This window comes from Balaenoptera physalus (genome assembly GCF_965194825.1).
Source record: "Balaenoptera physalus genome assembly, chromosome: X".
NCBI lineage: Eukaryota > Metazoa > Chordata > Mammalia > Artiodactyla > Balaenopteridae > Balaenoptera > Balaenoptera physalus.
The window spans coordinates 137268034-137412212 of record NC_138903.1 but is presented as its reverse complement, the minus strand read 5'-3'; the positions used below and the strand labels follow the sequence as shown (position 1 = coordinate 137412212).

The 144179-nt window shown below is 45.8% G+C and overlaps 1 long non-coding RNA gene across 1 annotated transcript; it reads right to left on the bottom strand.

Annotated features, from left to right (window-relative positions):
- Positions 1-72389: 72389 nt before the first annotated feature.
- On the bottom strand, positions 72390-141316 carry LOC309652428. The gene is made up of 2 exons (XR_014258702.1): positions 141273-141316; positions 72390-72518 (listed from the first exon to the last, which is right to left on the bottom strand). It is a non-coding gene; the product is annotated as an uncharacterized lncRNA (long non-coding RNA).
- Between the last annotated feature and the right edge of the window lie 2863 nt (positions 141317-144179).

Below are 144179 nucleotides of genomic sequence, written 5' to 3'. Positions count from 1 at the left end.
AAGCCGTACGCTAAGCCTAACCCTAACCCTAGGCTACCCTTGACTGCTTCTGCCTCCAATAGATTTCCTAAGCACTAGTGTTTTAAGGAACAGCTTAAAAAGAGAATCCTAATGTGATTTCTTTATAATGGGTGTGTTCCTTATCTTATCCTAGTGTCTAAACTCTTCTCCATGGCTGGACCCCGAAATAATATTCCTTTACGTGCTAAGGTGTATCTAGAGAGTGGGATAGGTTTACTAACTACCCTAACCCTAACGCGTACCCTAACCCTAACCCCTACCCTAACCCTAACACGTACCCTAATCCTAACCCGTACCCTAAACCGAACCCTAACCCTAACACTAACCCTAACCCTAACCCTAAGCCATACCCTACGCCGTACCCGAATCCCTCACCGAACCCGTACCCTAAGCCGTACCCTAAGCCTAACCCTAAGCCTAACCCTAACCCTAGGCTACCCTTGACTGCTTCTGCCTCCAATAGATTTCCTAAGCACTAGTGTTTTAAGGAACAACTTAAAAAGAGAATCCTAATGTCATTTCTTTATAATGTGTGTGTTCCTTATCTTATCCTAGTGTCTAAACTCTTCTCCATGGCTGGACCTCCAAATAATATTCCTTTACGTGCTGAGGGGTATCTAGAGAGTGGGATAGGTTTAATAACTACCCTAACACTAACGCGTACCCTAACCCTAACCCCTACCCTATCGCTAACACGTACCTTAATCCTAACCAATACCCTAAACCGAGCCCTAACCCTAACACTAACCCTAACCCTAACCCTAACCCATACCCTACGCCGTACCAGAAGCCCTCCCCGAACCCGTACCCTAAGCCGTACCCTAAGCCTAACCCTAAACGTAGGCTACCCTTGAATGCTTCTGCCTCCAATAGATTTCCTAAGCAGTAGTGTTTTAAGGAACAGCTTAAAAAGAGAATCCTAATGTGATTTCTTTATAATGGGTGTGTTCCTTATCTTATCCTAGTGTCTAAATTCTTCTCCATGGCTGGACCTCCAAATAATATTCCTTTACGTGCTAAGGGGTATCTAGAGAGTGGGATAGCTTTTATAACTACCCTAACACTAACGCGTACCCTAACCCTAACCCCTACCCTAACCCTAACACCTACCCTAATCCTAACCAATACCCTAAACCGAGCCCTAACCCTAACACTAACCCTAACCGTAACCCTAACCCATACCCTACGCCGTACCCGAAGCCCTCCCCGAACCGGTACCCTAAGCCGTACCCTAAGCCTAACCCTAACCCTAGGCTACCCTTGACTGCTTTTGTCTCCAATAGATTTTCTAAGCACTAGTGTTTTAAGGAACAGCTTAAAAAGAGAATCCTAATGTGATTTCTTTATAATGGGTGTGTTCCTTATCTTATCCTAGTGTCTAAACTCTTCTCCATGGCTGGACCTCCAAATAATATTCCTTTATGTGCTAAGGGGTATCTAGAGAGTGGGATAGGTTTAATAACTACCCTAACACTAACGCGTACCCTAACCCTAACCCCTACCCTAACCATAACACGTACCCTAATCCTAAACCCGGGCTCGGTGTAGGGTACGGGTTAGGATTAGGGTACGTGTTAGAGTTAGGAAAGGGGTAAGGGTTAGGGTATGCATTAGGGTTAGGGTAGTTATTAAACCTATCCCACTCTCTAGATACCCCTTAGCACATAAAGGAATATTATTTGGGGGTCCAGCCATGGAGAAGAGTTTAGACACTAAAATAATATAAGGAACACACACATTATAAAGAAATCACATTAGGAATCTTTTTAAAGCTGTTCCTTAAAACACTAGTTCTTAGGAAATCTATTGGAGGCAGAAGCAGTCAAGGGTAGCCTAGGGTTAGGTTAGGCTTACGGTTAGGCTTAGGGTACGGCTTAGGGTACGGGTTCGGGGAGGACTTCGGGTATGGCGTACGGTATGTGTTAGGGTTAGGGTTAGGGTTAGTGTTAGGCTTAGGGCTCGGTTTAGGGTACGGGTTAGGATTAGGGTACATGTTAGGTTTAGGGTAGGGGTTAGGGTTAGGGTACGCGTTAGGGTTAGGGTAGTTATTAAACCTATCCCACTCTGTAGATACATCTTAGCACGTAAAGGAATATTATTTGGGGGTCCAGCCATCGAGAAGAGTTTAGACACTAGGATAAGATAAGGAACACACCCATTATAAAGAAATCACATTAGGATTCTCTTTTTAAGCTGTTCCTTAAAACACTAGTGCTTAGGAAATCTATTGGAGGCAGAAGCAGTCAAGTATCTAGAGAATGGGATAGGTTTAATAACTACCCTAACCCTAACACGTACATTAACCCTAACCACTATCCTAACCCTAACACGTACCCTAATCCTAACCCGTACCCTAAACCGAGCCCTAACCCTAACACTAACCCTAACCCTAACCCTAACCCATACCCTACGCCGTGCCCGAACCCCTACCCGAAACCAAACCCTAAGCCGTACCCTAAACCTAACCCTAACCCTAGGCTACCCTTGACTGCTTCTGCCTCCAATAGATTTCCTAAGAACTAGTGTTTTAAGGAACAGCTTAAAAAAGATTCCTAATGTGATTTCTTCATAATGGGTGTGTTCCTTATCTTATCCTAGTGTCTAAACTCTTCTCCATGGCTGGACCTCCAAATAATATTCCTTTACGTGCTAAGGGATATCTAGAGAGTGGGATAGGTTTAATAACCACCCTAACGCTAACGCGTACCGTAACCCTAACCCCTACCCTAACCCTAACACGTACCCTAATCCTAAACCGTACCCTAAACCGAGACCTAACCCTAACACTAACCCTAACCCTAACCCTAACCCATACCCTACGCAGTACCCGAAGTCCTGCCCGAACCCGTACCCTAAGCCGTACCCTAAGCCTAACCGTAAGCCTAAACTAACCCTAGGCTACCCTTGACTGCTTCTGCCTCCAATAGATTTCCTAAGCACTAGTGTTTTAAGGAACAGCTTAAAAAGAGAATCCTAATGTGATTTCTTTATAATGGGTGTGTTCCTTATCTTATCCTAGTGTCTAAACTCTTCTCCATGGCTGGACCTCCAAATAATATTCCTTTACGTGCTAAGGGGTATCTAGAGACTGGGATAGGTTTAATAACTACCCTAACACTAACGCGTACCCTAACCCTATCCCCTACCCTAACCCTAACACGTACCCTAATCCTAACCAATACCCTAAACCGAGCCCTAACCCTAACACTAACCCTAACCCTAACCCTAACCCATACCCTACGCCGTACCCGAAGCCCTCCCCGAACCCTTAACCTAAGCTGTACCCTAAGCCGTACTCTAAGCCTAAACCTAACCCTAGGCTACCCTTGACTGCTTCTGCCTCCAATATATTTCCTAAGCACTAGTGTTTTAAGGAACAACTTAAAAAGAGAATCCTAATGTGATTTCTTTATAATGGGTGTGTTCCTTATCTTATCCTAGTGTCTAAACTCTTCTCCATGGCTGCACCTCCAAATAATATTCCTTTACGTGCTAAGGGGTATCTAGAGAGTGGGATAGGTTTAATAACTACCCTAACACTAACGCGTACCCTAACCCTAACCCCTACCCTAACCCTAACACGTACCCTAATCCTAACCAATACCCTAAACCGAGCCCTAACCCTAACACTAACCCTAACCCTAACCCTAACCCATACCCTACGCCGTACCCGAAGCCCTCCCCGAACCCGTACCCTAAGCCGTACCCTAAGCCGTACGCTAAGCCTAACCCTAACCCTAGGCTACCCTTGACTGCTTCTGCCTCCAATAGATTTCCTAAGCACTAGTGTTTTAAGGAACAGCTTAAAAAGAGAATCCTAATGTGATTTCTTTATAATGGGTGTGTTCCTTATCTTATCCTAGTGTCTAAACTCTTCTCCATGGCTGGACCCCGAAATAATATTCCTTTACGTGCTAAGGTGTATCTAGAGAGTGGGATAGGTTTACTAACTACCCTAACCCTAACGCGTACCCTAACCCTAACCCCTACCCTAACCCTAACACGTACCCTAATCCTAACCCGTACCCTAAACCGAACCCTAACCCTAACACTAACCCTAACCCTAACCCTAAGCCATACCCTACGCCGTACCCGAATCCCTCACCGAACCCGTACCCTAAGCCGTACCCTAAGCCTAACCCTAAGCCTAACCCTAACCCTAGGCTACCCTTGACTGCTTCTGCCTCCAATAGATTTCCTAAGCACTAGTGTTTTAAGGAACAACTTAAAAAGAGAATCCTAATGTCATTTCTTTATAATGTGTGTGTTCCTTATCTTATCCTAGTGTCTAAACTCTTCTCCATGGCTGGACCTCCAAATAATATTCCTTTACGTGCTGAGGGGTATCTAGAGAGTGGGATAGGTTTAATAACTACCCTAACACTAACGCGTACCCTAACCCTAACCCCTACCCTATCGCTAACACGTACCTTAATCCTAACCAATACCCTAAACCGAGCCCTAACCCTAACACTAACCCTAACCCTAACCCTAACCCATACCCTACGCCGTACCAGAAGCCCTCCCCGAACCCGTACCCTAAGCCGTACCCTAAGCCTAACCCTAAACGTAGGCTACCCTTGAATGCTTCTGCCTCCAATAGATTTCCTAAGCAGTAGTGTTTTAAGGAACAGCTTAAAAAGAGAATCCTAATGTGATTTCTTTATAATGGGTGTGTTCCTTATCTTATCCTAGTGTCTAAATTCTTCTCCATGGCTGGACCTCCAAATAATATTCCTTTACGTGCTAAGGGGTATCTAGAGAGTGGGATAGCTTTTATAACTACCCTAACACTAACGCGTACCCTAACCCTAACCCCTACCCTAACCCTAACACCTACCCTAATCCTAACCAATACCCTAAACCGAGCCCTAACCCTAACACTAACCCTAACCGTAACCCTAACCCATACCCTACGCCGTACCCGAAGCCCTCCCCGAACCGGTACCCTAAGCCGTACCCTAAGCCTAACCCTAACCCTAGGCTACCCTTGACTGCTTTTGTCTCCAATAGATTTTCTAAGCACTAGTGTTTTAAGGAACAGCTTAAAAAGAGAATCCTAATGTGATTTCTTTATAATGGGTGTGTTCCTTATCTTATCCTAGTGTCTAAACTCTTCTCCATGGCTGGACCTCCAAATAATATTCCTTTATGTGCTAAGGGGTATCTAGAGAGTGGGATAGGTTTAATAACTACCCTAACACTAACGCGTACCCTAACCCTAACCCCTACCCTAACCATAACACGTACCCTAATCCTAAACCCGGGCTCGGTGTAGGGTACGGGTTAGGATTAGGGTACGTGTTAGAGTTAGGAAAGGGGTAAGGGTTAGGGTATGCATTAGGGTTAGGGTAGTTATTAAACCTATCCCACTCTCTAGATACCCCTTAGCACATAAAGGAATATTATTTGGGGGTCCAGCCATGGAGAAGAGTTTAGACACTAAAATAATATAAGGAACACACACATTATAAAGAAATCACATTAGGAATCTTTTTAAAGCTGTTCCTTAAAACACTAGTTCTTAGGAAATCTATTGGAGGCAGAAGCAGTTAAGGGTAGCCTAGGGTTAGGTTAGGCTTACGGTTAGGCTTAGGGTACGGCTTAGGGTACGGGTTCGGGGAGGACTTCGGGTATGGCGTACGGTATGTGTTAGGGTTAGGGTTAGGGTTAGTGTTAGGCTTAGGGCTCGGTTTAGGGTACGGGTTAGGATTAGGGTACATGTTAGGTTTAGGGTAGGGGTTAGGGTTAGGGTACGCGTTAGGGTTAGGGTAGTTATTAAACCTATCCCACTCTGTAGATACATCTTAGCACGTAAAGGAATATTATTTGGGGGTCCAGCCATCGAGAAGAGTTTAGACACTAGGATAAGATAAGGAACACACCCATTATAAAGAAATCACATTAGGATTCTCTTTTTAAGCTGTTCCTTAAAACACTAGTGCTTAGGAAATCTATTGGAGGCAGAAGCAGTCAAGTATCTAGAGAATGGGATAGGTTTAATAACTACCCTAACCCTAACACGTACATTAACCCTAACCACTATCCTAACCCTAACACGTACCCTAATCCTAACCCGTACCCTAAACCGAGCCCTAACCCTAACACTAACCCTAACCCTAACCCTAACCCATACCCTACGCCGTGCCCGAACCCCTACCCGAAACCAAACCCTAAGCCGTACCCTAAACCTAACCCTAACCCTAGGCTACCCTTGACTGCTTCTGCCTCCAATAGATTTCCTAAGAACTAGTGTTTTAAGGAACAGCTTAAAAAAGATTCCTAATGTGATTTCTTCATAATGGGTGTGTTCCTTATCTTATCCTAGTGTCTAAACTCTTCTCCATGGCTGGACCTCCAAATAATATTCCTTTACGTGCTAAGGGATATCTAGAGAGTGGGATAGGTTTAATAACCACCCTAACGCTAACGCGTACCCTAACCCTAACCCCTACCCTAACCCTAACACGTACCCTAATCCTAAACCGTACCCTAAACCGAGACCTAACCCTAACACTAACCCTAACCCTAACCCTAACCCATACCCTACGCAGTACCCGAAGTCCTGCCCGAACCCGTACCCTAAGCCGTACCCTAAGCCTAACCGTAAGCCTAAACTAACCCTAGGCTACCCTTGACTGCTTCTGCCTCCAATAGATTTCCTAAGCACTAGTGTTTTAAGGAACAGCTTAAAAAGAGAATCCTAATGTGATTTCTTTATAATGGGTGTGTTCCTTATCTTATCCTAGTGTCTAAACTCTTCTCCATGGCTGGACCTCCAAATAATATTCCTTTACGTGCTAAGGGGTATCTAGAGACTGGGATAGGTTTAATAACTACCTTAACACTAACGCGTACCCTAACCCTATCCCCTACCCTAACCCTAACACGTACCCTAATCCTAACCAATACCCTAAACCGAGCCCTAACCCTAACACTAACCCTAACCCTAACCCTAACCCATACCCTACGCCGTACCCGAAGCCCTCCCCGAACCCTTAACCTAAGCTGTACCCTAAGCCGTACTCTAAGCCTAAACCTAACCCTAGGCTACCCTTGACTGCTTCTGCCTCCAATATATTTCCTAAGCACTAGTGTTTTAAGGAACAACTTAAAAAGAGAATCCTAATGTGATTTCTTTATAATGGGTGTGTTCCTTATCTTATCCTAGTGTCTAAACTCTTCTCCATGGCTGCACCTCCAAATAATATTCCTTTACGTGCTAAGGGGTATCTAGAGAGTGGGTTAGGTTTAATAACTACCCTAACACTAATGCGTACCCTAACCCTAACCCCTACCCTATCGCTAACACGTACCCTAATCCTAACCAATACCCTAAACCGAGCCCTAACCCTAATACTAACCCTAACCCTAACCCTAACCCATACCCTACGCCGTACCAGAAGCCCTCCCCGTACCCGTACCCTAAGCCGTACCCTAAGCCTAACCCTAAGCCTAACCCTAACCTTAGGCTACCCTTGGATGCTTCTGCCTCCAATAGATTTCCTAAGCACTAGTGTTTTAAGGAACAGCTTAAAAAGAGAATCCTAATGTGATTTCTTTATAATGGGTGTGTTCCTTATCTTATCCTAGTGTCTAAACTCTTCTCCATGGCTGGACCCCGAAATAATATTCCTTTACGTGCTAAGGTGTATCTAGAGAGTGGGATAGGTTTACTAACTACCCTAACCCTAACGCGTACCCTAACCCTAACCCCTACCCTAACCCTAACACGTACCCTAATCCTAACCCGTACCCTAAACCGAACCCTAACCCTAACACTAACCCTAACCCTAACCCTAAGCCATACCCTACGCCGTACCCGAATCCCTCACCGAACCCGTACCCTAAGCCGTACCCTAAGCCTAACCCTAAGCCTAACCCTAACCCTAGGCTACCCTTGACTGCTTCTGCCTCCAATAGATTTCCTAAGCACTAGTGTTTTAAGGAACAACTTAAAAAGAGAATCCTAATGTCATTTCTTTATAATGTGTGTGTTCCTTATCTTATCCTAGTGTCTAAACTCTTCTCCATGGCTGGACCTCCAAATAATATTCCTTTACGTGCTGAGGGGTATCTAGAGAGTGGGATAGGTTTAATAACTACCCTAACACTAACGCGTACCCTAACCCTAACCCCTACCCTATCGCTAACACGTACCTTAATCCTAACCAATACCCTAAACCGAGCCCTAACCCTAACACTAACCCTAACCCTAACCCTAACCCATACCCTACGCCGTACCAGAAGCCCTCCCCGAACCCGTACCCTAAGCCGTACCCTAAGCCTAACCCTAAACGTAGGCTACCCTTGAATGCTTCTGCCTCCAATAGATTTCCTAAGCAGTAGTGTTTTAAGGAACAGCTTAAAAAGAGAATCCTAATGTGATTTCTTTATAATGGGTGTGTTCCTTATCTTATCCTAGTGTCTAAATTCTTCTCCATGGCTGGACCTCCAAATAATATTTCTTTACGTGCTAAGGGGTATCTAGAGAGTGGGATAGCTTTTATAACTACCCTAACACTAACGCGTACCCTAACCCTAACCCCTACCCTAACCCTAACACCTACCCTAATCCTAACCAATACCCTAAACCGAGCCCTAACCCTAACACTAACCCTAACCGTAACCCTAACCCATACCCTACGCCGTACCCGAAGCCCTCCCCGAACCGGTACCCTAAGCCGTACCCTAAGCCTAACCCTAACCCTAGGCTACCCTTGACTGCTTTTGTCTCCAATAGATTTTCTAAGCACTAGTGTTTTAAGGAACAGCTTAAAAAGAGAATCCTAATGTGATTTCTTTATAATGGGTGTGTTCCTTATCTTATCCTAGTGTCTAAACTCTTCTCCATGGCTGGACCTCCAAATAATATTCCTTTATGTGCTAAGGGGTATCTAGAGAGTGGGATAGGTTTAATAACTACCCTAACACTAACGCGTACCCTAACCCTAACCCCTACCCTAACCATAACACGTACCCTAATCCTAAACCCGGGCTCGGTGTAGGGTACGGGTTAGGATTAGGGTACGTGTTAGAGTTAGGAAAGGGGTAAGGGTTAGGGTATGCATTAGGGTTAGGGTAGTTATTAAACCTATCCCACTCTCTAGATACCCCTTAGCACATAAAGGAATATTATTTGGGGGTCCAGCCATGGAGAAGAGTTTAGACACTAAAATAATATAAGGAACACACACATTATAAAGAAATCACATTAGGAATCTTTTTAAAGCTGTTCCTTAAAACACTAGTTCTTAGGAAATCTATTGGAGGCAGAAGCAGTCAAGGGTAGCCTAGGGTTAGGTTAGGCTTACGGTTAGGCTTAGGGTACGGCTTAGGGTACGGGTTCGGGGAGGACTTCGGGTATGGCGTACGGTATGTGTTAGGGTTAGGGTTAGGGTTAGTGTTAGGCTTAGGGCTCGGTTTAGGGTACGGGTTAGGATTAGGGTACATGTTAGGTTTAGGGTAGGGGTTAGGGTTAGGGTACGCGTTAGGGTTAGGGTAGTTATTAAACCTATCCCACTCTGTAGATACATCTTAGCACGTAAAGGAATATTATTTGGGGGTCCAGCCATCGAGAAGAGTTTAGACACTAGGATAAGATAAGGAACACACCCATTATAAAGAAATCACATTAGGATTCTCTTTTTAAGCTGTTCCTTAAAACACTAGTGCTTAGGAAATCTATTGGAGGCAGAAGCAGTCAAGTATCTAGAGAATGGGATAGGTTTAATAACTACCCTAACCCTAACACGTACATTAACCCTAACCACTATCCTAACCCTAACACGTACCCTAATCCTAACCCGTACCCTAAACCGAGCCCTAACCCTAACACTAACCCTAACCCTAACCCTAACCCATACCCTACGCCGTGCCCGAACCCCTACCCGAAACCAAACCCTAAGCCGTACCCTAAACCTAACCCTAACCCTAGGCTACCCTTGACTGCTTCTGCCTCCAATAGATTTCCTAAGAACTAGTGTTTTAAGGAACAGCTTAAAAAAGATTCCTAATGTGATTTCTTCATAATGGGTGTGTTCCTTATCTTATCCTAGTGTCTAAACTCTTCTCCATGGCTGGACCTCCAAATAATATTCCTTTACGTGCTAAGGGATATCTAGAGAGTGGGATAGGTTTAATAACCACCCTAACGCTAACGCGTACCCTAACCCTAACCCCTACCCTAACCCTAACACGTACCCTAATCCTAAACCGTACCCTAAACCGAGACCTAACCCTAACACTAACCCTAACCCTAACCCTAACCCATACCCTACGCAGTACCCGAAGTCCTGCCCGAACCCGTACCCTAAGCCGTACCCTAAGCCTAACCGTAAGCCTAAACTAACCCTAGGCTACCCTTGACTGCTTCTGCCTCCAATAGATTTCCTAAGCACTAGTGTTTTAAGGAACAGCTTAAAAAGAGAATCCTAATGTGATTTCTTTATAATGGGTGTGTTCCTTATCTTATCCTAGTGTCTAAACTTTTCTCGATGGCTGGACCCCCAAATAATATTCCTTTACGTGCTAAGGTGTATCTAGAGAGTGGGATAGGTTTAATAACTACCCTAACCCTAACGCGTACCCTAACCCTAACCCCTACCCTAACCCTAACATGTACCCTAATCCTAACCCGTACCCTAAACCGAGCCCTAACCCTAACACTAACCCTAACCCTAACCCTAACCCAAACCCTACGCCGTTCCCGAACCCCTCCCCAAACCCGTACCCTAAGCCATACCCTAAGCCTAACCCTAAGCCTAACCCTAACCCTAGGCTACCCTTGACTGCTTCTGCCTCCAATAGATTTCCTAAGCACTAGTGTTTGAAGGAACAGCTTAAAAAGAGAATCCTAATGTGATTTCTTTATAATGGGTGTGTTCCTTATCTTATCCTAGTGTCTAAACTCTTCTCCATGGCTGGACCCCCAAATAATATTCCTTTACGTGCTAAGGGGTATCTAGAGAGTGGGATAGGTTTAATAACTACCCTAACCCTAACGCGTACCCTAACCCTAACCCCTACCCTAACCCTAACACGTACCCTAATCCTAACCCGTACCCCAAACCGAGCCCTAACCCTAACACTCACCCTAACCCTAACCCATACCCTACGCCATACCCGAAGCCCTCCCCGAACCCGTACCCTAAGCCGTACCCTAAGCCGTACCCTAAGCCTAACCCTAACCCTAGGCTACCCTTGACTGCTTCTGCCTCCAATAGATTTCCTAAGCACTAGTGTTTTAAGGAACAGCTTAAAAAGAGAATCCTAATGTGATTTCTTTATAATGGGTGTGTTCCTTATCTTATCCTAGTGTCTAAACTCTTCTCCATGGCTGGACCTCCAAATAATATTCCTTTAGGTGCTAAGGGGTATCTAGAGAGTGGGATAGGTTTAATAACTACCCTAACACTAACGCGTACCCTAACCCTAACCCCTACCCTAACACTAACACGTACCCTAATCCTAACCAATACCCTAAAACGAGCCCTAACACTAACACTAACCCTAACCCTAACCCTAACCCATACCCTACGCCCTACCCGAAGCCCTCCCCAAATCCGTACCCTAAGCCGTACCCTAAGCCGTACCCTAATCCTAACCCTAACCCTAGGCTACCCTTGACTGCTTCTGCCTCCAATAGATTTCCTAAGCACTAGTGTTTTAAGGAACAGCTTAAAAAGAGAATCCTAATGTGATTTCTTTATAATGGGTGTGTTCCTTATCTTATCCTAGTGTCTAAACTCTTCTCCATGGCTGGACCCCCAAATAATATTCCTTTACGTGCTAAGGTGTATCTAGAGAGTGGAATAGGTTTAATAACTACCCTAACCCTAACGCTTACCCTAAACCTAACCCCTACCCTAACCCTAACATGTACCCTAATCCTAACCCGTACCCTAAACCGAGCCCTAACCCTAACACTAACCCTAACCCTAACCCTAACCCATACCCTACGCCGTACCCGAAGCCCTCACTGAACCCGTACCCTAAGCCGTACCCTAAGCCTAACCCTAAGCCTAACCCTAACCCTAACCCTAACCCTAACCCTAACCCTAACCCTAAACCTAACCCCTTCCCTAACACTAACATGTACCCTAATCCTAACCCGTACCCTAAACCGAGCCCTAACCCTAACACTAACCCTAACCCTAACCCTAACCCATACCCTACGCCGTACCCGAAGCCCTCCCCGAACCCGTACCCTAAGCCGTACTCTAAGCCTCACCCCAAGCCTAACCCTAACCCTAGGCTACCCTTGACTGCTTCTGCCTCCAATAGATTTCCTAAGCACTAGTGTTTTAAGGAACAGCTTAAAAAGAGAATCCTAATGTGATTTCTTTATAATGGGTGTGTTCCTTATCTTATCCTAGTGTCTAAACTCTTCTCCATGGCTGGACCTCCAAATAATATTCCTTTACGTGCTAAGGGGTATCTAGAGAGGGGGATAGGTTTAATAACTACCCTAACACTAACGCGTACCCTAACCCTAACCCCTACCCTAACCCTAACACCTACCCTAATCCTAACCAATACCCTAAACCGAGCCCTAACCCTAACACTAACCCTAACCGTAACCCTAACCCATACCCTACGCCGTACCCGAAGCCCTCCCCGAACCGGTACCCTAAGCCGTACCCTAAGCCTAACCCTAACCCTAGGCTACCCTTGACTGCTTTTGTCTCCAATAGATTTTCTAAGCACTAGTGTTTTAAGGAACAGCTTAAAAAGAGAATCCTAATGTGATTTCTTTATAATGGGTGTGTTCCTTATCTTATCCTAGTGTCTAAACTCTTCTCCATGGCTGGACCTCCAAATAATATTCCTTTATGTGCTAAGGGGTATCTAGAGAGTGGGATAGGTTTAATAACTACCCTAACACTAACGCGTACCCTAACCCTAACCCCTACCCTAACCATAACACGTACCCTAATCCTAAACCCGGGCTCGGTGTAGGGTACGGGTTAGGATTAGGGTACGTGTTAGAGTTAGGAAAGGGGTAAGGGTTAGGGTATGCATTAGGGTTAGGGTAGTTATTAAACCTATCCCACTCTCTAGATACCCCTTAGCACATAAAGGAATATTATTTGGGGGTCCAGCCATGGAGAAGAGTTTAGACACTAAAATAATATAAGGAACACACACATTATAAAGAAATCACATTAGGAATCTTTTTAAAGCTGTTCCTTAAAACACTAGTTCTTAGGAAATCTATTGGAGGCAGAAGCAGTCAAGGGTAGCCTAGGGTTAGGTTAGGCTTACGGTTAGGCTTAGGGTACGGCTTAGGGTACGGGTTCGGGGAGGACTTCGGGTATGGCGTACGGTATGTGTTAGGGTTAGGGTTAGGGTTAGTGTTAGGCTTAGGGCTCGGTTTAGGGTACGGGTTAGGATTAGGGTACATGTTAGGTTTAGGGTAGGGGTTAGGGTTAGGGTACGCGTTAGGGTTAGGGTAGTTATTAAACCTATCCCACTCTGTAGATACATCTTAGCACGTAAAGGAATATTATTTGGGGGTCCAGCCATCGAGAAGAGTTTAGACACTAGGATAAGATAAGGAACACACCCATTATAAAGAAATCACATTAGGATTCTCTTTTTAAGCTGTTCCTTAAAACACTAGTGCTTAGGAAATCTATTGGAGGCAGAAGCAGTCAAGTATCTAGAGAATGGGATAGGTTTAATAACTACCCTAACCCTAACACGTACATTAACCCTAACCACTATCCTAACCCTAACACGTACCCTAATCCTAACCCGTACCCTAAACCGAGCCCTAACCCTAACACTAACCCTAACCCTAACCCTAACCCATACCCTACGCCGTGCCCGAACCCCTACCCGAAACCAAACCCTAAGCCGTACCCTAAACCTAACCCTAACCCTAGGCTACCCTTGACTGCTTCTGCCTCCAATAGATTTCCTAAGAACTAGTGTTTTAAGGAACAGCTTAAAAAAGATTCCTAATGTGATTTCTTCATAATGGGTGTGTTCCTTATCTTATCCTAGTGTCTAAACTCTTCTCCATGGCTGGACCTCCAAATAATATTCCTTTACGTGCTAAGGGATATCTAGAGAGTGGGATAGGTTTAATAACCACCCTAACGCTAACGCGTACCCTAACCCTAACCCCTACCCTAACCCTAACACGTACCCTAATCCTAAACCGTACCCTAAACCGAGACCTAACCCTAACACTAACCCTAACCCTAACCCTAACCCATACCCTACGCAGTACCCGAAGTCCTGCCCGAACCCGTACCCTAAGCCGTACCCTAAGCCTAACCGTAAGCCTAAACTAACCCTAGGCTACCCTTGACTGCTTCTGCCTCCAATAGATTTCCTAAGCACTAGTGTTTTAAGGAACAGCTTAAAAAGAGAATCCTAATGTGATTTCTTTATAATGGGTGTGTTCCTTATCTTATCCTAGTGTCTAAACTTTTCTCGATGGCTGGACCCCCAAATAATATTCCTTTACGTGCTAAGGTGTATCTAGAGAGTGGGATAGGTTTAATAACTACCCTAACCCTAACGCGTACCCTAACCCTAACCCCTACCCTAACCCTAACATGTACCCTAATCCTAACCCGTACCCTAAACCGAGCCCTAACCCTAACACTAACCCTAACCCTAACCCTAACCCAAACCCTACGCCGTTCCCGAACCCCTCCCCAAACCCGTACCCTAAGCCATACCCTAAGCCTAACCCTAAGCCTAACCCTAACCCTAGGCTACCCTTGACTGCTTCTGCCTCCAATAGATTTCCTAAGCACTAGTGTTTGAAGGAACAGCTTAAAAAGAGAATCCTAATGTGATTTCTTTATAATGGGTGTGTTCCTTATCTTATCCTAGTGTCTAAACTCTTCTCCATGGCTGGACCCCCAAATAATATTCCTTTACGTGCTAAGGGGTATCTAGAGAGTGGGATAGGTTTAATAACTACCCTAACCCTAACGCGTACCCTAACCCTAACCCCTACCCTAACCCTAACACGTAGCCTAATCCTAACCCGTACCCCAAACCGAGCCCTAACCCTAACACTCACCCTAACCCTAACCCATACCCTACGCCATACCCGAAGCCCTCCCCGAACCCGTACCCTAAGCCGTACCCTAAGCCGTACCCTAAGCCTAACCCTAACCCTAGGCTACCCTTGACTGCTTCTGCCTCCAATAGATTTCCTAAGCACTAGTGTTTTAAGGAACAGCTTAAAAAGAGAATCCTAATGTGATTTCTTTATAATGGGTGTGTTCCTTATCTTATCCTAGTGTCTAAACTCTTCTCCATGGCTGGACCTCCAAATAATATTCCTTTAGGTGCTAAGGGGTATCTAGAGAGTGGGATAGGTTTAATAACTACCCTAACACTAACGCGTACCCTAACCCTAACCCCTACCCTAACACTAACACGTACCCTAATCCTAACCAATACCCTAAAACGAGCCCTAACACTAACACTAACCCTAACCCTAACCCTAACCCATACCCTACGCCCTACCCGAAGCCCTCCCCAAATCCGTACCCTAAGCCGTACCCTAAGCCGTACCCTAATCCTAACCCTAACCCTAGGCTACCCTTGACTGCTTCTGCCTCCAATAGATTTCCTAAGCACTAGTGTTTTAAGGAACAGCTTAAAAAGAGAATCCTAATGTGATTTCTTTATAATGGGTGTGTTCCTTATCTTATCCTAGTGTCTAAACTCTTCTCCATGGCTGGACCCCCAAATAATATTCCTTTACGTGCTAAGGTGTATCTAGAGAGTGGAATAGGTTTAATAACTACCCTAACCCTAACGCTTACCCTAAACCTAACCCCTACCCTAACCCTAACATGTACCCTAATCCTAACCCGTACCCTAAACCGAGCCCTAACCCTAACACTAACCCTAACCCTAACCCTAACCCATACCCTACGCCGTACCCGTAGCCCTCACTGAACCCGTACCCTAAGCCGTACCCTAAGCCTAACCCTAAGCCTAACCCTAACCCTAACCCTAACCCTAACCCTAACCCTAACCCTAAACCTAACCCCTTCCCTAACACTAACATGTACCCTAATCCTAACCCGTACCCTAAACCGAGCCCTAACCCTAACACTAACCCTAACCCTAACCCTAACCCATACCCTACGCCGTACCCGAAGCCCTCCCCGAACCCGTACCCTAAGCCGTACTCTAAGCCTCACCCCAAGCCTAACCCTAACCCTAGGCTACCCTTGACTGCTTCTGCCTCCAATAGATTTCCTAAGCACTAGTGTTTTAAGGAACAGCTTAAAAAGAGAATCCTAATGTGATTTCTTTATAATGGGTGTGTTCCTTATCTTATCCTAGTGTCTAAACTCTTCTCCATGGCTGGACCTCCAAATAATATTCCTTTACGTGCTAAGGGGTATCTAGAGAGGGGGATAGGTTTAATAACTACCCTAACACTAACGCGTACCCTAACCCTAACCCCTACCCTAACCCTAACACGTACCGTAATCCTAACCAATACCCTAAACCGAGCCCTAACGCTAACACTAACCCTAACCCTAACCCTAACCCATACCCTACGCCGTACCCGAAGCCCTTCCCGAACCCGTACCCTAAGCCGTACCCTAAGCCGTACCCTAAGCCTAACCCTAACTTTAGGCTACCCTTGACTGCTTCTGCCTCCAATAGATTTCCTAAGCACTAGTGTTTTAAGGAACAGCTTAAAAAGAGAATCCTAATGTGATTTCTTTATAATGGGTGTGTTCCTTAACTTATCCTAGTGTCTAAACTCTTCTCCATGGCTGGACCCCCAAATAATATTCCTTTACGTGCTAAGGGGTATCTAGAGAGTGGGATAGGTTTAATAACTACACTAACCCTAATGCGTACCCTAACCCTAACCCCTACCCTAACCCTAACACGTAACCGAATCCTAACCCGTACCCTAAACGGAGCCCTAACCCTAACACTAACCCTAACCCTAACCCTAACCCATACCCTACTCTGTACCCGAACCCCTCCCGGAACCCGTACCCTAAGCCGTCCCCTAAGCCTAACCCCAAGCCTAACCCTAACCCTAGGCTACCCTTGACTGCTTCTGCCTCCAATAGATTTCCTAAGCACTAGTGTTTTAAGGAACAGCTTAAAAAGAGAATCCTAATGTGATTTCTTTATAATGGGTGTGTTCCTTATCTTATCCTAGAGTCTAAACTCTTCTCCATGGCTGGACCTCCAAATAATATTCCTTTACGTGCTAAGGGGTATCTAGAGAGTGGGATAGGTTTAAAAACTACCCGAACACTAACGCGTACCCTAACCCTAACACCTACCCTAACACTAACACGTACCCTAATCCTAACCAATACCCTAAAACGAGCCCTAACACTAACACTAACCCTAACCGTAACCCATAACCTACGCCGTACCCGAAGTCCTCCCCGAACCCGTACCCTAAGCCGTACCCTAAGCCGTACCCTAAGCCTAAGCCTAACCCTAGGCTACCCTTGACTGCTTCTGCCTCCAATAGATTTCCTAAGCACTAGTGTTTTAAGGAACAGCTTAAAAAGAGAATCCTAATGTGATTTCTTTATAATGGGTGTGTTCCTTATCTTATCCTAGTGTCTAAACTCTTCTCCATGGCTGGACCGCCAAATAATATTCCTTTACGTGCTAAGGGGTATCTAGAGAGTGGGATAGGTTTAATAACTACCCTAACCCTAACGCGTACCCTAACCCTAACCCCTACCCTAACCCTAACACATACCCTAATCCTAAACCGTACCCTAAACCGAGCCCTAACCCTAACACTAACCCTAACCCTAACCCTAACCCATACCCTACGCCGTACCCGAAGCCCTCCCCGAACCCGTACCCTAAGCCGTACCCTAAGCCTAACCCTAAGCCTAACCCTAACCCTAGGCTACCCTTGACTGCTTCTGCCTCCAATAGATTTCCTAAGCACTAGTGTTTTAAGGAACAGCTTAAAAAGAGAATCCTAATGTGATTTCTTTATAATGGGTGTGTTCCTTATCTTATCCTAGTGTCTAAACTCTTCTCCATGGCTGGACCTCCAAATAATATTCCTTTAGGTGCTAAGGGGTATCTAGAGAGTGGGATAGGTTTAATAACTACCCTAACACTAACGCGTACCCTAACCCTAACCCCTACCCTAACACTAACACGTACCCTAATCCTAACCAATACCCTAAAACGAGCCCTAACACTAACACTAACCCTAACCCTAACCCTAACCCATACCCTACGCCCTACCCGAAGCCCTCCCCAAATCCGTACCCTAAGCCGTACCCTAAGCCGTACCCTAATCCTAACCCTAACCCTAGGCTACCCTTGACTGCTTCTGCCTCCAATAGATTTCCTAAGCACTAGTGTTTTAAGGAACAGCTTAAAAAGAGAATCCTAATGTGATTTCTTTATAATGGGTGTGTTCCTTATCTTATCCTAGTGTCTAAACTCTTCTCCATGGCTGGACCCCCAAATAATATTCCTTTACGTGCTAAGGTGTATCTAGAGAGTGGAATAGGTTTAATAACTACCCTAACCCTAACGCTTACCCTAAACCTAACCCCTACCCTAACCCTAACATGTACCCTAATCCTAACCCGTACCCTAAACCGAGCCCTAACCCTAACACTAACCCTAACCCTAACCCTAACCCATACCCTACTCTGTACCCGAACCCCTCCCGGAACCCGTACCCTAAGCCGTCCCCTAAGCCTAACCCCAAGCCTAACCCTAACCCTAGGCTACCCTTGACTGCTTCTGCCTCCAATAGATTTCCTAAGCACTAGTGTTTTAAGGAACAGCTTAAAAAGAGAATCCTAATGTGATTTCTTTATAATGGGTGTGTTCCTTATCTTATCCTAGTGTCTAAACTCTTCTCCATGGCTGGACCTCCAAATAATATTCCTTTACGTGCTGAGGGGTATCTAGAGAGTGGGATAGGTTTAATAACTACCCTAACACTAACGCGTACCCTAACCCTAACCCCTACCCTAACACTAACTCGTACCCTAATCCTAAACAATACCCTAAACCGAGCCCTAACCCTAACACTAACCCTAACCCGAACCCTAACCCATACCCTACGCCGTACCCGAAGCCCTCCCCGAACCCGTTCCCTAAGCCGTACCCTAAGCCGTACCCTAAGCCTAACCCTAACCCTAGGCTACCCTTGACTGCTTCTGCCTCCAATAGATTTCCTAAACACTAGTGTTTTAAGGAACAGCTTAAAAAGAGAATCCTAATGTGATTTCTTTATAATGGGTGTGTTCCTTATCTTATCCTAGTGTGTAAACTCTTCTCCATAGCTGGACCTCCAAATAATATTCCTGTACGTGCTAAGGGCTATCTAGAGAGTGGGATAGGTTTAATAACTACCCTAACCCTAACGCGTACCCTAACCCTAACCCCTACCCTAACCCTAACACATACCCTAATCCTAACCCGTACCCTAAACCGAGCCCTAACCCTAACACTAACCCTAACCCTAACCCTAACCCATACCCTACGCCGTACCCGAAGCCCTCACCGAACCCGTACCCTAAGCCGTACCCTAAGCCTAACCCTAAGCCTAACCCTAACCCTAGGCTACCCTTGACTGCTTCTGCCTCCAATAGATTTCCTAAGCACTAGTGTTTTAAGGAACAGCTTAAAAAGAGAATCCTAATGTGATTTCTTTATAATGGGTGTGTTCCTTATCTTATCCTAGTGTCTAAACTCTTCTCCATGGCTGGACCTCCAAATAATATTCCTTTAGGTGCTAAGGGGTATCTAGAGAGTGGGATAGGTTTAATAACTACCCTAACACTAACGCGTACCCTAACCCTAACCCCTACCCTAACACTAACACGTACCCTAATCCTAACCAATACCCTAAAACGAGCCCTAACACTAACACTAACCCTAACCCTAACCCTAACCCATACCCTACGCCCTACCCGAAGCCCTCCCCAAATCCGTACCCTAAGCCGTACCCTAAGCCGTACCCTAATCCTAACCCTAACCCTAGGCTACCCTTGACTGCTTCTGCCTCCAATAGATTTCCTAAGCACTAGTGTTTTAAGGAACAGCTTAAAAAGAGAATCCTAATGTGATTTCTTTATAATGGGTGTGTTCCTTATCTTATCCTAGTGTCTAAACTCTTCTCCATGGCTGGACCCCCAAATAATATTCCTTTACGTGCTAAGGTGTATCTAGAGAGTGGAATAGGTTTAATAACTACCCTAACCCTAACGCTTACCCTAAACCTAACCCCTACCCTAACCCTAACATGTACCCTAATCCTAACCCGTACCCTAAACCGAGCCCTAACCCTAACACTAACCCTAACCCTAACCCTAACCCATACCCTACGCCGTACCCGAAGCCCTCACTGAACCCGTACCCTAAGCCGTACCCTAAGCCTAACCCTAAGCCTAACCCTAACCCTAACCCTAACCCTAACCCTAACCCTAACCCTAAACCTAACCCCTACCCTAACCCTAACATGTACCCTAATCCTAACCCGTACCCTAAACCGAGCCCTAACCCTAACACTAACCCTAACCCTAACCCTAACCCATACCCTACGCCGTACCCGAAGCCCTCCCCGAACCCGTACCCTAAGCCGTACTCTAAGCCTCACCCCAAGCCTAACCCTAACCCTAGGCTACCCTTGACTGCTTCTGCCTCCAATAGATTTCCTAAGCACTAGTGTTTTAAGGAACAGCTTAAAAAGAGAATCCTAATGTGATTTCTTTATAATGGGTGTGTTCCTTATCTTATCCTAGTGTCTAAACTCTTCTCCATGGCTGGACCGCCTAATAATATTCCTTGACGTGCTAAGGTGTATCTAGAGAGTGGGATAGGTTTAATAACTACCCTAACCCTAACGCGTACCCTAACCCTAACCTCTACCCTAACCCTAACACGTACCCTAATCCTAACCCGTACCCTAAACCGAACCCTAACCCTAACACTAACCCTAACCCTAACCCTAAGCCATACCCTACGCCGTACCCGAATCCCTCACCGAACCCGTACCCTAAGCCGTACCCTAAGCCTAACCCTAAGCCTAACCCTAACCCTAGGCTACCCTTGACTGCTTCTGCCTCCAATAGATTTCCTAAGCACTAGTGTTTTAAGGAACAACTTAAAAAGAGAATCCTAATGTCATTTCTTTATAATGTGTGTGTTCCTTATCTTATCCTAGTGTCTAAACTCTTCTCCATGGCTGGACCTCCAAATAATATTCCTTTACGTGCTGAGGGGTATCTAGAGAGTGGGATAGGTTTAATAACTACCCTAACACTAACGCGTACCCTAACCCTAACCCCTACCCTAACACTAACTCGTACCCTAATCCTAAACAATACCCTAAACCGAGCCCTAACCCTAACACTAACCCTAACCCGAACCCTAACCCATACCCTACGCCGTACCCGAAGCCCTCCCCGAACCCGTTCCCTAAGCCGTACCCTAAGCCGTACCCTAAGCCTAACCCTAACCCTAGGCTACCCTTGACTGCTTCTGCCTCCAATAGATTTCCTAAACACTAGTGTTTTAAGGAACAGCTTAAAAAGAGAATCCTAATGTGATTTCTTTATAATGGGTGTGTTCCTTATCTTATCCTAGTGTGTAAACTCTTCTCCATAGCTGGACCTCCAAATAATATTCCTGTACGTGCTAAGGGCTATCTAGAGAGTGGGTTAGGTTTAATAACTACCCTAACACTAATGCGTACCCTAACCCTAACCCCTACCCTATCGCTAACACGTACCCTAATCCTAACCAATACCCTATACCGAGCCCTAACCCTAACACTAACCCTAACCCTAACCCTAACCCATACCCTACGCCGAACCAGAAGCCCTCCCCGTACCCGTACCCTAAGCCGTACCCTAAGCCTAACCCTAAGCCTAACCCTAACCTTAGGCTACCCTTGGATGCTTCTGCCTCCAATAGATTTCCTAAGCACTAGTGTTTTAAGGAACAGCTTAAAAAGAGAATCCTAATGTGATTTCTTTATAATGGGTGTGTTCCTTATCTTATCCTAGTGTCTAAACTCTTCTCCATGGCTGGACCTCCAAATAATATTCCTTTATGTGCTAAGGGGTATCTGGAGAATGGGATAGGTTTAATAACTACCCTAACACTAATGCGTACCCTAACCCTAACCCCTACCCTAACCATAACACGTACCTTTATCCTAACCAATACCCTAAACCGAGCCCTAACCCTAACACTAACCCTAACCCTAACCCTAACCCATACCCTACGCCGTACCCGAAGCCCTCCCCAAACCCGTACCCTAAGCCGTACCCTAAGCCGTACCCTAAGCCTAACCCTAACCCTAGGCTACCCTTGACTGCTCCTGCCTCCAATAGATTTCCTAAGCACTAGTGTTTTAAGGAACAGCTTAAAAAGAGAATCCTAATGTGATTTCTTTATAATGGGTGTGTTCCTTATCTTGTCCTAGTGTCTAAACTCTTCTCCATGGATGGACCTCCAAATAATATTCCTTTACGTGCTAAGGGGTATCTAGAGAGTGGGTTAGGTTTAATAACTACCCTAACACTAACGCGTACCCTAACCCTAAATCCTACCCTAACCCTAACACGTACCCTAATCCTAACCAATACCCTATACCGAGCCCTAACCCTAACACTAACCCTAACCCTAACCCTAACCCATACCCTACGCCGTACCAGAAGCCCTCCACGAACCCGTACCCTAAGCCGTACCCTAAGCCTAACCCTAAGCCTAACCCTAACCCTAGGCTACCCTTGACTGCTTCTGCCTCCAATAGATTTCCTAAGCACTAGTGTTTTAAGGAACAGCTTAAAAAGAGAATCCTAATGTGATTTCTTTATAATGGGTGTGTTCCTTATCTTATCCTAGTGTCTAAACTCTTCTCCATGGCTGGACCTCCAAATAATATTCCTTTACTTGCTAAGGGGTATCTAGAGAGTGGGTTAGGTTTAATAACTACCCTAACACTAACGCTTACCCTAACCCTAAACCCTACCCTATCGCTAACACGTACCCTAATCCTAACCCGTACCCTAAACCGAGCCCTAACCCTAACACTAACCCTAACCCTAACCCTAACCCATACCCTACGCCGTACCCGAAGCCCTCCCCGAACCCGTACCCTAAGCCGTACCCTAAGCCTAACCCTAAGCCTAAACCTAACCCTAGGCTACCCTTGACTGCTTCTGCCTCCAATAGATTTCCTAAGCACTAGTGTTTTAAGGAACAGCTTAAAAAGAGAATCCTAATGTGATTTCTTTATAATGGGTGTGTTCCTTATCTTATCCTAGTGTCTAAACTCTTCTCCATGGCTGGACCTCCAAATAGTATTCCTTTACGTGCTAAGGGGTATCTAGAGACTGGGATAGGTTTAATAACTACCCTAACACTAACGCGTACCCTAACCCTATCCCCTACCCTAACCCTAACACGTACCCTAATCCTAACCAATACCCTAAACCGAGCCCTAACCCTAACACTAACCCTAACCCTAACCCTAACCCATACCCTACGCCGTACCCGAAGCCCTCCCCGAACCCTTAACCTAAGCTGTACCCTAAGCCGTACTCTAAGCCTAAACCTAACCCTAGGCTACCCTTGACTGCTTCTGCCTCCAATATATTTCCTAAGCACTAGTGTTTTAAGGAACAACTTAAAAAGAGAATCCTAATGTGATTTCTTTATAATGGGTGTGTTCCTTATCTTATCCTAGTGTCTAAACTCTTCTCCATGGCTGCACCTCCAAATAATATTCCTTTACGTGCTAAGGGGTATCTAGAGAGTGGGATAGGTTTAATAACTACCCTAACACTAACGCGTACCCTAACCCTAACCCCTACCCTAACCCTAACACGTACCCTAATCCTAACCAATACCCTAAACCGAGCCCTAACCCTAACACTAACCCTAACCCTAACCCTAACCCATACCCTACGCCGTACCCGAAGCCCTCCCCGAACCCGTACCCTAAGCCGTACCCTAAGCCGTACGCTAAGCCTAACCCTAACCCTAGGCTACCCTTGACTGCTTCTGCCTCCAATAGATTTCCTAAGCACTAGTGTTTTAAGGAACAGCTTAAAAAGAGAATCCTAATGTGATTTCTTTATAATGGGTGTGTTCCTTATCTTATCCTAGTGTCTAAACTCTTCTCCATGGCTGGACCCCGAAATAATATTCCTTTACGTGCTAAGGTGTATCTAGAGAGTGGGATAGGTTTACTAACTACCCTAACCCTAACGCGTACCCTAACCCTAAACCCTACCCTAACCCTAACACGTACCCTAATCCTAACCCGTACCCTAAACCGAACCCTAACCCTAACACTAACCCTAACCCTAACCCTAAGCCATACCCTACGCCGTACCCGAATCCCTCACCGAACCCGTACCCTAAGCCGTACCCTAAGCCTAACCCTAAGCCTAACCCTAACCCTAGGCTACCCTTGACTGCTTCTGCCTCCAATAGATTTCCTAAGCACTAGTGTTTTAAGGAACAACTTAAAAAGAGAATCCTAATGTCATTTCTTTATAATGTGTGTGTTCCTTATCTTATCCTAGTGTCTAAACTCTTCTCCATGGCTGGACCTCCAAATAATATTCCTTTACGTGCTGAGGGGTATCTAGAGAGTGGGATAGGTTTAATAACTACCCTAACACTAACGCGTACCCTAACCCTAACCCCTACCCTAACACTAACTCGTACCCTAATCCTAAACAATACCCTAAACCGAGCACTAACCCTAACACTAACCCTAACCCTAACCCTAACCCATACCCTACGCCGTACCCGAAGCCCTCCCCGAACCCGTACCCTAAGCCGTACCCTAAGCCGTACCCTAAGCCTAACCCTAACCCTAGGCTACCCTTGACTGCTTCTGCCTCCAATAGATTTCCTAAGCACTAGTGTTTTAAGGAACAGCTTAAAAAGAGAATCCTAATGTGATTTCTTTATAATGGGTGTGTTCATTATCTTATCCTAGTGTGTAAACTCTTCTCCATGGCTGGACCTCCAAATAATATTCCTTTACGTGCTAAGGGGTATCTAGAGAGTGGGTTAGGTTTAATAACTACCCTAACACTAATGCGTACCCTAACCCTAACCCCTACCCTATCGCTAACACGTACCCTAATCCTAACCCATACCCTAAACCGAGCCCTAACCCTAACACTAACCCTAACCCTAACCCTAACCCATACCCTACGCCGTACCAGAAGCCCTCCCCGAACCCGTACCCTAAGCCGTACCCTAAGCCTAACCCTAAACGTAGGCTACCCTTGAATGCTTCTGCCTCCAATAGATTTCCTAAGCAGTAGTGTTTTAAGGAACAGCTTAAAAAGAGAATCCTAATGTGATTTCTTTATAATGGGTGTGTTCCTTATATTATCCTAGTGTCTAAATTCTTCTCCATGGCTGGACCTCCAAATAATATTCCTTTACGTGCTAAGGGGTATCTAGAGAGTGGGATAGCTTTTATAACTACCCTAACACTAACGCGTACCCTAACCCTAACCCCTACCCTAACCCTAACACCTACCCTAATCCTAACCAATACCCTAAACCGAGCCCTAACCCTAACACTAACCCTAACCGTAACCCTAACCCATACCCTACGCCGTACCCGAAGCCCTCCCCGAACCGGTACCCTAAGCCGTACCCTAAGCCTAACCCTAACCCTAGGCTACCCTTGACTGCTTTTGTCTCCAATAGATTTTCTAAGCACTAGTGTTTTAAGGAACAGCTTAAAAAGAGAATCCTAATGTGATTTCTTTATAATGGGTGTGTTCCTTATCTTATCCTAGTGTCTAAACTCTTCTCCATGGCTGGACCTCCAAATAATATTCCTTTATGTGCTAAGGGGTATCTAGAGAGTGGGATAGGTTTAATAACTACCCTAACACTAACGCGTACCCTAACCCTAACCCCTACCCTAACCATAACACGTACCCTAATCCTAAACCCGGGCTCGGTGTAGGGTACGGGTTAGGATTAGGGTACGTGTTAGAGTTAGGAAAGGGGTAAGGGTTAGGGTATGCATTAGGGTTAGGGTAGTTATTAAACCTATCCCACTCTCTAGATACCCCTTAGCACATAAAGGAATATTATTTGGGGGTCCAGCCATGGAGAAGAGTTTAGACACTAAAATAATATAAGGAACACACACATTATAAAGAAATCACATTAGGAATCTTTTTAAAGCTGTTCCTTAAAACACTAGTTCTTAGGAAATCTATTGGAGGCAGAAGCAGTCAAGGGTAGCCTAGGGTTAGGTTAGGCTTACGGTTAGGCTTAGGGTACGGCTTAGGGTACGGGTTCGGGGAGGACTTCGGGTATGGCGTACGGTATGTGTTAGGGTTAGGGTTAGGGTTAGTGTTAGGCTTAGGGCTCGGTTTAGGGTACGGGTTAGGATTAGGGTACATGTTAGGTTTAGGGTAGGGGTTAGGTTTAGGGTACGCGTTAGGGTTAGGGTAGTTATTAAACCTATCCCACTCTGTAGATACATCTTAGCACGTAAAGGAATATTATTTGGGGGTCCAGCCATCGAGAAGAGTTTAGACACTAGGATAAGATAAGGAACACACCCATTATAAAGAAATCACATTAGGATTCTCTTTTTAAGCTGTTCCTTAAAACACTAGTGCTTAGGAAATCTATTGGAGGCAGAAGCAGTCAAGTATCTAGAGAATGGGATAGGTTTAATAACTACCCTAACCCTAACACGTACATTAACCCTAACCACTATCCTAACCCTAACACGTACCCTAATCCTAAACCGTACCCTAAACCGAGACCTAACCCTAACACTAACCCTAACCCTAACCCTAACCCATACCCTACGCAGTACCCGAAGTCCTGCCCGAACCCGTACCCTAAGCCGTACCCTAAGCCTAACCGTAAGCCTAAACTAACCCTAGGCTACCCTTGACTGCTTCTGCCTCCAATAGATTTCCTAAGCACTAGTGTTTTAAGGAACAGCTTAAAAAGAGAATCCTAATGTGATTTCTTTATAATGGGTGTGTTCCTTATCTTATCCTAGTGTCTAAACTTTTCTCGATGGCTGGACCCCCAAATAATATTCCTTTACGTGCTAAGGTGTATCTAGAGAGTGGGATATGTTTAATAACTACCCTAACCCTAACGCGTACCCTAACCCTAACCCTTACCCTAACCCTAACAGGTACCCTAATCCTAACCCGTACCCTAAACCGAGCCCTAACCCTAACACTAACCCTAACCCTAACCCTAACCCAAACCCTACGCCGTTCCCGAACCCCTCCCCAAACCCGTACCCTAAGCCATACCCTAAGCCTAACCCTAAGCCTAACCCTAACCCTAGGCTACCCTTGACTGCTTCTGCCTCCAATAGATTTCCTAAGCACTAGTGTTTGAAGGAACAGCTTAAAAAGAGAATCCTAATGTGATTTCTTTATAATGGGTGTGTTCCTTATCTTATCCTAGTGTCTAAACTCTTCTCCATGGCTGGACCCCCAAATAATATTCCTTTACGTGCTAAGGGGTATCTAGAGAGTGGGATAGGTTTAATAACTACCCTAACCCTAACGCGTACCCTAACCCTAACCCCTACCCTAACCCTAACACGTACCCTAATCCTAACCCGTACCCCAAACCGAGCCCTAACCCTAACACTCACCCTAACCCTAACCCATACCCTACGCCATACCCGAAGCCCTCCCCGAACCCGTACCCTAAGCCGTACCCTAAGCCGTACCCTAAGCCTAACCCTAACCCCAGGCTACCCTTGACTGCTTCTGCCTCCAATAGATTTCCTAAGCACTAGTGTTTTAAGGAACAGCTTAAAAAGAGAATCCTAATGTGATTTCTTTATAATGGGTGTGTTCCTTATCTTATCCTAGTGTCTAAACTCTTCTCCATGGCTGGACCGCCAAATAATATTCCTTTACGTGCTAAGGGGTATCTAGAGAGTGGGATAGGTTTAATAACTACCCTAACCCTAACGCGTACCCTAACCCTAACCCCTACCCTAACCCTAACACGTACCCTAATCCTAACCCGTACCCTAAACCGAGCCCTAACCCTAACACTAACCCTAACCCTAACCCTAACCCATACCCTACGCCGTACCCGAAGCCCTCACCGAACCCGTACCCTAAGCCGTACCCTAAGCCTAACCCTAAGCCTAACCCTAACCCTAGGCTACCCTTGACTGCTTCTGCCTCCAATAGATTTCCTAAGCACTAGTGTTTTAAGGAACAGCTTAAAAAGAGAATCCTAATGTGATTTCTTTATAATGGGTGTGTTCCTTATCTTATCCTAGTGTCTAAACTCTTCTCCATGGCTGGACCTCCAAATAATATTCCTTTAGGTGCTAAGGGGTATCTAGAGAGTGGGATAGGTTTAATAACTACCCTAACACTAACGCGTACCCTAACCCTAACCCCTACCCTAACACTAACACGTACCCTAATCCTAACCAATACCCTAAAACGAGCCCTAACACTAACACTAACCCTAACCCTAACCCTAACCCATACCCTACGCCCTACCCGAAGCCCTCCCCAAATCCGTACCCTAAGCCGTACCCTAAGCCGTACCCTAATCCTAACCCTAACCCTAGGCTACCCTTGACTGCTTCTGCCTCCAATAGATTTCCTAAGCACTAGTGTTTTAAGGAACAGCTTAAAAAGAGAATCCTAATGTGATTTCTTTATAATGGGTGTGTTCCTTATCTTATCCTAGTGTCTAAACTCTTCTCCATGGCTGGACCCCCAAATAATATTCCTTTACGTGCTAAGGTGTATCTAGAGAGTGGAATAGGTTTAATAACTACCCTAACCCTAACGCTTACCCTAAACCTAACCCCTACCCTAACCCTAACATGTACCCTAATCCTAACCCGTACCCTAAACCGAGCCCTAACCCTAACACTAACCCTAACCCTAACCCTAACCCATACCCTACGCCGTACCCGAAGCCCTCCCCGAACCCGTACCCTAAGCCGTACCCTAAGCCGTACGCTAAGCCTAACCCTAACCCTAGGCTACCCTTGACTGCTTCTGCCTCCAATAGATTTCCTAAGCACTAGTGTTTTAAGGAACAGCTTAAAAAGAGAATCCTAATGTGATTTCTTTATAATGGGTGTGTTCCTTATCTTATCCTAGTGTCTAAACTCTTCTCCATGGCTGGACCCCGAAATAATATTCCTTTACGTGCTAAGGTGTATCTAGAGAGTGGGATAGGTTTACTAACTACCCTAACCCTAACGCGTACCCTAACCCTAAACCCTACCCTAACCCTAACACGTACCCTAATCCTAACCCGTACCCTAAACCGAACCCTAACCCTAACACTAACCCTAACCCTAACCCTAAGCCATACCCTACGCCGTACCCGAATCCCTCACCGAACCCGTACCCTAAGCCGTACCCTAAGCCTAACCCTAAGCCTAACCCTAACCCTAGGCTACCCTTGACTGCTTCTGCCTCCAATAGATTTCCTAAGCACTAGTGTTTTAAGGAACAACTTAAAAAGAGAATCCTAATGTCATTTCTTTATAATGTGTGTGTTCCTTATCTTATCCTAGTGTCTAAACTCTTCTCCATGGCTGGACCTCCAAATAATATTCCTTTACGTGCTGAGGGGTATCTAGAGAGTGGGATAGGTTTAATAACTACCCTAACACTAACGCGTACCCTAACCCTAACCCCTACCCTAACACTAACTCGTACCCTAATCCTAAACAATACCCTAAACCGAGCACTAACCCTAACACTAACCCTAACCCTAACCCTAACCCATACCCTACGCCGTACCCGAAGCCCTCCCCGAACCCGTACCCTAAGCCGTACCCTAAGCCGTACCCTAAGCCTAACCCTAACCCTAGGCTACCCTTGACTGCTTCTGCCTCCAATAGATTTCCTAAGCACTAGTGTTTTAAGGAACAGCTTAAAATGAGAATCCTAATGTGATTTCTTTATAATGGGTGTGTTCATTATCTTATCCTAGTGTGTAAACTCTTCTCCATGGCTGGACCTCCAAATAATATTCCTTTACGTGCTAAGGGGTATCTAGAGAGTGGGTTAGGTTTAATAACTACCCTAACACTAATGCGTACCCTAACCCTAACCCCTACCCTATCGCTAACACGTACCCTAATCCTAACCCATACCCTAAACCGAGCCCTAACCCTAACACTAACCCTAACCCTAACCCTAACCCATACCCTACGCCGTACCAGAAGCCCTCCCCGAACCCGTACCCTAAGCCGTACCCTAAGCCTAACCCTAAACGTAGGCTACCCTTGAATGCTTCTGCCTCCAATAGATTTCCTAAGCAGTAGTGTTTTAAGGAACAGCTTAAAAAGAGAATCCTAATGTGATTTCTTTATAATGGGTGTGTTCCTTATATTATCCTAGTGTCTAAATTCTTCTCCATGGCTGGACCTCCAAATAATATTCCTTTACGTGCTAAGGGGTATCTAGAGAGTGGGATAGCTTTTATAACTACCCTAACACTAACGCGTACCCTAACCCTAACCCCTACCCTAACCCTAACACCTACCCTAATCCTAACCAATACCCTAAACCGAGCCCTAACCCTAACACTAACCCTAACCGTAACCCTAACCCATACCCTACGCCGTACCCGAAGCCCTCCCCGAACCGGTACCCTAAGCCGTACCCTAAGCCTAACCCTAACCCTAGGCTACCCTTGACTGCTTTTGTCTCCAATAGATTTTCTAAGCACTAGTGTTTTAAGGAACAGCTTAAAAAGAGAATCCTAATGTGATTTCTTTATAATGGGTGTGTTCCTTATCTTATCCTAGTGTCTAAACTCTTCTCCATGGCTGGACCTCCAAATAATATTCCTTTATGTGCTAAGGGGTATCTAGAGAGTGGGATAGGTTTAATAACTACCCTAACACTAACGCGTACCCTAACCCTAACCCCTACCCTAACCATAACACGTACCCTAATCCTAAACCCGGGCTCGGTGTAGGGTACGGGTTAGGATTAGGGTACGTGTTAGAGTTAGGAAAGGGGTAAGGGTTAGGGTATGCATTAGGGTTAGGGTAGTTATTAAACCTATCCCACTCTCTAGATACCCCTTAGCACATAAAGGAATATTATTTGGGGGTCCAGCCATGGAGAAGAGTTTAGACACTAAAATAATATAAGGAACACACACATTATAAAGAAATCACATTAGGAATCTTTTTAAAGCTGTTCCTTAAAACACTAGTTCTTAGGAAATCTATTGGAGGCAGAAGCAGTCAAGGGTAGCCTAGGGTTAGGTTAGGCTTACGGTTAGGCTTAGGGTACGGCTTAGGGTACGGGTTCGGGGAGGACTTCGGGTATGGCGTACGGTATGTGTTAGGGTTAGGGTTAGGGTTAGTGTTAGGCTTAGGGCTCGGTTTAGGGTACGGGTTAGGATTAGGGTACATGTTAGGTTTAGGGTAGGGGTTAGGGTTAGGGTACGCGTTAGGGTTAGGGTAGTTATTAAACCTATCCCACTCTGTAGATACATCTTAGCACGTAAAGGAATATTATTTGGGGGTCCAGCCATCGAGAAGAGTTTAGACACTAGGATAAGATAAGGAACACACCCATTATAAAGAAATCACATTAGGATTCTCTTTTTAAGCTGTTCCTTAAAACACTAGTGCTTAGGAAATCTATTGGAGGCAGAAGCAGTCAAGTATCTAGAGAATGGGATAGGTTTAATAACTACCCTAACCCTAACACGTACATTAACCCTAACCACTATCCTAACCCTAACACGTACCCTAATCCTAAACCGTACCCTAAACCGAGACCTAACCCTAACACTAACCCTAACCCTAACCCTAACCCATACCCTACGCAGTACCCGAAGTCCTGCCCGAACCCGTACCCTAAGCCGTACCCTAAGCCTAACCGTAAGCCTAAACTAACCCTAGGCTACCCTTGACTGCTTCTGCCTCCAATAGATTTCCTAAGCACTAGTGTTTTAAGGAACAGCTTAAAAAGAGAATCCTAATGTGATTTCTTTATAATGGGTGTGTTCCTTATCTTATCCTAGTGTCTAAACTTTTCTCGATGGCTGGACCCCCAAATAATATTCCTTTACGTGCTAAGGTGTATCTAGAGAGTGGGATATGTTTAATAACTACCCTAACCCTAACGCGTACCCTAACCCTAACCCTTACCCTAACCCTAACAGGTACCCTAATCCTAACCCGTACCCTAAACCGAGCCCTAACCCTAACACTAACCCTAACCCTAACCCTAACCCAAACCCTACGCCGTTCCCGAACCCCTCCCCAAACCCGTACCCTAAGCCATACCCTAAGCCTAACCCTAAGCCTAACCCTAACCCTAGGCTACCCTTGACTGCTTCTGCCTCCAATAGATTTCCTAAGCACTAGTGTTTGAAGGAACAGCTTAAAAAGAGAATCCTAATGTGATTTCTTTATAATGGGTGTGTTCCTTATCTTATCCTAGTGTCTAAACTCTTCTCCATGGCTGGACCCCCAAATAATATTCCTTTACGTGCTAAGGGGTATCTAGAGAGTGGGATAGGTTTAATAACTACCCTAACCCTAACGCGTACCCTAACCCTAACCCCTACCCTAACCCTAACACGTACCCTAATCCTAACCCGTACCCCAAACCGAGCCCTAACCCTAACACTCACCCTAACCCTAACCCATACCCTACGCCATACCCGAAGCCCTCCCCGAACCCGTACCCTAAGCCGTACCCTAAGCCGTACCCTAAGCCTAACCCTAACCCCAGGCTACCCTTGACTGCTTCTGCCTCCAATAGATTTCCTAAGCACTAGTGTTTTAAGGAACAGCTTAAAAAGAGAATCCTAATGTGATTTCTTTATAATGGGTGTGTTCCTTATCTTATCCTAGTGTCTAAACTCTTCTCCATGGCTGGACCGCCAAATAATATTCCTTTACGTGCTAAGGGGTATCTAGAGAGTGGGATAGGTTTAATAACTACCCTAACCCTAACGCGTACCCTAACCCTAACCCCTACCCTAACCCTAACACGTACCCTAATCCTAACCCGTACCCTAAACCGAGCCCTAACCCTAACACTAACCCTAACCCTAACCCTAACCCATACCCTACGCCGTACCCGAAGCCCTCACCGAACCCGTACCCTAAGCCGTACCCTAAGCCTAACCCTAAGCCTAACCCTAACCCTAGGCTACCCTTGACTGCTTCTGCCTCCAATAGATTTCCTAAGCACTAGTGTTTTAAGGAACAGCTTAAAAAGAGAATCCTAATGTGATTTCTTTATAATGGGTGTGTTCCTTATCTTATCCTAGTGTCTAAACTCTTCTCCATGGCTGGACCTCCAAATAATATTCCTTTAGGTGCTAAGGGGTATCTAGAGAGTGGGATAGGTTTAATAACTACCCTAACACTAACGCGTACCCTAACCCTAACCCCTACCCTAACACTAACACGTACCCTAATCCTAACCAATACCCTAAAACGAGCCCTAACACTAACACTAACCCTAACCCTAACCCTAACCCATACCCTACGCCCTACCCGAAGCCCTCCCCAAATCCGTACCCTAAGCCGTACCCTAAGCCGTACCCTAATCCTAACCCTAACCCTAGGCTACCCTTGACTGCTTCTGCCTCCAATAGATTTCCTAAGCACTAGTGTTTTAAGGAACAGCTTAAAAAGAGAATCCTAATGTGATTTCTTTATAATGGGTGTGTTCCTTATCTTATCCTAGTGTCTAAACTCTTCTCCATGGCTGGACCCCCAAATAATATTCCTTTACGTGCTAAGGTGTATCTAGAGAGTGGAATAGGTTTAATAACTACCCTAACCCTAACGCTTACCCTAAACCTAACCCCTACCCTAACCCTAACATGTACCCTAATCCTAACCCGTACCCTAAACCGAGCCCTAACCCTAACACTAACCCTAACCCTAACCCTAACCCATACCCTACGCCGTACCCGAAGCCCTCACTGAACCCGTACCCTAAGCCGTACCCTAAGCCTAACCCTAAGCCTAACCCTAACCCTAACCCTAACCCTAACCCTAAACCTAACCCCTACCCTAACCCTAACATGTACCCTAATCCTAACCCGTACCCTAAACCGAGCCCTAACCCTAACACTAACCCTAACCCTAACCCTAACCCATACCGTACGCCGTACCCGAAGCCCTCCCCGAACCCGTACCCTAAGCCGTACTCTAAGCCTCACCCCAAGCCTAACCCTAACCCTAGGCTACCCTTGACTGCTTCTGCCTCCAATAGATTTCCTAAGCACTAGTGTTTTAAGGAACAGCTTAAAAAGAGAATCCTAATGTGATTTCTTTATAATGGGTGTGTTCCTTATCTTATCCTAGTGTCTAAACTCTTCTCCATGGCTGGACCTCCAAATAATATTCCTTTACGTGCTAAGGGGTATCTAGAGAGGGGGATAGGTTTAATAACTACCCTAACACTAACGCGTACCCTAACCCTAACCCCTACCCTAACCCTAACACGTACCGTAATCCTAACCAATACCCTAAACCGAGCCCTAACGCTAACACTAACCCTAACCCTAACCCTAACCCATACCCTACGCCGTACCCGAAGCCCTTCCCGAACCCGTACCCTAAGCCGTACCCTAAGCCGTACCCTAAGCCTAACCCTAACTTTAGGCTACCCTTGACTGCTTCTGCCTCCAATAGATTTCCTAAGCACTAGTGTTTTAAGGAACAGCTTAAAAAGAGAATCCTAATGTGATTTCTTTATAATGGGTGTGTTCCTTAACTTATCCTAGTGTCTAAACTCTTCTCCATGGCTGGACCCCCAAATAATATTCCTTTACGTGCTAAGGGGTATCTAGAGAGTGGGATAGGTTTAATAACTACACTAACCCTAATGCGTACCCTAACCCTAACCCCTACCCTAACCCTAACACGTAACCGAATCCTAACCCGTACCCTAAACGGAGCCCTAACCCTAACACTAACCCTAACCCTAACCCTAACCCATACCCTACTCTGTACCCGAACCCCTCCCGGAACCCGTACCCTAAGCCGTCCCCTAAGCCTAACCCCAAGCCTAACCCTAACCCTAGGCTACCCTTGACTGCTTCTGCCTCCAATAGATTTCCTAAGCACTAGTGTTTTAAGGAACAGCTTAAAAAGAGAATCCTAATGTGATTTCTTTATAATGGGTGTGTTCCTTATCTTATCCTAGAGTCTAAACTCTTCTCCATGGCTGGACCTCCAAATAATATTCCTTTACGTGCTAAGGGGTATCTAGAGAGTGGGATAGGTTTAAAAACTACCCGAACACTAACGCGTACCCTAACCCTAACACCTACCCTAACACTAACACGTACCCTAATCCTAACCAATACCCTAAAACGAGCCCTAACACTAACACTAACCCTAACCGTAACCCATAACCTACGCCGTACCCGAAGTCCTCCCCGAACCCGTACCCTAAGCCGTACCCTAAGCCGTACCCTAAGCCTAAGCCTAACCCTAGGCTACCCTTGACTGCTTCTGCCTCCAATAGATTTCCTAAGCACTAGTGTTTTAAGGAACAGCTTAAAAAGAGAATCCTAATGTGATTTCTTTATAATGGGTGTGTTCCTTATCTTATCCTAGTGTCTAAACTCTTCTCGATGGCTGGACCCCCAAATAATATTCCTTTACGTGCTAAGGTGTATCTAGAGAGTGGGATAGGTTTAATAACTACCCTAACCCTAACGCGTACCCTAACCCTAACCCCTACCCTAACCCTAACATGTACCCTAATCCTAACCCGTACCCTAAACCGAGCCCTAACCCTAACACTAACCCTAACCCTAACCCTAACCCATACCCTACGCCGTACCCGAAACCCTCCCCGAACCCGTACCCTAAGCCGTACCCTAAGCCGTACCCTAAGCCTAACCCTAACCCTAGGCTACCCTTGACTGCTTCTGCCTCCAATAGATTTCCTAAGCACTAGTGTTTTAAGGAACAGCTTAAAAAGAGAATCCTAATGTGATTTCTTTATAATGGGTGTGTTCCTTATCTTATCCTAGTGTCTAAACTCTTCTCCATGGCTGGACCCCCAAATAATATTCCTTTACGTGCTAAGGGGTATCTAGAGAGTGGGATAGGTTTAATAACTACCCTAACCCTAACGCGTACCCTAACCTTAACCCCTACCCTAACCCTAACACGTACCCTAATCCTAACCCGTACCCTAAACCGAGCCCTAACCCTAACACTAACCCTAACACTAACCCTAACCCATACCCTACGCCGTACCCGAAGCCCTCCCCGAACCCGTACCCTAAGCCGTACCCTAAGCCGTACCCTAAGCCTAACCCTAACCCTAGGCTACCCTTGACTGCTTCTGCCTCCAATAGATTTCCTAAGCACTAGTGTTTTAAGGAACAGCTTAAAAAGAGAATCCTAATGTGATTTCTTTATAATGGGTGTGTTCCTTATCTTATCCTAGTGTCTAAACTCTTCTCCATGGCTGGACCGCCTAATAATATTCCTTGACGTGCTAAGGTGTATCTAGAGAGTGGGATAGGTTTAATAACTACCCTAACCCTAACGCGTACCCTAACCCTAACCCCTACCCTAACCCTAACACGTACCCTAATCCTAACCCGTACCCTAAACCGAACCCTAACCCTAACACTAACCCTAACCCTAACCCTAAGCCATACCCTACGCCGTACCCGAATCCCTCACCGAACCCGTACCCTAAGCCGTACCCTAAGCCTAACCCTAAGCCTAACCCTAACCCTAGGCTACCCTTGACTGCTTCTGCCTCCAATAGATTTCCTAAGCACTAGTGTTTTAAGGAACAACTTAAAAAGAGAATCCTAATGTCATTTCTTTATAATGTGTGTGTTCCTTATCTTATCCTAGTGTCTAAACTCTTCTCCATGGCTGGACCTCCAAATAATATTCCTTTACGTGCTGAGGGGTATCTAGAGAGTGGGATAGGTTTAATAACTACCCTAACACTAACGCGTACCCTAACCCTAACCCCTACCCTAACACTAACTCGTACCCTAATCCTAAACAATACCCTAAACCGAGCCCTAACCCTAACACTAACCCTAACCCGAACCCTAACCCATACCCTACGCCGTACCCGAAGCCCTCTCCGAACCCGTTCCCTAAGCCGTACCCTAAGCCGTACCCTAAGCCTAACCCTAACCCTAGGCTACCCTTGACTGCTTCTGCCTCCAATAGATTTCCTAAACACTAGTGTTTTAAGGAACAGCTTAAAAAGAGAATCCTAATGTGATTTCTTTATAATGGGTGTGTTCCTTATCTTATCCTAGTGTGTAAACTCTTCTCCATAGCTGGACCTCCAAATAATATCCCTGTACGTGCTAAGGGGTATCTAGAGAGTGGGTTAGGTTTAATAACTACCCTAACACTAATGCGTACCCTAACCCTAACCCCTACCCTATCGCTAACACGTACCCTAATCCTAACCAATACCCTATACCGAGCCCTAACCCTAACACTAACCCTAACCCTAACCCTAACCCATACCCTACGCCGAACCAGAAGCCCTCCCCGTACCCGTACCCTAAGCCGTACCCTAAGCCTAACCCTAAGCCTAACCCTAACCTTAGGCTACCCTTGGATGCTTCTGCCTCCAATAGATTTCCTAAGCACTAGTGTTTTAAGGAACAGCTTAAAAAGAGAATCCTAATGTGATTTCTTTATAATGGGTGTGTTCCTTATCTTATCCTAGTGTCTAAACTCTTCTCCATGGCTGGACCTCCAAATAATATTCCTTTATGTGCTAAGGGGTATCTGGAGAATGGGATAGGTTTAATAACTACCCTAACACTAATGCGTACCCTAACCCTAACCCCTACCCTAACCATAACACGTACCTTTATCCTAACCAATACCCTAAACCGAGCCCTAACCCTAACACTAACCCTAAGCCTAACCCTAACCCATACCCTACGCCGTACCCGAAGCCCTCCCCAAACCCGTACCCTAAGCCGTACCCTAAGCCGTACCCTAAGCCTAACCCTAACCCTAGGCTACCCTTGACTGCTTCTGCCTCCAATAGATTTCCTAAGCACTAGTGTTTTAAGGAACAGCTTAAAAAGAGAATCCTAATGTGATTTCTTTATAATGGGTGTGTTCCTTATCTTGTCCTAGTGTCTAAACTCTTCTCCATGGATGGACCTCCAAATAATATTCCTTTACGTGCTAAGGGGTATCTAGAGAGTGGGTTAGGTTTAATAACTACCCTAACACTAACGCGTACCCTAACCCTAAATCCTACCCTAACCCTAACACGTACCCTAATCCTAACCAATACCCTATACCGAGCCCTAACCCTAACACTAACCCTAACCCTAACCCTAACCCATACCCTACGCCGTACCAGAAGCCCTCCACGAACCCGTACCCTAAGCCGTACCCTAAGCCTAACCCTAAGCCTAACCCTAACCCTAGGCTACCCTTGACTGCTTCTGCCTCCAATAGATTTCCTAAGCACTAGTGTTTTAAGGAAGAGCTTAAAAAGAGAATCCTAATGTGATTTCTTTATAATGGGTGTGTTCCTTATCTTATCCTAGTGTCTAAACTCTTCTCCATGGCTGGACCTCTAAATAATATTCCTTTACTTGCTAAGGGGTATCTAGAGAGTGGGTTAGGTTTAATAACTACCCTAACACTAACGCTTACCCTAACCCTAAACCCTACCCTATCGCTAACACGTACCCTAATCCTAACCCGTACCCTAAACCGAGCCCTAACCCTAACACTAACCCTAACCCTAACCCTAACCCATACCCTACGCCGTACCCGAAGCCCTCCCCGAACCCGTACCCTAAGCCGTACCCTAAGCCGTACCCTAAGCCTAACCCTAACCCTAGGCTACCCTTGACTGCTTCTGCCTCCAATAGATTTCCTAAGCACTAGTGTTTTAAGGAACAGCTTAAAAAGAGAATCCTAATGTGATTTCTTTATAATGGGTGTGTTCCTTATCTTATCCTAGTGTCTAAACTCTTCTCCATGGCTGAACCGCCAAATAATATTCCTTGACGTGCTAAGGTGTATCTAGAGAGTGGGATAGGTTTAATAACTACCCTAACCCTAACGCGTACCCTAACCCTAACCCCTACCCTAACCCTAACACGTACCCTAATCCTAACCCGACCCTAAACCGAGCCCTAACCCTAACACTAACCCTAACCCTAACCCTAACCCATACCCTACGCCGTACCCGAAGCCCTCACCGAACCCGTACCCTAAGCCGTACCCTAAGCCTAACCCTAAGCCTAAACCTAACCCTAGGCTACCCTTGACTGCTTCTGCCTCCAATAGATTTCCTAAGCACTAGTGTTTTAAGGAACAGCTTAAAAAGAGAATCCTAATGTGATTTCTTTATAATGGGTGTGTTCCTTATCTTATCCTAGTGTCTAAACTCTTCTCCATGGCTGGACCTCCAAATAATATTCCTTTACGTGCTAAGGGGTATCTAGAGACTGGGATAGGTTTAATAACTACCCTAACACTAACGCGTACCCTAACCCTATCCCCTACCCTAACCCTAACACGTACCCTAATCCTAACCAATACCCTAAACCGAGCCCTAACCCTAACACTAACCCTAACCCTAACCCTAACCCATACCCTACGCCGTACCCGAAGCCCTCCCCGAACCCTTACCCTAAGCTGTACCCTAAGCCGTACTCTAAGCCTAAACCTAACCCTAGGCTACCCTTGACTGCTTCTGCCTCCAATATATTTCCTAAGCACTAGTGTTTTAAGGAACAACTTAAAAAGAGAATCCTAATGTGATTTCTTTATAATGGGTGTGTTCCTTATCTTATCCTAGTGTCTAAACTCTTCTCCATGGCTGCACCTCCAAATAATATTCCTTTACGTGCTAAGGGGTATCTAGAGAGTGGGATAGGTTTAATAACTACCCTAACACTAACGCGTACCCTAACCCTAACCCCTACCCTAACCCTAACACGTACCCTAATCCTAACCAATACCCTAAACCGAGCCCTAACCCTAACACTAACCCTAACCCTAACCCTAACCCATACCCTACGCCGTACCCGAAGCCCTCCCCGAACCCGTACCCTAAGCCGTACCCTAAGCCGTACGCTAAGCCTAACCCTAACCCTAGGCTACCCTTGACTGCTTCTGCCTCCAATAGATTTCCTAAGCACTAGTGTTTTAAGGAACAACTTAAAAAGAGAATCCTAATGTCATTTCTTTATAATGTGTGTGTTCCTTATCTTATCCTAGTGTCTAAACTCTTCTCCATGGCTGGACCTCCAAATAATATTCCTTTACGTGCTGAGGGGTATCTAGAGAGTGGGATAGGTTTAATAACTACCCTAACACTAACGCGTACCCTAACCCTAACCCCTACCCTAACACTAACTCGTACCCTAATCCTAAACAATACCCTAAACCGAGCACTAACCCTAACACTAACCCTAACCCTAACCCTAACCCATACCCTACGCCGTACCCGAAGCCCTCCCCGAACCCGTACCCTAAGCCGTACCCTAAGCCGTACCCTAAGCCTAACCCTAACCCTAGGCTACCCTTGACTGCTTCTGCCTCCAATAGATTTCCTAAGCACTAGTGTTTTAAGGAACAGCTTAAAATGAGAATCCTAATGTGATTTCTTTATAATGGGTGTGTTCATTATCTTATCCTAGTGTGTAAACTCTTCTCCATGGCTGGACCCCGAAATAATATTCCTTTACGTGCTAAGGGGTATCTAGAGAGTGGGTTAGGTTTAATAACTACCCTAACACTAATGCGTACCCTAACCCTAACCCCTACCCTATCGCTAACACGTACCTTAATCCTAACCAATACCCTAAACCGAGCCCTAACCCTAACACTAACCCTAACCCTAACCCTAACCCATACCCTACGCCGTACCAGAAGCCCTCCCCGAACCCGTACCCTAAGCCCTACCCTAAGCCTAACCCTAAACGTAGGCTACCCTTGAATGCTTCTGCCTCCAATAGATTTCCTAAGCAGTAGTGTTTTAAGGAACAGCTTAAAAAGAGAATCCTAATGTGATTTCTTTATAATGGGTGTGTTCCTTATCTTATCCTAGTGTCTAAATTCTTCTCCATGGCTGGACCTCCAAATAATATTCCTTTACGTGCTAAGGGGTATCTAGAGAGTGGGATAGCTTTTATAACTACCCTAACATTAACGCGTACCCTAACCCTAACCCCTACCCTAACCCTAACACCTACCCTAATCCTAACCAATACCCTAAACCGAGCCCTAACCCTAACACTAACCCTAACCCTAACCCTAACCCATACCCTACGCCGTACCCGAAGCCATCCCCGAACCCGTACCCTAAGCCGTACCCTAAGCCGTACCCTAAGCCTAACCCTAACCCTAGGCTACCCTTGACTGCTTCTGCCTCCAATAGATTTCCTAAGCACTAGTGTTTTAAGGAACAGCTTAAAAAGAGAATCCTAATGTGATTTCTTTACAATGGGTGTGTTCCTTATCTTATCCTAGTGTCTAAACTCTTCTCCATGGCTGGAACTCCAAATAATATTCCTTTACGTGCTAAGGGGTATCTAGAGACTGGGATAGGTTTAATAACTACCCTAACACTAACGCGTACCCTAACCCTAACCCCTACCCTAACCCTAACACGTACCCTAATCCTAACCAATACCCTAAACCGAGCCCTAAGCCTAACACTAACCCTAACCGTAACCCTAACCCATACCCTACGCCATACCCGAAACCCTCCCCGAACCGGTACCCTAAGCCGTACCCTAAGCCTAACCCTAACCCTAGGCTACCCTTGACTGCTTCTGTCTCCAATAGATTTTCTAAGCACTAGTGTTTTAAGGAACAGCTTAAAAAGAGAATCCTAATGTGATTTCTTTATAATGGGTGTGTTCCTTAACTTATCCTAGTGTCTAAACTCTTCTCCATGGCTGGACCCCCAAATAATATTCCTTTACGTGCTAAGGGGTATCTAGAGAGTGGGATAGGTTTAATAACTACACTAAACCTAATGCGTACCCTAACCCTAACCCCTACCCTAACCCTAACACGTAACCGAATCCTAACCCGTACCCTAAACGGAGCCCTAACCCTAACACTAACCCTAACCCTAACCCTAACCCATACCCTACGCTGTACCGGAACCCCTCCCGGAACCCGTACCCTAAGCCGTCCCCTAAGCCTAACCCCAAGCCTAACCCTAACCCTAGGCTACCCTTGACTGCTTCTGCCTCCAATAGATTTCCTAAGCACTAGTGTTTTAAGGAACAGCTTAAAAAGAGAATCCTAATGTGATTTCTTTATAATGGGTGTGTTCCTTATCTTATCCTAGTGTCTAAACTCTTCTCCATGGCTGGACCGCCAAATAATATTCCTTTACGTGCTAAGGGGTATCTAGAGAGTGGGACAGGTTTAATAACTACCCTAACCCTAACGCGTACCCTAACCCTAACCCCTACCCTAACCCTAACACGTACCCTAATCCTAACCCGTACCCTAAACCGAGCCCTAACCCTAACACTAACCCTAACCCTAACCCTAACCCATACCCTACGCCGTACCCGAAGCCCTCACCGAACCCGTACCCTAAGCCGTACCCTAAGCCTAACCCTAAGCCTAACCCTAACCCTAGGCTACCCTTGACTGCTTCTGCCTCCAATAGATTTCCTAAGCACTAGTGTTTTAAGGAACAGCTTAAAAAGAGAATCCTAATGTGATTTCTTTATAATGGGTGTGTTCCTTATCTTATCCTAGTGTCTAAACTCTTCTCCATGGCTGGACCTCCAAATAATATTCCTTTAGGTGCTAAGGGGTATCTAGAGAGTGGGATAGGTTTAATAACTACCCTAACACTAACGCGTACCCTAACCCTAACCCCTACCCTAACACTAACACGTACCCTAATCCTAACCAATACCCTAAAACGAGCCCTAACACTAACACTAACCCTAACCCTAACCCTAACCCATACCCTACGCCCTACCCGAAGCCCTCCCCAAATCCGTACCCTAAGCCGTACCCTAAGCCGTACCCTAATCCTAACCCTAACCCTAGGCTACCCTTGACTGCTTCTGCCTCCAATAGATTTCCTAAGCACTAGTGTTTTAAGGAACAGCTTAAAAAGAGAATCCTAATGTGATTTCTTTATAATGGGTGTGTTCCTTATCTTATCCTAGTGTCTAAACTCTTCTCCATGGCTGGACCCCCAAATAATATTCCTTTACGTGCTAAGGTGTATCTAGAGAGTGGAATAGGTTTAATAACTACCCTAACCCTAACGCTTACCCTAAACCTAACCCCTACCCTAACCCTAACATGTACCCTAATCCTAACCCGTACCCTAAACCGAGCCCTAACCCTAACACTAACCCTAACCCTAACCCTAACCCATACCCTACGCCGTACCCGAAGCCCTCACTGAACCCGTACCCTAAGCCGTACCCTAAGCCTAACCCTAAGCCTAACCCTAACCCTAACCCTAACCCTAACCCTAACCCTAACCCTAAACCTAACCCCTACCCTAACCCTAACATGTACCCTAATCCTAACCCGTACCCTAAACCGAGCCCTAACCCTAACACTAACCCTAACCCTAACCCTAACCCATACCGTACGCCGTACCCGAAGCCCTCCCCGAACCCGTACCCTAAGCCGTACTCTAAGCCTCACCCCAAGCCTAACCCTAACCCTAGGCTACCCTTGACTGCTTCTGCCTCCAATAGATTTCCTAAGCACTAGTGTTTTAAGGAACAGCTTAAAAAGAGAATCCTAATGTGATTTCTTTATAATGGGTGTGTTCCTTATCTTATCCTAGTGTCTAAACTCTTCTCCATGGCTGGACCTCCAAATAATATTCCTTTACGTGCTAAGGGGTATCTAGAGAGGGGGATAGGTTTAATAACTACCCTAACACTAACGCGTACCCTAACCCTAACCCCTACCCTAACCCTAACACGTACCGTAATCCTAACCAATACCCTAAACCGAGCCCTAACGCTAACACTAACCCTAACCCTAACCCTAACCCATACCCTACGCCGTACCCGAAGCCCTTCCCGAACCCGTACCCTAAGCCGTACCCTAAGCCGTACCCTAAGCCTAACCCTAACTTTAGGCTACCCTTGACTGCTTCTGCCTCCAATAGATTTCCTAAGCACTAGTGTTTTAAGGAACAGCTTAAAAAGAGAATCCTAATGTGATTTCTTTATAATGGGTGTGTTCCTTAACTTATCCTAGTGTCTAAACTCTTCTCCATGGCTGGACCCCCAAATAATATTCCTTTACGTGCTAAGGGGTATCTAGAGAGTGGGATAGGTTTAATAACTACACTAACCCTAATGCGTACCCTAACCCTAACCCCTACCCTAACCCTAACACGTAACCGAATCCTAACCCGTACCCTAAACGGAGCCCTAACCCTAACACTAACCCTAACCCTAACCCTAACCCATACCCTACTCTGTACCCGAACCCCTCCCGGAACCCGTACCCTAAGCCGTCCCCTAAGCCTAACCCCAAGCCTAACCCTAACCCTAGGCTACCCTTGACTGCTTCTGCCTCCAATAGATTTCCTAAGCACTAGTGTTTTAAGGAACAGCTTAAAAAGAGAATCCTAATGTGATTTCTTTATAATGGGTGTGTTCCTTATCTTATCCTAGAGTCTAAACTCTTCTCCATGGCTGGACCTCCAAATAATATTCCTTTACGTGCTAAGGGGTATCTAGAGAGTGGGATAGGTTTAAAAACTACCCGAACACTAACGCGTACCCTAACCCTAACACCTACCCTAACACTAACACGTACCCTAATCCTAACCAATACCCTAAAACGAGCCCTAACACTAACACTAACCCTAACCGTAACCCATTACCTAGGCCGTACCCGAAGTCCTCCCCGAACCCGTACCCTAAGCCGTACCCTAAGCCGTACCCTAAGCCTAAGCCTAACCCTAGGCTACCCTTGACTGCTTCTGCCTCCAATAGATTTCCTAAGCACTAGTGTTTTAAGGAACAGCTTAAAAAGAGAATCCTAATGTGATTTCTTTATAATGGGTGTGTTCCTTATCTTATCCTAGTGTCTAAACTCTTCTCGATGGCTGGACCCCCAAATAATATTCCTTTACGTGCTAAGGTGTATCTAGAGAGTGGGATAGGTTTAATAACTACCCTAACCCTAACGCGTACCCTAACCCTAACCCCTACCCTAACCCTAACATGTACCCTAATCCTAACCCGTACCCTAAACCGAGCCCTAACCCTAACACTAACCCTAACCCTAACCCTAACCCATACCCTACGCCGTACCCGAAACCCTCCCCGAACCCGTACCCTAAGCCGTACCCTAAGCCGTACCCTAAGCCTAACCCTAACCCTAGGCTACCCTTGACTGCTTCTGCCTCCAATAGATTTCCTAAGCACTAGTGTTTTAAGGAACAGCTTAAAAAGAGAATCCTAATGTGATTTCTTTATAATGGGTGTGTTCCTTATCTTATCCTAGTGTCTAAACTCTTCTCCATGGCTGGACCCCCAAATAATATTCCTTTACGTGCTAAGGGGTATCTAGAGAGTGGGATAGGTTTAATAACTACCCTAACCCTAACGCGTACCCTAACCTTAACCCCTACCCTAACCCTAACACGTACCCTAATCCTAACCCGTACCCTAAACCGAGCCCTAACCCTAACACTAACCCTAACACTAACCCTAACCCATACCCTACACCGTACCCGAAGCCCTCCCCGAACCCGTACCCTAAGCCGTACCCTAAGCCGTACCCTAAGCCTAACCCTAACCCTAGGCTACCCTTGACTGCTTCTGCCTCCAATAGATTTCCTAAGCACTAGTGTTTTAAGGAACAGCTTAAAAAGAGAATCCTAATGTGATTTCTTTATAATGGGTGTGTTCCTTATCTTATCCTAGTGTCTAAACTCTTCTCCATGGCTGGACCGCCTAATAATATTCCTTGACGTGCTAAGGTGTATCTAGAGAGTGGGATAGGTTTAATAACTACCCTAACCCTAACGCGTACCCTAACCCTAACCCCTACCCTAACCCTAACACGTACCCTAATCCTAACCCGTACCCTAAACCGAACCCTAACCCTAACACTAACCCTAACCCTAACCCTAAGCCATACCCTACGCCGTACCCGAATCCCTCACCTAACCCGTACCCTAAGCCGTACCCTAAGCCTAACCCTAAGCCTAACCCTAACCCTAGGCTACCCTTGACTGCTTCTGCCTCCAATAGATTTCCTAAGCACTAGTGTTTTAAGGAACAACTTAAAAAGAGAATCCTAATGTCATTTCTTTATAATGTGTGTGTTCCTTATCTTATCCTAGTGTCTAAACTCTTCTCCATGGCTGGACCTCCAAATAATATTCCTTTACGTGCTGAGGGGTATCTAGAGAGTGGGATAGGTTTAATAACTACCCTAACACTAACGCGTACCCTAACCCTAACCCCTACCCTAACACTAACTCGTACCCTAATCCTAAACAATACCCTAAACCGAGCCCTAACCCTAACACTAACCCTAACCCGAACCCTAACCCATACCCTACGCCGTACCCGAAGCCCTCTCCGAACCCGTTCCCTAAGCCGTACCCTAAGCCGTACCCTAAGCCTAACCCTAACCCTAGGCTACCCTTGACTGCTTCTGCCTCCAATAGATTTCCTAAACACTAGTGTTTTAAGGAACAGCTTAAAAAGAGAATCCTAATGTGATTTCTTTATAATGGGTGTGTTCCTTATCTTATCCTAGTGTGTAAACTCTTCTCCATAGCTGGACCTCCAAATAATATCCCTGTACGTGCTAAGGGGTATCTAGAGAGTGGGTTAGGTTTAATAACTACCCTAACACTAATGCGTACCCTAACCCTAACCCCTACCCTATCGCTAACACGTACCCTAATCCTAACCAATACCCTATACCGAGCCCTAACCCTAACACTAACCCTAACCCTAACCCTAACCCATACCCTACGCCGAACCAGAAGCCCTCCCCGTACCCGTACCCTAAGCCGTACCCTAAGCCTAACCCTAAGCCTAACCCTAACCTTAGGCTACCCTTGGATGCTTCTGCCTCCAATAGATTTCCTAAGCACTAGTGTTTTAAGGAACAGCTTAAAAAGAGAATCCTAATGTGATTTCTTTATAATGGGTGTGTTCCTTATCTTATCCTAGTGTCTAAACTCTTCTCCATGGCTGGACCTCCAAATAATATTCCTTTATGTGCTAAGGGGTATCTGGAGAATGGGATAGGTTTAATAACTACCCTAACACTAATGCGTACCCTAACCCTAACCCCTACCCTAACCATAACACGTACCTTTATCCTAACCAATACCCTAAACCGAGCCCTAACCCTAACACTAACCCTAACCCTAACCCTAACCCATACCCTACGCCGTACCCGAAGCCCTCCCCAAACCCGTACCCTAAGCCGTACCCTAAGCCGTACCCTAAGCCTAACCCTAACCCTAGGCTACCCTTGACTGCTTCTGCCTCCAATAGATTTCCTAAGCACTAGTGTTTTAAGGAACAGCTTAAAAAGAGAATCCTAATGTGATTTCTTTATAATGGGTGTGTTCCTTATCTTGTCCTAGTGTCTAAACTCTTCTCCATGGATGGACCTCCAAATAATATTCCTTTACGTGCTAAGGGGTATCTAGAGAGTGGGTTAGGTTTAATAACTACCCTAACACTAACGCGTACCCTAACCCTAAATCCTACCCTAACCCTAACACGTACCCTAATCCTAACCAATACCCTATACCGAGCCCTAACCCTAACACTAACCCTAACCCTAACCCTAACCCATACCCTACGCCGTACCAGAAGCCCTCCACGAACCCGTACCCTAAGCCGTACCCTAAGCCTAACCCTAAGCCTAACCCTAACCCTAGGCTACCCTTGACTGCTTCTGCCTCCAATAGATTTCCTAAGCACTAGTGTTTTAAGGAAGAGCTTAAAAAGAGAATCCTAATGTGATTTCTTTATAATGGGTGTGTTCCTTATCTTATCCTAGTGTCTAAACTCTTCTCCATGGCTGGACCTCTAAATAATATTCCTTTACTTGCTAAGGGGTATCTAGAGAGTGGGTTAGGTTTAATAACTACCCTAACACTAACGCTTACCCTAACCCTAAACCCTACCCTATCGCTAACACGTACCCTAATCCTAACCCGTACCCTAAACCGAGCCCTAACCCTAACACTAACCCTAACCCTAACCCTAACCCATACCCTACGCCGTACCCGAAGCCCTCCCCGAACCCGTACCCTAAGCCGTACCCTAAGCCGTACCCTAAGCCTAACCCTAACCCTAGGCTACCCTTGACTGCTTCTGCCTCCAATAGATTTCCTAAGCACTAGTGTTTTAAGGAACAGCTTAAAAAGAGAATCCTAATGTGATTTCTTTATAATGGGTGTGTTCCTTATCTTATCCTAGTGTCTAAACTCTTCTCCATGGCTGAACCGCCAAATAATATTCCTTGACGTGCTAAGGTGTATCTAGAGAGTGGGATAGGTTTAATAACTACCCTAACCCTAACGCGTACCCTAACCCTAACCCCTACCCTAACCCTAACACGTACCCTAATCCTAACCCGACCCTAAACCGAGCCCTAACCCTAACACTAATTCTAACCCTAACCCTAACCCATACCCTACGCCGTACCCGAAGCCCTCACCGAACCCGTACCCTAAGCCGTACCCTAAGCCTAACCCTAAGCCTAAACCTAACCCTAGGCTACCCTTGACTGCTTCTGCCTCCAATAGATTTCCTAAGCACTAGTGTTTTAAGGAACAGCTTAAAAAGAGAATCCTAATGTGATTTCTTTATAATGGGTGTGTTCCTTATCTTATCCTAGTGTCTAAACTCTTCTCCATGGCTGGACCTCCAAATAATATTCCTTTACGTGCTAAGGGGTATCTAGAGACTGGGATAGGTTTAATAACTACCCTAACACTAACGCGTACCCTAACCCTATCCCCTACCCTAACCCTAACACGTACCCTAATCCTAACCAATACCCTAAACCGAGCCCTAACCCTAACACTAACCCTAACCCTAACCCTAACCCATACCCTACGCCGTACCCGAAGCCCTCCCCGAACCCTTACCCTAAGCTGTACCCTAAGCCGTACTCTAAGCCTAAACCTAACCCTAGGCTACCCTTGACTGCTTCTGCCTCCAATATATTTCCTAAGCACTAGTGTTTTAAGGAACAACTTAAAAAGAGAATCCTAATGTGATTTCTTTATAATGGGTGTGTTCCTTATCTTATCCTAGTGTCTAAACTCTTCTCCATGGCTGCACCTCCAAATAATATTCCTTTACGTGCTAAGGGGTATCTAGAGAGTGGGATAGGTTTAATAACTACCCTAACACTAACGCGTAACCTAACCCTAACCCCTACCCTAACCCTAACACGTACCCTAATCCTAACCAATACCCTAAACCGAGCCCTAACCCTAACACTAACCCTAACCCTAACCCTAACCCATACCCTACGCCGTACCCGAAGCCCTCCCCGAACCCGTACCCTAAGCCGTACCCTAAGCCGTACGCTAAGCCTAACCCTAACCCTAGGCTACCCTTGACTGCTTCTGCCTCCAATAGATTTCCTAAGCACTAGTGTTTTAAGGAACAACTTAAAAAGAGAATCCTAATGTCATTTCTTTATAATGTGTGTGTTCCTTATCTTATCCTAGTGTCTAAACTCTTCTCCATGGCTGGACCTCCAAATAATATTCCTTTACGTGCTGAGGGGTATCTAGAGAGTGGGATAGGTTTAATAACTACCCTAACACTAACGCGTACCCTAACGCTAACCCCTACCCTAACACTAACTCGTACCCTAATCCTAAACAATACCCTAAACCGAGCACTAACCCTAACACTAACCCTAACCCTAACCCTAACCCATACCCTACGCCGTACCCGAAGCCCTCCCCGAACCCGTACCCTAAGCCGTACCCTAAGCCGTACCCTAAGCCTAACCCTAACCCTAGGCTACCCTTGACTGCTTCTGCCTCCAATAGATTTCCTAAGCACTAGTGTTTTAAGGAACAGCTTAAAATGAGAATCCTAATGTGATTTCTTTATAATGGGTGTGTTCATTATCTTATCCTAGTGTGTAAACTCTTCTCCATGGCTGGACCTCCAAATAATATTCCTTTACGTGCTAAGGGGTATCTAGAGAGTGGGTTAGGTTTAATAACTACCCTAACACTAATGCGTACCCTAACCCTAACCCCTACCCTATCGCTAACACGTACCTTAATCCTAACCAATACCCTAAACCGAGCCCTAACCCTAACACTAACCCTAACCCTAACCCTAACCCATACCCTACGCCGTACCAGAAGCCCTCCCCGAACCCGTACCCTAAGCCCTACCCTAAGCCTAACCCTAAACGTAGGCTACCCTTGAATGCTTCTGCCTCCAATAGATTTCCTAAGCAGTAGTGTTTTAAGGAACAGCTTAAAAAGAGAATCCTAATGTGATTTCTTTATAATGGGTGTGTTCCTTATCTTATCCTAGTGTCTAAATTCTTCTCCATGGCTGGACCTCCAAATAATATTCCTTTACGTGCTAAGGGGTATCTAGAGAGTGGGATAGCTTTTATAACTACCCTAACATTAACGCGTACCCTAACCCTAACCCCTACCCTAACCCTAACACCTACCCTAATCCTAACCAATACCCTAAACCGAGCCCTAACCCTAACACTAACCCTAACCCTAACCCTAACCCATACCCTACGCCGTACCCGAAGCCATCCCCGAACCCGTACCCTAAGCCGTACCCTAAGCCGTACCCTAAGCCTAACCCTAACCCTAGGCTACCCTTGACTGCTTCTGCCTCCAATAGATTTCCTAAGCACTAGTGTTTTAAGGAACAGCTTAAAAAGAGAATCCTAATGTGATTTCTTTACAATGGGTGTGTTCCTTATCTTATCCTAGTGTCTAAACTCTTCTCCATGGCTGGAACTCCAAATAATATTCCTTTACGTGCTAAGGGGTATCTAGAGACTGGGATAGGTTTAATAACTACCCTAACACTAACGCGTACCCTAACCCTAACCCCTACCCTAACCCTAACACGTACCCTAATCCTAACCAATACCCTAAACCGAGCCCTAAGCCTAACACTAACCCTAACCGTAACCCTAACCCATACCCTACGCCATACCCGAAACCCTCCCCGAACCGGTACCCTAAGCCGTACCCTAAGCCTAACCCTAACCCTAGGCTACCCTTGACTGCTTCTGTCTCCAATAGATTTTCTAAGCACTAGTGTTTTAAGGAACAGCTTAAAAAGAGAATCCTAATGTGATTTCTTTATAATGGGTGTGTTCCTTAACTTATCCTAGTGTCTAAACTCTTCTCCATGGCTGGACCCCCAAATAATATTCCTTTACGTGCTAAGGGGTATCTAGAGAGTGGGATAGGTTTAATAACTACACTAACCCTAATGCGTACCCTAACCCTAACCCCTACCCTAACCCTAACACGTAACCGAATCCTAACCCGTACCCTAAACGGAGCCCTAACCCTAACACTAACCCTAACCCTAACCCTAACCCATACCCTACGCTGTACCCGAACCCCTCCCGGAACCCGTACCCTAAGCCGTCCCCTAAGCCTAACCCCAAGCCTAACCCTAACCCTAGGCTACCCTTGACTGCTTCTGCCTCCAATAGATTTCCTAAGCACTAGTGTTTTAAGGAACAGCTTAAAAAGAGAATCCTAATGTGATTTCTTTATAATGGGTGTGTTCCTTATCTTATCCTAGAGTCTAAACTCTTCTCCATGGCTGGACCTCCAAATAATATTCCTTTACGTGCTAAGGGGTATCTAGAGAGTGGGATAGGTTTAATAACTACCCGAACACTAACGCGTACCCTAACCCTAACACCTAACCTAACACTAACACGTACCCTAATCCTAACCAATACCCTAAAACGAGCCCTAACACTAACACTAACCCTAACCGTAACCCATAACCTACGCCGTACCCGAAGTCCTCCCCGAACCCGTACCCTAAGCCGTACCCTAAGCCGTACCCTAAGCCTAAGCCTAACCCTAGGCTACCCTTGACTGCTTCTGCCTCCAATAGATTTCCTAAGCACTAGTGTTTTAAGGAACAGCTTAAAAAGAGAATCCTAATGTGATTTCTTTATAATGGGTGTGTTCCTTATCTTATCCTAGTGTCTAAACTCTTCTCGATGGCTGGACCCCCAAATAATATTCCTTTACGTGCTAAGGTGTATCTAGAGAGTGGGATAGGTTTAATAACTACCCTAACCCTAACGCGTACCCTAACCCTAACCCCTACCCTAACCCTAACATGTACCCTAATCCTAACCCGTACCCTAAACCGAGCCCTAACCCTAACACTAACCCTAACCCTAACCCTAACCCATACCCTACGCCGTACCCGAAACCCTCCCCGAACCCGTACCCTAAGCCGTACCCTAAGCCGTACCCTAAGCCTAACCCTAACCCTAGGCTACCCTTGACTGCTTCTGCCTCCAATAGATTTCCTAAGCACTAGTGTTTTAAGGAACAGCTTAAAAAGAGAATCCTAATGTGATTTCTTTATAATGGGTGTGTTCCTTATCTTATCCTAGTGTCTAAACTCTTCTCCATGGCTGGACCCCCAAATAATATTCCTTTACGTGCTAAGGGGTATCTAGAGAGTGGGATAGGTTTAATAACTACCCTAACCCTAACGCGTACCCTAACCTTAACCCCTACCCTAACCCTAACACTTACCCTAATCCTAACCCGTACCCTAAACCGAGCCCTAACCCTAACACTAACCCTAACCCTAACCCTAACCCATAGCCTACGCCGTACCCGAAGCCCTCCCCGAACCCGTACCCTAAGCCGTACCCTAAGCCGTACCCTAAGCCTAACCCTAACCCTAGGCTACCCTTGACTGCTTCTGCCTCCAATAGATTTCCTAAGCACTAGTGTTTTAAGGAACAGCTTAAAAAGAGAATCCTAATGTGATTTCTTTATAATGGGTGTGTTCCTTATCTTATCCTAGTGTCTAAACTCTTCTCCATGGCTGGACCGCCTAATAATATTCCTTGACGTGCTAAGGTGTATCTAGAGAGTGGGATAGGTTTAATAACTACCCTAACCCTAACGCGTACCCTAACCCTAACCCCTACCCTAACCCTAACACGTACCCTAATCCTAACACGTACCCTAAACCGAACCCTAACCCTAACACTAACCCTAACCCTAACCCTAAGCCATACCCTACGCCGTACCCGAATCCCTCACCGAACCCGTACCCTAAGCCGTACCCTAAGCCTAACCCTAAGCCTAACCCTAACCCTAGGCTACCCTTGACTGCTTCTGCCTCCAATAGATTTCCTAAGCACTAGTGTTTTAAGGAACAACTTAAAAAGAGAATCCTAATGTCATTTCTTTATAATGGGTGTGTTCCTTATCTTATCCTAGTGTCTAAACTCTTCTCCATGGCTGGACCCCCAAATAATATTCCTTTACGTGCTAAGGGGTATCTAGAGAGTGGGATAGGTTTAATAACTACCCTAACCCTAACGCGTACCCTAACCTTAACCCCTACCCTAACCCTAACACGTACCCTAATCCTAACCCGTACCCTAAACCGAGCCCTAACCCTAACACTAACCCTAACCCTAACCCTAACCCATACCCTACGCCGTACCCGAAGCCCTCCCCGAACCCGTACCCTAAGCCGTACCCTAAGCCGTACCCTAAGCCTAACCCTAACCCTAGGCTACCCTTGACTGCTTCTGCCTCCAATAGATTTCCTAAGCACTAGTGTTTTAAGGAACAGCTTAAAAAGAGAATCCTAATGTGATTTCTTTATAATGGGTGTGTTCCTTATCTTATCCTAGTGTCTAAACTCTTCTCCATGGCTGGACCGCCTAATAATATTCCTTGACGTGCTAAGGTGTATCTAGAGAGTGGGATAGGTTTAATAACTACCCTAACCCTAACGCGTACCCTAACCCTAACCCCTACCCTAACCCTAACACGTACCCTAATCCTAACCCGTACCCTAAACCGAACCCTAACCCTAACACTAACCCTAACCCTAACCCTAAGCCATACCCTACGCCGTACCCGAATCCCTCACCGAACCCGTACCCTAAGCCGTACCCTAAGCCTAACCCTAAGCCTAACCCTAACCCTAGGCTACCCTTGACTGCTTCTGCCTCCAATAGATTTCCTAAGCACTAGTGTTTTAAGGAACAACTTAAAAAGAGAATCCTAATGTCATTTCTTTATAATGTGTGTGTTCCTTATCTTATCCTAGTGTCTAAACTCTTCTCCATGGCTGGACCTCCAAATAATATTCCTTTACGTGCTGAGGGGTATCTAGAGAGTGGGATAGGTTTAATAACTACCCTAACACTAACGCGTACCCTAACCCTAACCCCTACCCTAACACTAACTCGTACCCTAATCCTAAACAATACCCTAAACCGAGCCCTAACCCTAACACTAACCCTAACCCGAACCCTAACCCATACCCTACGCCGTACCCGAAGCCCTCCCCGAACCCGTTCCCTAAGCCGTACCCTAAGCCGTACCCTAAGCCTAACCCTAACCCTAGGCTACCCTTGACTGCTTCTGCCTCCAATAGATTTCCTAAACACTAGTGTTTTAAGGAACAGCTTAAAAAGAGAATCCTAATGTGATTTCTTTATAATGGGTGTGTTCCTTATCTTATCCTAGTGTGTAAACTCTTCTCCATAGCTGGACCTCCAAATAATATTCCTGTACGTGCTAAGGGGTATCTAGAGAGTGGGTTAGGTTTAATAACTACCCTAACACTAATGCGTACCCTAACCCTAACCCCTACCCTATCGCTAACACGTACCCTAATCCTAACCAATACCCTATACCGAGCCCTAACCCTAACACTAACCCTAACCCTAACCCTAACCCATACCCTACGCCGAACCAGAAGCCCTCCCCGTACCCGTACCCTAAGCCGTACCCTAAGCCTAACCCTAAGCCTAACCCTAACCTTAGGCTACCCTTGGATGCTTCTGCCTCCAATAGATTTCCTAAGCACTAGTGTTTTAAGGAACAGCTTAAAAAGAGAATCCTAATGTGATTTCTTTATAATGGGTGTGTTCCTTATCTTATCCTAGTGTCTAAACTCTTCTCCATGGCTGGACCTCCAAATAATATTCCTTTATGTGCTAAGGGGTATCTGGAGAATGGGATAGGTTTAATAACTACCCTAACACTAATGCGTACCCTAACCCTAACCCCTACCCTAACCATAACACGTACCTTTATCCTAACCAATACCCTAAACCGAGCCCTAACCCTAACACTAACCCTAACCCTAACCCTAACCCATACCCTAAGCCGTACCCGAAGCCCTCCCCAAACCCGTACCCTAAGCCGTACCCTAAGCCGTACCCTAAGCCTAACCCTAACCCTAGGCTACCCTTGACTGCTTCTGCCTCCAATAGATTTCCTAAGCACTAGTGTTTTAAGGAACAGCTTAAAAAGAGAATCCTAATGTGATTTCTTTATAATGGGTGTGTTCCTTATCTTGTCCTAGTGTCTAAACTCTTCTCCATGGATGGACCTCCAAATAATATTCCTTTACGTGCTAAGGGGTATCTAGAGAGTGGGTTAGGTTTAATAACTACCCTAACACTAACGCGTACCCTAACCCTAAATCCTACCCTAACCCTAACACGTACCCTAATCCTAACCAATACCCTATACCGAGCCCTAACCCTAACACTAACCCTAACCCTAACCCTAACCCATACCCTACGCCGTGCCAGAAGCCCTCCACGAACCCGTACCCTAAGCCGTACCCTAAGCCTAACCCTAAGCCTAACCCTAACCCTAGGCTACCCTTGACTGCTTCTGCCTCCAATAGATTTCCTAAGCACTAGTGTTTTAAGGAAGAGCTTAAAAAGAGAATCCTAATGTGATTTCTTTATAATGGGTGTGTTCCTTATCTTATCCTAGTGTCTAAACTCTTCTCCATGGCTGGACCTCCAAATAATATTCCTTTACTTGCTAAGGGGTATCTAGAGAGTGGGTTAGGTTTAATAACTACCCTAACACTAACGCTTACCCTAACCCTAAACCCTACCCTATCGCTAACACGTACCCTAATCCTAACCCGTACCCTAAACCGAGCCCTAACCCTAACACTAACCCTAACCCTAACCCTAACCCATACCCTACGCCGTACCCGAAGCCCTCCCCGAACCCGTACCCTAAGCCGTACCCTAAGCCGTACCCTAAGCCTAACCCTAACCCTAGGCTACCCTTGACTGCTTCTGCCTCCAATAGATTTCCTAAGCACTAGTGTTTTAAGGAACAGCTTAAAAAGAGAATCCTAATGTGATTTCTTTATAATGGGTGTGTTCCTTATCTTATCCTAGTGTCTAAACTCTTCTCCATGGCTGAACCGCCAAATAATATTCCTTGACGTGCTAAGGTGTATCTAGAGAGTGGGATAGGTTTAATAACTACCCTAACCCTAACGCGTACCCTAACCCTAACCCCTACCCTAACCCTAACACGTACCCTAATCCTAACCCGACCCTAAACCGAGCCCTAACCCTAACACTAACCCTAACCCTAACCCTAACCCATACCCTACGCCGTACCCGAAGCCCTCACCGAACCCGTACCCTAAGCCGTACCCTAAGCCTAACCCTAAGCCTAAACCTAACCCTAGGCTACCCTTGACTGCTTCTGCCTCCAATAGATTTCCTAAGCACTAGTGTTTTAAGGAACAGCTTAAAAAGAGAATCCTAATGTGATTTCTTTATAATGGGTGTGTTCCTTATCTTATCCTAGTGTCTAAACTCTTCTCCATGGCTGGACCTCCAAATAATATTCCTTTACGTGCTAAGGGGTATCTAGAGACTGGGATAGGTTTAATAACTACCCTAACACTAACGCGTACCCTAACCCTATCCCCTACCCTAACCCTAACACGTACCCTAATCCTAACCAATACCCTAAACCGAGCCCTAACCCTAACACTAACCCTAACCCTAACCCTAACCCATACCCTACGCCGTACCCGAAGCCCTCCCCGAACCCTTACCCTAAGCTGTACCCTAAGCCGTACTCTAAGCCTAAACCTAACCCTAGGCTACCCTTGACTGCTTCTGCCTCCAATATATTTCCTAAGCACTAGTGTTTTAAGGAACAACTTAAAAAGAGAATCCTAATGTGATTTCTTTATAATGGGTGAGTTCCTTATCTTATCCTAGTGTCTAAACTCTTCTCCATGGCTGCACCTCCAAATAATATTCCTTTACGTGCTAAGGGGTATCTAGAGAGTGGGATAGGTTTAATAACTACCCTAACACTAACGCGTACCCTAACCCTAACCCCTACCCTAACCCTAACACGTACCCTAATCCTAACCAATACCCTAAACCGAGCCCTAACCCTAACACTAACCCTAACCCTAACCCTAACCCATACCCTACGCCGTACCCGAAGCCCTCCCCGAACCCGTACCCTAAGCCGTACCCTAAGCCGTACGCTAAGCCTAACCCTAACCCTAGGCTACCCTTGACTGCTTCTGCCTCCAATAGATTTCCTAAGCACTAGTGTTTTAAGGAACAGCTTAAAAAGAGAATCCTAATGTGATTTCTTTATAATGGGTGTGTTCCTTATCTTATCCTAGTGTCTAAACTCTTCTCCATGGCTGGACCCCGAAATAATATTCCTTTACGTGCTAAGGTGTATCTAGAGAGTGGGATAGGTTTACTAACTACCCTAACCCTAACGCGTACCCTAACCCTAACCCCTACCCTAACCCTAACACGTACCATAATCCTAGCCCGTACCCTAAACCGAACCCTAACCCTAACACTAACCCTAACCCTAACCCTAAGCCATACCCTACGCCGTACCCGAATCCCTCACCGAACCCGTACCCTAAGCCGTACCCTAAGCCTAACCCTAAGCCTAACCCTAACCCTAGGCTACCCTTGACTGCTTCTGCCTCCAATAGATTTCCTAAGCACTAGTGTTTTAAGGAACAACTTAAAAAGAGAATCCTAATGTCATTTCTTTATAATGTGTGTGTTCCTTATCTTATCCTAGTGTCTAAACTCTTCTCCATGGCTGGACCTCCAAATAATATTCCTTTACGTGCTGAGGGGTATCTAGAGAGTGGGATAGGTTTAATAACTACCCTAACACTAACGCGTACCCTAACCCTAACCCCTACCCTAACACTAACTCGTACCCTAATCCTAAACAATACCCTAAACCGAGCACTAACCCTAACACTAACCCTCACCCTAACCCTAACCCATACCCTACGCCGTACCCGAAGCCCTCCCCGAACCCGTACCCTAAGCCGTACCCTAAGCCGTACCCTAAGCCTAACCCTAACCCTAGGCTACCCTTGACTGCTTCTGCCTCCAATAGATTTCCTAAGCACTAGTGTTTTAAGGAACAGCTTAAAAAGAGAATCCTAATGTGATTTCTTTATAATGGGTGTGTTCATTATCTTATCCTAGTGTTTAAACTCTTCTCCATGGCTGGACCTCCAAATAATATTCCTTTACGTGCTAAGGGGTATCTAGAGAGTGGGTTAGGTTTAATAACTACCCTAACACTAATGCGTACCCTAACCCTAACCCCTACCCTATCGCTAACACGTACCTTAATCCTAACCAATACCCTAAACCGAGCCCTAACCCTAACACTAACCCTAACCCTAACCCTAACCCATACCCTACGCCGTACCAGAAGCCCTCCCCGAACCCGTACCCTAAGCCCTACCCTAAGCCTAACCCTAAACGTAGGCTACCCTTGAATGCTTCTGCCTCCAATAGATTTCCTAAGCAGTAGTGTTTTAAGGAACAGCTTAAAAAGAGAATCCTAATGTGATTTCTTTATAATGGGTGTGTTCCTTATCTTATCCTAGTGTCTAAATTCTTCTCCATGGCTGGACCTCCAAATAATATTCCTTTACGTGCTAAGGGGTATCTAGAGAGTGGGATAGCTTTTATAACTACCCTAACACTAACGCGTACCCTAACCCTAACCCCTACCCTAACCCTAACACCTACCCTAATCCTAACCAATACCCTAAACCGAGCCCTAACCCTAACACTAACCCTAACCCTAACCCTAACCCATACCCTACGCCGTACCCGAAGCCATCCCCGAACCCGTACCCTAAGCCGTACCCTAAGCCGTACCCTAAGCCTAACCCTAACCCTAGGCTACCCTTGACTGCTTCTGCCTCCAATAGATTTCCTAAGCACTAGTGTTTTAAGGAACAGCTTAAAAAGAGAATCCTAATGTGATTTCTTTACAATGGGTGTGTTCCTTATCTTATCCTAGTGTCTAAACTCTTCTCCATGGCTGGAACTCCAAATAATATTCCTTTACGTGCTAAGGGGTATCTAGAGACTGGGATAGGTTTAATAACTACCCTAACACTAACGCGTACCCTAACCCTAACCCCTACCCTAACCCTAACACGTACCCTAATCCTAACCAATACCCTAAACCGAGCCCTAACCCTAACACTAACCCTAACCGTAACCCTAACCCATACCCTACGCCGTACCCGAAACCCTCCCCGAACCGGTACCCTAAGCCGTACCCTAAGCCTAACCCTAACCCTAGGCTACCCTTGACTGCTTCTGTCTCCAATAGATTTTCTAAGCACTAGTGTTTTAAGGAACAGCTTAAAAAGAGAATCCTAATGTGATTTCTTTATAATGGGTGTGTTCCTTAACTTATCCTAGTGTCTAAACTCTTCTCCATGGCTGGACCCCCAAATAATATTCCTTTACGTGCTAAGGGGTATCTAGAGAGTGGGATAGGTTTAATAACTACACTAACCCTAATGCGTACCCTAACCCTAACCCCTACCCTAACCCTAACACGTAACCGAATCCTAACCCGTACCCTAAACGGAGCCCTAACCCTAACACTAACCCTAACCCTAACCCTAACCCATACCCTACGCTGTACCCGAACCCCTCCCGGAACCCGTACCCTAAGCCGTCCCCTAAGCCTAACCCCAAGCCTAACCCTAACCCTAGGCTTCCCTTGACTGCTTCTGCCTCCAATAGATTTCCTAAGCACTAGTGTTTTAAGGAACAGCTTAAAAAGAGAATCCTAATGTGATTTCTTTATAATGGGTGTGTTCCTTATCTTATCCTAGAGTCTAAACTCTTCTCCATGGCTGGACCTCCAAATAATATTCCTTTACGTGCTAAGGGGTATCTAGAGAGTGGGATAGGTTTAATAACTACCCGAACACTAACGCGTACCCTAACCCTAACACCTACCCTAACACTAACACGTACCCTAATCCTAACCAATACCCTAAAACGAGCCCTAACACTAACACTAACCCTAACCCTAACCGTAACCCATAACCTACGCCGTACCCGAAGTCCTCCCCGAACCCGTACCCTAAGCCGTACCCTAAGCCGTACCCTAAGCCTAAGCCTAACCCTAGGCTACCCTTGACTGCTTCTGCCTCCAATAGATTTCCTAAGCACTAGTGTTTTAAGGAACAGCTTAAAAAGAGAATCCTAATGTGATTTCTTTATAATGGGTGTGTTCCTTATCTTATCCTAGTGTCTAAACTCTTCTCGATGGCTGGACCCCCAAATAATATTCCTTTACGTGCTAAGGTGTATCTAGAGAGTGGGATAGGTTTAATAACTACCCTAACCCTAACGCGTACCCTAACCCTAACCCCTACCCTAACCCTAACATGTACCCTAATCCTAACCCGTACCCTAAACCGAGCCCTAACCCTAACACTAACCCTAACCCTAACCCTAACCCATACCCTACGCCGTACCCGAAACCCTCCCCGAACCCGTACCCTAAGCCGTACCCTAAGCCGTACCCTAAGCCTAACCCTAACCCTAGGCTACCCTTGACTGCTTCTGCCTCCAATAGATTTCCTAAGCACTAGTGTTTTAAGGAACAGCTTAAAAAGAGAATCCTAATGTGATTTCTTTATAATGGGTGTGTTCCTTATCTTATCCTAGTGTCTAAACTCTTCTCCATGGCTGGACCCCCAAATAATATTCCTTTACGTGCTAAGGGGTATCTAGAGAGTGGGATAGGTTTAATAACTACCCTAACCCTAACGCGTACCCTAACCTTAACCCCTACCCTAACCCTAACACGTACCCTAATCCTAACCCGTACCCTAAACCGAGCCCTAACCCTAACACTAACCCTAACCCTAACCCTAACCCATACCCTACGCCGTACCCGAAGCCCTCCCCGAACCCGTACCCTAAGCCGTACCCTAAGCCGTACCCTAAGCCTAACCCTAACCCTAGGCTACCCTTGACTGCTTCTGCCTCCAATAGATTTCCTAAGCACTAGTGTTTTAAGGAACAGCTTAAAAAGAGAATCCTAATGTGATTTCTTTATAATGGGTGTGTTCCTTATCTTATCCTAGTGTCTAAACTCTTCTCCATGGCTGGACCGCCTAATAATATTCCTTGACGTGCTAAGGTGTATCTAGAGAGTGGGATAGGTTTAATAACTACCCTAACCCTAACGCGTACCCTAACCCTAACCCCTACCCTAACCCTAACACGTACCCTAATCCTAACCCGTACCCTAAACCGAACCCTAACCCTAACACTAACCCTAACCCTAACCCTAAGCCATACCCTACGCCGTACCCGAATCCCTCACCGAACCCGTACCCTAAGCCGTACCCTAAGCCTAACCCTAAGCCTAACCCTAACCCTAGGCTACCCTTGACTGCTTCTGCCTCCAATAGATTTCCTAAGCACTAGTGTTTTAAGGAACAACTTAAAAAGAGAATCCTAATGTCATTTCTTTATAATGTGTGTGTTCCTTATCTTATCCTAGTGTCTAAACTCTTCTCCATGGCTGGACCTCCAAATAATATTCCTTTACGTGCTGAGGGGTATCTAGAGAGTGGGATAGGTTTAATAACTACCCTAACACTAACGCGTACCCTAACCCTAACCCCTACCCTAACACTAACTCGTACCCTAATCCTAAACAATACCCTAAACCGAGCCCTAACCCTAACACTAACCCTAACCCTAACCCTAACCCATACCCTACGCCGTACCCGAAGCCCTCCCCGAACCCGTTCCCTAAGCCGTACCCTAAGCCGTACCCTAAGCCTAACCCTAACCCTAGGCTACCCTTGACTGCTTCTGCCTCCAATAGATTTCCGAAGCACTAGTGTTTTAAGGAACAGCTTAAAAAGAGAATCCTAATGTGATTTCTTTATAATGGGTGTGTTCCTTATCTTATCCTAGTGTGTAAACTCTTCTCCATAGCTGGACCTCCAAATAATATTCCTGTACGTGCTAAGGGGTATCTAGAGAGTGGGTTAGGTTTAATAACTACCCTAACACTAATGCGTACCCTAACCCTAACCCCTACCCTATCGCTAACACGTACCCTAATCCTAACCAATACCCTAAACCGAGACCTAACCCTAACACTAACCCTAACCCTAACCCTAACCCATACCCTACGCCGAACCAGAAGCCCTCCCCGTACCCGTACCCTAAGCCGTACCCTAAGCCTAACCCTAAGCCTAACCCTAACCTTAGGCTACCCTTGGATGCTTCTGCCTCCAATAGATTTCCTAAGCACTAGTGTTTTAAGGAACAGCTTAAAAAGAGAATCCTAATGTGATTTCTTTATAATGGGTGTGTTCCTTATCTTATCCTAGTGTCTAAACTCTTCTCCATGGCTGGACCTCCAAATAATATTCCTTTATGTGCTAAGGGGTATCTGGAGAATGGGATAGGTTTAATAACTACCCTAACACTAATGCGTACCCTAACCCTAACCCCTACCCTAACCATAACACGTACCTTAATCCTAACCAATACCCTAAACCGAGCCCTAACCCTAACACTAACCCTAACCCTAACCCTAACCCATACCCTACGCCGTACCCGAAGCCCTCCCCAAACCCGTACCCTAAGCCGTACCCTAAGCCGTACCCTAAGCCTAACCCTAACCCTAGGCTACCCTTGACTGCTTCTGCCTCCAATAGATTTCCTAAGCACTAGTGTTTTAAGGAACAGCTTAAAAAGAGAATCCTAATGTGATTTCTTTATAATGGGTGTGTTCCTTATCTTATCCTAGTGTCTAAACTCTTCTCCATGGCTGGACCTCCAAATAATATTCCTTTACGTGCTAAGGGGTATCTAGAGAGTGGGATAGGTTTAATAACTACCCTAACCCTAACGCGTACCCTAACCCTAACCCCTACCCTAACACTAACTCGTACCCTAATCCTAAACAATACCCTAAACCGAGCCCTAACCCTAACACTAACCCTAACCCTAACCCTAACCCATACCCTACGCCGTACCCGAAGCCCTCCCCGAACCCATACCCTAAGCCGTACCCTAAGCCGTACCCTAAGCCTAACCCTAACCCTAGGCTACCCTTGACTGCTTCTGCCTCCAATAGATTTCCTAAGCACTAGTGTTTTAAGGAACAGCTTAAAATGAGAATCCTAATGTGATTTCTTTATAATGGGTGTGTTCATTATCTTATCCTAGTGTGTAAACTCTTCTCCATGGCTGGACCTCCAAATAATATTCCTTTACGTGCTAAGGGGTATCTAGAGAGTGGGTTAGGTTTAATAACTACCCTAACACTAATGCGTACCCTAACCCTAACCCCTACCCTATCGCTAACACGTACCCTAATCCTAACCAATACCCTAAACCGAGCCCTAACCCTAACACTAACCCTAACCCTAACCCTAACCCATACCCTACGCCGTACCAGAAGCCCTCCCCGAACCCGTACCCTAAGCCGTACCCTAAGCCTAACCCTAAACGTAGGCTACCCTTGAATGCTTCTGCCTCCAATAGATTTCCTAAGCAGTAGTGTTTTAAGGAACAGCTTAAAAAGAGAATCCTAATGTGATTTCTTTATAATGGGTGTGTTCCTTATCTTATCCTAGTGTCTAAATTCTTCTCCATGGCTGGACCTCCAAATAATATTCCTTTACGTGCTAAGGGGTATCTAGAGAGTGGGATAGCTTTAATAACTACCCTAACACTAACGCGTACCCTAACCCTAACCCCTACCCTAACCCTAACACCTACCCTAATCCTAACCAATACCCTAAACCGAGCCCTAACCCTAACACTAACCCTAACCCTAACCCTAACCCATACCCTACGCCGTACCCGAAGCCATCCCCGAACCCGTACCCTAAGCCGTACCCTAAGCCGTACCCTAAGCCTAACCCTAACCCTAGGCTACCCTTGATTGCTTCTGCCTCCAATAGATTTCCTAAGCACTAGTGTTTTAAGGAACAGCTTAAAAAGAGAATCCTAATGTGATTTCTTTACAATGGGTGTGTTCCTTATCTTATCCTAGTGTCTAAACTCTTCTCCATGGCTGGACCTCCAAATAATATTCCTTTACGTGCTAAGGGGTATCTAGAGACTGGGATAGGTTTAATAACTACCCTAACACTAACGCGTACCCTAACCCTAACCCCTACCCTAACCCTAACACGTACCCTAATCCTAACCAATACCCTAAACCGAGCCCTAACCCTAACACTAACCCTAACCGTAACCCTAACCCATACCCTACGCCGTACCCGAAGCCCTCCCCGAACCGTTACCCTAAGCCGTACCCTAAGCCGTACCCTAAGCCTAACCCTAACCCTAGGCTACCCTTGACTGCTTCTGTCTCCAATAGATTTTCTAAGCACTAGTATTTTAAGGAACAGCTTAAAAAGAGAATCCTAATGTGATTTCTTTATGATGGGTGTGTTCCTTATCTTATGCTGGTGTCTAAACTCTTCTCCATGGCTGAACCTCCAAATAATATTCCTTTACGTGCTAAGGGGTATCTAGAGAGTGGGTTAGGTTTAATAACTACCCTAACACTAACGCGTACCCTAAACCTAAACCCTACCCTAACCCTAACACGTACCCTAATCCTAACCAATACCCTATACCGAGCCCTAACCCTAACACTAACCCTAACCCTAACCCTAACCCATACCCTACGCCGTACCAGAAGCCCTCCCCGAACCCGTACCCTAAGCCGTACCCTAAGCCTAACCCTAAGCCTAACCCTAACCCTAGGCTACCCTTGGATGCTTCTGCCTCCAATAGATTTCCTAAGCACTAGTGTTTTAAGGAACAGCTTAAAAAGAGAATCTTAATGTGATTTCTTTATAATGGGTGTGTTCCTTATCTTATCCTAGTGTCTAAACTCTTCTCCATGGCTGGACCTCCAAATAATATTCCTTTATGTGCTAAGGGGTATCTAGAGAGTGGGATAGGTTTAATAACTACCCTAACACTAACGCGTACCCTAACCCTAACCCCTACCCTAACCATAACACGTACCCTAATCCTAAACCCGGGCTCGGTGTAGGGTACGGGTTAGGATTAGGGTACGTGTTAGAGTTAGGAAAGGGGTAAGGGTTAGGGTATGCATTAGGGTTAGGGTAGTTATTAATCCTATCCCACTCTCTAGATACCCCTTAGCACGTAAAGGAATATTATTTGGGGGTCCAGCCATGGAGAAGAGTTTAGACACTAAGATAATATAAGGAACACACACATTATAAAGAAATCACATTAGGAATCTTTTTAAAGCTGTTCCTTAAAACACTAGTTCTTAGGAAATCTATTGGAGGCAGAAGCAGTCAAGGGTAGCCTAGGGTTAGGTTAGGCTTACGGTTAGGCTTAGGGTACGGCTTAGGGTACGGGTTCGGGGAGGACTTCGGGTATGGCGTAGGGTATGTGTTAGGGTTAGGGTTAGGGTTAGTGTTAGGCTTAGGGCTCGGTTTAGGGTACGGGTTAGGATTAGGGTACATGTTAGGGTTAGGGTAGGGGTTAGGGTTAGGGTACGCGTTAGGGTTAGGGTAGTTATTAAACCTATCCCACTCTGTAGATACACCTTAGCACGTAAAGGAATATTATTTGGGGGTCCAGCCATCGAGAAGAGTTTAGACACTAGGATAAGATAAGGAACACACCCATTATAAAGAAATCACATTAGGATTCTCTTTTTAAGCTGTTCCTTAAAACACTAGTGCTTAGGAAATCTATTGGAGGCAGAAGCAGTCAAGTATCTAGAGAATGGGATAGGTTTAATAACTACCCTAACCCTAACACGTACATTAACCCTAACCACTATCCTAACCCTAACACGTACCCTAATCCTATCCCGTACCCTAAACCGAGCCCTAACCCTAACACTAACCCTAACCCTAACCCTAACCCATACCGTACGTCGTACCCGAAGCCCTCCCCGAACCCGTAACCTAAGCCGTACCCTAAGCCTAACCCTAAGCCTAACCCTAACCCTAGGCTACCCTTGACTGCTTCTGCCTCCAATAGGTTTCCTAAGCACTAGTGTTTTAAGGAGCAGCTTAAAAAGAGAATTCTAATGTGTTTTCTTTATAATGGGTGTTTTCCTTATCTTATCCTAGTATCTAAACTCTTCTCTATGGCTTGACCCCCAAATAATATTCCTTTACGAGCTAAGGGGTATCTAGAGAGTGGGATAGGTTTAATCACTACCCTAACCCTAACACGTACATTAACCCTAACCACTATCCTAACCCTAACACGTACCTTAATCCTAACCCGTACCCTAAACCGAGCCCTATCCCTAACACTAACCCTAACCCTAACCCTAACCCATACCCTACGCCGTACCCGTAGCCCTCCCCGAACCCGTACCCTAAGCCGTACGCTAACCCTAACCCTAAGCCTAACCCTAACCCTAGGCTACCCTTGACTGCTTCTGCCTCCAATAGATTTCCTAAGCACTAGTGTTTTAAGGAACAGCTTAAAAAGAGAATCCTAATGTGATTTTTTTATAATGGGTGTGTTCCTTATCTTATCCTAGTGTCTAAACTCTTCTCCATGGCTGGACCTCCAAATAATATTCCTTTACGTGCTAAGGGGTATCTAGAGAGTGGGGTAGGTTTAATAACTACCCTAACGCTAACGCGTACCCTAACCCTAACCCCTACCCTAACCCTAACACGTACCCTAATCCTAAACCGTACCCTAAACCGAGACCTAACCCTAACACTAACCCTAACCCTAACCCTAACCCATACCCTACGCCATACCCGAAGCCCTCCCCGAACCCATACCCTAAGCCGTACCCTAAGCCGTACCCTAAGCCTAAGCCTAACCCTAGGCTACCCTTGACTGCTTCTGCCTCCAATAGATTTCCTAAGCACTAGTGTTTTAAGGAACAGCTTAAAAAGAGAATCCTAATGTGATTTCTTTATAATGGGTGTGTTCCTTATCTTATCCTAGTGTCTAAACTCTTCTCGATGGCTGGACCCCCAAATAATATTCCTTTACGTGCTAAGGTGTATCTAGAGAGTGGGATAGGTTTAATAACTACCCTAACCCTAACGCGTACCCTAACCCTAACCCCTACCCTAACCCTAACATGTACCCTAATCCTAACCCGTACCCTAAACCGAGCCCTAACCCTAACACTAACCCTAACCCAAACCCTACGCCGTTCCCGAACCCCTCCCCAAACCCGTACCCTAAGCCGTACCCTAAGCCTAATCCTAAGCCTAACCCTAACCCTAGGCTACCCTTGACTGCTTCTGCCTCCAATAGATTTCCTAAGCACTAGTGTTTGAAGGAACAGCTTAAAAAGAGAATCCTAATGTGATTTCTTTATAATGGGTGTGTTCCTTATCTTATCCTAGTGTCTAAACTCTTCTCCATGGCTGGACCCCCAAATAATATTCCTTTACGTGCTAAGGGGTATCTAGAGAGTGGGATAGGTTTAATAACTACCCTAACCCTAACGCGTACCCTAACCCTAACCCCTACCCTAACCCTAACATGTACCCTAATCCTAACCCGTACCCCAAACCGAGCCCTAACCCTAACACTCACCCTAACCCTAACCCATACCCTACGCCATACCCGAAGCCCTCCCCGAACCCGTACCCTAAGCCGTACCCTAAGCCGTACCCTAAGCCTAACCCTAACCCTAGGCTACCCTTGACTGCTTCTGCCTCCAATAGATTTCCTAAGCACTAGTGTTTTAAGGAACAGCTTAAAAAGAGAATCCTAATGTGATTTCTTTATAATGGGTGTGTTCCTTATCTTATCCTAGTGTCTAAACTCTTCTCCATGGCTGGACCGCCAAATAATATTCCTTTACGTGCTAAGGGGTATCTAGAGAGTGGGATAGGTTTAATAACTACCCTAACCCTAACGCGTACCCTAACCCTAACCCCTACCCTAACCCTAACACGTACCCTAATCCTAACCCGTACCCTAAACCGAGCCCTAACCCTAACACTAACCCTAACCCTAACCCTAACCCATACCCTACGCCGTACCCGAAGCCCTCACCGAACCCGTACCCTAAGCCGTACCCTAAGCCTAACCATAAGCCTAACCCTAACCCTAGGCTACCCTTGACTGCTTCTGCCTCCAATAGATTTCCTAAGCACTAGTGTTTTAAGGAACAGCTTAAAAAGAGAATCGTAATGTGATTTCTTTATAATGGGTGTGTTCCTTATCTTATCCTAGTGTCTAAACTCTTCTCCATGGCTGGACCTCCAAATAATATTCCTTTACGTGCTAAGGGGTATCTAGAGAGAGGGATAGGTTTAATAACTACCCTAACACTAACGCGTACCCTAACCCTAACCCCTACCCTAACACTAACACGTACCCTAATCCTAACCAATACCCTAAAACGAGCCCTAACACTAACACTAACCCTAACCCTAACCCTAACCCATACCCTACGCCGTACCCGAAGCCCTCCCCAAATCCGTACCCTAAGCCGTACCCTAAGCCGTACCCTAAGCCTAACCCTAACCCTAGGCTACCCTTGACTGCTTCTGCGTCCCATAGATTTCCTAAGCACTAGTGTTTGAAGGAACAGCTTAAAAAGAGAATCCTAATGTGATTTCTTTATAATGGGTGTGTTCCTTATCTTATCCTAGTGTCTAAACTCTTCTCCATTGCTGGACCCCCAAATAATATTCCTTTACGTGCTAAGGGGTATCTAGAGAGTGGGATAGGTTTAATAACTACCCTAACCCTAACGCGTACCCTAACCCTAACCCCTACCCTAACCCTAACACGTACCCTAATCCTAACCCGTACCCCAAACCGAGCCCTAACCCTAACACTCACCCTAACCCTAACCCATACCCTACGCCATACCCGAAGCCCTCCCCGAACCCGTACCCTAAGCCGTACCCTAAGCCGTACCCTAAGCCTAACCCTAACCCTAGGCTACCCTTGACTGCTTCTGCCTCCAATAGATTTCCTAAGCACTAGTGTTTTAAGGAACAGCTTAAAAAGAGAATCCTAATGTGATTTCTTTATAATGGGTGTGTTCCTTATCTTATCCTAGTGTCTAAACTCTTCTCCATGGCTGGACCGCCAAATAATATTCCTTTACGTGCTAAGGGGTATCTAGAGAGTGGGATAGGTTTAATAACTACCCTAACCCTAACGCGTAACCTAACCCTAACCCCTACCCTAACCCTAACACGTACCCTAATCCTAACCCGTACCCTAAACCGAGCCCTAACCCTAACACTAACCCTAACCCTAACCCTAACCCATACCCTACGCCGTACCCGAAGCCCTCACTGAACCCGTACCCTAAGCCGTACCCTAAGCCTAACCCTAAGCCTAACCCTAACCCTAGGCTACCCTTGACTGCTTCTGCCTCCAATAGATTTCCTAAGCATTAGTGTTTTAAGGAACAGCTTAAAAAGAGAATCGTAATGTGATTTCTTTATAATGGGTGTGTTCCTTATCTTATCCTAGTGTCTAAACTCTTCTCCATGGCTGGACCTCCAAATAATATTCCTTTACGTGCTAAGGGGTATCTAGAGAGAGGGATAGGTTTAATAACTACCCTAACACTAACGCGTACCCTAACCCTAACCCCTACCCTAACACTAACACGTACCCTAATCCTAACCAATACCCTAAATCGAGCCCTAACACTAACACTAACCCTAACCCTAACCCTAACCCATACCCTACGCCGTACCCGAAGCCCTCCCCAAATCCGTACCCTAAGCCGTACCCTAAGCCGTACCCTAAGCCTAACCCTAACCCTAGGCTACCCTTGACTGCTTCTGCCTCCAATAGATTTCCTAAGCACTAGTGTTTTAAGGAACAGCTTAAAAAGAGAATCCTAATGTGATTTCTTTATAATGGGTGTGTTCCTTATCTTATCCTAGTGTCTAAACTCTTCTCCATTGCTGGACCCCCAAATAATATTCCTTTACGTGCTAAGGTGTATCTAGAGAGTGGAATAGGTTTAATAACTACCCTAACCCTAACGCGTACCCTAAACCTAACCCCTACCCTAACCCTAACATGTACCCTAATCCTAACCCGTACCCTAAACCGAGCCCTAACCCTAACACTAACCCTAACCCTAACCCTAACCCATACCCTACGCCGTACCCGAAGCCCTCCCCGAACCCGTACCCTAAGCCGTACTCTAAGCCTCACCCCAAGCCTAACCCTAACCCTAGGCTACCCTTGACTGCTTCTGCCTCCAATAGATTTCCTAAGCACTAGTGTTTTAAGGAACAGCTTAAAAAGAGAATCCTAATGTGATTTCTTTATAATGGGTGTGTTCCTTATCTTATCCTAGTGTCTAAACTCTTCTCCATGGCTGGACCTCCAAATAATATTCCTTAACGTGCTAAGGGGTATCTAGAGAGTGGGATAGGTTTAATAACTACCCTAACACTAACGCGTACCCTAACCCTAACCCCTACCCTAACCCTAACACGTACCGTAATCCTAACCAATACCCTAAACCGAGCCCTAACGCTAACACTAACCCTAACCCTAACCCTAACCCATACCCTACGCCGTACCCGAAGCCCTTCCCGAACCCGTACCCTAAGCCGTACCCTAAGCCGTACCCTAAGCCTAACCCTAACTTTAGGCTACCCTTGACTGCTTCTGCCTCCAATAGATTTCCTAAGCACTAGTGTTTTAAGGAACAGCTTAAAAAGAGAATCCTAATGTGATTTCTTTATAATGGGTGTGTTCCTTAACTTATCCTAGTGTCTAAACTCTTCTCCATGGCTGGACCCCCAAATAATATTCCTTTACGTGCTAAGGGGTATCTAGAGAGTGGGATAGGTTTAATAACTACACTAACCCTAATGCGTACCCTAACCCTAACCCCTACCCTAACCCTAACACGTAACCGAATCCTAACCCGTACCCTAAACGGAGCCCTAACCCTAACACTAACCCTAACCCTAACCCTAAAACATACCCTACGCCGTACCCGAACCCCTCCCCGAACCCGTACCCTAAGCCGTCCCCTAAGCCTAACCCCAAGCCTAACCCTAACCCTAGGCTACCCTTGACTGCTTCTGCCTCCAATAGATTTCCTAAGCACTAGTGTTTTAAGGAACAGCTTAAAAAGAGAATCCTAATGTGATTTCTTTATAATGGGTGTGTTCCTTATCTTATCCTAGTGTCTAAACTCTTCTCCATGGCTGGACCTCCAAATAATATTCCTTTACGTGCTAAGGGGTATCTAGAGAGTGGGATAGGTTTAATAACTACCCGAACACTAACGCGTACCCTAACCCTAACCCCTACCCTAACACTAACACGTACCCTAATCCTAACCAATACCCTAAAACGAGCCCTAACACTAACACTAACCCTAACCCTAACTGTAACCCATAACCTACGCCATACCCGAAGTCCTCCCCGAACCCGTACCCTAAGCCGTACCCTAAGCCGTAGCCTAAGCCTAAGCCTAACCCTAGGCTACCCTTGACTGCTTCTGCCTCCAATAGATTTCCTAAGCACTAGTGTTTTAAGGAACAGCTTAAAAAGAGAATCCTAATGTGATTTCTTTATAATGGATGTGTTCCTTATCTTATCCTAGTGTCTAAACTCTTCTCCATGGCTGGACCCCCAAATAATATTCCTTTACGTGCTAAGGGGTATCTAGAGAGTGGGATAGGTTTAATAACTGCCCTAACCCTAACGCGTACCCTAACCCTAACCCCTACCCTAACCCTAACATGTACCCTAATCCTAACCCGTACCCTAAACCGAGCCCTAACCCTAACACTAACCCTAACCCTAACCCTAACCCATACCCTACGCCGTACCCGAAACCCTCCCCGAACCCGTACCCTAAGCCGTACCCTAAGCCGTACCCTAAGCCTAACCCTAACCCTAGGCTACCCTTGACTGCTTCTGCCTCCAATAGATTTCCTAAGCACTAGTGTTTTAAGGAACAGCTTAAAAAGAGAATCCTAATGTGATTTCTTTATAATGGGTGTGTTCCTTATCTTATCCTATTGTCTAAACTCTTCTCCATGGCTGGACCCCCAAATAATATTCCTTTACGTGCTAAGGGGTATCTAGAGAGTGGGATAGGTTTAATAACTACCCTCACCCTAACGCGTACCCTAACCTTAACCCCTACCCTAACCCTAACACGAACCCTAATCCTAAACCGTACCCTAAACCGAGCCCTGACCCTAACACTAACCCTAACCCTAACCCTAACCCATACCCTACGCCGTACCCGAAGCCCTCCCCGAACCCGTACCCTAAGCCGTACCCTAAGCCGTACCCTAAGCCTAACCCTAACCCTAGGCTACCCTTGACTGCTTCTGCCTCCAATAGATTTCCTAAGCACTAGTGTTTTAAGGAACAGCTTAAAAAGAGAATCCTAATGTGATTTCTTTATAATGGGTGTGTTCCTTATCTTATCCTAGTGTCTAAACTCTTCTCCATGGCTGGACCGCCTAATAATATTCCTTGACGTGCTAAGGTGTATCTAGAGAGTGGGATAGGTTTAATAACTACCCTAACCCTAACGCGTACCCTAACCCTAACCCCTACCCTAACCCTAACACGTACCCTAATCCTAACCCGTACCCTAAACCGAACCCTAACCCTAACACTAACCCTAACCCTAACCCTAAGCCATACCCTACGCCGTACCCGAATCCCTCACCGAACCCGTACCCTAAGCCGTACCCTAAGCCTAACCCTAAGCCTAACCCTAACCCTAGGCTACCCTTGACTGCTTCTGCCTCCAATAGATTTCCTAAGCACTAGTGTTTTAAGGAACAACTTAAAAAGAGAATCCTAATGTCATTTCTTTATAATGTGTGTGTTCCTTATCTTATCCTAGTGTCTAAACTCTTCTCCATGGCTGGACCTCCAAATAATATTCCTTTACGTGCTGAGGGGTATCTAGAGAGTGGGATAGGTTTAATAACTACCCTAACACTAACGCGTACCCTAACCCTAACCCCTACCCTAACACTAACTCGTACCCTAATCCTAAACAATACCCTAAACCGAGCCCTAACCCTAACCCTAACCCTAACCCATACCCTACGCCGTACCCGAAGCCCTCCCCGAACCCGTACCCTAAGCCGTACCCTAAGCCGTACCCTAAGCCTAACACTAACCCTAGGCTACCCTTGACTGCTTCTGCCTCCAATAGATTTCCTAAACACTAGTGTTTTAAGGAACAGCTTAAAAAGAGAATCCTAATGTGATTTCTTTATAATGGGTGTGTTCCTTATCTTATCCTAGTGTGTAAACTCTTCTCCATAGCTGGACCTCCAAATAATATTCCTGTACGTGCTAAGGGGTATCTAGAGAGTGGGTTAGGTTTAATAACTACCCTAACACTAATGCGTACCCTAACCCTAACCCCTACCCTATCGCTAACACGTACCCTAATCCTAACCAATACCCTAAACCGAGCCCTAACCCTAACACTAACCCTAACCCTAACCCTAACCCATACCCTACGCCGTACCAGAAGCCCTCCCCGTACCCGTACCCTAAGCCGTACCCTAAGCCTAACCCTAAGCCTAACCCTAACCTTAGGCTACCCTTGGATGCTTCTGCCTCCAATAGATTTCCTAAGCACTAGTGTTTTAAGGAACAGCTTAAAAAGAGAATCCTAATGTGATTTCTTTATAATGGGTGTGTTCCTTATCTTATCCTAGTGTCTAAACTCTTCTCCACGGCTGGACCTCCAAATAATATTCCTTTATGTGCTAAGGGGTATCTAGAGAATGGGATAGGTTTAATAACTACCCTAACACTAATGCGTACCCTAACCCTAACCCCTACCCTAACCATAACACGTACCTTAATCCTAACCAATACCCTAAACCGAGCCCTAACCCTAACACTAACCCTAACCCTAACCCTAACCCATACCCTACACCGTACCCGAAGCCCTCCCCAAACCCGTACCCTAAGCCGTACCCTAAGTCGTACCCTAAGCCTAACCCTAACCCTAGGCTACCCTTGACTGCTTCTGCCTCCAATAGATTTCCTAAGCACTAGTGTTTTAAGGAACAGCTTAAAAAGAGAATCCTCATGTGATTTCTTTATAATGGGTGTGTTCCTTATCTTATCCTAGTGTCTAAACTCTTCTCCATGGCTGGACCTCCAAATAATATTCCTTTACGTGCTAAGGGGTATCTAGAGACTGGGATAGGTTTAATAACTACCCTAACACTAACGCGTACCCTAACCCTAACCCCTACCCTAACCCTAACACGTACCCTAATCCTTACCAATACCCTAAACCGAGCCCTAACCCTAACACTAACCCTAACTCTAACCCTAACCCATACCCTACGCCGTACCCGAAGCCCTCCCCGAACCGGTACCCTAAGCCGTACCCTAAGCCGTACCCTAAGCCTAACCCTAACCCTAGGCTACCCTTCACTGCTTCTGCCTCCAATAGATTTTCTAAGCACTAGTGTTTTAAGGAACAGCTTAAAAAGAGAATCCTAATGTGATTTCTTTATAATGGGTGTGTTCCTTATCTTGTCCTAGTGTCTAAACTCTTCTCCACGGCTGGACCTCCAAATAATATTCCTTTACGTGCTAAGGGGTATCTAGAGAGTGGGTTAGGTTTAATAACTACCCTAACACTAACGTGTACCCTAACCCTAAACCCTACCCTAACCCTAACACGTACCCTAATCCTAACCAATACCCTATACCGAGCCCTAACCCTAACACTAACCCTAACCCTAACCCTAACCCATACCCTACGCCGTACCAGAAGCCCTCCACGAACCCGTACCCTAAGCCGTACCCTAAGCCTAACCCTAAGCCTAACCCTAACCCTAGGCTACCCTTGACTGCTTCTGCCTCCAATAGATTTCCTAAGCACTAGTGTTTTAAGGAACAGCTTAAAAAGAGAATCCTAATGTGATTTCTTTATAATGGGTGTGTTCCTTATCTTATCCTAGTGTCTAAACTCTTCTCCATGGCTGGACTTCCAAATAATATTCCTTTACGTGCTAAGGGGTATCTAGAGAGTGGGTTAGGTTTAATAACTACCCTAACACTAACGCGTACCCTAACCCTAAACCCTACCCTATCGCTAACACGTACCCTAATCCTAACCCGTACCCTAAACCGAGCCCTAACCCTAACACTAACCCTAACCCTAACCCTAACCCATACCCTACGCCGTACCCGAAGCCCTCCCCGAACCCGTACCCTAAGCCGTACCCTAAGCCGTACCCTAAGCCTAACCCTAACCCTAGGCTACCCTTGACTGCTTCTGCCTCCAATAGATTTCCTAAACACTAGTGTTTTAAGGAACAGCTTAAAAAGAGAATCCTAATGTGATTTCTTTATAATGGGTGTGTTCCTTATCTTATCCTAGTGTGTAAACTCTTCTCCATGGCTGGACCTCCAAATAATATTCCTTTACGTGCTAAGGGGTATCTAGAGAGTGGGTTAGGTTTAATAACTACCCTAACACTAATGCGTACCCTAACCCTAACCCCTACCCTATCGCTAACACGTACCCTAATCCTAACCAATACCCTAAACCGAGCCCTAACCCTAACACTAACCCTAACCCTATCCCTAACCCATACCCTACGCCGTACCCGAAGCCCTCCCCAAATCCGTACCCTAAGCCGTACCCTAAGCCGTACCCTAAGCCTAACCCTAACCCTAGGCTACCCTTGACTGCTTCTGCCTCCAATAGATTTCCTAAGCACTAGTGTTTTAAGGAACAGCTTAAAAAGAGAATCCTAATGTGATTTCTTTATAATGGGTGTGTTCCTTATCTTATCCTATTGTCTAAACTCTTCTCCATGGCTGGACCCCCAAATAATATTCCTTTACGTGATAAGGGGTATCTAGAGAGTGGGATAGGTTTAATAACTACCCTAACCCTAACGCGTACCCTAACCTTAACCCCTACCCTAACCCTAACACGTACCCTAATCCTAAACCGTACCCTAAACCGAGCCCTGACCCTAACACTAACTCTAACCCTAACCCTAACCCATACCCTACGCCGTACCCGAAGCCATCCCCAAACCCGTACCCTAAGCCGTACCCTAAGCCGTACCCTAAGCCGTACCCTAACCCTAGGCTACCCTTGACTGCTTCTGCCTCCAATAGATTTCCTAAGCACTAGTGTTTTAAGGAACAGCTTAAAAAGAGAATCCTAATGTGATTTCTTTATAATGGGTGTGTTCCTTATCTTATCCTAGTGTCTGAACTCTTCTCCATGGCTGGACCTCCAAATAATATTCCTTTACGTGCTAAGGGGTATCTAGAGACTGGGATAGGTTTAATAACTACCCTAACACTAACGCGTACCCTAACCCTAACCCCTACCCTAACCCTAACACGTACCCTAATCCTAAACAATACCCTAAACCGAGCCCTAACCCTAACACTAACCCTAACCCTAACCCTAACCCATACCCTACGCCGTACCCGAAGCCCTCCCCGAACTGGTACCCTAAGCCGTACCCTAAGCCGTACCCTAAGCCTAACCCTAACCCTAGGCTACCCTTGACTGCTTCTGCCTCCAATAGATTTTCTAAGCACTAGTGTTTTAAGGAACAGCTTAAAAAGAGAATCCTAATGTGATTTCTTTATAATGGGTGTGTTCCTTATCTTGTCCTAGTGTCTAAACTCTTCTCCATGGCTGGACCTCCAAATAATATTCCTTTACGTGCTAAGGGGTATCTAGAGAGTGGGTTAGGTTTAATAACTACCCTAACACTAACACGTACCCTAACCCTAAACCCTACCCTAACCCTAACACGTACCCTAATCCTAACCAATACCCTATACCGAGCCCTAACCCTAACACTAACCCTAACCCTAACCCTAACGCATACCCTACGCCGTACCAGAAGCCCTCCACGAACCCGTACCCTAAGCCGTACCCTAAGCCGTACCCTAAGCCGTACCCTAACCCTAGGCTACCCTTGACTGCTTCTGCCTCCAATAGATTTCCTAAGCACTAGTGTTTTAAGGAACAGCTTAAAAAGAGAATCCTAATGTGATTTCTTTATAATGGGTGTGTTCCTTATCTTATCCTAGTGTCTAAACTCTTCTCCATGGCTGAACCACCAAATAATATTCCTTGACGTGTAAGGTGTATCTAGAGAGTGGGATAGGTTTAATAACTACCCTAACCCTAATGCGTACCCTAACCCTAACCCCTACCCTAACCCTAACACGTACCCTAATCCTAACCCTTACCCTAAACCGAGCCCTAACCCTAACACTAACCCTAACCCTAACCCTAACCCATACCCTACGCCGTACCCGAACCCCTCCCCGAACCCGTACCCTAAGCCGTCCCCTAAGCCTAACCCCAAGCCTAACCCTAACCCTAGGCTACCCTTGACTGCTTCTGCCTCCAATAGATTTCCTAAGCACTAGTGTTTTAAGGAACAGCTTAAAAAGAGAATCCTAATGTGATTTCTTTATAATGGGTGTGTTCCTTATCTTATCCTAGTGTCTAAACTCTTCTCCATGGCTGGACCTCCAAATAATATTCCTTTACGTGCTAAGGGGTATCTAGAGAGTGGGATAGGTTTAATAACTACCCGAACACTAACGCGTACCCTAACCCTAACCCCTACCCTAACACTAACACGTACCCTAATCCTAACCAATACCCTAAAACGAGCCCTAACACTAACACTAGCCCTAACCCTAACCGTAACCCATAACCTACGCCATACCCGAAGTCCTCCCCGAACCCGTACCCTAAGCCGTACCCTAAGCCGTACCCTAAGCCTAAGCCTAACCCTAGGCTACCCTTGACTGCTTCTGCCTCCAATAGATTTCCTAAGCACTAGTGTTTTAAGGAACAGCTTAAAAAGAGAATCCTAATGTGATTTCTTTATAATGGGTGTGTTCCTTATCTTATCCTAGTGTCTAAACTCTTCTCAATGGCTGGACCCCCAAATAATATTCCTTTACGTGCTAAGGTGTATCTAGAGAGTGGGATAGGTTTAATAACTACCCTAACCCTAACGCGTACCCTAACCCTAACCCCTACCCTAACCCTAACATGTACCCTAATCCTAACCCGTACCCTAAACCGAGCCCTAACCCTAACACTAACCCTAACCCTAACCCTAACCCATACCCTACGCCGTATCCGAAACCCTCCCCGAACCCGTACCCTAAGCCGTACCCTAAGCCGTACCCTAAGCCTAACCCTAACCCTAGGCTACCCTTGACTGCTTCTGCCTCCAATAGATTTCCTAAGCACTAGTGTTTTAAGGAACAGCTTAAAAAGAGAATCCTAATGTGATTTCTTTATAATGGGTGTGTTCCTTATCTTATCCTATTGTCTAAACTCTTCTCCATGGCTGGACCCCCAAATAATATTCCTTTACGTGCTAAGGGGTATCTAGAGAGTGGGATAGGTTTAATAACTACCCTAACCCTAACGCGTACCCTAACCTTAACCCCTTCCCTAACCCTAACACGTACCCTAATCCTAACCCGTACCCTAAACCGAGCCCTGACCCTAAAACTAACCCTAACCCTAACCCTAACCCATACCCTACGCCGTACCCGAAGCCCTCCCCGAACCCGTACCCTAAGCCGTACCCTAAGCCGTACCCTAAGCCTAACCCTAACCCTAGGCTACCCTTGACTGCTTCTGCCTCCAATAGATTTCCTAAGCACTAGTGTTTTAAGGAACAGCTTAAAAAGAGAATCCTAATGTGATTTCTTTATAATGGGTGTGTTCCTTATCTTATCCTAGTGTCTAAACTCTTCTCCATGGCTGGACCGCCTAATAATATTCCTTGACGTGCTAAGGTGTATCTAGAGAGTGGGATAGGTTTAATAACTACCCTAAGCCTAACGCGTACCCTAACCCTAACCCCTACCCTAACCCTAACACGTACCCTAATCCTAACCCGTACCCTAAACCGAACCCTAACCCTAACACTAACCCTAACCCTAACCCTAAGCCATACCCTACGCCGTACCCGAATCCCTCACCGAACCCGTACCCTAAGCCGTACCCTAAGCCTAACCCTAAGCCTAACCCTAACCCTAGGCTACCCTTGACTGCTTCTGCCTCCAATAGATTTCCTAAGCACTAGTGTTTTAAGGAACAGCTTAAAAAGAGAATCCTAATGTGATTTCTTTATAATGGGTGTGTTCTTTATCTTATCCTAGTGTCTAAACTCTTCTCCATGGCTGGACCTCCAAATAATATTCCTTTACGTGCTAAGGGGTATCTAGAGACTGGGATAGGTTTAATAACTACCCTAACACTAACGCGTACCCTAACCCTAACCCCTACCCTAACCCTAACACGTACCCTAATCCTAACCAATACCCTAAACCGAGCCCAACCCTAACACTAACCCTAACCCTAACCCTAACCCATACCCTACGCCGTACCCGAAGCCCTCCCCGAACCGGTACCCTAAGCCGTACCCTAAGCCGTACCCTAAGCCTAACCCTAACCCTAGGCTACCCTTGACTGCTTCTGCCTCCAATAGATTTTCTAAGCACTAGTGTTTTAAGGAACAGCTTAAAAAGAGAATCCTAATGTGATTTCTTTATAATGGGTGTGTTCCTTATCTTGTCCTAGTGTCTAAACTCTTCTCCACGGCTGGACCTCCAAATAATATTCCTTTACGTGCTAAGGGGTATCTAGAGAGTGGGTTAGGTTTAATAACTACCCTAACACTAACGTGTACCCTAACCCTAAACCCTACCCTAACCCTAACACGTACCCTAATCCTAACCAATACCCTATACCGAGCCCTAACCCTAACACTAACCCTAACCCTAACCCTAACCCATACCCTACGCCGTACCAGAAGCCCTCCACGAACCCGTACCCTAAGCCGTACCCTAAGCCGTACCCTAAGCCTAACCCTAACCCTAGGCTACCCTTGACTGCTTCTGCCTCCAATAGATTTCCTAAGCACTAGTGTTTTAAGGAACAGCTTAAAAAGAGAATCCTAATGTGATTTCTTTATAATGGGTGTGTTCCTTATCTTATCCTAGTGTCTAAACTCTTCTCCATGGCTGAACCGCCAAATAATATTCCTTGACGTGCTAAGGTGTATCTAGAGAGTGGGATAGGTTTAATAACTACCCTAACCCTAACGGGTACACTAACCCTAACCCCTACCCTAACCCTAACATGTACCCTAATCCTAACCCGTACCCTAAACCGCGCCCTAACCCTAACACTAACCCTAACCCTAACCCTAACCCATACCCTACGCCGTACACGAAGCCCTCCCCGAACCCGTACCCTAAGCCGTACCCTAAGCCGTACGCTAAGCCTAACCCTAACCCTAGGCTACCCTTGACTGCTTCTGCCTCCAATAGATTTCCTAAGCACTAGTGTTTTAAGGAACAGCTTAAAAAGAGAATCCTAATGTGATTTCTTTATAATGGGTGTGTTCCTTATCTTATCCTAGTGTCTAAACTCTTCTCCATGGCTGGACCCCGAAATAATATTCCTTTACGTGCTAAGGTGTATCTAGAGAGTGGGATAGGTTTACTAACTACCCTAACCCTAACGCGTACCCTAACCCTAACCCCTACCCTAACCCTAACACGTACCCTAATCCTAACCCGTACCCTAAACCGAACCCTAACCCTAACACTAACCCTAACCCTAACCCTAAGCCATACCCTACGCCGTACCCGAATCCCTCCCCGAACCCGTACCCTAAGCCGTACCCTAAGCCTAACCCTAAGCCTAACCCTAACCCTAGGCTACCCTTGACTGCTTCTGCCTCCAATAGATTTCCAAAGCACTAGTGTTTTAAGGAACAGCTTAAAAAGAGAATCCTAATGTGATTTCTTTATAATGTGTGTGTTCCTTATCTTATCCTAGTGTCTAAACTCTTCTCCATGGCTGGACCTCCAAATAATATTCCTTTACGTGCTGAGGGGTATCTAGAGAGTGGGATAGGTTTAATAACTACCCTAACACTAACGCGTACCCTAACCCTAACCCCTACCCTAACACTAACTCGTACCCTAATCCTAAACAATACCCTAAACCGAGCCCTAACCCTAACACTAACCCTAACCCTAACTCTAACCCATACCCTACGCCGTACCCGAAGCTCTCCCCGAACCCGTACCCTAAGCCGTACCCTAAGCCGTACCCTAAGCCTAACCCTAACCCTAGGCTACCCTTGACTGCTTCTGCCTCCAATAGATTTCCTAAACACTAGTGTTTTAAGGAACAGCTTAAAAAGAGAATCCTAATGTGATTTCTTTATAATGGGTGTGTTCCTTATCTTATCCTAGTGTGTAAACTCTTCTCCATGGCTGGACCTCCAAATAATATTCCTTTACGTGCTAAGGGGTATCTAGAGAGTGGGTTAGGTTTAATAACTACCCTAACACTAATGCGTACCCTAACCCTAACCCCTACCCTATCGCTAACACGTACCCTAATCCTAACCAATACCCTAAACCGAGCCCTAACACTAACACTAACCCTAACCCTAACCCTAACCCATACCCTACGCCGTACCAGAAGCCCTCCCCGAACCCGAACCCTAAGCCGTACCCTAAGCCTAACCCTAAGCCTAACCCTAACCCTAGGCTACCCTTGACTGCTTCTGCCTCCAATAGATTTCCTAAGCACTAGTGTTTTAAGGAACAGCTTAAAAAGAGAATCCTAATGTGATTTCTTTATAATGGGTGTGTTCCTTACCTTATCCTAGTGTCTAAACTCTTCTCAATGGCTGGACCCCAAAATAATATTCCTTTACGTGCTAAGGTGTATCTAGAGAGTGGGATAGGTTTAATAACTACCCTAACCCTAACGCGTACCCTAACCCTAACCCCTACCCTAACCCTAACATGTACCCTAATCCTAACCCGTACCCTAAACCGAGCCCTAACCCTAACACTAACACTAACCCTAACCCTAACCCATACCCTACGCCGTATCCGAAACCCTCCCCGAACCCGTACCCTAAGCCGTACCCTAAGCCGTACCCTAAGCCTAACCCTAACCCTAGGCTACCCTTGACTGCTTCTGCCTCCAATAGATTTCCTAAGCACTAGTGTTTTAAGGAACAGCTTAAAAAGAGAATCCTAATGTGATTTCTTTATAATGGGTGTGTTCCTTATCTTATCCTATTGTCTAAACTCTTCTCCATGGCTGGACCCCCAAATAATATTCCTTTACGTGCTAAGGGGTATCTAGAGAGTGGGATAGGTTTAATAACTACCCTAACCCTAACGCGTACCCTAACCTTAACCCCTACCCTAACCCTAACACGTATCCTAATCCTAACCCGTACCCTAAACCGAGCCCTGACCCTAAAACTAACCCTAACCCTAACCCTAACCCATACCCTACGCCGTACCCGAAGCCCTCCCCGAACCCGTACCCTAAGCCGTACCCTAAGCCGTACCCTAAGCCTAACCCTAACCCTAGGCTACCCTTGACTGCTTCTGCCTCCAATAGATTTCCTAAGCACTAGTGTTTTAAGGAACAGCTTAAAAAGAGAATCCTAATGTGATTTCTTTATAATGGGTGTGTTCCTTATCTTATCCTAGTGTCTAAACTCTTCTCCATGGCTGGACCGCCTAATAATATTCCTTGACGTGCTAAGGTGTATCTAGAGAGTGGGATAGGTTTAATAACTACCCTAACCCTAACGCGTACCCTAACCCTAACCCCTACCCTAACCCTAACACGTACCCTAATCCTAACCCGTACCCTAAACCGAACCCTAACCCTAACACTAACCCTAACCCTAACCCTAAGCCATACCCTACGCCGTACCCGAATCCCTCACCGAACCCGTAACCTAAGCCGTACCCTAAGCCTAACCCTAAGCCTAACCCTAACCCTAGGCTACCCTTGACTGCTTCTGCCTCCAATAGATTTCCTAAGCACTAGTGTTTTAAGGAACAGCTTAAAAAGAGAATCCTAATGTGATTTCTTTATAATGGGTGTGTTCTTTATCTTATCCTAGTGTCTAAACTCTTCTCCATGGCTGGACCTCCAAATAATATTCCTTTACGTGCTAAGGGGTATCTAGAGACTGGGATAGGTTTAATAACTACCCTAACACTAACGCGTACCCTAACCCTAACCCCTACCCTAACCCTAACACGTACCCTAATCCTAACCAATACCCTAAACCGAGCCCAACCCTAACACTAACCCTAACCCTAACCCTAACCCATACCCTACGCCGTACCCGAAGCCCTCCCCGAACCGGTACCCTAAGCCGTACCCTAAGCCGTACCCTAAGCCTAACCCTGACCCTAGGCTACCCTTGACTGCTTCTGCCTCCAATAGATTTTCTAAGCACTAGTGTTTTAAGGAACAGCTTAAAAAGAGAATCCTAATGTGATTTCTTTATAATGGGTGTGTTCCTTATCTTGTCCTAGTGTCTAAACTCTTCTCCACGGCTGGACCTCCAAATAATATTCCTTTACGTGCTAAGGGGTATCTAGAGAGTGGGTTAGGTTTAATAACTACCCTAACACTAACGTGTACCCTAACCCTAAACCCTACCCTAACCCTAACACGTACCCTAATCCTAACCAATACCCTATACCGAGCCCTAACCCTAACACTAACCCTAACCCTAACCCTAACCCATACCCTACGCCGTACCAGAAGCCCTCCACGAACCCGTACCCGAACCCGTACCCTAAGCCGTACCCTAAGCCTAACCCTAACCCTAGGCTACCCTTGACTGCTTCTGCCTCCAATAGATTTCCTAAGCACTAGTGTTTTAAGGAACAGCTTAAAAAGAGAATCCTAATGTGATTTCTTTATAATGTGTGTGTTCCTTATCTTATCCTAGTGTCTAAACTCTTCTCCATGGCTGGACCTCCAAATAATATTCCTTTACGTGCTGAGGGGTATCTAGAGAGTGGGATAGGTTTAATAACTACCCTAACACTAACGCGTACCCTAACCCTAACCCCTACCCTAACACTAACTCGTACCCTAATCCTAAACAATACCCTAAACCGAGCCCTAACCCTAACACTAACCCTAACCCTAACTCTAACCCATACCCTACGCCGTACCCGAAGCCCTCACCGAACCCGTACCCTAAGCCGTACCCTAAGCCGTACCCTAAGCCTAACCCTAACCCTAGGCTACCCTTGACTGCTTCTGCCTCCAATAGATTTCCTAAACACTAGTGTTTTAAGGAACAGCTTAAAAAGAGAATCCTAATGTGATTTCTTTATAATGGGTGTGTTCCTTATCTTATCCTAGTGTGTAAACTCTTCTCCATGGCTGGACCTCCAAATAATATTCCTTTACGTGCTAAGGGGTATCTAGAGAGTGGGTTAGGTTTAATAACTACCCTAACACTAATGCGTACCCTAACCCTAACCCCTACCCTATCGCTAACACGTACCCTAATCCTAACCAATACCCTAAACCGAGCCCTAACCCTAACACTAACCCTAACCCTAACCCTAACCCATACCCTACGCCGTACCAGAAGCCCTCCCCGAACCCGAACCCTAAGCCGTACCCTAAGCCTAACCCTAAGCCTAACCCTAACCCTAGGCTACCCTTGGATGCTTCTGCCTCCAATAGATTTCCTAAGCACTAGTGTTTTAAGGAACAGCTTAAAAAGAGAATCCTAATGTGATTTCTTTATAATGGGTGTGTTCCTTATCTTATCCTAGTGTCTAAACTCTTCTCCATGGCTGCACCTCCAAATAATATTCCTTTACGTGCTAAGGGGTATCTAGAGAGTGGGATAGGTTTAATAACTACCCTAACACTAACGCGTACCCTAACCCTAACCCCTACCCTAACCATAACACGTACCCTAATCCTAACCAATACCCTAAACCGAGCCCTAACCCTAACACTAACCCTAACCCTAACCCTAACCCATACCCTACGCCGTACCCGAAGCCCTCCCCGAACCCGTACCCTAAGCCGTACCCTAAGCCGTACGCTAAGCCTAACACTAACCCTAGGCTACCCTTGACTGCTTCTGCCTCCAATAGATTTCCTAAGCACTAGTGTTTTAAGGAACAGCTTAAAAAGAGAATCCTAATGTGATTTCTTTATAATGGGTGTGTTCCTTATCTTATCCTAGTGTCTAAACTCTTCTCCATGGCTGGACCCCGAAATAATATTCCTTTACGTGCTAAGGTGTATCTAGAGAGTGGGATAGGTTTACTAACTACCCTAACCCTAACGCGTACCCTAACCCTAACCCCTACCCTAACCCTAACACGTACCCTAATCCTAACCCGTACCCTAAACCGAACCCTAACCCTAACACTAACCCTAACCCTAACCCTAAGCCATACCCTACGCCGTACCCGAATCCCTCACCGAACCCGTACCCTAAGCCGTACCCTAAGCCTAACCCTAAGCCTAACCCTAACCCTAGGCTACCCTTGACTGCTTCTGCCTCCAATAGATGTCCTAAGCACTAGTGTTTTAAGGAACAACTTAAAAAGAGAATCCTAATGTCATTTCTTTATAATGTGTGTGTTCCTTATCTTATCCTAGTGTCTAAACTCTTCTCCATGGCTGGACCTCCAAATAATATTCCTTTACGTGCTGAGGGGTATCTAGAGAGTGGGATAGGTTTAATAACTACCCTAACACTAACGCGTACCCTAACCCTAACCCCTACCCTAACACTAACTCGTACACTAATCCTAAACAATACCCTAAACCGAGCCCTAACCCTAACACTAACCCTAACCCTAACCCTAACCCATACCCTACGCCGTACCCGAAGCCCTCCCCGAACCCGTACCCTAAGCCGTACCCTAAGCCGTACCCTAAGCCTAACCCTAACCCTAGGGTACCCTTGACTGCTTCTGCCTCCAATAGATTTCCTAAGCACTAGTGTTTTAAGGAACAGCTTAAAATGAGAATCCTAATGTGATTTCTTTATAATGGGTGTGTTCATTATCTTATCCTAGTGTGTAAACTCTTCTCCATGGCTGGACCTCCAAATAATATTCCTTTACGTGCTAAGGGGTATCTAGAGAGTGGGTTAGGTTTAATAACTACCCTAACACTAATGCGTACCCTAACCCTAACCCCTACCCTATCGCTAACACGTACCCTAATCCTAACCAATACCCTAAACCGAGCCCTAACCCTAACACTAACCCTAACCCTAACCCTAACCCATACCCTACGCCGTACCAGAAGCCCTCCCCGAACCCGTACCCTAAGCCGTACCCTAAGCCTAACCCTAAACGTAGGCTACCCTTGAATGCTTCTGCCTCCAATAGATTTCCTAAGCAGTAGTGTTTTAAGGAACAGCTTAAAAAGAGAATCCTAATGTGATTTCTTTATAATGGGTGTGTTCCTTATCTTATCCTAGTGTCTAAATTCTTCTCCATGGCTGGACCTCCAAATAATATTCCTTTACGTGCTAAGGGGTATCTAGAGAGTGGGATAGGTTTAATAACTACCCTAACACTAACGCGTACCCTAACCCTAACCCCTACCCTAACCCTAACACCTACCCTAATCCTAACCAATACCCTAAACCGAGCCCTAACCCTAACACTAACCCTAACCCTAACCCTAACCCATACCCTACGCCGTACCCGAAGCCATCCCCGAACCCGTACCCTAAGCCGTACCCTAAGCCGTACCCTAAGCCTAACCCTAACCCTAGGCTACCCTTGACTGCTTCTGCCTCCAATAGATTTCCTAAGCACTAGTGTTTTAAGGAACAGCTTAAAAAGAGAATCCTAATGTGATTTCTTTACAATGTGTGTGTTCCTTATCTTATCCTAGTGTCTAAACTCTTCTCCATGGCTGGACCTCCAAATAATATTCCTTTACGTGCTGAGGGGTATCTAGAGAGTGGGATAGGTTTAATAACTACCCTAACACTAACGCGTACCCTAACCCTAACCCCTACCCTAACACTAACTCGTACCCTAATCCTAAACAATACCCTAAACCGAGCCCTAACCCTAACACTAACCCTAACCCTAACCCTAACCCATACCCTACGCCGTACCCGAAGCCCTCCCCGAACCCGTTCCCTAAGCCGTACCCTAAGCCGTACCCTAAGCCTAACCCTAACCCTAGGCTACCCTTGACTGCTTCTGCCTCCAATAGATTTCCTAAACACTAGTGTTTTAAGGAACAGCTTAAAAAGAGAATCCTAATGTGATTTCTTTATAATGGGTGTGTTCCTTATCTTATCCTAGTGTGTAAACTCTTCTCCATAGCTGGACCTCCAAATAATATTCCTGTACGTGCTAAGGGGTATCTAGAGAGTGGGTTAGGTTTAATAACTACCCTAACACTAATGCGTACCCTAACCCTAACCCCTACCCTATCGCTAACACGTACCCTAATCCTAACCAATACCCTAAACCGAGACCTAACCCTAACACTAACCCTAAACCTAACCCTAACCCATACCCTACGCCGAACCAGAAGCCCTCCCCGTACCCGTACCCTAAGCCGTACCCTAAGCCTAACCCTAAGCCTAACCCTAACCTTAGGCTACCCTTGGATGCTTCTGCCTCCAATAGATTTCCTAAGCACTAGTGTTTTAAGGAACAGCTTAAAAAGAGAATCCTAATGTGATTTCTTTATAATGGGTGTGTTCCTTATCTTATCCTAGTGTCTAAACTCTTCTCCATGGCTGGACCTCCAAATAATATTCCTTTATGTGCTAAGGGGTATCTGGAGAATGGGATAGGTTTAATAACTACCCTAACACTAATGCGTACCCTAACCCTAACCCCTACCCTAACCATAACACGTACCTTAATCCTAACCAATACCCTAAACCGAGCCCTAACCCTAACACTAACCCTAACCCTAACCCTAACCCATACCCTACGCCGTACCCGAAGCCCTCCCCAAACCCGTACCCTAAGCCGTACCCTAAGCCGTACCCTAAGCCTAACCCTAACCCTAGGCTACCCTTGACTGCTTCTGCCTCCAATAGATTTCCTAAGCACTAGTGTTTTAAGGAACAGCTTAAAAAGAGAATCCTAATGTGATTTCTTTATAATGGGTGTGTTCTTTATCTTATCCTAGTGTCTAAACTCTTCTCCATGGCTGGACCTCCAAATAATATTCCTTTACGTGCTAAGGGGTATCTAGAGACTGGGATAGGTTTAATAACTACCCTAACACTAACGCGTACCCTAACCCTAACCCCTACCCTAACCCTAACACGTACCCTAATCCTAACCAATACCCTAAACCGAGCCCAACCCTAACACTAACCCTAACCCTAACCCTAACCCATACCCTACGCCGTACCCGAAGCCCTCCCCGAACCGGTACCCTAAGCCGTACCCTAAGCCGTACCCTAAGCCTAACCCTGACCCTAGGCTACCCTTGACTGCTTCTGCCTCCAATAGATTTTCTAAGCACTAGTGTTTTAAGGAACAGCTTAAAAAGAGAATCCTAATGTGATTTCTTTATAATGGGTGTGTTCCTTATCTTGTCCTAGTGTCTAAACTCTTCTCCACGGCTGGACCTCCAAATAATATTCCTTTACGTGCTAAGGGGTATCTAGAGAGTGGGTTAGGTTTAATAACTACCCTAACACTAACGTGTACCCTAACCCTAAACCCTACCCTAACCCTAACACGTACCCTAATCCTAACCAATACCCTATACCGAGCCCTAACCCTAACACTAACCCTAACCCTAACCCTAACCCATACCCTACGCCGTACCAGAAGCCCTCCACGAACCCGTACCCTAAGCCGTACCCTAAGCCTAACCCTAAGCCTAACCCTAACCCTAGGCTACCCTTGACTGCTTCTGCCTCCAATAGATTTCCTAAGCACTAGTGTTTTAAGGAACAGCTTAAAAAGAGAATCCTAATGTGATTTCTTTATAATGGGTGTGTTCCTTATCTTATCCTAGTGTCTAAACTCTTCTCCATGGCTGGACCTCCAAATAATATTCCTTTACGTGCTAAGGGGTATCTAGAGAGTGGGTTAGGTTTAATAACTACCCTAACACTAACGCGTACCCTAACCCTAAACCCTACCCTATCGCTAACACGTACCCTAATCCTAACCCGTACCCTAAACCGAGCCCTAACCCTAACACTAACCCTAACCCTAACCCTAACCCATACCCTACGCCGTACCAGAAGCCCTCCACGAACCCGTACCCTAAGCCGTACCCTAAGCCGTACCCTAAGCCTAACCCTAACCCTAGGCTACCCTTGACTGCTTCTGCCTCCAATAGATTTCCTAAGCACTAGTGTTTTAAGGAACAGCTTAAAAAGAGAATCCTAATGTGATTTCTTTATAATGGGTGTGTTCCTTATCTTATCCTAGTGTCTAAACTCTTCTCCATGGCTGAACCGCCAAATAATATTCCTTGACGTGCTAAGGTGTATCTAGAGAGTGGGATAGGTTTAATAACTACCCTAACCCTAACGGGTACACTAACCCTAACCCCTACCCTAACCCTAACATGTACCCTAATCCTAACCCGTACCCTTAACCGCGCCCTAACCCTAACACTAACCCTAACCCTAACCCTAACCCATACCCTACGCCGTACCCGAAGCCCTCCCCGAACCCGTACCCTAAGCCGTACCCTAAGCCGTACGCTAAGCCTAACCCTAACCCTAGGCTACCCTTGACTGCTTCTGCCTCCAATAGATTTCCTAAGCACTAGTGTTTTAAGGAACAGCTTAAAAAGAGAATCCTAATGTGATTTCTTTATAATGGGTGTGTTCCTTATCTTATCCTAGTGTCTAAACTCTTCTCCATGGCTGGACCCCGAAATAATATTCCTTTACGTGCTAAGGTGTATCTAGAGAGTGGGATAGGTTTACTAACTACCCTAACCCTAACGCGTACCCTAACCCTAACCCCTACCCTAACCCTAACACGTACCCTAATCCTAACCCGTACCCTAAACCGAACCCTAACCCTAACACTAACCCTAACCCTAACCCTAAGCCATACCCTACGCCGTACCCGAATCCCTCCCCGAACCCGTACCCTAAGCCGTACCCTAAGCCTAACCCTAACCCTAGGCTACCCTTGACTGCTTCTGCCTCCAATAGATTTCCTAAGCACTAGTGTTTTAAGGAACAGCTTAAAAAGAGAATCCTAATGTGATTTCTTTATAATGTGTGTGTTCCTTATCTTATCCTAGTGTCTAAACTCTTCTCCATGGCTGGACCTCCAAATAATATTCCTTTACGTGCTGAGGGGTATCTAGAGAGTGGGATAGGTTTAATAACTACCCTAACACTAACGCGTACCCTAACCCTAACCCCTACCCTAACACTAACTCGTACCCTAATCCTAAACAATACCCTAAACCGAGCCCTAACCCTAACACTAACCCTAACCCTAACTCTAACCCATACCCTACGCCGTACCCGAAGCCCTCACCGAACCCGTACCCTAAGCCGTACCCTAAGCCGTACCCTAAGCCTAACCCTAACCCTAGGCTACCCTTGACTGCTTCTGCCTCCAATAGATTTCCTAAACACTAGTGTTTTAAGGAACAGCTTAAAAAGAGAATCCTAATGTGATTTCTTTATAATGGGTGTGTTCCTTATCTTATCCTAGTGTGTAAACTCTTCTCCATGGCTGGACCTCCAAATAATATTCCTTTACGTGCTAAGGGGTATCTAGAGAGTGGGTTAGGTTTAATAACTACCCTAACACTAATGCGTACCCTAACCCTAACCCCTACCCTATCGCTAACACGTACCCTAATCCTAACCAATACCCTAAACCGAGCCCTAACCCTAACACTAACCCTAACCCTAACCCTAACCCATACCCTACGCCGTACCAGAAGCCCTCCCCGAACCCGAACCCTAAGCCGTACCCTAAGCCTAACCCTAAGCCTAACCCTAACCCTAGGCTACCCTTGGATGCTTCTGCCTCCAATAGATTTCCTAAGCACTAGTGTTTTAAGGAACAGCTTAAAAAGAGAATCCTAATGTGATTTCTTTATAATGGGTGTGTTCCTTATCTTATCCTAGTGTCTAAACTCTTCTCCATGGCTGCACCTCCAAATAATATTCCTTTACGTGCTAAGGGGTATCTAGAGAGTGGGATAGGTTTAATAACTACCCTAACACTAACGCGTACCCTAACCCTAACCCCTACCCTAACCATAACACGTACCCTAATCCTAACCAATACCCTAAACCGAGCCCTAACCCTAACACTAACCCTAACCCTAACCCTAACCCATACCCTACGCCGTACCCGAAGCCCTCCCCGAACCCGTACCCTAAGCCGTACCCTAAGCCGTACGCTAAGCCTAACACTAACCCTAGGCTACCCTTGACTGCTTCTGCCTCCAATAGATTTCCTAAGCACTAGTGTTTTAAGGAACAGCTTAAAAAGAGAATCCTAATGTGATTTCTTTATAATGGGTGTGTTCCTTATCTTATCCTAGTGTCTAAACTCTTCTCCACGGCTGGACCCCGAAATAATATTCCTTTACGTGCTAAGGTGTATCTAGAGAGTGGGATAGGTTTACTAACTACCCTAACCCTAACGCGTACCCTAACCCTAACCCCTACCCTAACCCTAACACGTACCCTAATCCTAACCCGTACCCTAAACCGAACCCTAACCCTAACACTAACCCTAACCCTAACCCTAAGCCATACCCTACGCCGTACCCGAATCCCTCACCGAACCCGTACCCTAAGCCGTACCCTAAGCCTAACCCTAAGCCTAACCCTAACCCTAGGCTACCCTTGACTGCTTCTGCCTCCAATAGATGTCCTAAGCACTAGTGTTTTAAGGAACAACTTAAAAAGAGAATCCTAATGTCATTTCTTTATAATGTGTGTGTTCCTTATCTTATCCTAGTGTCTAAACTCTTCTCCATGGCTGGACCTCCAAATAATATTCCTTTACGTGCTGAGGGGTATCTAGAGAGTGGGATAGGTTTAATAACTACCCTAACACTAACGCGTACCCTAACCCTAACCCCTACCCTAACACTAACTCGTACACTAATCCTAAACAATACCCTAAACCGAGCCCTAACCCTAACACTAACCCTAACCCTAACCCTAACCCATACCCTACGCCGTACCCGAAGCCCTCCCCGAACCCGTACCCTAAGCCGTACCCTAAGCCGTACCCTAAGCCTAACCCTAACCCTAGGGTACCCTTGACTGCTTCTGCCTCCAATAGATTTCCTAAGCACTAGTGTTTTAAGGAACAGCTTAAAATGAGAATCCTAATGTGATTTCTTTATAATGGGTGTGTTCATTATCTTATCCTAGTGTGTAAACTCTTCTCCATGGCTGGACCTCCAAATAATATTCCTTTACGTGCTAAGGGGTATCTAGAGAGTGGGTTAGGTTTAATAACTACCCTAACACTAATGCGTACCCTAACCCTAACCCCTACCCTATCGCTAACACGTACCCTAATCCTAACCAATACCCTAAACCGAGCCCTAACCCTAACACTAACCCTAACCCTAACCCTAACCCATACCCTACGCCGTACCAGAAGCCCTCCCCGAACCCGTACCCTAAGCCGTACCCTAAGCCTAACCCTAAACGTAGGCTACCCTTGAATGCTTCTGCCTCCAATAGATTTCCTAAGCAGTAGTGTTTTAAGGAACAGCTTAAAAAGAGAATCCTAATGTGATTTCTTTATAATGGGTGTGTTCCTTATCTTATCCTAGTGTCTAAATTCTTCTCCATGGCTGGACCTCCAAATAATATTCCTTTACGTGCTAAGGGGTATCTAGAGAGTGGGATAGGTTTAATAACTACCCTAACACTAACGCGTACCCTAACCCTAACCCCTACCCTAACCCTAACACCTACCCTAATCCTAACCAATACCCTAAACCGAGCCCTAACCCTAACACTAACCCTAACCCTAACCCTAACCCATACCCTACGCCGTACCCGAAGCCATCCCCGAACCCGTACCCTAAGCCGTACCCTAAGCCGTACCCTAAGCCTAACCCTAACCCTAGGCTACCCTTGACTGCTTCTGCCTCCAATAGATTTCCTAAGCACTAGTGTTTTAAGGAACAGCTTAAAAAGAGAATCCTAATGTGATTTCTTTACAATGTGTGTGTTCCTTATCTTATCCTAGTGTCTAAACTCTTCTCCATGGCTGGACCTCCAAATAATATTCCTTTACGTGCTGAGGGGTATCTAGAGAGTGGGATAGGTTTAATAACTACCCTAACACTAACGCGTACCCTAACCCTAACCCCTACCCTAACACTAACTCGTACCCTAATCCTAAACAATACCCTAAACCGAGCCCTAACCCTAACACTAACCCTAACCCTAACCCTAACCCATACCCTACGCCGTACCCGAAGCCCTCCCCGAACCCGTACCCTAAGCCGTACCCTAAGCCGTACCCTAAGCCTAACCCTAACCCTAGGCTACCCTTGACTGCTTCTGCCTCCAATAGATTTCCTAAGCACTAGTGTTTTAAGGAACAGCTTAAAAAGAGAATCCTAATGTGATTTCTTTATAATGGGTGTGTTCCTTATCTTATCCTAGTGTCTAAACTCTTCTCCATGGCTGGACCTCCAAATAATATTCCTTTACGTGCTAAGGGGTATCTAGAGACTGGGATAGGTTTAATAACTACCCTAACACTAACGCGTACCCTAACCCTAACCCCTACCCTAACCCTAACACGTACCCTAATCCTAACCAATACCCTAAACCGAGCCCTAACCCTAACACTAACCCTAACCCTAACCCTAACCCATACCCTACGCCGTACCCGAAGCCCTCCCCGAACCGGTACCCTAAGCCGTACCCTAAGCCTAACCCTAACCCTAGGCTACCCTTGACTGCTTCTGCCTCCAATAGATTTTCTAAGCACTAGTGTTTTAAGGAACAGCTTAAAAAGAGAATCCTAATGTGATTTCTTTATAATGGGTGTGTTCCTTATCTTGTCCTAGTGTCTAAACTCTTCTCCACGGCTGGACCTCCAAATAATATTCCTTTACGTGCTAAGGGGTATCTAGAGAGTGGGTTAGGTTTAATAACTACCCTAACACTAACGTGTACCCTAACCCTAAACCCTACCCTAACCCTAACACGTACCCTAATACTAACCAATACCCTATACCGAGCCCTAACCCTAACACTAACCCTAACCCTAACCCTAACCAATACCCTACGCCGTACCAGAAGCCCTCCACGAACCCGTACCCTAAGCCGTACCCTAAGCCTAACCCTAAGCCTAACCCTAACCCTAGGCTACCCTTGACTGCTTCTGCCTCCAATAGATTTCCTAAGCACTAGTGTTTTAAGGAACAGCTTAAAAAGAGAATCCTAATGTGATTTCTTTATAATGGGTGTGTTCCTTATCTTATCCTAGTGTCTAAACTCTTCTCCATGGCTGGACCCCGAAATAATATTCCTTTACGTGCTAAGGTGTATCTAGAGAGTGGGATAGGTTTACTAACTACCCTAACCCTAACGCGTACCCTAACCCTAACCCCTACCCTAACCCTAACACGTACCCTAATCCTAACCCGTACCCTAAACCGAACCCTAACCCTAACACTAACCCTAACCCTAACCCTAAGCCATACCCTACGCCGTACCCGAATCCCTCCCCGAACCCGTACCCTAAGCCGTACCCTAAGCCTAACCCTAACCCTAGGCTACCCTTGACTGCTTCTGCCTCCAATAGATTTCCTAAGCACTAGTGTTTTAAGGAACAGCTTAAAAAGAGAATCCTAATGTGATTTCTTTATAATGTGTGTGTTCCTTATCTTATCCTAGTGTCTAAACTCTTCTCCATGGCTGGACCTCCAAATAATATTCCTTTACGTGCTGAGGGGTATCTAGAGAGTGGGATAGGTTTAATAACTACCCTAACACTAACGCGTACCCTAACCCTAACCCCTACCCTAACACTAACTCGTACCCTAATCCTAAACAATACCCTAAACCGAGCCCTAACCCTAACACTAACCCTAACCCTAACTCTAACCCATACCCTACGCCGTACCCGAAGCCCTCACCGAACCCGTACCCTAAGCCGTACCCTAAGCCGTACCCTAAGCCTAACCCTAACCCTAGGCTACCCTTGACTGCTTCTGCCTCCAATAGATTTCCTAAACACTAGTGTTTTAAGGAACAGCTTAAAAAGAGAATCCTAATGTGATTTCTTTATAATGGGTGTGTTCCTTATCTTATCCTAGTGTGTAAACTCTTCTCCATGGCTGGACCTCCAAATAATATTCCTTTACGTGCTAAGGGGTATCTAGAGAGTGGGTTAGGTTTAATAACTACCCTAACACTAATGCGTACCCTAACCCTAACCCCTACCCTATCGCTAACACGTACCCTAATCCTAACCAATACCCTAAACCGAGCCCTAACCCTAACACTAACCCTAACCCTAACCCTAACCCATACCCTACGCCGTACCAGAAGCCCTCCCCGAACCCGAACCCTAAGCCGTACCCTAAGCCTAACCCTAAGCCTAACCCTAACCCTAGGCTACCCTTGGATGCTTCTGCCTCCAATAGATTTCCTAAGCACTAGTGTTTTAAGGAACAGCTTAAAAAGAGAATCCTAATGTGATTTCTTTATAATGGGTGTGTTCCTTATCTTATCCTAGTGTCTAAACTCTTCTCCATGGCTGCACCTCCAAATAATATTCCTTTACGTGCTAAGGGGTATCTAGAGAGTGGGATAGGTTTAATAACTACCCTAACACTAACGCGTACCCTAACCCTAACCCCTACCCTAACCATAACACGTACCCTAATCCTAACCAATACCCTAAACCGAGCCCTAACCCTAACACTAACCCTAACCCTAACCCTAACCCATACCCTACGCCGTACCCGAAGCCCTCCCCGAACCCGTACCCTAAGCCGTACCCTAAGCCGTACGCTAAGCCTAACACTAACCCTAGGCTACCCTTGACTGCTTCTGCCTCCAATAGATTTCCTAAGCACTAGTGTTTTAAGGAACAGCTTAAAAAGAGAATCCTAATGTGATTTCTTTATAATGGGTGTGTTCCTTATCTTATCCTAGTGTCTAAACTCTTCTCCACGGCTGGACCCCGAAATAATATTCCTTTACGTGCTAAGGTGTATCTAGAGAGTGGGATAGGTTTACTAACTACCCTAACCCTAACGCGTACCCTAACCCTAACCCCTACCCTAACCCTAACACGTACCCTAATCCTAACCCGTACCCTAAACCGAACCCTAACCCTAACACTAACCCTAACCCTAACCCTAAGCCATACCCTACGCCGTACCCGAATCCCTCACCGAACCCGTACCCTAAGCCGTACCCTAAGCCTAACCCTAAGCCTAACCCTAACCCTAGGCTACCCTTGACTGCTTCTGCCTCCAATAGATGTCCTAAGCACTAGTGTTTTAAGGAACAACTTAAAAAGAGAATCCTAATGTCATTTCTTTATAATGTGTGTGTTCCTTATCTTATCCTAGTGTCTAAACTCTTCTCCATGGCTGGACCTCCAAATAATATTCCTTTACGTGCTGAGGGGTATCTAGAGAGTGGGATAGGTTTAATAACTACCCTAACACTAACGCGTACCCTAACCCTAACCCCTACCCTAACACTAACTCGTACACTAATCCTAAACAATACCCTAAACCGAGCCCTAACCCTAACACTAACCCTAACCCTAACCCTAACCCATACCCTACGCCGTACCCGAAGCCCTCCCCGAACCCGTACCCTAAGCCGTACCCTAAGCCGTACCCTAAGCCTAACCCTAACCCTAGGGTACCCTTGACTGCTTCTGCCTCCAATAGATTTCCTAAGCACTAGTGTTTTAAGGAACAGCTTAAAATGAGAATCCTAATGTGATTTCTTTATAATGGGTGTGTTCATTATCTTATCCTAGTGTGTAAACTCTTCTCCATGGCTGGACCTCCAAATAATATTCCTTTACGTGCTAAGGGGTATCTAGAGAGTGGGTTAGGTTTAATAACTACCCTAACACTAATGCGTACCCTAACCCTAACCCCTACCCTATCGCTAACACGTACCCTAATCCTAACCAATACCCTAAACCGAGCCCTAACCCTAACACTAACCCTAACCCTAACCCTAACCCATACCCTACGCCGTACCAGAAGCCCTCCCCGAACCCGTACCCTAAGCCGTACCCTAAGCCTAACCCTAAACGTAGGCTACCCTTGAATGCTTCTGCCTCCAATAGATTTCCTAAGCAGTAGTGTTTTAAGGAACAGCTTAAAAAGAGAATCCTAATGTGATTTCTTTATAATGGGTGTGTTCCTTATCTTATCCTAGTGTCTAAATTCTTCTCCATGGCTGGACCTCCAAATAATATTCCTTTACGTGCTAAGGGGTATCTAGAGAGTGGGATAGGTTTAATAACTACCCTAACACTAACGCGTACCCTAACCCTAACCCCTACCCTAACCCTAACACCTACCCTAATCCTAACCAATACCCTAAACCGAGCCCTAACCCTAACACTAACCCTAACCCTAACCCTAACCCATACCCTACGCCGTACCCGAAGCCATCCCCGAACCCGTACCCTAAGCCGTACCCTAAGCCGTACCCTAAGCCTAACCCTAACCCTAGGCTACCCTTGACTGCTTCTGCCTCCAATAGATTTCCTAAGCACTAGTGTTTTAAGGAACAGCTTAAAAAGAGAATCCTAATGTGATTTCTTTACAATGTGTGTGTTCCTTATCTTATCCTAGTGTCTAAACTCTTCTCCATGGCTGGACCTCCAAATAATATTCCTTTACGTGCTGAGGGGTATCTAGAGAGTGGGATAGGTTTAATAACTACCCTAACACTAACGCGTACCCTAACCCTAACCCCTACCCTAACACTAACTCGTACCCTAATCCTAAACAATACCCTAAACCGAGCCCTAACCCTAACACTAACCCTAACCCTAACCCTAACCCATACCCTACGCCGTACCCGAAGCCCTCCCCGAACCCGTTCCCTAAGCCGTACCCTAAGCCGTACCCTAAGCCTAACCCTAACCCTAGGCTACCCTTGACTGCTTCTGCCTCCAATAGATTTCCTAAACACTAGTGTTTTAAGGAACAGCTTAAAAAGAGAATCCTAATGTGATTTCTTTATAATGGGTGTGTTCCTTATCTTATCCTAGTGTGTAAACTCTTCTCCATAGCTGGACCTCCAAATAATATTCCTGTACGTGCTAAGGGGTATCTAGAGAGTGGGTTAGGTTTAATAACTACCCTAACACTAATGCGTACCCTAACCCTAACCCCTACCCTATCGCTAACACGTACCCTAATCCTAACCAATACCCTAAACCGAGACCTAACCCTAACACTAACCCTAAACCTAACCCTAACCCATACCCTACGCCGAACCAGAAGCCCTCCCCGTACCCGTACCCTAAGCCGTACCCTAAGCCTAACCCTAAGCCTAACCCTAACCTTAGGCTACCCTTGGATGCTTCTGCCTCCAATAGATTTCCTAAGCACTAGTGTTTTAAGGAACAGCTTAAAAAGAGAATCCTAATGTGATTTCTTTATAATGGGTGTGTTCCTTATCTTATCCTAGTGTCTAAACTCTTCTCCATGGCTGGACCTCCAAATAATATTCCTTTATGTGCTAAGGGGTATCTGGAGAATGGGATAGGTTTAATAACTACCCTAACACTAATGCGTACCCTAACCCTAACCCCTACCCTAACCATAACACGTACCTTAATCCTAACCAATACCCTAAACCGAGCCCTAACCCTAACACTAACCCTAACCCTAACCCTAACCCATACCCTACGCCGTACCCGAAGCCCTCCCCAAACCCGTACCCTAAGCCGTACCCTAAGCCGTACCCTAAGCCTAACCCTAACCCTAGGCTACCCTTGACTGCTTCTGCCTCCAATAGATTTCCTAAGCACTAGTGTTTTAAGGAACAGCTTAAAAAGAGAATCCTAATGTGATTTCTTTATAATGGGTGTGTTCCTTATCTTATCCTAGTGTCTAAACTCTTCTCCATGGCTGGACCTCCAAATAATATTCCTTTACGTGCTAAGGGGTATCTAGAGACTGGGATAGGTTTAATAACTACCCTAACACTAACGCGTACCCTAACCCTAACCCCTACCCTAACCCTAACACGTACCCTAATCCTAACCAATACCCTAAACCGAGCCCTAACCCTAACACTAACCCTAACCCTAACCCTAACCCATACCCTACGCCGTACCCGAAGCCCTCCCCGAACCGGTACCCTAAGCCGTACCCTAAGCCTAACCCTAACCCTAGGCTACCCTTGACTGCTTCTGCCTCCAATAGATTTTCTAAGCACTAGTGTTTTAAGGAACAGCTTAAAAAGAGAATCCTAATGTGATTTCTTTATAATGGGTGTGTTCCTTATCTTGTCCTAGTGTCTAAACTCTTCTCCACGGCTGGACCTCCAAATAATATTCCTTTACGTGCTAAGGGGTATCTAGAGAGTGGGTTAGGTTTAATAACTACCCTAACACTAACGTGTACCCTAACCCTAAACCCTACCCTAACCCTAACACGTACCCTAATACTAACCAATACCCTATACCGAGCCCTAACCCTAACACTAACCCTAACCCTAACCCTAACCAATACCCTACGCCGTACCAGAAGCCCTCCACGAACCCGTACCCTAAGCCGTACCCTAAGCCTAACCCTAAGCCTAACCCTAACCCTAGGCTACCCTTGACTGCTTCTGCCTCCAATAGATTTCCTAAGCACTAGTGTTTTAAGGAACAGCTTAAAAAGAGAATCCTAATGTGATTTCTTTATAATGGGTGTGTTCCTTATCTTATCCTAGTGTCTAAACTCTTCTCCATGGCTGGACCTCCAAATAATATTCCTTTACGTGCTAAGGGGTATCTAGAGAGTGGGATAGGTTTAATAACTACCCTAACCCTAACGCGTACCCTAACCCTAACCCCTACCCTAACACTAACTCGTACCCTAATCCTAAACAATACCCTAAACCGAGCCCTAACCCTAACACTAACCCTAACCCTAACCCTAACCCATACCCTACGCCGTACCCGAAGCCCTCCCCGAACCCGTACCCTAAGCCGTACCCTAAGCCGTACCCTAAGCCTAACCCTAACCCTAGGCTACCCTTGACTGCTTCTGCCTCCAATAGATTTCCTAAGCACTAGTGTTTTAAGGAACAGCTTAAAATGAGAATCCTAATGTGATTTCTTTATAATGGGTGTGTTCATTATCTTATCCTAGTGTGTAAACTCTTCTCCATGGCTGGACCTCCAAATAATATTCCTTTACGTGCTAAGGGGTATCTAGAGAGTGGGTTAGGTTTAATAACTACCCTAACACTAATGCGTACCCTAACCCTAACCCCTACCCTATCGCTAACACGTACCCTAATCCTAACCAATACCCTAAACCGAGCCCTAACCCTAACACTAACCCTAACCCTAACCCTAACCCATACCCTACGCCGTACCAGAAGCCCTCCCCGAACCCGTACCCTAAGCCGTACCCTAAGCCTAACCCTAAACGTAGGCTACCCTTGAATGCTTCTGCCTCCAATAGATTTCCTAAGCAGTAGTGTTTTAAGGAACAGCTTAAAAAGAGAATCCTAATGTGATTTCTTTATAATGGGTGTGTTCCTTATCTTATCCTAGTGTCTAAATTCTTCTCCATGGCTGGACCTCCAAATAATATTCCTTTACGTGCTAAGGGGTATCTAGAGAGTGGGATAGCTTTAATAGCTACCCTAACACTAACGCGTACCCTAACCCTAACCCCTACCCTAACCCTAACACCTACCTTAATCCTAACCAATACCCTAAACCGAGCCCTAACCCTAACACTAACCCTAACCCTAACCCTAACCCATACCCTACGCCGTACCCGAAGCCATCCCGGAACCCGTACCCTAAGCCGTACCCTAAGCCGTACCCTAAGCCTAACCCTAACCCTAGGCTACCCTTGATTGCTTCTGCCTCCAATAGATTTCCTAAGCACTAGTGTTTTAAGGAACAGCTTAAAAAGAGAATCCTAATGTGATTTCTTTACAATGGGTGTGTTCCTTATCTTATCCTAGTGTCTAAACTCTTCTCCATGGCTGGACCTCCAAATAATATTCCTTTACGTGCTAAGGGGTATCTAGAGACTGGGATAGGTTTAATAACTACCCTAACACTAACGCGTACCCTAACCCTAACCCCTACCGTAACCCTAACACGTACCCTAATCCTAACCAATACCCTAAACCGAGCCCTAACCCTAACACTAACCCTAACCGTAACCCTAACCCATACCCTACGCCGTACCCGAAGCCCTCCCCGAACCGTTACCCTAAGCCGTACCCTAAGCCGTACCCTAAGCCTAACCCTAACCCTAGGCTACCCTTGACTGCTTCTGTCTCCAATAGATTTTCTAAGCACTAGTATTTTAAGGAACAGCTTAAAAAGAGAATCCTAATGTGATTTCTTTATGATGGGTGTGTTCCTTATCTTATGCTGGTGTCTAAACTCTTCTCCATGGCTGAACCTCCAAATAATATTCCTTTACGTGCTAAGGGGTATCTAGAGAGTGGGTTAGGTTTAATAACTACCCTAACACTAACGCGTACCCTAAACCTAAACCCTACCCTAACCCTAACACGTACCCTAATCCTAACCAATACCCTATACCGAGCCCTAACCCTAACACTAACCCTAACCCTAACCCTAACCCATACCCTACGCCGTACCAGAAGCCCTCCCCGAACCCGTACCCTAAGCCGTACCCTAAGCCTAACCCTAAGCCTAACCCTAACCCTAGGCTACCCTTGGATGCTTCTGCCTCCAATAGATTTCCTAAGCACTAGTGTTTTAAGGAACAGCTTAAAAAGAGAATCTTAATGTGATTTCTTTATAATGGGTGTGTTCCTTATCTTATCCTAGTGTCTAAACTCTTCTCCATGGCTGGACCTCCAAATAATATTCCTTTATGTGCTAAGGGGTATCTAGAGAGTGGGATAGGTTTAATAACTACCCTAACACTAACGCGTACCCTAACCCTAACCCCTACCCTAACCATAACACGTACCCTAATCCTAAACCCGGGCTCGGTGTAGGGTACGGGTTAGGATTAGGGTACGTGTTAGAGTTAGGAAAGGGGTAAGGGTTAGGGTATGCATTAGGGTTAGGGTAGTTATTAATCCTATCCCACTCTCTAGATACCCCTTAGCATGTAAAGGAATATTATTTGGGGGTCCAGCCATGGAGAAGAGTTTAGACACTAAGATAATATAAGGAACACACACATTATAAAGAAATCACATTAGGAATCTTTTTAAAGCTGTTCCTTAAAACACTAGTTCTTAGGAAATCTATTGGAGGCAGAAGCAGTCAAGGGTAGCCTAGGGTTAGGTTAGGCTTACGGTTAGGCTTAGGGTACGGCTTAGGGTACGGGTTCGGGGAGGACTTCGGGTGTGGCGTAGGGTATGTGTTAGGGTTAGGGTTAGGGTTAGTGTTAGGCTTAGGGCTCGGTTTAGGGTACGGGTTAGGATTAGGGTACATGTTAGGGTTAGGGTAGGGGTTAGGGTTAGGGTACGCGTTAGGGTTAGGGTAGTTATTAAACCTATCCCACTCTGTAGATACACCTTAGCACGTAAAGGAATATTATTTGGGGGTCCAGCCATCGAGAAGAGTTTAGACACTAGGATAAGATAAGGAACACACCCATTATAAAGAAATCACATTAGGATTCTCTTTTTAAGCTGTTCTTTAAAACACTAGTGCTTAGGAAATCTATTGGAGGCAGAAGCAGGCAAGTATCTAGAGAATGGGATAGGTTTAATAACTACCCTAACCCTAACACGTACATTAACCCTAACCACTATCCTAACCCTAACACGTACCCTAATCCTATCCCGTACCCTAAACCGAGCCCTAACCCTAACACTAACCCTAACCCTAACCCTAACCCATACCCTACGTCGTACCCGAAGCCCTCCCCGAACCCGTAACCTAAGCCGTACCCTAAGCCTAACCCTAAGCCTAACCCTAACCCTAGGCTACCCTTGACTGCTTCTGCCTCCAATAGATTTCCTAAGCACTAGTGTTTTAAGGAACAGCTTAAAAAGAGAATCCTAATGTGATTTCTTTATAATGGGTGTGTTCCTTATCTTATCCTAGTGTCTAAACTCTTCTCCATGGCTGGACCGCCAAATAATATTCCTTTACGTGCTAAGGGGTATCTAGAGAGTGGGATAGGTTTAATAACTACCCTAACCCTAACGCGTACCCTAACCCTAACCCCTACCCTAACCCTAACACGTACCCTAATCCTAACCCGTACCCTAAACCGAGCCCTAACCCTAACACTAACCCTAACCCTAACCCTAACCCATACCCTACGCCGTACCCGAAGCCCTCACCGAACCCGTACCCTAAGCCGTACCCTAAGCCTAACCCTAAGCCTAACCCTAACCCTAGGCTACCCTTGACTGCTTCTGCCTCCAATAGATTTCCTAAGCACTAGTGTTTTAAGGAACAGCTTAAAAAGAGAATCGTAATGTGATTTCTTTATAATGGGTGTGTTCCTTATCTTATCCTAGTGTCTAAACTCTTCTCCATGGCTGGACCTCCAAATAATATTCCTTTATGTGCTAAGGGGTATCTAGAGAGAGGGATAGGTTTAATAACTACCCTAACACTAACGCGTACCCTAACCCTAACCCCTACCCTAACACTAACACGTACCCTAATCCTAACCAATACCCTAAAACGAGCCCTAACACTAACACTAACCCTAACCCTAACCCTAACCCATACCCTACGCCGTACCCGAAGCCCTCCCCAAATCCGTACCCTAAGCCGTACCCTAAGCCGTACCCTAAGCCTAACCCTAACCCTAGGCTACCCTTGACTGCTTCTGCCTCCCATAGATTTCCTAAGCACTAGTGTTTGAAGGAACAGCTTAAAAAGAGAATCCTAATGTGATTTCTTTATAATGGGTGTGTTCCTTATCTTATCCTAGTGTCTAAACTCTTCTCCATGGCTGGACCCCCAAATAATATTCCTTTACGTGCTAAGGGGTATCTAGAGAGTGGGATAGGTTTAATAACTACCCTAACCCTAACGCGTACCCTAACCCTAACCCCTACCCTAACCCTAACACGTACCCTAATCCTAACCCGTACCCCAAACCGAGCCCTAACCCTAACACTCACCCTAACCCTAACCCATACCCTACGCCATACCCGAAGCCCTCCCCGAACCCGTACCCTAAGCCGTACCCTAAGCCGTACCCTAAGCCTAACCCTAACCCTAGGCTACCCTTGACTGCTTCTGCCTCCAATAGATTTCCTAAGCACTAGTGTTTTAAGGAACAGCTTAAAAAGAGAATCCTAATGTGATTTCTTTATAATGGGTGTGTTCCTTATCTTATCCTAGTGTCTAAACTCTTCTCCATGGCTGGACCGCCAAATAATATTCCTTTACGTGCTAAGGGGTATCTAGAGAGTGGGATAGGTTTAATAACTACCCTAACCCTAACGCGTAACCTAACCCTAACCCCTACCCTAACCCTAACACGTACCCTAATCCTAACCCGTACCCTAAACCGAGCCCTAACCCTAACACTAACCCTAACCCTAACCCTAACCCATACCCTACGCCGTACCCGAAGCCCTCACTGAACCCGTACCCTAAGCCGTACCCTAAGCCTAACCCTAAGCCTAACCCTAACCCTAGGCTACCCTTGACTGCTTCTGCCTCCAATAGATTTCCTAAGCACTAGTGTTTTAAGGAACAGCTTAAAAAGAGAATCGTAATGTGATTTCTTTATAATGGGTGTGTTCCTTATCTTATCCTAGTGTCTAAACTCTTCTCCATGGCTGGACCTCCAAATAATATTCCTTTACGTGCTAAGGGGTATCTAGAGAGAGGGATAGGTTTAATAACTACCCTAACACTAACGCGTACCCTAACCCTAACCCCTACCCTAACACTAACACGTACCCTAATCCTAACCAATACCCTAAAACGAGCCCTAACACTAACACTAACCCTAACCCTAACCCTAACCCATACCCTACGCCGTACCCGAAGCCCTCCCCAAATCCGTACCCTAAGCCGTACCCTAAGCCGTACCCTAAGCCTAACCCTAACCCTAGGCTACCCTTGACTGCTTCTGCCTCCAATAGATTTCCTAAGCACTAGTGTTTTAAGGAACAGCTTAAAAAGAGAATCCTAATGTGATTTCTTTATAATGGGTGTGTTCCTTATCTTATCCTAGTGTCTAAACTCTTCTCCATTGCTGGACCCCCAAATAATATTCCTTTACGTGCTAAGGTGTATCTAGAGAGTGGAATAGGTTTAATAACTACCCTAACCCTAACGCGTACCCTAAACCTAACCCCTACCCTAACCCTAACATGTACCCTAATCCTAACCCGTACCCTAAACCGAGCCCTAACCCTAACACTAACCCTAACCCTAACCCTAACCCATACCCTACGCCGTACCCGAAGCCCTCCCCGAACCCGTACCCTAAGCCGTACTCTAAGCCTCACCCCAAGCCTAACCCTAACCCTAGGCTACCCTTGACTGCTTCTGCCTCCAATAGATTTCCTAAGCACTAGTGTTTTAAGGAACAGCTTAAAAAGAGAATCCTAATGTGATTTCTTTATAATGGGTGTGTTCCTTATCTTATCCTAGTGTCTAAACTCTTCTCCATGGCTGGACCTCCAAATAATATTCCTTAACGTGCTAAGGGGTATCTAGAGAGTGGGATAGGTTTAATAACTACCCTAACACTAACGCGTACCCTAACCCTAACCCCTACCCTAACCCTAACACGTACCGTAATCCTAAACAATACCCTAAACCGAGCCCTAACGCTAACACTAACCCTAACCCTAACCCTAACCCATACCCTACGCCGTACCCGAAGCCCTTCCCGAACCCGTACCCTAAGCCGTACCCTAAGCCGTACCCTAAGCCTAACCCTAACTTTAGGCTACCCTTCACTGCTTCTGCCTCCAATAGATTTCCTAAGCACTAGTGTTTTAAGGAACAGCTTAAAAAGAGAATCCTAATGTGATTTCTTTATAATGGGTGTGTTCCTTAACTTATCCTAGTGTCTAAACTCTTCTCCATGGCTGGACCCCCAAATAATATTCCTTTACGTGCTAAGGGGTATCTAGAGAGTGGGATAGGTTTAATAACTACACTAACCCTAATGCGTACCCTAACCCTAACCCCTACCCTAACCCTAACACGTAACCGAATCCTAACCCGTACCCTAAACGGAGCCCTAACCCTAACACTAACCCTAACCCTAACCCTAACCCATACCCTATGCCGTACCCGAACCCCTCCCCGAACCCGTACCCTAAGCCGTCCCCTAAGCCTAACCCCAAGCCTAACCCTAACCCTAGGCTACCCTTGACTGCTTCTGCCTCCAATAGATTTCCTAAGCACTAGTGTTTTAAGGAACAGCTTAAAAAGAGAATCCTAATGTGATTTCTTTATAATGGGTGTGTTCCTTATCTTATCCTAGTGTCTAAACTCTTCTCCATGGCTGGACCCCCAAATAATATTCCTTTACGTGCTAAGGGGTATCTAGAGAGTGGGATAGGTTTAATAACTACCCTAACCCTAACGCGTACCCTAACCCTAACCCCTACCCTAACCCTAACACGTACCCTAATCCTAACCCGTACCCCAAACCGAGCCCTATCCCTAACACTCACCCTAACCCTAACCCATACCCTACGCCATACCCGAAGCCCTCCCCGAACCCGTACCCTAAGCCGTACCCTAAGCCGTACCCTAAGCCTAACCCTAACCCTAGGCTACCCTTGACTGCTTCTGCCTCCAATAGATTTCCTAAGCACTAGTGTTTTAAGGAACAGCTTAAAAAGAGAATCCTAATGTGATTTCTTTATAATGGGTGTGTTCCTTATCTTATCCTAGTGTCTAAACTCTTCTCCATGGCTGGACCGCCAAATAATATTCCTTTACGTGCTAAGGGGTATCTAGAGAGTGGGATAGGTTTAATAACTACCCTAACCCTAACGCGTTACCTAACCCTAACCCCTACCCTAACCCTAACACGTACCCTAATCCTAACCCGTACCCTAAACCGAGCCCTAACCCTAACACTAACCCTAACCCTAACCCTAACCCATACCCTACGCCGTACCCGAAGCCCTCACTGAACCCGTACCCTAAGCCGTACCCTAAGCCTAACCCTAAGCCTAACCCTAACCCTAGGCTACCCTTGACTGCTTCTGCCTCCAATAGATTTCCTAAGCACTAGTGTTTTAAGGAACAGCTTAAAAAGAGAATCGTAATGTGATTTCTTTATAATGGGTGTGTTCCTTATCTTATCCTAGTGTCTAAACTCTTCTCCATGGCTGGACCTCCAAATAATATTCCTTTACGTGCTAAGGGGTATCTAGAGAGAGGGATAGGTTTAATAACTACCCTAACACTAACGCGTACCCTAACCCTAACCCCTACCCTAACACTAACACGTACCCTAATCCTAACCAATACCCTAAAACGAGCCCTAACACTAACACTAACCCTAACCCTAACCCTAACCCATACCCTACGCCGTACCCGAAGCCCTCCCCAAATCCGTACCCTAAGCCGTACCCTAAGCCGTACCCTAAGCCTAACCCTAACCCTAGGCTACCCTTGACTGCTTCTGCCTCCAATAGATTTCCTAAGTACTAGTGTTTTAAGGAACAGCTTAAAAAGAGAATCCTAATGTGATTTCTTTATAATGGGTGTGTTCCTTATCTTATCCTAGTGTCTAAACTCTTCTCCATTGCTGGACCCCCAAATAATATTCCTTTACGTGCTAAGGTGTATCTAGAGAGTGGAATAGGTTTAATAACTACCCTAACCCTAACGCGTACCCTAAACCTAACCCCTACCCTAACCCTAACATGTACCCTAATCCTAACCCGTACCCTAAACCGAGCCCTAACCCTAACACTAACCCTAACCCTAACCCTAACCCATACCCTACGCCGTACCCGAAGCCCTCCCCGAACCCGTACCCTAAGCCGTACTCTAAGCCTCACCCCAAGCCTAACCCTAACCCTAGGCTACCCTTGACTGCTTCTGCCTCCAATAGATTTCCTAAGCACTAGTGTTTTAAGGAACAGCTTAAAAAGAGAATCCGAATGTGATTTCTTTATAATGGGTGTGTTCCTTATCTTATCCTAGTGTCTAAACTCTTCTCCATGGCTGGACCCCCAAATAATATTCCTTTACGTGCTAAGGGGTATCTAGAGAGTGGGATAGGTTTAATAACTACCCTAACACTAACGCGTACCCTAACCCTAACCCCTACCCTAACACTAACTCGTACCCTAATCCTAAACAATACCCTAAACCGAGCCCTAACCCTAACCCTAACCCTAACCCATACCCTACGCCGTACCCGAAGCCCTCCCCGAACCCGTACCCTAAGCCGTACCCTAAGCCGTACCCTAAGCCTAACCCTAACCCTAGGCTACCCTTGACTGCTTCTGCCTCCAATAGATTTCCGAAGCACTAGTGTTTTAAGGAACAGCTTAAAAAGAGAATCCTAATGTGATTTCTTTATAATGGGTGTGTTCCTTATCTTATCCTAGTGTGTAAACTCTTCTCCATAGCTGGACCTCCAAATAATATTCCTGTACGTGCTAAGGGGTATCTAGAGAGTGGGTTAGGTTTAATAACTACCCTAACACTAATGCGTACCCTAACCCTAACCCCTACCCTATCGCTAACACGTACCCTAATCCTAACCAATACCCTAAACCGAGCCCTAACCCTAACACTAACCCTAACCCTAACCCTAACCCATACCCTACGCCGTACCAGAAGCCCTCCCCGTACCCGTACCCTAAGCCGTACCCTAAGCCTAACCCTAAGCCTAACCCTAACCTTAGGCTACCCTTGGATGCTTCTGCCTCCAATAGATTTCCTAAGCACTAGTGTTTTAAGGAACAGCTTAAAAAGAGAATCCTAATGTGATTTCTTTATAATGGGTGTGTTCCTTATCTTATCCTAGTGTCTAAACTCTTCTCCACGGCTGGACCTCCAAATAATATTCCTTTATGTGCTAAGGGGTATCTAGAGAATGGGATAGGTTTAATAACTACCCTAACACTAATGCGTACCCTAACCCTAACCCCTACCCTAACCATAACACGTACCTTAATCCTAACCAATACCCTAAACCGAGCCCTAACCCTAACACTAACCCTAACCCTAACCCTAACCCATACCCTACGCCGTACCCGAAGCCCTCCCCGAACCCGTACCCTAAGCCGTACTCTAAGCCTCACCCCAAGCCTAACCCTAACCCTAGGCTACCCTTGACTGCTTCTGCCTCCAATAGATTTCCTAAACACTAGTGTTTTAAGGAACAGCTTAAAAAGAGAATCCTAATGTGATTTCTTTATAATGGGTGTGTTCCTTATCTTATCCTAGTGTGTAAACTCTTCTCCATGGCTGGACCTCCAAATAATATTCCTTTACGTGCTAAGTGGTATCTAGAGAGTGGGTTAGGTTTAATAACTACCCTAACACTAATGCGTACCCTAACCCTAACCCCTACCCTATCGCTAACACGTACCCTAATCCTAACCAATACCCTAAACCGAGCCCTAACCCTAACACTAACCCTAACCCTAACCCTAACCCATACCCTACGCCGTACCAGAAGCCCTCCCCGAACCCGAACCCTAAGCCGTACCCTAAGCCTAACCCTAAGCCTAACCCTAACCCTAGGCTACCCTTGGATGCTTCTGCCTCCAATAGATTTCCTAAGCACTAGTGTTTTAAGGAACAGCTTAAAAAGAGAATCCTAATGTGATTTCTTTATAATGGGTGTGTTCCTTATCTTATCCTAGTGTCTAAACTCTTCTCCATGGCTGGACCTCCAAATAATATTCCTTTATGTGCTAAGGGGTATCTAGAGAATGGGATAGGTTTAATAACTACCCTAACACTAATGCGTACCCTAACCCTAACCCCTACCCTAACCATAACACGTACCTTAATCCTAACCAATACCCTAAACCGAGCCCTAACCCTAACACTAACTCTAACCCTAACCCTAACCCATACCCTACGCCGTACCCGAAGCCATCCCCAAACCCGTACCCTAAGCCGTACCCTAAGCCGTACCCTAAGCCTTACCCTAACCCTAGGCTACCCTTGACTGCTTCTGCCTCCAATAGATTTCCTAAGCACTAGTGTTTTAAGGAACAGCTTAAAAAGAGAATCCTAATGTGATTTCTTTATAATGGGTGTGTTCCTTATCTTATCCTAGTGTCTAAACTCTTCTCCATGGCTGGACCTCCAAATAATATTCCTTTACGTGCTAAGGGGTATCTAGAGACTGGGATAGGTTTAATAACTACCCTAACACTAACGCGTACCCTAACCCTAACCCCTACCCTAACCCTAACACGTACCCTAATCCTAAACAATACCCTAAACCGAGCCCTAACCCTAACACTAACCCTAACCCTAACCCTAACCCATACCCTACGCCGTACCCGAAGCCCTCCCCGAACTGGTACCCTAAGCCGTACCCTAAGCCGTACCCTAAGCCTAACCCTAACCCTAGGCTACCCTTGACTGCTTCTGCCTCCAATAGATTTTCTAAGCACTAGTGTTTTAAGGAACAGCTTAAAAAGAGAATCCTAATGTGATTTCTTTATAATGGGTGTGTTCCTTATCTTGTCCTAGTGTCTAAACTCTTCTCCATGGCTGGACCTCCAAATAATATTCCTTTACGTGCTAAGGGGTATCTAGAGAGTGGGTTAGGTTTAATAACTACCCTAACACTAACACGTACCCTAACCCTAAACCCTACCCTAACCCTAACACGTACCCTAATCCTAACCAATACCCTATACCGAGCCCTAACCCTAACACTAACCCTAACCCTAACCCTAACGCATACCCTACGCCGTACCAGAAGCCCTCCACGAACCCGTACCCTAAGCTGTACCCTAAGCCGTACCCTAAGCCTAACCCTAACCCTAGGCTACCCTTGACTGCTTCTGCCTCCAATAGATTTCCTAAGCACTAGTGTTTTAAGGAACAGCTTAAAAAGAGAATCCTAATGTGATTTCTTTATAATGGGTGTGTTCCTTATCTTATCCTAGTGTCTAAACTCTTCTCCATGGCTGAACCACCAAATAATATTCCTTGACGTGCTAAGGTGTATCTAGAGAGTGGGATAGGTTTAATAACTACCCTAACCCTAATGCGTACCCTAACCCTAACCCCTACCCGAACCCTAACACGTACCCTAATCCTAACCCTTACCCTAAACCGAGCCCTAACCCTAACACTAACCCTAACCCTAACCCTAACCCATACCCTACGCCGTACCCGAACCCCTCCCCGAACCCGTACCCTAAGCCGTCCCCTAAGCCTAACCCCAAGCCTAACCCTAACCCTAGGCTACCCTTGACTGCTTCTGCCTCCAATAGATTTCCTAAGCACTAGTGTTTTAAGGAACAGCTTAAAAAGAGAATCCTAATGTGATTTCTTTATAATGGGTGTGTTCCTTATCTTATCCTAGTGTCTAAACTCTTCTCCATGGCTGGACCTCCAAATAATATTCCTTTACGTGCTAAGGGGTATCTAGAGAGTGGGATAGGTTTAATAACTACCCGAACACTAACGCGTACCCTAACCCTAACCCCTACCCTAACACTAACACGTACCCTAATCCTAACCAATACCCTAAAACGAGCCCTAACACTAACACTAGCCCTAACCCTAACCGTAACCCATAACCTACGCCATACCCGAAGTCCTCCCCGAACCCGTACCCTAAGCCGTACCCTAAGCCGTACCCTAAGCCTAAGCCTAACCCTAGGCTACCCTTGACTGCTTCTGCCTCCAATAGATTTCCTAAGCACTAGTGTTTTAAGGAACAGCTTAAAAAGAGAATCCTAATGTGATTTCTTTATAATGGGTGTGTTCCTTATCTTATCCTAGTGTCTAAACTCTTCTCAATGGCTGGACCCCCAAATAATATTCCTTTACGTGCTAAGGTGTATCTAGAGAGTGGGATAGGTTTAATAACTACCCTAACCCTAATGCGTACCCTAACCCTAACCCCTACCCTAACCCTAACATGTACCCTAATCCTAACCCGTACCCTAAACCGAGCCCTAACCCTAACACTAACCCTAACCCTAACCCTAACCCATACCCTACGCCGTATCCGAAACCCTCCCCGAACCCGTACCCTAAGCCATACCCTAAGCCGTACCCTAAGCCTAACCCTAACCCTAGGCTACCCTTGACTGCTTCTGCCTCCAATAGATTTCCTAAGCACTAGTGTTTTAAGGAACAGCTTAAAAAGAGAATCCTAATGTGATTTCTTTATAATGGGTGTGTTCCTTATCTTATCCTATTGTCTAAACTCTTCTCCATGGCTGGACCCCCAAATAATATTCCTTTACGTGCTAAGGGGTATCTAGAGAGTGGGATAGGTTTAATAACTACCCTAACCCTAACGCGTACCCTAACCTTAACCCCTACCCTAACCCTAACACGTACCCTAATCCTAACCCGTACCCTAAACCGAGCCCTGACCCTAACACTAACCCTAACCCTAACCCTAACCCATACCCTACGCCGTACCCGAAGCCCTCCCCGAACCCGTACCCTAAGCCGTACCCTAAGCCGTACCCTAAGCCTAAACCTAACCCTAGGCTACCCTTGACTGCTTCTGCCTCCAATAGATTTCCTAAGCACTAGTGTTTTAAGGAACAGCTTAAAAAGAGAATCCTAATGTGATTTCTTTATAATGGGTGTGTTCCTTATCTTATCCTAGTGTCTAAACTCTTTTCCATGGCTGGACCGCCTAATAATATTCCTTGACGTGCTAAGGTGTATCTAGAGAGTGGGATAGGTTTAATAACTACCCTAACCCTAACGCGTACCCTAACCCTAACCCCTACCCTAACCCTAACACGTACCCTAATCCTAACCCGTACCCTAAACCGAACCCTAACCCTAACACTAACCCTAACCCTAACCCTAAGCCATACCCTACGCCGTACCCGAATCCCTCACCGAACCCGTACCCTAAGCCGTACCCTAAGCCTAACCCTAAGCCTAACCCTAACCCTAGGCTACCCTTGACTGCTTCTGCCTCCAATAGATTTCCTAAGCACTAGTGTTTTAAGGAACAGCTTAAAAAGAGAATCCTAATGTGATTTCTTTATAATGGGTGTGTTCTTTATCTTATCCTAGTGTCTAAACTCTTCTCCATGGCTGGACCTCCAAATAATATTCCTTTACGTGCTAAGGGGTATCTAGAGACTGGGATAGGTTTAATAACTACCCTAACACTAACGCGTACCCTAACCCTAACCCCTACCCTAACCCTAACACGTACCCTAATCCTAACCAATACCCTAAACCGAGCCCTAACCCTAACACTAACCCTAACCCTAACCCTAACCCATACCCTACGCCGTACCCGAAGCCCTCCCCGAACCGGTACCCTAAGCCGTACCCTAAGCCGTACCCTAAGCCTAACCCTAACCCTAGGCTACCCTTGACTGCTTCTGCCTCCAATAGATTTTCTAAGCACTAGTGTTTTAAGGAACAGCTTAAAAAGAGAATCCTAATGTGATTTCTTTATAATGGGTGTGTTCCTTATCTTGTCCTAGTGTCTAAACTCTTCTCCACGGCTGGACCTCCAAATAATATTCCTTTACGTGCTAAGGGGTATCTAGAGAGTGGGTTAGGTTTAATAACTACCCTAACACTAACGTGTACCCTAACCCTAAACCCTACCCTAACCCTAACACGTACCCTAATCCTAACCAATACCCTATACCGAGCCCTAACCCTAACACTAACCCTAACCCTAACCCTAACCCATACCCTACGCCGTACCAGAAGCCCTCCACGAACCCGTACCCTAAGCCGTACCCTAAGCCTAACCCTAAGCCTAACCCTAACCCTAGGCTACCCTTGACTGCTTCTGCCTCCAATAGATTTCCTAAGCACTAGTGTTTTAAGGAACAGCTTAAAAAGAGAATCCTAATGTGATTTCTTTATAATGGGTGTGTTCCTTATCTTATCCTAGTGTCTAAACTCTTCTCCATGGCTGGACCTCCAAATAATATTCCTTTACGTGCTAAGGGGTATCTAGAGAGTGGGTTAGGTTTAATAACTACCCTAACACTAACGCGTACCCTAACCCTAAACCCTACCCTATCGCTAACACGTACCCTAATCCTAACCCGTACCCTACACCGAGCCCTAACCCTAACACTAACCCTAACCCTAACCCTAACCCATACCCTACGCCGTACCCGAAGCCCTCCCCGAACCCGTACCCTAAGCCGTACCCTAAGCCGTACCCTAAGCCTAACCCTAACCCTAGGCTACCCTTGACTGCTTCTGCCTCCAATGGATTTCCTAAGCACTAGTGTTTTAAGGAACAGCTTAAAAAGAGAATCCTAATGTGATTTCTTTATAATGGGTGTGTTCCTTATCTTATCCTAGTGTGTAAACTCTTCTCCATGGCTGGACCTCCAAATAATATTCCTTTACGTGCTAAGGGGTATCTAGAGAGTGGGTTAGGTTTAATAACTACCCTAACACTAATGCGTACCCTAACCCTAACCCCTACCCTATCGCTAACACGTACCCTAATCCTAACCAATACCCTAAACCGAGCCCTAACCCTAACACTAACCCTAACCCTAACCCTAACCCATACCCTACGCCGTACCAGAAGCCCTCCCCGAACCCGAACCCTAAGCCGTACCCTAAGCCTAACCCTAAGCCTAACCCTAACCCTAGGCTACCCTTGGATGCTTCTGCCTCCAATAGATTTCCTAAGCACTAGTGTTTTAAGGAACAGCTTAAAAAGAGAATCCTAATGTGATTTCTTTATAATGGGTGTGTTCCTTATCTTATCCTAGTGTCTAAACTCTTTTCCATGGCTGGACCTCCAAATAATATTCCTTTACGTGCTAAGGGGTATCTAGAGACTGGGATAGGTTTAATAACTACCCTAACACTAATGCGTACCCTAACCCTATCCCCTACCCTAACCCTAACACGTACCCTAATCCTAACCAATACCCTAAACCGAGCCCTAACCCTAACACTAACCCTAACCCTAACCCTAACCCATACCCTACGCCGTACCCGAAGCCCTCCCCGAACCCTTACCCTAAGCTGTACCCTAAGCCGTACTCTAAGCCTAAACCTAACCCTAGGCTACCCTTGACTGCTTCTGCCTCCAATATATTTCCTAAGCACTAGTGTTTTAAGGAACAACTTAAAAAGAGAATCCTAATGTGATTTCTTTATAATGGGTGTGTTCCTTATCTTATCCTAGTGTCTAAACTCTTCTCCATGGCTGCACCTCCAAATAATATTCCTTTACGTGCTAAGGGGTATCTAGAGAGTGGGATAGGTTTAATAACTACCCTAACACTAACGCGTACCCTAACCCTAACCCCTACCCTAACCCTAACACGTACCCTAATCCTAACCAATACCCTAAACCGAGCCCTAACCCTAACACTAACCCTAACCCTAACCCTAACCCATACCCTACGCCGTACCCGAAGCCCTCCCCGAACCCGTACCCTAAGCCGTACCCTAAGCCGTACGCTAAGCCTAACACTAACCCTAGGCTACCCTTGACTGCTTCTGCCTCCAATAGATTTCCTAAGCACTAGTGTTTTAAGGAACAGCTTAAAAAGAGAATCCTAATGTGATTTCTTTATAATGGGTGTGTTCCTTATCTTATCCTAGTGTCTAAACTCTTCTCCATGGCTGGACCCCGAAATAATATTCCTTTACGTGCTAAGGTGTATCTAGAGAGTGGGATAGGTTTACTAACTACCCTAACCCTAACGCGTACCCTAACCCTAACCCCTAACCTAACCCTAACACGTACCCTAATCCTAACCCGTACCCTAAACCGAACCCTAACCCTAACACTAACCCTAACCCTAACCCTAAGCCATACCCTACGGCGTACCCGAATCCCTCACCGAACCCGTACCCTAAGCCGTACCCTAAGCCTAACCCTAAGCCTAACCCTAACCCTAGGCTACACTTGACTGCTTCTGCCTCCAATAGATTTCCTAAGCACTAGTGTTTTAAGGAACAACTTAAAAAGAGAATCCTAATGTCATTTCTTTATAATGTGTGTGTTCCTTATCTTATCCTAGTGTCTAAACTCTTCTCCATGGCTGGACCCCGAAATAATATTCCTTTACGTGCTTAGGTGTATCTAGAGAGTGGGATAGGTTTACTAACTACCCTAACCCTAACGCGTACCCTAACCCTAACCCCTACCCTAACCCTAACACGTACCCTAATCCTAACCCGTACCCTAAACCGAACCCTAACCCTAACACTAACCCTAACCCTAACCCTAAGCCATACCCTACGCCGTACCCGAATCCCTCACCGAACCCGTACCCTAAGCCGTACCCTAAGCCTAACCCTAAGCCTAACACTAACCCTAGGCTACACTTGACTGCTTCTGCCTCCAATAGATTTCCTAAGCACTAGTGTTTTAAGGAACAACTTAAAAAGAGAATCCTAATGTCATTTCTTTATAATGTGTGTGTTCCTTATCTTATCCTAGTGTCTAAACTCTTATCCTTGGCTGGACCTCCAAATAATATTCCTTTACGTGCTGAGGGGTATCTAGAGAATGGGATAGGTTTAATAACTACCCTAACACTAACGCGTACCCTAACCCTAACCCCTACCCTAACCCTAACACGTACCCTAATCCTAACCCGTACCCTAAACCGAGCCCTAACCCTAACACTAACCCTAACCCTAACCCTAACCCATACCCTATGCCGTACCCGAAGCCCTCACCGAACCCGTACCCTAAGCCGTACCCTAAGCCTAACCCTAAGCCTAAACCTAACCCTAGGCTACCCTTGACTGCTTCTGCCTCCAATAGATTTCCTAAGCACTAGTGTTTTAAGGAACAGCTTAAAAAGAGAATCCTAATGTGATTTCTTTATAATGGGTGTGTTCCTTATCTTATCCTAGTGTCTAAACTCTTCTCCATGGCTGGACCTCCAAATAATATTCCTTTACGTGCTAAGGGGTATCTAGAGACTGGGATAGGTTTAATAACTACCCTAACACTAACGCGTACCCTAACCCTATCCCCTACCCTAACCCTAACACGTACCCTAATCGTAACCAATACCCTAAACCGAGCCCTAACCCTAACACTAACCCTAAACCTAACCCTAACCCATACCCTACGCCGTACCCGAAGCCCTCCCCGAACCCTTACCCTAAGCTGTACCCTAAGCCGTACTCTAAGCCTAAACCTAACCCTAGGCTACCCTTGACTGCTTCTGCCTCCAATATATTTCCTAAGCACTAGTGTTTTAAGGAACAACTTAAAAAGAGAATCCTAATGTGATTTCTTTATAATGGGTGTGTTCCTTATCTTATCCTAGTGTCTAAACTCTTCTCCATGGCTGCACCTCCAAATAATATTCCTTTACGTGCTAAGGGGTATCTAGAGAGTGGGATAGGTTTAATAACTACCCTAACACTAACGCGTACCCTAACCCTAACCCCTACCCTAACCCTAACACGTACCCTAATCCTAACCAATACCCTAAACCGAGCCCTAACCCTAACACTAACCCTAACCCTAACCCTAACCCATACCCTACGCCGTACCCGAAGCCCTCCCCGAACCCGTACCCTAAGCCGTACCCTAAGCCGTACGCTAAGCCTAACCCTAACCCTAGTCTACCCTTGACTGCTTCTGCCTCCAATAGATTTCCTAAGCACTAGTGTTTTAAGGAACAGCTTAAAAAGAGAATCCTAATGTGATTTCTTTATAATGGGTGTGTTCCTTATCTTATCCTAGTGTCTAAACTCTTCTCCATGGCTGGACCCCGAAATAATATTCCTTTACGTGCTAAGGTGTATCTAGAGAGTGGGATAGGTTTACTAACTACCCTAACCCTAACGCGTACCCTAACCCTAACCCCTACCCTAACCCTAACACGTACCCTAATCCTAACCCGTACCCTAAACCGAACCCTAACCCTAACACTAACCCTAACCCTTACCCTAAGCGATACCCTACGCCGTACCCGAATCCCTCACCGAACCCGTACCCTAAGCCGTACCCTAAGCCTAACCCTAAGCCTAACACTAACCCTAGGCTACACTTGACTGCTTCTGCCTCCAATAGATTTCCTAAGCACTAGTGTTTTAAGGAACAACTTAAAAAGAGAATCCTAATGTCATTTCTTTATAATGTGTGTGTTCCTTATCTTATCCTAGTGTCTAAACTCTTCTCCTTGGCTGGACCTCCAAATAATATTCCTTTACGTGCTGAGGGGTATCTAGAGAATGGGATAGGTTTAATAACTACCCTAACACTAACGCGTACCCTAACCCTAACCCCTACCCTAACCCTAACACGTACCCTAATCCTAACCCGTACCCTAAACCGAGCCCTAACCCTAACACTAACCCTAACCCTAACCCTAACCCATACCCTATGCCGTACCCGAAGCCCTCACCGAACCCGTACCCTAAGCCGTACCCTAAGCCTAACCCTAAGCCTAAACCTAACCCTAGGCTACCCTTGACTGCTTCTGCCTCCAATAGATTTCCTAAGCACTAGTGTTTTAAGGAACAGCTTAAAAAGAGAATCCTAATGTGATTTCTTTATAATGGGTGTGTTCCTTATCTTATCCTAGTGTCTAAACTCTTCTCCATGGCTGGACCTCCAAATAATATTCCTTTACGTGCTAAGGGGTATCTAGAGACTGGGATAGGTTTAATAACTACCCTAACACTAACGCGTACCCTAACCCTATCCCCTACCCTAACCCTAACACGTACCCTAATCCTAACCAATACCCTAAACCGAGCCCTAACCCTAACACTAACCCTAAACCTAACCCTAACCCATACCCTATGCCGTACCCGAAGCCCTCCCCGAACCCTTACCCTAAGCTGTACCCTAAGCCGTACTCTAAGCCTAAACCTAACCCTAGGCTACCCTTGACTGCTTCTGCCTCCAATATATTTCCTAAGCACTAGTGTTTTAAGGAACAACTTAAAAAGAGAATCCTAATGTGATTTCTTTATAATGGGTGTGTTCCTTATCTTATCCTAGTGTCTAAACTCTTCTCCATGGCTGCACCTCCAAATAATATTCCTTTACGTGCTAAGGGGTATCTAGAGAGTGGGATAGGTTTAATAACTACCCTAACACTAACGCGTACCCTAACCCTAACCCCTACCCTAACCCTAACACGTACCCTAATCCTAACCAATACCCTAAACCGAGCCCTAACCCTAACACTAACCCTAACCCTAACCCTAACCCATACCCTACGCCGTACCCGAAGCCCTCCCCGAACCCGTACCCTAAGCCGTACCCTAAGCCGTACGCTAAGCCTAACCCTAACCCTAGTCTACCCTTGACTGCTTCTGCCTCCAATAGATTTCCTAAGCACTAGTGTTTTAAGGAACAGCTTAAAAAGAGAATCCTAATGTGATTTCTTTATAATGGGTGTGTTCCTTATCTTATCCTAGTGTCTAAACTCTTCTCCATGGCTGGACCCCGAAATAATATTCCTTTACGTGCTAAGGTGTATCTAGAGAGTGGGATAGGTTTACTAACTACCCTAACCCTAACGCGTACCCTAACCCTAACCCCTACCCTAACCCTAACACGTACCCTAATCCTAACCCGTACCCTAAACCGAACCCTAACCCTAACACTAACCCTAACCCTAACCCTAAGCCATACCCTACGCCGTACCCGAATCCCTCCCCGAACCCGTACCCTAAGCCGTACCCTAAGCCTAACCCTAAACGTAGGCTACCCTTGAATGCTTCTGCCTCCAATAGATTTCCTAAGCAGTAGTGTTTTAAGGAACAGCTTAAAAAGAGAATCCTAATGTGATTTCTTTATAATGGGTGTGTTCCTTATCTTATCCTAGTGTCTAAATTCTTCTCCATGGCTGGACCTCCAAATAATATTCCTTTACGTGCTAAGGGGTATCTAGAGAGTGGGATAGGTTTAATAACTACCCTAACACTAACGCGTACCCTAACCCTAACCCCTACCCTAACCCTAACACCTACCCTAATCCTAACCAATACCCTAAACCGAGCCCTAACCCTAACACTAACCCTAACCCTAACCCTAACCCATACCCTACGCCGTACCCGAAGCCATCCCCGAACCCGTACCCTAAGCCGTACCCTAAGCCGTACCCTAAGCCTAACCCTAACCCTAGGCTACCCTTGACTGCTTCTGCCTCCAATAGATTTCCTAAGCACTAGTGTTTTAAGGAACAGCTTAAAAAGAGAATCCTAATGTGATTTCTTTACAATGGGTGTGTTCCTTATCTTATCCTAGTGTCTAAACTCTTCTCCATGGCTGGACCTCCAAATAATATTCCTTTACGTGCTAAGGGGTATCTAGAGACTGGGATAGGTTTAATAACTACCCTAACACTAACGCGTACCCTAACCCTAACCCCTACCCTAACCCTAACACGTACCCTAATCCTAACCAATACCCTAAACCGAGCCCTAACCCTAACACTAACCCTAACCGTAACCCTAACCCATACCCTACGCTGTACCCGAAGCCCTCCCCGAACCGGTACCCTAAGCCGTACCCTAAGCCGTACCCTAAGCCTAACCCTAACCCTAGGCTACCCTTGACTGCTTCTGTCTCCAATAGATTTTCTAAGCACTAGTGTTTTAAGGAACAGCTTAAAAAGAGAATCCTAATGTGATTTCTTTATAATGGGTGTGTTCCTTATCTTATGCTAGTGTCTAAACTCTTCTCCATGGCTGAACCTCCAAATAATATTCCTTTACGTGCTAAGGGGTATCTAGAGAGTGGGTTAGGTTTAATAACTACCCTAACACTAACGCGTACCCTAACCCTAAACCCTACCCTAACCCTAACACGTACCCTAATCCTAACCAATACCCTATACCGAGCCCTAACCCTAACCCTAACCCTAACCCTAACCCTAACCCTAACCCTAACCCTAACCCTAACCCTAACCCTAACCCTAACCCTAACCCTAACCCTAACCCTAACCCTAACCCTAACCCTAACCCTAACCCTAACCCTAACCCTAACCCGTACCCTAAGCCGTACCCTAAGCCTAACCCTAAGCCTAACCCTAACCCTAGGCTACACTTGACTGCTTCTGCCTCCAATAGATTTCCTAAGCACTAGTGTTTTAAGGAACAACTTAAAAAGAGAATCCTAATGTCATTTCTTTATAATGTGTGTGTTCCTTATCTTATCCTAGTGTCTAAACTCTTCTCCATGGCTGGACCCCGAAATAATATTCCTTTACGTGCTAAGGTGTATCTAGAGAGTGGGATAGGTTTACTAACTACCCTAACCCTAACGCGTACCCTAACCCTAACCCCTACCCTAACCCTAACACGTACCCTAATCCTAACCCGTACCCTAAACCGAACCCTAACCCTAACACTAACCCTAACCCTAACCCTAAGCCATACCCTACGCCGTACCCGAATCCCTCACCGAACCCGTACCCTAAGCCGTACCCTAAGCCTAACCCTAAGCCTAACACTAACCCTAGGCTACACTTGACTGCTTCTGCCTCCAATAGATTTCCTAAGCACTAGTGTTTTAAGGAACAACTTAAAAAGAGAATCCTAATGTCATTTCTTTATAATGTGTGTGTTCCTTATCTTATCCTAGTGTCTAAACTCTTATCCTTGGCTGGACCTCCAAATAATATTCCTTTACGTGCTGAGGGGTATCTAGAGAATGGGATAGGTTTAATAACTACCCTAACACTAACGCGTACCCTAACCCTAACCCCTACCCTAACCCTAACACGTACCCTAATCCTAACCCGTACCCTAAACCGAGCCCTAACCCTAACACTAACCCTAACCCTAACCCTAACCCATACCCTATGCCGTACCCGAAGCCCTCACCGAACCCGTACCCTAAGCCGTACCCTAAGCCTAACCCTAAGCCTAAACCTAACCCTAGGCTACCCTTGACTGCTTCTGCCTCCAATAGATTTCCTAAGCACTAGTGTTTTAAGGAACAGCTTAAAAAGAGAATCCTAATGTGATTTCTTTATAATGGGTGTGTTCCTTATCTTATCCTAGTGTCTAAACTCTTCTCCATGGCTGGACCTCCAAATAATATTCCTTTACGTGCTAAGGGGTATCTAGAGACTGGGATAGGTTTAATAACTACCCTAACACTAACGCGTACCCTAACCCTATCCCCTACCCTAACCCTAACACGTACCCTAATCGTAACCAATACCCTAAACCGAGCCCTAACCCTAACACTAACCCTAAACCTAACCCTAACCCATACCCTACGCCGTACCCGAAGCCCTCCCCGAACCCTTACCCTAAGCTGTACCCTAAGCCGTACTCTAAGCCTAAACCTAACCCTAGGCTACCCTTGACTGCTTCTGCCTCCAATATATTTCCTAAGCACTAGTGTTTTAAGGAACAACTTAAAAAGAGAATCCTAATGTGATTTCTTTATAATGGGTGTGTTCCTTATCTTATCCTAGTGTCTAAACTCTTCTCCATGGCTGCACCTCCAAATAATATTCCTTTACGTGCTAAGGGGTATCTAGAGAGTGGGATAGGTTTAATAACTACCCTAACACTAACGCGTACCCTAACCCTAACCCCTACCCTAACCCTAACACGTACCCTAATCCTAACCAATACCCTAAACCGAGCCCTAACCCTAACACTAACCCTAACCCTAACCCTAACCCATACCCTACGCCGTACCCGAAGCCCTCCCCGAACCCGTACCCTAAGCCGTACCCTAAGCCGTACGCTAAGCCTAACCCTAACCCTAGTCTACCCTTGACTGCTTCTGCCTCCAATAGATTTCCTAAGCACTAGTGTTTTAAGGAACAGCTTAAAAAGAGAATCCTAATGTGATTTCTTTATAATGGGTGTGTTCCTTATCTTATCCTAGTGTCTAAACTCTTCTCCATGGCTGGACCCCGAAATAATATTCCTTTACGTGCTAAGGTGTATCTAGAGAGTGGGATAGGTTTACTAACTACCCTAACCCTAACGCGTACCCTAACCCTAACCCCTACCCTAACCCTAACACGTACCCTAATCCTAACCCGTACCCTAAACCGAACCCTAACCCTAACACTAACCCTAACCCTAACCCTAAGCGATACCCTACGCCGTACCCGAATCCCTCAACGAACCCGTACCCTAAGCCGTACCCTAAGCCTAACCCTAAGCCTAACACTAACCCTAGGCTACACTTGACTGCTTCTGCCTCCAATAGATTTCCTAAGCACTAGTGTTTTAAGGAACAACTTAAAAAGAGAATCCTAATGTCATTTCTTTATAATGTGTGTGTTCCTTATCTTATCCTAGTGTCTAAACTCTTCTCCTTGGCTGGACCTCCAAATAATATTCCTTTACGTGCTGAGGGGTATCTAGAGAATGGGATAGGTTTAATAACTACCCTAACACTAACGCGTACCCTAACCCTAACCCCTACCCTAACCCTAACACGTACCCTAATCCTAACCCGTACCCTAAACCGAGCCCTAACCCTAACACTAACCCTAACCCTAACCCTAACCCATACCCTATGCCGTACCCGAAGCCCTCACCGAACCCGTACCCTAAGCCGTACCCTAAGCCTAACCCTAAGCCTAAACCTAACCCTAGGCTACCCTTGACTGCTTCTGCCTCCAATAGATTTCCTAAGCACTAGTGTTTTAAGGAACAGCTTAAAAAGAGAATCCTAATGTGATTTCTTTATAATGGGTGTGTTCCTTATCTTATCCTAGTGTCTAAACTCTTCTCCATGGCTGGACCTCCAAATAATATTCCTTTACGTGCTAAGGGGTATCTAGAGACTGGGATAGGTTTAATAACTACCCTAACACTAACGCGTACCCTAACCCTATCCCCTACCCTAACCCTAACACGTACCCTAATCCTAACCAATACCCTAAACCGAGCCCTAACCCTAACACTAACCCTAAACCTAACCCTAACCCATACCCTATGCCGTACCCGAAGCCCTCCCCGAACCCTTACCCTAAGCTGTACCCTAAGCCGTACTCTAAGCCTAAACCTAACCCTAGGCTACCCTTGACTGCTTCTGCCTCCAATATATTTCCTAAGCACTAGTGTTTTAAGGAACAACTTAAAAAGAGAATCCTAATGTGATTTCTTTATAATGGGTGTGTTCCTTATCTTATCCTAGTGTCTAAACTCTTCTCCATGGCTGCACCTCCAAATAATATTCCTTTACGTGCTAAGGGGTATCTAGAGAGTGGGATAGGTTTAATAACTACCCTAACACTAACGCGTACCCTAACCCTAACCCCTACCCTAACCCTAACACGTACCCTAATCCTAACCAATACCCTAAACCGAGCCCTAACCCTAACACTAACCCTAACCCTAACCCTAACCCATACCCTACGCCGTACCCGAAGCCCTCCCCGAACCCGTACCCTAAGCCGTACCCTAAGCCGTACGCTAAGCCTAACCCTAACCCTAGTCTACCCTTGACTGCTTCTGCCTCCAATAGATTTCCTAAGCACTAGTGTTTTAAGGAACAGCTTAAAAAGAGAATCCTAATGTGATTTCTTTATAATGGGTGTGTTCCTTATCTTATCCTAGTGTCTAAACTCTTCTCCATGGCTGGACCCCGAAATAATATTCCTTTACGTGCTAAGGTGTATCTAGAGAGTGGGATAGGTTTACTAACTACCCTAACCCTAACGCGTACCCTAACCCTAACCCCTACCCTAACCCTAACACGTACCCTAATCCTAACCCGTACCCTAAACCGAACCCTAACCCTAACACTAACCCTAACCCTAACCCTAAGCCATACCCTACGCCGTACCCGAATCCCTCCCCGAACCCGTACCCTAAGCCGTACCCTAAGCCTAACCCTAAACGTAGGCTACCCTTGAATGCTTCTGCCTCCAATAGATTTCCTAAGCAGTAGTGTTTTAAGGAACAGCTTAAAAAGAGAATCCTAATGTGATTTCTTTATAATGGGTGTGTTCCTTATCTTATCCTAGTGTCTAAATTCTTCTCCATGGCTGGACCTCCAAATAATATTCCTTTACGTGCTAAGGGGTATCTAGAGAGTGGGATAGGTTTAATAACTACCCTAACACTAACGCGTACCCTAACCCTAACCCCTACCCTAACCCTAACACCTACCCTAATCCTAACCAATACCCTAAACCGAGCCCTAACCCTAACACTAACCCTAACCCTAACCCTAACCCATACCCTACGCCGTACCCGAAGCCATCCCCGAACCCGTACCCTAAGCCGTACCCTAAGCCGTACCCTAAGCCTAACCCTAACCCTAGGCTACCCTTGACTGCTTCTGCCTCCAATAGATTTCCTAAGCACTAGTGTTTTAAGGAACAGCTTAAAAAGAGAATCCTAATGTGATTTCTTTACAATGGGTGTGTTCCTTATCTTATCCTAGTGTCTAAACTCTTCTCCATGGCTGGACCTCCAAATAATATTCCTTTACGTGCTAAGGGGTATCTAGAGACTGGGATAGGTTTAATAACTACCCTAACACTAACGCGTACCCTAACCCTAACCCCTACCCTAACCCTAACACGTACCCTAATCCTAACCAATACCCTAAACCGAGCCCTAACCCTAACACTAACCCTAACCGTAACCCTAACCCATACCCTACGCTGTACCCGAAGCCCTCCCCGAACCGGTACCCTAAGCCGTACCCTAAGCCGTACCCTAAGCCTAAGCCTAACCCTAGGCTACCCTTGACTGCTTCTGCCTCCAATAGATTTCCTAAGCACTAGTGTTTTAAGGAACAGCTTAAAAAGAGAATCCTAATGTGATTTCTTTATAATGGGTGTGTTCCTTATCTTATCCTAGTGTCTAAACTCTTCTCGATGGCTGGACCCCCAAATAATATTCCTTTACGTGCTAAGGTGTATCTAGAGAGTGGGATAGGTTTAATAACTACCCTAACCCTAACGCGTACCCTAACCCTAACCCCTACCCTAACCCTAACATGTACCCTAATCCTAACCCGTACCCTAAACCGAGCCCTAACCCTAACACTAACCCTAACCCTAACCCTAACCCATACCCTACGCCGTATCCGAAACCCTCCCCGAACCCGTACCCTAAGCCGTACCCTAAGCCGTACCCTAAGCCTAACCCTAACCCTAGGCTACCCTTGACTGCTTCTGCCTCCAATAGATTTCCTAAGCACTAGTGTTTTAAGGAACAGCTTAAAAAGAGAATCCTAATGTGATTTCTTTATAATGGGTGTGTTCCTTATCTTATCCTATTGTCTAAACTCTTCTCCATGGCTGGACCCCCAAATAATATTCCTTTACGTGCTAAGGGGTATCTAGAGAGTGGGATAGGTTTAATAACTACCCTAACCCTAACGCGTACCCTAACCTTAACCCCTACCCTAACCCTAACACGTACCCTAATCCTAACCCGTACCCTAAACCGAGCCCTGACCCTAACACTAACCCTAACCCTAACCCTAACCCATACCCTACGCCGTATCCGAAGCCCTCCCCGAACCCGTACCCTAAGCCGTACCCTAAGCCGTACCCTAAGCCTAACCCTAACCCTAGGCTACCCTTGACTGCTTCTGCCTCCAATAGATTTCCTAAGCACTAGTGTTTTAAGGAACAGCTTAAAAAGAGAATCCTAATGTGATTTCTTTATAATGGGTGTGTTCCTTATCTTATCCTAGTGTCTAAACTCTTCTCCATGGCTGGACCGCCTAATAATATTCCTTGACGTGCTAAGGTGTATCTAGAGAGTGGGATAGGTTTAATAACTACCCTAACCCTAACGCGTACCCTAACCCTAACCCCTACCCTAACCCTAACACGTACCCTAAACCTAACCCGTACCCTAAACCGAACCCTAACCCTAACACTAACCCTAACCCTAACCCTAAGCCATACCCTACGCCGTACCCGAATCCCTCACCGAACCCGTACCCTAAGCCGTACCCTAAGCCTAACCCTAAGCCTAACCCTAACCCTAGGCTACCCTTGACTGCTTCTGCCTCCAATAGATTTCCTAAGCACTAGTGTTTTAAGGAACAACTTAAAAAGAGAATCCTAATGTCATTTCTTTATAATGTGTGTGTTCCTTATCTTATCCTAGTGTCTAAACTCTTCTCCATGGCTGGACCTCCAAATAATATTCCTTTACGTGCTGAGGGGTATCTAGAGAGTGGGATAGGTTTAATAACTACCCTAACACTAACGCGTACCCTAACCCTAACCCCTACCCTAACACTAACTCGTACCTTAATCCTAAACAATACCCTAAACCGAGCACTAACCCTAACCCTAACCCTAAGCCATACCCTACGCCGTACCCGAATCCCTCACCGAACCCGTACCCTAAGCCGTACCCTAAGCCTAACCCTAAGCCTAACCCTAACCCTAGGCTACCCTTGACTGCTTCTGCCTCCAATAGATTTCCTAAGCACTAGTGTTTTAAGGAACAACTTAAAAAGAGAATCCTAATGTCATTTCTTTATAATGTGTGTGTTCCTTATCTTATCCTAGTGTCTAAACTCTTCTCCATGGCTGGACCTCCAAATAATATTCCTTTACGTGCTGAGGGGTATCTAGAGAGTGGGATAGGTTTAATAACTACCCTAACACTAACGCGTACCCTAACCCTAACCCCTACCCTAACACTAACTCGTACCCTAATCCTAAACAATACCCTAAACCGAGCCCTAACCCTAACACTAACCCTAACCCTAACTCTAACCCATACCCTACGCCGTACCCGAAGCCCTCCCCGAACCCGTACCCTAAGCCGTACCCTAAGCCGTACCCTAAGCCTAATCCTAACCCTAGGCTACCCTTGACTGCTTCTGCCTCCAATAGATTTCCTAAACACTAGTGTTTTAAGGAACAGCTTAAAAAGAGAATCCTAATGTGATTTCTTTATAATGGGTGTGTTCCTTATCTTATCCTAGTGTGTAAACTCTTCTCCATGGCTGGACCTCCAAATAATATTCCTTTACGTGCTACGGGGTATCTAGAGAGTGGGTTAGGTTTAATAACTACCCTAACACTAATGCGTACCCTAACCCTAACCCCTACCCTATCGCTAACACGTACCCTAATCCTAACCAATACCCTAAACCGAGCCCTAACCCTAACACTAACCCTAACCCTAACCCTAACCCATACCCTACGCCGTACCAGAAGCCCTCCCCGAACCCGAACCCTAAGCCGTACCCTAAGCCTAACCCTAAGCCTAACCCTAACCCTAGGCTACCCTTGGATGCTTCTGCCTCCAATAGATTTCCTAAGCACTAGTGTTTTAAGGAACAGCTTAAAAAGAGAAACCTAATGTGATTTCTTTATAATGGGTGTGTTCCTTATCTTATCCTAGTGTCTAAACTCTTCTCCATGGCTGGACCTCCAAATAATATTCCTTTACGTGCTAAGGGGTATCTAGAGACTGGGATAGGTTTAATAACTACCCTAACACTAATGCGTACCCTAACCCTATCCCCTACCCTAACCCTAACACGTACCCTAATCCTAACCAATACCCTAAACCGAGCCCTAACCCTAACACTAACCCTAACCCTAACCCTAACCCATACCCTACGCCGTACCCGAAGCCCTCCCCGAACCCTTACCCTAAGCTGTACCCTAAGCCGTACTCTAAGCCTAAACCTAACCCTAGGCTACCCTTGACTGCTTCTGCCTCCAATATATTTCCTAAGCACTAGTGTTTTAAGGAACAACTTAAAAAGAGAATCCTAATGTGATTTCTTTATAATGGGTGTGTTCCTTATCTTATGCTAGTGTCTAAACTCTTCTCCATCTCTGCACCTCCAAATAATATTCCTTTACGTGCTAAGGGGTATCTAGAGAGTGGGATAGGTTTAATAACTACCCTAACACTAACGCGTACCCTAACCCTAACCCCTACCCTAACCCTAACACGTACCCTAATCCTAACCAATACCCTAAACCGAGCCCTAACCCTAACACTAACCCTAACCCTAACCCTAACCCATACCCTACGCCGTACCCGAAGCCCTCCCCGAACCCGTACCCTAAGCCGTACCCTAAGCCGTACGCTAAGCCTAACCCTAACCCTAGGCTACCCTTGACTGCTTCTGCCTCCAATAGATTTCCTAAGCACTAGTGTTTTAAGGAACAGCTTAAAAAGAGAATCCTAATGTGATTTCTTTATAATGGGTGTGTTCCTTATCTTATCCTAGTGTCTAAACTCTTCTCCATGGCTGGACCCCGAAATAATATTCCTTTACGTGCTAAGGTGTATCTAGAGAGTGGGATAGGTTTACTAACTACCCTAACCCTAACGCGTACCCTAACCCTAACCCCTACCCTAACCCTAACACGTACCCTAATCCTAACCCGTACCCTAAACCGAACCCTAACCCTAACACTAACCCTAACCCTAACCCTAAGCCATACCCTACGCCGTACCCGAATCCCTCACCGAACCCGTACCCTAAGCCGTACCCTAAGCCTAACCCTAAGCCTAACCCTAACCCTAGGCTACACTTGACTGCTTCTGCCTCCAATAGATTTCCTAAGCACTAGTGTTTTAAGGAACAACTTAAGAAGAGAATCCTAATGTCATTTCTTTATAATGTGTGTGTTCCTTATCTTATCCTAGTGTCTAAACTCTTCTCCATGGCTGGACCTCCAAATAATATTCCTTTACGTGCTGAGGGGTATCTAGAGAATGGGATAGGTTTAATAACTACCCTAACACTAACGCGTACCCTAACCCTAACCCCTAACCTAACCCTAACACGTACCCTAATCCTAACCCGTACCCTAAACCGAGCCCTAACCCTAACACTAACCCTAACCCTAACCCTAACCCATACCCTACGCCGTACCTGAAGCCCTCACCGAACCCGTACCCTAAGCCGTACCCTAAGCCTAACCCTAAGCCTAAACCTAACCCTAGGCTACCCTTGACTGCTTCTGCCTCCAATAGGTTTCCTAAGCACTAGTGTTTTAAGGAACAGCTTAAAAAGAGAATCCTAATGTGATTTCTTTATAATGGGTGTGTTCCTTATCTTATCCTAGTGTCTAAACTCTTCTCCATGGCTGGACCTCCAAATAATATTCCTTTACGTGCTAAGGGGTATCTAGAGACTGGGATAGGTTTAATAACTACCCTAACACTAACGCGTACCCTAACCCTATCCCCTACCCTAACCCTAACACGTACCCTAATCCTAACCAATACCCTAAACCGAGCCCTAACCCTAACACTAACCCTAAACCTAACCCTAACCCATACCCTACGCCGTACCCGAAGCCCTCCCCGAACCCTTACCCTAAGCTGTACCCTAAGCCGTACTCTAAGCCTAAACCTAACCCTAGGCTACCCTTGACTGCTTCTGCCTCCAATATATTTCCTAAGCACTAGTGTTTTAAGGAACAACTTAAAAAGAGAATCCTAATGTGATTTCTTTATAATGGGTGTGTTCCTTATCTTATCCTAGTGTCTAAACTCTTCTCCATGGCTGCACCTCCAAATAATATTCCTTTACGTGCTAAGGGGTATCTAGAGAGTGGGATAGGTTTAATAACTACCCTAACACTAACGCGTACCCTAACCCTAACCCCTACCCTAACCCTAACACGTACCCTAATCCTAACCAATACCCTAAACCGAGCCCTAACCCTAACACTAACCCTAACCCTAACCCTAACCCATACCCTACGCCGTACCCGAAGCCCTCCCCGAACCCGTACCCTAAGCCGTACCCTAAGCCGTACGCTAAGCCTAACCCTAACCCTAGGCTACCCTTGACTGCTTCTGCCTCCAATAGATTTCCTAAGCACTAGTGTTTTAAGGAACAGCTTAAAAAGAGAATCCTAATGTGATTTCTTTATAATGGGTGTGTTCCTTATCTTATCCTAGTGTCTAAACTCTTCTCCATGGCTGGACCCCGAAATAATATTCCTTTACGTGCTAAGGTGTATCTAGAGAGTGGGATAGGTTTACTAACTACCCTAACCCTAACGCGTACCCTAACCCTAACCCCTACCCTAACCCTAACACGTACCCTAATCCTAACCCGTACCCTAAACCGAACCCTAACCCTAACACTAACCCTAACCCTAACCCTAAGCCATACCCTACGCCGTACCCGAATCCCTCACCGAACCCGTACCCTAAGCCGTACCCTAAGCCTAACCCTAAGCCTAACCCTAACCCTAGGCTACCCTTGACTGCTTCTGCCTCCAATAGATTTCCTAAGCACTAGTGTTTTAAGGAACAACTTAAAAAGAGAATCCTAATGTCATTTCTTTATAATGTGTGTGTTCCTTATCTTATCCTAGTGTCTAAACTCTTCTCCATGGCTGGACCTCCAAATTATATTCCTTTACGTGCTGAGGGGTATCTAGAGAGTGGGATAGGTTTAATAACTACCCTAACACTAACGCGTACCCTAACCCTAACCCCTACCCTAACACTAACTCGTACACTAATCCTAAACAATACCCTAAACCGAGCCCTAAACCTAACACTAACCCTAACCCTAACCCTAACCCATACCCTACGCCGTACCCGAAGCCCTCCCCGAACCCGTACCCTAAGCCGTACCCTAAGCCGTACCCTAAGCCTAACCCTAACCCTAGGGTACCCTTGACTGCTTCTGCCTCCAATAGATTTCCTAAGCACTAGTGTTTTAAGGAACAGCTTAAAATGAGAATCCTAATGTGATTTCTTTATAATGGGTGTGTTCATTATCTTATCCTAGTGTGTAAACTCTTCTCCATGGCTGGACCTCCAAATAATATTCCTTTACGTGCTAAGGGGTATCTAGAGAGTGGGTTAGGTTTAATAACTACCCTAACACTAATGCGTACCCTAACCCTAACCCCTACCCTATCGCTAACACGTACCCTAATCCTAACCAATACCCTAAACCGAGCCCTAACCCTAACACTAACCCTAACCCTAACCCTAACCCATACCCTACGCCGTACCAGAAGCCCTCCCCGAACCCGTACCCTAAGCCGTACCCTAAGCCTAACCCTAAGCCTAACCCTAACCCTAGGCTACCCTTGGATGCTTCTGCCTCCAATAGATTTCCTAAGCACTAGTGTTTTAAGGAACAGCTTAAAAAGAGAATCCTAATGTGATTTCTTTATAATGGGTGTGTTCCTTATCTTATCCTAGTGTCTAAACTCTTCTCCATGGCTGGACCTCCAAATAATATTCCTTTATGTGCTAAGGGGTATCTAGAGAGTGGGATAGGTTTAATAACTACCCTAACACTAACGCGTACCCTAACCCTAACCCCTACCCTAACCATAACACGTACCTTAATCCTAACCAATACCCTAAACCGAGCCCTAACCCTAACACTAACTCTAACCCTAACCCTAACCCATACCCTACGCCGTACCCGAAGCCATCCCCAAACCCGTACCCTAAGCCGTACCCTAAGCCGTACCCTAAGCCGTACCCTAACCCTAGGCTACCCTTGACTGCTTCTGCCTCCAATAGATTTCCTAAGCACTAGTGTTTTAAGGAACAGCTTAAAAAGAGAATCCTAATGTGATTTCTTTATAATGGGTGTGTTCCTTATCTTATCCTAGTGTCTAAACTCTTCTCCATGGCTGGACCTCCAAATAATATTCCTTTACGTGCTAAGGGGTATCTAGAGACTGGGATAGGTTTAATAACTACCCTAACACTAACGCGTACCCTAACCCTAACCCCTACCCTAACCCTAACACGTACCCTAATCCTAAACAATACCCTAAACCGAGCCCTAACCCTAACACTAACCCTAACCCTAACCCTAACCCATACCCTACGCCGTACCCGAAGCCCTCCCCGAACTGGTACCCTAAGCCGTACCCTAAGCCGTACCCTAAGCCTAACCCTAACCCTAGGCTACCCTTGACTGCTTCTGCCTCCAGTAGATTTTCTAAGCACTAGTGTTTTAAGGAACAGCTTAAAAAGAGAATCCTAATGTGATTTCTTTATAATGGGTGTGTTCCTTATCTTGTCCTAGTGTCTAAACTCTTCTCCATGGCTGGACCTCCAAATAATATTCCTTTACGTGCTAAGGGGTATCTAGAGAGTGGGTTAGGTTTAATAACTACCCTAACACTAACACGTACCCTAACCCTAAACCCTACCCTAACCCTAACACGTACCCTAATCCTAACCAATACCCTATACCGAGCCCTAACCCTAACACTAACCCTAACCCTAACCCTAACCCATACCCTACGCCGTACCAGAAGCCCTCCACGAACCCGTACCCTAAGCCGTACCCTAAGCCTAACCCTAAGCCTAACCCTAACCCTAGGCTACCCTTGACTGCTTCTGCCTCCAATAGATTTCCTAAGCACTAGTGTTTTAAGGAACATCTTAAAAAGAGAATCCTAATGTGATTTCTTTATAATGGGTGTGTTCCTTATCTTATCCTAGTGTCTAAACTCTTCTCCATGGCTGGACCTCCAAATAATATTGCTTTACGTGCTAAGGGGTATCTAGAGAGTGGGTTAGGTTTAATAACTACCCTAACACTAACGCGTACCCTAACCCTAAACCCTACCCTATCGCTAACACGTACCCTAATCCTAACCCGTACCCTAAACCGAGCCCTAACCCTAACACTAACCCTAACCCTAACCCTAACCCATACCCTACGCCGTACCCGAAGCCCTCCCCGAACCCGTACCCTAAGCCGTACCCTAAGCCGTACCCTAAGCCTAAGCCTAACCCTAGGCTACCCTTGACTGCTTCTGCCTCCAATAGATTTCCTAAGCACTAGTGTTTTAAGGAACAGCTTAAAAAGAGAATCCTAATGTGATTTCTTTATAATGGGTGTGTTCCTTATCTTATCCTAGTGTCTAAACTCTTCTCCATCTCTGCACCTCCAAATAATATTCCTTTACGTGCTAAGGGGTATCTAGAGAGTGGGATAGGTTTAATAACTACCCTAACACTAACACGTACCCTAACCCTAACCCCTACCCTAACCCTAACACGTACCCTAATCCTAACCAATACCCTAAACCGAGCCCTAACCCTAACACTAACCCTAACCCTAACCCTAACCCATACCCTACGCCGTACCCGAAGCCCTCCCCGAACCCGTACCCTAAGCCGTACCCTAAGCCGTACGCTAAGCCTAACCCTAACCCTAGGCTACCCTTGACTGCTTCTGCCTCCAGTAGATTTCCTAAGCACTAGTGTTTTAAGGAACAGCTTAAAAAGAGAATCCTAATGTGATTTCTTTATAATGGGTGTGTTCCTTATCTTATCCTAGTGTCTAAACTCTTCTCCATGGCTGGACCCCGAAATAATATTCCTTTACGTGCTAAGGTGTATCTAGAGAGTGGGATAGGTTTACTAACTACCCTAACCCTAACGCGTACCCTAACCCTAACCCCTACCCTAACCCTAACACGTACCCTAATCCTAACCCGTACCCTAAACCGAACCCTAACCCTAACACTAACCCTAACCCTAACCCTAAGCCATACCCTACGCCGTACCCGAATCCCTCACCGAACCCGTACCCTAAGCCGTACCCTAAGCCTAACCCTAAGCCTAACCCTAACCCTAGGCTACACTTGACTGCTTCTGCCTCCAATAGATTTCCTAAGCACTAGTGTTTTAAGGAACAACTTAAAAAGAGAATCCTAATGTCATTTCTTTATAATGTGTGTGTTCCTTATCTTATCCTAGTGTCTAAACTCTTCTCCATGGCTGGACCTCCAAATAATATTCCTTTACGTGCTGAGGGGTATCTAGAGAATGGGATAGGTTTAATAACTACCCTAACACTAACGCGTACCCTAACCCTAACCCCTACCCTAACCCTAACACGTACCCTAATCCTAACCCGTACCCTAAACCGAGCCCTAACCCTAACACTAACCCTAACCCTAACCCTAACCCATACCCTACGCCGTACCTGAAGCCCTCACCGAACCCGTACCCTAAGCCGTACCCTAAGCCTAACCCTAAGCCTAAACCTAACCCTAGGCTACCCTTGACTGCTTCTGCCTCCAATAGATTTCCTAAGCACTAGTGTTTTAAGGAACAGCTTAAAAAGAGAATCCTAATGTGATTTCTTTATAATGGGTGTGTTCCTTATCTTATCCTAGTGTCTAAACTCTTCTCCATGGCTGGACCTCCAAATAATATTCCTTTACGTGCTAAGGGGTATCTAGAGACTGGGATAGGTTTAATAACTACCCTAACACTAACGCGTACCCTAACCCTATCCCCTACCCTAACCCTAACACGTACCCTAATCCTAACCAATACCCTAAACCGAGCCCTAACCCTAACACTAACCCAAACCTAACCCTAACCCATACCCTACGCCGTACCCGAAGCCCTCCCCGAACCCTTACCCTAAGCTGTACCCTAAGCCGTACTCTAAGCCTAAACCTAACCCTAGGCTACCCTTGACTGCTTCTGCCTCCAATATATTTCCTAAGCACTAGTGTTTTAAGGAACAACTTAAAAAGAGAATCCTAATGTGATTTCTTTATAATGGGTGTGTTCCTTATCTTATCCTAGTGTCTAAACTCTTCTCCATGGCTGCACCTCCAAATAATATTCCTTTACGTGCTAAGGGGTATCTAGAGAGTGGGATAGGTTTAATAACTACCCTAACACTAACGCGTACCCTAACCCTAACCCCTACCCTAACCCTAACACGTACCCTAATCCTAACCAATACCCTAAACCGAGCCCTAACCCTAACACTAACCCTAACCCTAACCCTAACCCATACCCTACGCCGTACCCGAAGCCCTCCCCGAACCCGTACCCTAAGCCGTACCCTAAGCCGTACGCTAAGCCTAACCCTAACCCTAGGCTACCCTTGACTGCTTCTGCCTCCAATAGATTTCCTAAGCACTAGTGTTTTAAGGAACAGCTTAAAAAGAGAATCCTAATGTGATTTCTTTATAATGGGTGTGTTCCTTATCTTATCCTAGTGTCTAAACTCTTCTCCATGGCTGGACCCCGAAATAATATTCCTTTACGTGCTAAGGTGTATCTAGAGATTGGGATAGGTTTACTAACTACCCTAACCCTAACGCGTACCCTAACCCTAACCCCTACCCTAACCCTAACACGTACCCTAAACCTAACCCGTACCCTAAACCGAACCCTAACCCTAACACTAACCCTAACCCTAACCCTAAGCCATACCCTACGCCGTACCCGAATCCCTCACCGAACCCGTACCCTAAGCCGTACCCTAAGCCTAACCCTAAGCCTAACCCTAACCCTAGGCTACCCTTGACTGCTTCTGCCTCCAATAGATTTCCTAAGCACTAGTGTTTTAAGGAACAACTTAAAAAGAGAATCCTAATGTCATTTCTTTATAATGTGTGTGTTCCTTATCTTATCCTAGTGTCTAAACTCTTCTCCATGGCTGGACCTCCAAATTATATTCCTTTACGTGCTGAGGGGTATCTAGAGAGTGGGATAGGTTTAATAACTACCCTAACACTAACGCGTACCCTAACCCTAACCCCTACCCTAACACTAACTCGTACACTAATCCTAAACAATACCCTAAACCGAGCCCTAACCCTAACACTAACCCTAACCCTAACCCTAACCCATACCCTACGCCGTACCCGAAGCCCTCCCCGAACCCGTACCCTAAACCGTACCCTAAGCCGTACCCTAAGCCTAACCCTAACCCTAGGGTACCCTTGACTGCTTCTGCCTCCAATAGATTTCCTAAGCACTAGTGTTTTAAGGAACAGCTTAAAATGAGAATCCTAATGTGATTTCTTTATAATGGGTGTGTTCATTATCTTATCCTAGTGTGTAAACTCTTCTCCATGGCTGGACCTCCAAATAATATTCCTTTACGTGCTAAGGGGTATCTAGAGAGTGGGTTAGGTTTAATAACTACCCTAACACTAATGCGTACCCTAACCCTAACCCCTACCCTATCGCTAACACGTACCCTAATCCTAACCAATACCCTAAACCGAGCCCTAACCCTAACACTAACCCTAACCCTAACCCTAACCCATACCCTACGCCGTACCAGAAGCCCTCCCCGAACCCGTACCCTAAGCCGTACCCTAAGCCTAACCCTAAGCCTAACCCTAACCCTAGGCTACCCTTGGATGCTTCTGCCTCCAATAGATTTCCTAAGCACTAGTGTTTTAAGGAACAGCTTAAAAAGAGAATCCTAATGTGATTTCTTTATAATGGGTGTGTTCCTTATCTTATCCTAGTGTCTAAACTCTTCTCCATGGCTGAACCACCAAATAATATTCCTTGACGTGCTAAGGTGTATCTAGAGAGTGGGATAGGTTTAATAACTACCCTAACCCTAATGCGTACCCTAACCCTAACCCCTACCCTAACCCTAACACGTACCCTAATCCTAACCAATACCCTAAACCGAGCCCTAACCCTAACACTAACCCTAACCCTAACCCTAACCCATACCCTACGCCGTACCCGAAGCCCTCCCCGAACCCGTACCCTAAGCCGTACCCTAAGCCGTACGCTAAGCCTAACCCTAACCCTAGGCTACCCTTGACTGCTTCTGCCTCCAATAGATTTCCTAAGCACTAGTGTTTTAAGGAACAGCTTAAAAAGAGAATCCTAATGTGATTTCTTTATAATGGGTGTGTTCCTTATCTTATCCTAGTGTCTAAACTCTTCTCCATGGCTGGACCCCGAAATAATATTCCTTTACGTGCTAAGGTGTATCTAGAGATTGGGATAGGTTTACTAACTACCCTAACCCTAACGCGTACCCTAACCCTAACCCCTACCCTAACCCTAACACGTACCCTAAACCTAACCCGTACCCTAAACCGAACCCTAACCCTAACACTAACCCTAACCCTAACCCTAAGCCATACCCTACGCCGTACCCGAATCCCTCACCGAACCCGTACCCTAAGCCGTACCCTAAGCCTAACCCTAAGCCTAACCCTAACCCTAGGCTACCCTTGACTGCTTCTGCCTCCAATAGATTTCCTAAGCACTAGTGTTTTAAGGAACAACTTAAAAAGAGAATCCTAATGTCATTTCTTTATAATGTGTGTGTTCCTTATCTTATCCTAGTGTCTAAACTCTTCTCCATGGCTGGACCTCCAAATTATATTCCTTTACGTGCTGAGGGGTATCTAGAGAGTGGGATAGGTTTAATAACTACCCTAACACTAACGCGTACCCTAACCCTAACCCCTACCCTAACACTAACTCGTACACTAATCCTAAACAATACCCTAAACCGAGCCCTAACCCTAACACTAACCCTAACCCTAACCCTAACCCATACCCTACGCCGTACCCGAAGCCCTCCCCGAACCCGTACCCTAAACCGTACCCTAAGCCGTACCCTAAGCCTAACCCTAACCCTAGGGTACCCTTGACTGCTTCTGCCTCCAATAGATTTCCTAAGCACTAGTGTTTTAAGGAACAGCTTAAAATGAGAATCCTAATGTGATTTCTTTATAATGGGTGTGTTCATTATCTTATCCTAGTGTGTAAACTCTTCTCCATGGCTGGACCTCCAAATAATATTCCTTTACGTGCTAAGGGGTATCTAGAGAGTGGGTTAGGTTTAATAACTACCCTAACACTAATGCGTACCCTAACCCTAACCCCTACCCTATCGCTAACACGTACCCTAATCCTAACCAATACCCTAAACCGAGCCCTAACCCTAACACTAACCCTAACCCTAACCCTAACCCATACCCTACGCCGTACCAGAAGCCCTCCCCGAACCCGTACCCTAAGCCGTACCCTAAGCCTAACCCTAAGCCTAACCCTAACCCTAGGCTACCCTTGGATGCTTCTGCCTCCAATAGATTTCCTAAGCACTAGTGTTTTAAGGAACAGCTTAAAAAGAGAATCCTAATGTGATTTCTTTATAATGGGTGTGTTCCTTATCTTATCCTAGTGTCTAAACTCTTCTCCATGGCTGAACCACCAAATAATATTCCTTGACGTGCTAAGGTGTATCTAGAGAGTGGGATAGGTTTAATAACTACCCTAACCCTAACACGTACACTAACCCTAACCACTACCCTAACCCTAACACGTACCCTAATCCTAACCCGTACCCTAAACCGAGCCCTAACACTAACACTAACCCTAACCCTAACCCTAACACATACCCTACGCCCTACCCGAAGCCCTCTCTGAACCCGTAACCTACGCCGTACCCTAACCCTAACCCTAAGCCTAACCCTAACCCTAGGCTACCCTTGCCTGCTTCTGCATCCAGTAGAATTCCTAAGCACTAGTGTTTTCAGGAACAGCTTAAAAAGAGAATCCTTATGTGATTTCTTTATAAAGTGTGTGTTCCTTATCTTATTCTAGTGTCTAAACTCTTCTCCATGGCTGGACCCCCAAATAATATACTTTATGTGCTAAGGGGTATCTAGAGAGTGGGATAGGTTTAATAACTACCCTAACCCTAACGCGTACCCTAACCCTAAACCCTACCCTAACCCTAACACGTACCCTAATCCTAAACAATACCCTAAACCGAGCCCTAACCCTCACACTAACCCTAACCCTAACCCATACCCTACGCCGTACCTGAAGCCCTCCCCGAACCCATACCCTAAGCCGTACCCTAAGCCTAACCCTAACCCTAGGCTACCCTTGACTGCTTCTGCCTCCAATAGATTTCCTAAGCACTAGTGTTTTAAGGAACAACTTAAAAAGAGAATCCTAATGTGATTTTTTATAATGGGTGTGTTCCTTATCTTATCCTAGTGTCTAAACTCTTCTCCATGGCTGGACCCCCAAATAATATTCCTTTACGTGCTAAGGTGTATCTAGAGAGTTGGATAGTTTTAATAACTACCCTAACTCTAACGCCTACCCTAACCCTAACCCCTACCCTGACCCTAACTCGTACCCTAAACCTTGACCTAACCCTAACACTAACCCTAAACCTAAGCCGAACACATACCCGACGCCGTAACTGAACCCCTCCCCGAACACGTACCCTAAGCCTTACCATAACCCTAACCCTAAGCCTAACCTTAACCCTAACCCTAACCCTATCCCTAACCCTAACCCTAACCCTAACCCTAACCCTAACCCATACCCTACGCCATACCCGAAGCCCTCCCTGAACCCGTACCCTAAGCCGTACTCTAACCCTAACCCTAAGCCTAACCCTAACCCTAGGCTACCCTTGACTGCTTCTGCCTCCAATAGATTTCCTAAGCACTAGTGTTTTAAGGAACAGCTTAAAAAGAGAATCCTAATGTGATTTCTTTATAATGGGTGTGTTCCTTATCTTATCCTAGTGTCTAAACTCTTCTCCATGGCTGGACCCGCAAATAATATTCTTTACGTGCTAAGGGGTATCTAGAGAATGGGATAGGTTTAATAACTACCCTAACCCTAACACGTACCCTAACCCTAACCCCTATCCTAACACTAACACGTACCCTAATCCTAAACCGTACCCTAAACCGAGCCCTAACCCTAACACTAACCCTAACCCTAACCCTAACCCATAACCTACGCCGTACACGAAGCCCTCCCCGAACCCGTACCCTAAGCAGTACGCTAAGCCTAAACCTAAGCCTAACACTAACCCTAGGGTACCCTTGACTGCTTCTGCCTCCAATAGATTTCCTAAGCACTAGTGTTTTAAGGAACAGCTTAAAAAGAGAATCCTTATGTGATTTCTTTATAAAGGGTGTGTTCCTTATCTTATCCTAGTGTCTAAACTCTTCTCCATGACTGGACCCCCAAATAATATTCCTTTATGTGCTAATGTGTATCTAGAGAGTATGATAGATTTAATAACTACCCTAACCCTAACACGTACCCTAACCCTAACCCCTACCCTAACCCTAACGCGTACCCTAACCCTAACCCCTACCCTAACATCTAACACGTACCCTAATCCTAACCCGTACGCTAAACCGAGGCCTATCCCTAACACTAACCCTAATCCTAACCCTAACCCATACCCTACGCCGTACCCGAACCCCTCCCCGAACCCGTACCCTAAGCCGTACCCTAACCCTAACCCTAACCCTAGGCTACCCTTGACTGCTTCGGCCTCCAATAGAATTCCTAAGCACTAGTGTTTTAAGAAACAGCTTAAAAAGAGAATCCTAATGTGATTTCTTTATAATGGGTGTGTTGCTTATCTTATCCAAGTGTCTAAACTCTTCTTCATGGCTGGACCCCCAAATAATATTCCTTTACGTGCTAAGGGGTATCTAGAGAGTGGGATAGGTTTAATCACTACCCTAACCCTAACACGTACACTAACCCTAACCACTACCCTAACCCTAACACGTACCCTAATCCTAACCCGTACCCTAAACCGAGCCCTAACACTAACACTAACCCTAACCCTAACCCTAACACATACCCTACGCCCTACCCGAAGCCCTCTCCGAACCCGTAACCTACGCCGTACCCTAACCCTAACCCTAAGCCTAACCCTAACCCTAGGCTACCCTTGCCTGCTTCTGCATCCAGTAGAATTCCTAAGCACTAGTGTTTTCAGGAACAGCTTAAAAAGAGAATCCTAATGTGATTTCTTTATAAAGTGTGTGTTCCTTATCTTATTCTAGTGTCTAAACTCTTCTCCATGGCTGGACCCCCAAATAATATACTTTATGTGCTAAGGGGTATCTAGAGAGTGGGATAGGTTTAATAACTACCCTAACCCTAACGCGTACCCTAACCCTAAACCCTACCCTAACCCTAACACGTACCCTAATCCTAAACAATACCCTAAACCGAGCCCTAACCCTCACACTAACCCTAACCCTAACCCATACCCTACGCCGTACCTGAAGCCCTCCCCGAACCCATACCCTAAGCCGTACCCTAAGCCGTACCCTAAGCCTAACCCTAACCCTAGGCTACCCTTGACTGCTTCTGCCTCCAATAGATTTCCTAAGCACTAGTGTTTTAAGGAACAACTTAAAAAGAGAATCCTAATGTGATTTTTTATAATGGGTGTGTTCCTTATCTTATCCTAGTGTCTAAACTCTTCTCCATGGCTGGACCCCCAAATAATATTCCTTTACGTGCTAAGGTGTATCTAGAGAGTTGGATAGTTTTAATAACTACCCTAACTCTAACGCCTACCCTAACCCTAACCCCTACCCTGACCCTAACTCGTACCCTAAACCTTGACCTAACCCTAACACTAACCCTAAACCAAAGCCTAACACATACCCGACGCCGTAACTGAACCCCTCCCCGAACACGTACCCTAAGCCTTACCATAACCCTAACCCTAAGCCTAACCTTAACCCTAACCCTAACCCTAACCCTAACCCTAACCCTAACCCTAACCCTAACCCTAACCCATACCCTACGCCATACCCGAAGCCCTCCCCGAACCCGTACCCTAAGCCGTACCCTAACCCTAACCCTAAGCCTAACCCTAACCCTAGGCTACCCTTGACTGCTTCTGCCTCCAATAGATTTCCTAAGCACTAGTGTTTTAAGGAACAGCTTAAAAAGAGAATCCTAATGTGATTTCTTTATAATGGGTGTGTTCCTTAGCTTATCCCAGTGTCTAAACTCTTCTCCATGGCTGGACCCCCAAATAATATTCTTTATGTGCTAAGGGGTATCTAGAGAGTGGGATAGGTTTAATAACTACCCTAACCCTAACACGTACCCTAACCCTAAACCCTACCCTAACCCTAACACGTACCCTAATCCTAAACCGTACCATAAACAAAGCCCTAACCCTAACACTAACCCTAACCCTAACCCTAACCCATACCCTACGCCATACCCGAAGCCCTCCCGGAACCTGTACCCTAAGCCGTACACTAAACCTAACCCTAAGCCTAACCCTAACCCTAGGCTACCCTTGACTGCGTCTGCATCCAATAGATTTCCTAAGCACTAGTGTTTTAAGGAACAGCTTAAAAAGAGAATCCTAATGTGATTTCTTTATAATGTGTGTGTTCCTTATCTTATCCTAGTGTCTAAACTCTTCTCCATGGCTGGACCTCCAAATAATATTCCTTTACATGCTAAGGGGTATCTAGAGAGTGGGATAGGTTTAATAACTACCCTAACCCTAACACGTACCCTAACCCTAACCCCTATCCTAACCCTAACATGTACCCTAATCCTAAACCGTACCCTAAACCGAGTCCTAACCCTAACAGTAACCCTAACCCTAACCCTAACCCATAACCTACGCCATACCCGAAGCCCTCCCCGAACCCATACCCTAAGCAGTACCCTAAGCCTAACCCTAAGCCTAACACTAACCCTAGGCTACCCCTGACTGCTTCTGCCTCCAATAGATTTCTTAAGCACTAGTGTTTTAAGGAACAGCTTAAAAAGAGAATCCTAATGTGATTTCTATATAACGGGTGTGTTCCTTATCTTATCCTAGTGTCTACACTCTTCTCTATGGCTGGACCCCCAAATAATATTCCTTTACGTGCTAATGTGTATCTAGAGAGTATGATAGGTTTAATAGCTACCCTAACCCTAACCCTAACCCTAACCCTAACCCTAACCCTAACCCTAAACCGAGCCCTAACCCTAACACTAACCCAAACCCTAACCCTAACCCATACCTTTCGCCGTACCCGAACCCCTCCCCGAACCCGTACCCTAAGCCGTACCCTAACCCTAACCCTAACCCTAGGCTACCCTTGACTGCTTCGGCCTCCAATAGAATTCCTAAGCACTAGTGTTTTAAGAAACAGCTTAAAAAGAGAATCCTAATGTGATTTCTTTATAA